The sequence below is a fragment of the Dermacentor albipictus genome, chromosome 1, assembly GCF_038994185.2.
Source record: "Dermacentor albipictus isolate Rhodes 1998 colony chromosome 1, USDA_Dalb.pri_finalv2, whole genome shotgun sequence".
NCBI classification, from domain to species: domain Eukaryota; kingdom Metazoa; phylum Arthropoda; class Arachnida; order Ixodida; family Ixodidae; genus Dermacentor; species Dermacentor albipictus.
The window spans coordinates 435,322,415-435,466,593 of NC_091821.1; the positions used below are offsets into that span (position 1 = coordinate 435,322,415).

General features: G+C 46.8%; 4 protein-coding genes and 1 long non-coding RNA gene across 8 annotated transcripts; 1 reads left to right on the forward strand and 4 right to left on the reverse strand.

Moving 5' to 3' along the window:
* Positions 1–225: 225 nt before the first annotated feature.
* LOC135908120 (uncharacterized) lies at positions 226–20,753 on the reverse strand. The gene is made up of 4 exons (XM_065439876.1): positions 20,493–20,753; positions 13,254–14,347; positions 8,792–8,906; positions 226–5,603 (listed from the first exon to the last, which is right to left on the reverse strand). The coding sequence occupies exons 1-4, from the start codon at positions 20,701–20,703 to the stop codon at positions 3,505–3,507; spliced, it is 3,519 nt and encodes a 1,172-aa protein (XP_065295948.1). The 5' UTR covers positions 20,704–20,753; the 3' UTR covers positions 226–3,504.
* Positions 20,754–25,362: 4,609 nt separating this feature from the next.
* LOC135907238 (uncharacterized) lies at positions 25,363–41,509 on the reverse strand. 2 transcript variants are annotated; one of them, XM_065438922.1, is made up of 5 exons: positions 41,461–41,509; positions 35,495–35,602; positions 34,352–34,528; positions 33,621–33,728; positions 25,363–25,649 (listed from the first exon to the last, which is right to left on the reverse strand). In XM_065438922.1, exons 1-5 carry the CDS (start codon positions 41,473–41,475, stop codon positions 25,560–25,562), a joined length of 498 nt encoding a protein of 165 aa, XP_065294994.1. In that variant the 5' UTR covers positions 41,476–41,509; the 3' UTR covers positions 25,363–25,559. The 2 variants fall into 2 exon arrangements, with proteins under 2 accessions (XP_065294994.1, XP_065295003.1); XM_065438931.1 differs by lacking the exon at positions 33,621–33,728.
* A 13,157-nt stretch (positions 41,510–54,666) lies between these two features.
* On the reverse strand, positions 54,667–99,755 carry LOC135908092 (uncharacterized). Of its 3 annotated transcripts, none has more exons than XM_065439855.2 (5): positions 99,462–99,755; positions 77,775–77,977; positions 75,853–75,996; positions 73,566–74,897; positions 54,667–56,333 (listed from the first exon to the last, which is right to left on the reverse strand). In XM_065439855.2, exons 2-5 carry the CDS (start codon positions 77,956–77,958, stop codon positions 56,164–56,166), a joined length of 1,830 nt encoding a protein of 609 aa, XP_065295927.1. In that variant the 5' UTR covers positions 77,959–77,977; positions 99,462–99,755; the 3' UTR covers positions 54,667–56,163. The 3 variants fall into 3 exon arrangements, with proteins under 3 accessions (XP_065295927.1, XP_065295934.1, XP_065295919.1); XM_065439862.1 differs by lacking the exon at positions 99,462–99,755 and adding an exon at positions 79,362–79,801 and having other exon boundaries at positions 77,775–77,973; XM_065439847.1 differs by lacking the exon at positions 99,462–99,755 and adding an exon at positions 79,362–79,801.
* LOC135908113 (uncharacterized) lies at positions 86,081–117,987 on the forward strand. The gene is made up of 2 exons (XR_010566209.1): positions 86,081–86,146; positions 117,786–117,987. It is a non-coding gene; the product is annotated as an uncharacterized lncRNA (long non-coding RNA).
* Positions 117,988–127,701: 9,714 nt separating this feature from the next.
* LOC135907233 (P2X purinoceptor 7-like) lies at positions 127,702–129,555 on the reverse strand. Its single transcript, XM_070537002.1, has 3 exons — positions 129,279–129,555; positions 128,765–128,971; positions 127,702–128,385 (listed from the first exon to the last, which is right to left on the reverse strand). Exons 1-3 carry the CDS (start codon positions 129,419–129,421, stop codon positions 128,223–128,225), a joined length of 513 nt encoding a protein of 170 aa, XP_070393103.1. The 5' UTR covers positions 129,422–129,555; the 3' UTR covers positions 127,702–128,222.
* Positions 129,556–144,179: the final 14,624 nt, after the last annotated feature.

The window sequence follows — 144,179 nt, forward strand, 5'->3', positions numbered from 1 at the left end:
GGTGATGAAATTAAGAAATTTACAGGCGCAAATAGGAATCAGCTAGCGCAAGACAGGGGTAATTGGAGATCGCAGGGAGTGAGTGAGTGAAAACTTTTATTGAGTCTTTCAAGAGTTTCGCGGTTACGAGGTCTCCGTCGTCTTCATCTTCTTGGCACTGGCGACTTGAAACTTCTCTTCAGCAAGGGTGGGCCCCTAGGGAGAGACCTTCGTTCTGCAGTGGACATAAAAATAGGCTGATAATGATGATGGTGAAGATGACAGTTACAGAAATTTCTCACTGAGGTTTTAAAAGCCGAGCTTGCGTCGTAGTCCGCAACGATTGAACGAAATAAAACAGCTTTTCCAGGAGGATCGAAGCTTAAGAAGGCTAAAGTGTGGTCTGCTCGACTCGGAATTTATGGCGCGCGCCCTTCTGTACCACCTCTCGGGGACCTTCAAGTTGGCGTTCAGGTACAAGCGATCCGAGCAGGAAAACACTGCGTTATCAAGGATACAGAAGTACAGGACTGTCATCATCTAGTCACAGCGCTGCACCATCAGGCAACACCACCGCTACCAACGAAGTCGATTCTGGACGAGACTGTAGTCAGGCTATTAGTGTAGAAAGGAGGAGGAAATAACTTTATTGGGTCCTGAGGAACCCCTCCCCACCCGTTCTTGGTTTAGCGGTCGACAGTGGTCGCGTGCCGCACCCACGTTGGGACGGGAAGCCCGTGAGCCTCCACCCTTTCGTGAGCCCTCTGGACGGCCCGGGGCTGGGTCTGGTGGTCGTCGCTTCGCAGGGCGTCCACCCAGTCTTCTTCTTTAGTGAACACGGTGCCGCTTAACGCGGAGCATTGCCAGAGCACGTGCGCTAGCGAGCAGTACGATGCGCCACAATCCGGACATTGCGGCTCTGCTTCTGGTGAATAACGGCTCAGTCTGCCTCTCGAGGGGAACGACTCTGTCTGAAGCATTCTGAATATCGATGACTGTGGTCTAGTGAGTTTAGCGTGGGGCAGCGGGAAGGTTCTCCTCGACAGCTGATAGTGCGTTGTTATTTCGTTGAAGCTGAGCAGCGGGTCTCGGTGCTCCCCTCCCTCCCCGCCACTTCGCTCGCCACGATCGCCGCGGTGCGTGAGTCCTCGCGCGCGTCCGAGCGCCAGCTCGTTGGCGTTGGGAAAGTCGGGGTGCACGTCGGCCCCCATGTGGGCTGGAAACCATTTGACGATGTGATGACCCGCGGCTCCCTCGCTGCCGAGGTTTTTTTTTTCTAAGAGGCAGCAGTTTGATGTAACAAGCCGTCATCGAAGTAAAAGACTCGGGTAAGCTCATCAGCGTCCGCGATGCAAAACACAGAGAATAATCATATTCAAATAATAATAATAATAATAATAATAATAATAATAATAATAACAACAACAACAACAACAACAAAATTATAGGGTTTTACGTGTCAAAACCACTTTCTGATTATGAGGCACGTTGTAGTGGAGGTCTCCGAAAATTTCGACCACCGGGGTTTCCTTAACGTGCACCTTAATCTAAGCACACGGGTGTTTTCGCATTTCGCCCGCATTGAAATGGAGCCGCCGTGGCCGAGATTCGATCCCGCGACCTCGTGCTCAGCAGCCCAACAAGATAGCCACTGAGGAACCACGGTGGGTAATAATAATAGTAATAACAGTAAAAATAATAAACATTTAGAGGAAACTTTTGTAGCAATATGGGGAAACACCAGGCACAGATCTAACACTTCGTTTGGAATCTGTACAAGCATGTTTCGTCATATGTGACTCATGGTATGCATTTAATTTCGTTTACATCCCGTGTGTGAGACCTCTGAGGCCGTAGATGTGGCACCGGTCTCTGTTCTGCACGCGCTTTCAAAACAAATTAAGTCGCTTTCCGAATATATTTCTCCTCATCCTGTGTTCCACCTCTAAAGCAACAAATGACGCTTGCTGCATGTCATTCAGTGTTGGCTGAAAGCATTTAGCCAGAAATGTTGTGCGCAATACTAAAACTCCGCAAGAAAAAAGAAATTCTGTTATGTTGCTTGTAGGCAAAAGGCATGAGTAAATGGTCAAAATAAAGCGAATCTGAATGTGCACCTTTTCCAGGAGCACACTTGTACGCGCTTTGCCTCCGAAGATTTACGTTCATTGCCACAAAAAGTTGCATACCAATGAAACCAGTAAGAAAAAAAAACTTGGAATGTGACAAAAAAATATATGGAAATTGGGCTAATTGTTGGAGCAGTTGTCCGAACACTTGTTAGCTAGCGATGTGTTATGAGGCGTGGTCGTGGCGCGGCCAGCGCCAACGCGTTGCTTAGCCGAGTTTCAATTGCGGCTTCGCCACAGTGCGTTGTTACTTTTTAAACCATGTAATTCAGCTTACACAAGCGCTAACAACGCATTGAAAGGAAAAGCGCAACTCTGCTCCTTTTGCAAGAAAAGGTCCTCCGGTGCACCATACCTCGTAAAGGAATGACAGCGGGTAAGCAAATAAAGGCTTCATTACAAGCATGCTGACTCTTATGCGCACACCTCTCTCAATTATTGTGACAAGAGTACAAATATGTCGAAAGATATTTATCGCAGAAAAACGATGTGCAGCCTCTAATGTAGAGGACGAAGGAGCTTTCACTACACGAACGATATACCGGCGGTTGTCGCCAATTCGTGTCTTCCCCAGCTTCTGCCGAGAGGTCTTTTTTTTTTTTGTCGTCGCATGCTTGGCACTGAACGCGCAAACATAGCTACGCCGGCTCTTCTTTCTTTCTCAATTTTCAGTTTCCTAGAAGCCCATCAAGCAACGAGTCCTTTCCTGTACATTGTGGTTACGCCGACTACCAAATTCGGTACGAGTTCTTGGATGTGCCGCGGTCCATTCAGTACCCACGCCGCGTTACAAATAACAGTAATCCAACAGGCTACGAGGTACACTAATCACAACAAATTCAAAACATGCGTCCCTATGTAACACCACAAGCCAAGAACACCCTGAACATGTCTCGTGATATCCGCTGCAATGCTTTTCAATCGCATCGATCATCACATCGATTTTAGAGACCCAGATTTGTGCATATGGCGAAGAATGTCTCAAGCAGACCGAGTTAGCAGAGTACATTAAGCGATGCATAACAGGTACACATGACTTGCTCTTGCGAACGTAATTTTAACAAACAAGTGCACCGTTTTTTTTTTTCATGTGCTCACAGTTCCTTTTTACACAACTGCACAACGACGTCTTCAGTTGAAATCTGATCACCTTCACGGGACCTGTCACTCAACAATGAGATCGGACTACACATTCACTCAACAAAATTAGTGCGAGTAGCATAACAAGCGCCCGTTACACGTCATTCATAGAGATCATTTTGAAAATGTAAAGAAATTAGGGTACTGTATAAGAGCAACAAAGAAATACAGATGTACATTAGTTTGTCGCCAAAGTATAAACTTCAAGAATAATAATGAAAAATGACATGCATTGTTCTCAGTATCATAGCAGTTCTTAGTTAAATATACAAGTAGTATACTTAAGAGCCGTGCTATGATTCCGGCAGTCGAAGGCCTCCGAAAACTCCGGCATACTGGCAACGGTCAGAAGGCACAGAACCTTTAACGTAACACCTGGTCTCCCGCTGTCTTCTTCAACAGAGCCGCAAGAAAGGAGGCAGAAACGCCTGAAGAAAGTTCTCTGCCATTTCTTCCAATAACTGGGCCAGTTACTTGCACGTTTGAAGCTAAAAGTAGCTAAACGCAGCGTTTCGTAGGCTGTCCTTGCCGCAAGCATCCAAAAGATATGCGAGGGAAGACCCCGGCCGTCAAGGCGCCCGTCACCTAACGCCACAAGCGAAATGTTGAGCGCATCAACAGCCAGCTTTTCTGCGCAATCTTGAAATTTGGCCATGACAGCTTGCTGCTGCAGATTCCACATAGGTGATCCTGGATGTGGGATAGCTGCGCGGTAGAGCTCTGCGGCTATGAGGGTTCCGAGGGTGCCGGCAGAAAAGGCGAAAGGAACGTCATCCGTATATAGCACTGGTTCAACGCGCAGGGCAGGAGGTACTATCGCTTGGTTGGCTCCCGCATCATATAGGACGCCTCTGTCCAAGACGTGCAGCGTGTCGTCGGCGTCGCTCTCAGCACGGGTGTTGTTGAGGAAGGCACGATTCTGCTCTTCCTTCAGGCGCACGTAGACGGATGGAAAGTCGACGGTTCGTGCGCCCGACGCCAGCGCCTCTGCGCGCTCGCCGATGGCGGTGCCTGTGGCGTCCCAGGCATGCCATTCGTGAACGTGAAGCGACACAGTCGAAAACGTCTTGTGCGCTTGGCGATGCGTCGCCTCTCCCATCCAATTCAGCCACTGGGTGACCCCTCTGGAAGCCGCTTCGGCAACAAGGCGTAAAATGTGGGCTCTTTCGCCAGTTCCTTTGCTGTGGCCGCCGAATATATTCGTTGTGAGTATGTTCCTCGTGTACCACATGGCTTCTTGGCTCGCCTGCAGACATTCCCTGACTTGGTCTACTGGGCTGCGATCTTGTAGGCTGCGCACGTAATCGAAGCGGAACACCTCGAGCAGCAAGTGCAGGTAGAGGTAGGCCACTCCGTAGTCGGCGAGGCTCCTTAGGAACTGCAGCACGTTGCGCACGTTTCCGTAACTGGTAACCAAGACTTTTGATTTACCGCTGAGGTGTTCGTCGGAGGGCAGGTGAGAGTTGACAGCTGCAAACCACGTGTTCGCGCTCGTGGTGTCGCCCAGGAAGTTCAGGCTACCCGCCTCGACCTGATCCCGAGCATTGTCATTGACGTCGGGAGATTCCAGCAGTTGCCTCACAGTGTCGTCTGTCCTTTGTACGCTGTCTACGTCAAAATTTCGGGACGGGTACGCTGCGGCAACTTCAACTATGAGCTTGTCTAAGTAACCGCGCCACGCATCTGCCGAATTGGGGCTGAGCGTGTCGGCCAGAGTCTTGCCCGGGAACACGTTCACTTGCGCCGCGCCAGCTCGCCGCACGAGCTTCACGCCGAAGACCGTGTTCAAACCTCGAGAAAGGGACAGGTCGATGAGTGTCGCCACAATGTCGCCGAAGTTTGTTAGCGTCAGCAGCCGATCGCGCTTTTCGGCGCCGAAGGATTGCATGATCTGCGATCGCGAAATGTAGCGATCGGGGGAGCTGACGAATCTGAGGCAGAGCTTGTAGAACTGCGCCAGGCCGCGTATTTCGTGGGACGCGCCGGCGAACTCGTCCACGTCGTGCAGGCTCTGGTTAACGCGAGTCGCGATCTTCTGCACGCTGTGGTCGAGGTACCTCAGGCGACCACCCGTGTTGTTGTCCCAGCGATGGCACACGTGACCGTAAAAGTCCTGACACGGATCCACGCTGTCCTCCATCAGAGCCCAGAGGGAAGACGTCGCTCTGTTGCAGGCGGCAGTCGTGCACTCTTCGATGTACGCCGTGCGGATGCGGGGCGTGATGAATATCAGCGTCAGGGCCACTATCGTGGCCGATAAGATTGCCGTGACGCAGCATAGGACGCACGTGACGGGCCTGCCCGTCAGCCGAGACGCGGTAGCCTGAGTGATCTCCCAAAGAGTAGTGGCACCGACTACGCAGAGGAAGCAAAGATTTGTGGCAAAGAAGGTGTTATGAGTACGTTCAAAACTTTAGGCAAAATTGTGATGCGCGTTACATTATGAATTCGCTTAAAGTGTCTGATAGACAGACACTGTACAGTTGGTTTCAGCTAACTCGTGCATGGCCGCGAGAAATCGAGGTGCCACGAGAATGTTCCTCGTTCGCTTAAACCTGTAAAAGCAGATTTACTGCAACAGTAAGCGATCATATCACACCATATAATTACACACTTTTAAAGTAGCAGTTGAGACACGAAGCCTTCAGTAGGATGTACCGCGGTGAGCTGCAAAAAACCTCCTCGGTCTTTGGGGAGCCTGTCAACAACAAAACCTTACACAGAGCATAAAGAAATAATGTCACGCGCAATTTATCGCTATATCTCAAGGCTCTGTTAGCTTGGTTGCTTCAGCAGACGAGATATCTTGCGAAAACGGAAACCAAGACAACTGCCTTCATATCATGTTTGCGTCCAGCTTCACTGATTGGTCGCAAACAATTTTGAAAGCTGTAATATCGTTTTGTGTGACCTTCTAGTTACGTGTAACTTTTTTTAGATATCGCTCATTTCGTTTGCATCCCTGAAAATTCAGAATCACACTGTCTGATGGAACGAAATCACTTAACATTTTGTCATAGGCTCTACAACTTATTTATTGAAGGCGCCGCATCAACTCTAGTACTCGAAATGTTAGCGAATTTTCGGTAGAAACAGAAGCTCATACTAGATACACTTATTTGCTAAAAAGGACTGGCAAGAATACTGTGTTGGTCGTTCTCGTTGAGCATATCAGTACTCTTAAAATAAGTTAATGGACACACAATCTCATTGTAACCAGTTATGCAAGGTGCTGCTTGCATCACTGTTCACTGAAGCTGCCCTTTTATCAAGAGCGATCTGTCGTTCGCCGTATCTATTTCACATCCCCAGCACAACTTTCACGAGAAGTTTCTGAAGGAAAGACGAAATGTGTACCTTATGGAACGTAAATAATTTGCCCCAGCTCTGGACGGGGAAATGAAATTTTAAGAGCTAGTTCTCTACGCTCGTCATATCCACGGTGCCATTCGCTGGTGCGTTTGAAGTGACTTGCATTGATTTGCTGCCAAGTACTCAACGCGAGCTCGTCCAGCCAGAAGACACGAGCTCACCTGCGTTGGTGGGCGGGTTGACTGAACTCGCCTCGACAGTCACTCGGCTCGACCCGCTAGCGTTTACATGTTAGCGAAGACCGCATTTAGTTCCAACAAGCTGAAATGGCCCAACTTTAATGGTAAATGAGAACGGTGCTTTAGTATGTCTCTTATGTTTCTCGAATTACTTCGTAAAAGTTATTCGCGATATATGTATGTGGGTTTCTGTTTGTTCAGCTGGTGATGCTAAAGGACCGTGCATACTTATTCGAGCTATGCGATGTGTATCTATGCCTTTTTTCCCCCTACCCCACAAACGGAAGCCCTTGACACATGCGTGACTACTCACGAATGTATTGCAGAAAACACCAGACCAATAACAAGATGCCTGCTCGGTCGTTCGGCGCCCGCCACACATTATAGAAGTCGTCGTGTAATCAGACTTCTGTCGCTGTAATTTCCTATAACGGAGAGAGCTTTCGTAGTAGAACTTATCCGAATATGGGGTTAATATTTAGCTTATTGCAGTCAAAGTGAAGTATTTCGGTTTTCGTTCTCGACCACAGCGAAGAAATGCGTCTTTGTTACATTGAGAGCTTCTACATTTGAATCAGCCTCAGACATGCATCAGCAAACACTGTAGTAAGTGGATTCACTCCGACTCACTCAGGCTAAGGCCGACCCATGAGTCTGGGGCCCAGTGAGCCCGGCTCACTGAAATTCTCTTGAGTCCGAGTTCCAGTAAGTGCGGCTCAGTAGAAATTTGGCGAGTATGCATTCGAGTGAGTCACAAGCAAAAATATAACTTGTGAGCGAGTTTGAGTTAATTCCGTTCATTTTGCTCGTCTATGGTCACAGATAAAGCGCGACTAAACACCTTTAGCTGAAGCCGCTGAGGACCAACGCCTGTGCCGGAGATATTGGAGTCGGTGTTGAAGCTACAGTTATACAAATTGGTGCGGCGCTTTTCGAAGTATGCCTCGAGCTGTGATACGCAATAAAACGCTCGTCCCCCACGCAGTGAAAAAAATTTCATATCTGGCCCTCCCCTCATGGGGTTTTCCTTAACGGCATCCTGGTACAATGGACATTGACACGTTTCATGAACATTAGGTGCAGTGTGGCGTAAGCAGATATTCACTGCGTTTTATAAAGATAAACGAAACAGACGAATACGACAACACGTTAAAGTGCCTCTGTTTACATCCTGCTACCAAGCGATTCAAGGTGAACGCTACGTGAGGCTTCTGCGAAAAGCACGTACCTTAGTTCTCCGATCGCGAAATTCTTTAGTTCCGTGGCAAAGCTTGCTTGTTTTTTCGTATTAGTTGGGGCATATTTTCGCCACGAGTCTTTTATTTATCACTCGAGTATTGCGGACACCAGCTGCTAGAGATGTGAAAATCAATGAAAGGACATTCCAAACTATCAGGAGGCCATTATTCGTTGTTATAATCCCAGAGTTACATACCGAGCTTTGCCGTGCTGAATCTCGGGAGTGTTCGGCGTTCTGGTCTTAATTCCCAAACATGCGCGGCATGCACATTTTGAGATTTCCGCATCTCGGGTGTTCTTGTTTGCGGCTGCCTCTCGCCAGGCTGTATTCTGGCGCTGATTTCGCTGTAGAGTGCCCAAACAAAATTATTGACATATACGGGCGATCGTTTGGGAGCGCTCTGGCAGCACTGCAGAGCTAATGGAAAAGAGCAGCAAAGCGTTACTGCTAGCATAAGTAGATTCAAATGATGAACGTGAATTCCAGTCTTGGTGGTTCTCGTAGTACAACTGTAACGCTGTTTTTCACCACCTTCGTAGCTCGGCCAGAGCATGTCACAAGAGTCCTCACGAACGATAATCCTCAATTAGGTTTGGACTGGTACGTTCTTCGTCTCATCCCCACTGATTTGGCGGCGGTAGTTTGCCCATGATATAGGCATATAAGTTCACATTTTTCACAGATGATCCCGCATATGATGCAGGCAAGATGACAGCTTCGGCTTGACGTACTTGTGCCAAAGTTGTACTTACACTGTACGGATGTTGTCCTACGCCGCGTCCCAACGCTTTCTGTCCTCGTTAGATACTTGAAAGGATGGTCCAGCTTGCTCTCTTGAGACAGCATCCCGCTCCGAGCCCCTGAAAGCTGTCAGCAAAAGCATAAAAAACAGAAGGGACAGTTGTGTAATAGGGTGGCCGATGTGTGAATTGAAACAAGACACCGAATCGAAATTGAAACTGCTGTTTGGTCACAGCGCCCGAAGATTGGCGGTACATTCCAAAAGGCTTTTTCACTTTGCAAAAACATCAATGAGGGCTGAAATGCGGTGGGCGACGATCATTATTTAACAGTACAAGAAACGCTGTTCCTGTAACAATGTGTGCATCTTTTGAGCTGTCACTCCTGCCATGTGGAAATGGTTGATAGTTCGTGCATATATTCCGTGACAAATATACGCTATATCCAGCTGGGGTGCGAGTACGTTATGTGTTCAGAACCACGACTGTGGCCAGAATACTAAATATTGCACTCACTTTTCGAGCCACCACGTATGTCGATACGCTTGTTCCTGAATTAATTTTGTATTTGTGTCCATAGGATATGCGTGCACTGTGTAATCGAAGAAATTATAACTATCTACCAGTGCAGGTGAAACTATTCACCCTCTCAGCAACATTTATATACCATCTTTTACGTCCTATGAATTATCTGGCCATCTTTATTTGCAGACGACCCCTCTAGGATGTGGATGCATCTGCTGGAACCGACAACGCTAGTAACGCGCTTGTTTCAGTTCAAATCTATTCATCTCTTGCGCTTCCCCCCTCCCCTTATCAAAATCATTTATAATGGAAGTATTTCGTCATACACAAATTACTACTCCCCCCCCCCCCCCCCTATGCCTCCATTTTGAAGTTGGCTATCTGTAGAATCTTTCTATGGCTACGCAAGCAAGTGCTCTTCAAAGTATCCAAAACTGTGTGGTTCCGTTTATACAAATTAATCACATAATGTCATTGTCCGTTCTCTAAAACCATTCCTCTGCCTGTCGAAGCAATATCGACGCCGGCAGTGCTTTCACTTGTGCTCTTTTGAAAACTTGTTTGCGTGACCTGCTACGAACAAAGTAGACTTTACTTGCTACCTCTGCGTCTCTCTTTCCGCAGGGACCACCACCTCTACTCTGTGAGTCGCAGCAAGCTCTGACATCCATTTTCCTTGTTTAGCTCGCGCAGTCTACAACTCTATCATTGGCGCATTCGCAGATAACTGCTGCTTCATGAGGGGAGAGTCAAACTAATCCTTTGAATAGAAAAACAATATTGCGGTGGAATCCATCGCAAGACGACTGTCGACTTTAATGCGATTAGCATTCCAACAATGCAGTGACACATCTTATGGCTGCATATGCCTTTATATTTTTTATGTGGTGGTCATTCTCAGTCTTCCATTGCTTCAGCTATATGCGGCATGCACTCTCTCCTGTATCGGTCCCATTTGGTACAGCACCGATTCACCAAGTTCAGCTGTCACCAGGACGACATGACGACGACGCAGCGACGACGTAGTTACAAAGAAGAAATGACGTTGTCACGATCGACGACACGCCACACGTGGTCCCGAACTACCGCCTTATTTCCCGAACGCCAACCTTCCGCACCACACAACCACACACCGAGTTCTCTCGTTCGCCACTCTCTCCCCGCACACTCGCACGCTCGCGCCGCTGTCCTCTAAAACCACTCAGTTTTACTGTCCTCTCCGGATTCACCCCACCTGTTCACCACTCACTCAACTACCATCGATTCCGCACTTGGCCTCCGAGAACCATGGCTCCTCGTCGCGGGTCTTGGGCTTGCTTGTCCCGGCCCTTGCGCGTCACAACGTCAACGGAGAATGCCTGAACGAAGAGTGCATCACCAGCTAGCCCAGCACCAAGTTTTATTGGAACGACGAAGGCGGTATGGATACTACGGCATGAGGACAACGGGACAAAAATTTTGAAACAATGGCGATATAGTCCCGAAAGCATGAAGACAATGGCTTGACCACGAGTGTTTGAAGGCGACGGCGTGACGTCGACAGTAAACTCGAATTACGACTATGGAACGACCATTACCGCATCAAGACACTGACATGACAACGAGTGCACACCGATGATTGTATCGCGGTGACGCAATGACGACGACGACACAGCATCGGCGGCTTAATCACATTTGAATGATAACAGGATAATTGCGATAGAATGACAAAGGAATCACGCTGTTGGAACGACGAACGATGGTTGTCTGACGATGATGGCATCGCGACAAGAGGATGACGTTTATGAAATTATCACGACGGTGCGACAACGTGATGATGATAGCATGACGAAAACGAAATGACGACCGGCCGTATGACCACGATGGTGTGACCATAACGGCATAACGAGAGTATAATGACGAAGCTGAAATAATGATGGAGCGATCATGACGGCTTAATTTGACGACAACGAGCATATACCTTGTAGCCCAAGCTGGTTGAAGCTTTAAGACTGCAAATCGCGTTAAAAAATATATGTAAGCTCTTACAGGCTGTCTCTTTGGTATGGAAATCTAGATTTTATAAGGAGGTTTGCAGATGTCTAGAAAAAATGATTCTGTAGGCTGCTAGTTTGCCAACTGCCAGAAATTGTGAAACATATAAATAAACGGCAATGAAGTACTTATCTTGGGCCAGTTGTTACACGTCTGAAAAAACGAGCGACAGCGATAAGAACGGGACGTGCAGACAGACGACAAACAAAGTGTTGTCTTCGTTTTTGAGTCTCAGTGCTTCGCCTGTCTCAGTCTTCGCGTCCCATTCTTTGCGCTGGTAATTGTTTGTCCAGATATATAAAAAACGCCGTCAAAAGTTTTCATAAGGCATGTGAAGTTCGGCCAGTGAAGCAAGGAACGATTTTCTCTAGCTCTCAATGCCGATGTTATCTATTTTCATTGCCTTCATTATTTTTTGTTGGTCCTTCATCTCCAATAGCTTGCGTGTTTTCCGCAATTCTTTGTTGTGCGAAAGCATTATATGCCCGATTGAACGTAAAAACAACGTAGTCGGCGTGACCGAAAGATGGTACGAGAAATAGCCAGAAAAGGGAGGTCCGTCCCTGTACGCAAAGTAAATTAATGGCTTTAAAAAGAAGATTAGGTAAATTTCGTTCTGGGTGGGAATATAACCTGGCCCTCTGGATTACGACACGAGCAAGCTTCCACGACGCCACAGTGGCTGCATGGTTTGGGTAACTAAAGCTGTGCCGAGTGGGTGCGCCATTGCATACGTCACGTCGCAGCCATCTGGTTGACTTGAGGCGCGGCCTAGTGCGTGCGACGTTGGGCAGGTGATGGCGCAACCAATTGGGAGGAGGTGGCGCCACGTCATGAGTGTATAATATGAGCGCGTTCATGGCTTTCCGAGGTCTACAAACGATATAAAGCTTTCGCTTTCCCACACGAGAGCAATCTTAAGTGTCTCTGCCGAAGTTTTTTTCGTATTATAGTACACGGCGTATCACTTAAATTTTTTTAGTGAGAAGATTTTTAACATGACATATGGTGAATGTTTTGGACCAGAATTTCTGAAGCCCTTTATTATTCTCTTTCAAAATGAAGGTGCCCGTGCATGCTTGTCTTCAGCTGTAACGAATTCTTCTCGTTGGCTGCAATGATTGCTACACCATTGCACATAAACGCTTGAAAGCTCTCCCATCCTCAGTTCAAGCACTTTTCCTAGCGTTAAGCGCTTGGAATAACATATCTACCTTACAATAAGCTGGCAAAAGTTCAAATTGATCGATGGCGTAAAGTAGGTATTATTTACGCCCCCTCCCAACAGCCCCAAGCTTTTAAATTAAGCACTACAAGATTAATCGTATTCTTCAGTTTTACGTACCAGAACCACGGCCTGATTATGAGGCACGCAGCAATCGGGGATTTCGGAATAATTTTGATCACCTGGGGTTCTTAACCGTTCAGCCAATGCACGGCAGAGGCGCTTTTGCATTTCGCCCCGATCGAAATGCAGCCGCCGCGGCCGGGATTCGATCCGACACCCTCGACATTCGCAGCTCACCCCCATGGCCACTATATGCCACCGCGGTGGGTGTCAAGCACTTCAAGCCCGCCCTGATTTATCTCACATGAAATCTATAACTCCGCGATTTTGAAGTTTTCCGACATCTTAAGTGCATACTTGTGCAAGTGACAAGATAATCGGGAAACCTGCATAACTCGAAACCGATTGCCTTTCACACACCTCCTATACGACTCACTCGTGCCGCCTATGATTAGGAAAAATGACCTGCCAGCACTGTTTTCAAGGTATCTATACAGAGCAGCGATAGCTACGTACGTTCAAAATTAAAGGTAACTTTTGCCGTGCTTTTCTTATTAGTCGTAATATATGTAGAGGAAAGCTCCAAGCCACTAAGGGGCAACATAAAGGCACCCCTTATGCACTCACGTGTGCTGTAGGCGACTGAACCTTGCCGCCGTCCACCGGCGATGCTATCTCGCCGTGAAGAGACTGCGTCGCACGGATATTCGCGGCGCTGCTGACGTCTAACCCTGTCGATATGGGTGCACCCGCAGGCTGCTTATGACCGGACGGTGTCATTGAAAACGGCGACGGGCCCTTGGTTATGAGAGTCGACGAGGCGTACGACTCGCGCGAATTCTCGAACTGCTGCGGCAGCGCGGTCACGGGCGACGTCGATGATGCCTTCTGCGACGACGTCAAAGGTGCACGGCCTTCCGCCAGCCCTGGAGACGCTGGCGAAGGCAGTTTCCGAGTGGTGGTCCGCGCAAGGACGCTTTGAGGTGGGGTGTCGACGGGGCTTCGGACAACGAAAGGCGAAGCGCCCCTGATGGGGCTGAACGCCAGTGAACCTTGGTCGGACGTCGGTGACATTTGGCCGAGCGTGTACGGAGACCACGCTGCTTGACTCGCCGTCGACGGACCCATGGCGTTCTCGTATGTTGAAGTTGCGTACACGTCGAGAACCGTGGGGTTACCGTCCTCTGATTGGCCGAAACGGGGCGTGAGCGCTGTAGGCTCAGGAGGAGCAACAGGTGCTGGTGCGGACTTGTTTGGCCTCTCTCGCTTCTTCAGTATGGAGGTGGAGGTGGCTCGCTTCTTCGAGAGATTCCTGCCTCGGCTACCGAGGGCGGAGAGCGGTTCCGGCGTTTGAGGACGTGTCACGTGTGTGGAGGGAGCAGCATGTGATGATGCACATTCTTGATATGGCTTAGCTGGCTTCTTCCGACTGGTCTCCGACACGTCTTGTCTCATAGCGCCGCTTGTTTCACTGCGGAGAAGGGTGTCGTTGCACTCGATGAGGGAAGATCCAGGGCTGGTGACAGCCACCGAAATAGGTTGTTCTTTAGATTCAACTGACTTCACCGACCCTCCCTCTCTGCTCCGCCTTCGGTGCGAGTGTCGACTGCCCCAGCTGGTGTATCCCGACTTAGGCTTATGTCGCCGGTGTGCACCGCCTCTGCAGGAAGTGTCAGTGTGGAAGGTGTTGTCGGTGACATCCTTCGCAGCTTCGGTGCTTCCTGTTGGCAGGAGGAGAAGAATTACGTAGGTTTAAATATAATTCCCGAAAATACGTGAACACGCGTAGCAGAGACACCCGCACTTTGGTCGATAGATCTCGATTGGGTGCTCTTCAGCGAAACATGGAACACGTTATTCGAGTGCGGCGCTTCGGAGAAGATGCTCTTATGCGAAGGACGCCCCAAAGCGCCTAGCTTGCGTTGCATTCAGCCTAGTATCTTAAAGCCACGGGGTAATGTCATATCACCCTTCCTTTGGCATAAACTGTAGTGGAGACGCCTCCATGAAATATATCTGCGACAACGTTTATAGCACTGTATCAGTAGGAAATAACAGTTTTGGTGACCGATTAGACAGATAAATAACGAATTCTGTGTTAGCTTCTACCTAATATAATTTCTTCCTGTCGAAATGATGTGAATTGTTATGTAAAAGCCTATGAATTCAATACAAAGTCCAACCACACAATAGTAGTGCATCTGCCCTTCAACTCTGAAAAAGAGCTTAGGCATGACCTCCAAAATCGCCCCCCCCCCCCAACTCGGGGAGAAACGCGCGCGGGGGTGATCTCGGGGGTGATCTTGGAGGCCATGGCTCAGGCAGCCAGAGTCCGTTCAGTGCCAAGAGGAGCCGCGAGTAGGCCGAGGCGTGAAAACCTCTTTGCTCTGCTAACGTATGAGTTAAAATAAAGAAAAAGTAAAAGCTCTTTGTTTGAAGTTGAAATATTCTTGACTGAGCAGAGATATCAGGATCACCCACAGTTAGTCAAGACCAGTGTGTCGGAACAAAACGAAAACAACAAAGAAAAAAAGAAAAAAAAACTATCTTTGACCGGAACGAAAACGTCCAAAGAGTTATTTATTATTTTGTTTCGGGGTGAAAGCGCCATATTTTTTATCGGTTTTAGTTTCAAGGGGAAAGTCGGCAGTCCGAAATAACCGACGTCAGGCAACGACAGCATTAAGCTCGCATCACAGGCGGCGATACTGCGAGTGATAACCGGTCGAGCACTCCACTAATATAAGCCTGTCACTTGGTGCACAAGCAGATCAGCATCGTAGTAAAACCCAGGGCTTCCGTGCTGAAGAGCTTATTGTTTCGTTTTCTGCAGGTACAATGCTTTGTTAGCAAAGTTTTATCGTTTCTTTACGTTCGCCTAATTTCATTTTTTTCGGAGCAGTGGTGTCGAATTTCATCGAGTTTACTCGATCACGTGCTGCTTCTGATATTATGCTCGGTGCCTCGACTCAAGGCACCGAGCATGATCTGCACTGCCAAGAAGCTATCCTGCCATCAGGATACCTTCTTCGGCGCCTCAGCTACACAGGGTATCGCCACTTCTGTGTACCGCTGTGACGACACCTATGTTGAGCTACTGGGACTAACGTCTCTAGAAAGACCATGCCGCTGCCTTCCAGCTACCCCCATGCATTGCACTCCAGACTCCTTGTCGCCATCTTAACCGCTTCAAAATTGCCCGATGCATTGCTGCTACGCTACTCAAGTCCTTATTTTAACTGATGTGTTTTTGGGTCTTTTTTGTTACTCGCGCACTGACCGCCTGACCGGCTCGTCTAAAGCAACAGAAACATGCCGCCAACGACACCCCTGAATGCGCCCTAACCTCTCGCTTCCCCAACATCATCCCATGCCCTTCTTTTTCTTTTCTTGTTCCTTTTTTCCACTTGGTGTGTTTTTTGTCCTTTTCTTAATTTTCTTTTCGCCCCCCCCCTTCCAACGTTCCCGCTCTTGTCCCCTCGTCTCAGGAACCACGCTTACAGACGTCAGGCGACAGCGCTCATTCTCATTGAAGTCTCTCCTTTTATAACCAGCCACCACCGATAACAACCGCACGTGACGTCACACTACTAGCCCTTTAACACTAACACGCCGAGGATGACGAGGACGCACTTGACGAAGATGGGTCCTCCTATGGAAACGTTGGCTAGCCTTTCGGAGGGACCTTATCCCTGTTTGTAACCTTTATAATACAGTCCATCTGTCATTGCATCTGTCAGCCCCTTTCTTGATTGATCAGCATGTTGGAAGCAGTTCGGCATAGAGCAGCCATATTCATCTCGCCAAAGTACGACTATCTTTCTGGTGTTACCCGAATAAAGGCAGAAATTTCACTCCAGCCATTAGCGCCGCGTGATCGCTTTTATATATCTGTTTCAGTGGTAAATTTATACCAATTAACCTCGCCGTCTGTCAATTCTTGCAGCTGGGGGCGCATAACGACGTCTTCACAACACGTTCAGTTTCATGCACGTACGTGGTCAAACGCAGGCATTTAACTCATCATCATTGCCTCACGCTATTGCAGATTGGAACAATCTTCCGGATCACATCGTACCCATGCCGAACCCTGAAAACTTTTCCTCACATCATGAATACGCTCTTTGATAACATTGTATGATGACGTTGCACTCTACTGTTTGTAACCTTTGCTACCTTTTTATTTTATGCTAACATTTTTTCTGTTCTGTAGAAACTGTTACTCCCCTTACCCAATGCCCTTCAATGGGCCTCTGAGGTATCCTGAATAAATATATAAATATGCTTACGCGACGTTAAAGGAGCGCGTGAGGACGGAATCAGGGTATAGACAAGCCATATGTAAAAATACTGAAATATATCTATAGCGACTCCACAGCCACCGTAGTCCTCCATAAATAAAGCAACAAAATCCCAATAAAGAAGGGCATCAGGCAGGGAGATACGATCCCTCCAATGCTATTCACTGCGTGTCTACAGGAGGTATTCCGAGACCTGGATTGGGAAAAATTGGCGATAAGTTTTAATCGGGAATACCTTACTAACTTCCGATTCGCTGATAATATTGCCTTGCTTAGTAACTCAGGGGTCCCATTGCAATGCATGCTCACTGACCTGAAGAGGCAAAGCAAAAGGGTGGGTCTAAAAGTTATTCTGCAGAAAACTAAAGTAATGTTTAACAGTATCGGAACAGAAGTTTACGATAGGTAGCGAGGTACGAGAAGTGGTAAGGGAATACATCTACTTAGGGCAGGTAGTGACCGTGGATCCGGATCATTAGACTGAAATAATCAGAAGAATAAAAATGAGCTGGGGTGCGTTCGGCAAGCATTCTCAGATCATGAACAGCAGGTTGCCATTATCGTAAAAGAGCAAAGTCTACAACAGCTGTGTCTTACCAGCACTCACCTACGGGCAGAAACCTGAAGGATTGCGAATAGGGTTCTACTTAGATTGAGTACGATGCAACCAGCTATGGAAAAAGAATGATGGGTGTAACGTTAAGGGATAAGAAAAGAGCAGATGGGGTGAAGGAACAAACGCGAGTTAATGACATCTTAGTTTAAATCAAGAAAATGAAATGGGCATGGGCAGGGCATGTAATGAGGAAGGAAGATAACCGATGGTCATTAAGGGTTACGGACTGGATTCCAAGAGAAGGGAAGCGTAGCAGGGGGCGGCAGAAAGTTAGGTGGGCAGATTAGATTAAGAAGTTTGCAGGGACAACATGGCCACAATTAGCACACGAACGGGATAGGTGGAGAAGTATGGGAGAGGACTTTGCCCTGCAATGGGCGTAGCCAGGATGATGATGATGATGATGATGATGAAAGGAGCGAAGCAGTGCCGCATCTCTCGATACTGGTCCATGCATTACTTTAGCAGGTCGGAAGCCACGCCCGCCATCTAAAGAAGTAAACTCTGGCGTTTTACGTGCCGGAAGCCCGATCCCATTATCAAGCCCAGCAAGGGGGGGGGGGTGACTCTGGATTAATTTCGACCACCTGAGGTTCTTTAACGTGCACCTCGTAGGAGTCCTTGTACCGAGGTGTCCTCCAGCGTGGTAACGTCGAGCGGGCGCGCCACGCAGCTTTCGGGTGAGGGGAAAACCTAAATTACGCGGGTTTGCACGGGAGTGCAGTAAAGCCCCTCGATCCAGAATAGAGGGGCTTAGAGCGCAAGCGCTATCAGTGCCACCAGGCGACTAACCGGCCGGGTTCACGTTGAGATCACCCGAATCTCTTTGGTCGCCAGACAGCGGCGAGTGCGGAAGGCTCCGCCATTGCTCTCGTTTTCAAGCACTTAACCCCGTTTCGGACTGCAGCTCCCGTGTTCCGCGTCGGCGTCGTCCCTCGGCGTAAAAGAGCGAGCGAGTACCGCGAAAGAAAGAGCGAACGTGGAGTGCAGCGGGAGATGAATGACCCTCCAGCGCGAGGAGGAAAGCGGCGGAAGAGGGTGCTGCGGAATTACGAGGCGGAAAGTGGAGGAGGAGGGTATGGTGAAAGCAGCATAAGAAAGAAATATGAGGATACCACGCATTGTGGGAGTGGATGTAAGGGAAACATTGTGTGCTGTTGGCTTTGATTGACGGTAATTATCGGCGATGTTGGCAGCGAATCTAATTTTTTCAGCGTTTAGTCCAAATATGAGAGTAGTGACTTGATGTTAAACGTTACCTTGCGTGAACCACCGTTGTTTATTTTTGCGTAGTCCACAGAACACACAGTGAGACGCTTTTGCGTGAGGCGTTGTTGTGCGTCGTTGTTCATAATTTCTGAGATGTTTGAGCATTATGATTGCCTCCCATGGTACATCGCACCATCGCAGAAGTGTTAAACTTTAATTGAATTAGCGGTTGTAATTCAATTAATTATTATAATTGCATGTATCATTGCATACATTCGTAGTCTGCACTACATTTCGCTGCGTAGCTACGACGCTCCTGTTCCGCGCGACGCTTCTTCAGGCCTTTGTGTCCTCGACGCTGAGTGAACACTTTGGAGCCAATTTGCCGGCCGCGTTTACGTGCGCCTGCTGCATACATGACAAGCACGCTGTTGAGACGCCAGCTTTAAGCACTTTCTTCAAGCTATGGACGATTGTAGTGTTTACACTATCACGGCCCAGCATGCGACCTCCATAGCCCAGCAGCTGCATTTTTGTCGGATAGGAAAGCACGCACAGCACGTGCCGTACGCATAAACTGTGAAACGTTGTCGCAGCGGCGCAAGTCGGAATGTGCGCGGACGAGCGCCACTTGGTGGTGTTGGAAGAAACCCAGCGGCGCGCGTGCGCAAAGCCATAGCGGCTGCAGCGCCCGGACAGAGCCGAGAAGAGGGAATGAACGCTTCGCTTCAGAAGAGTGGTGCCACGCAAGAAGAGCTCTGCGGTGACGAGCTCTAAGATATGACGCCAGAGTAACGCGCCGTCGTCTGTTCACCGATGGCATGCAGTGAGCGCGTTAACCGATATCATATATGCAAAGAAAGCGCTGCGTGAGTGGAGGTCTGTCTGCGGCGTTCGCTGTGAATCGCGCCCACGCGTCACCCACGCGCTGCCTCTTGCGATGTCCCGATTATCGAGGCAGTCGCTCATCGCATCTGCCCGGACACTTCGTAAACGCGGGCCTTCTCGCGGTTTCGCTGCCGTATGCGAACATTTAAGGAAGTTATATGGGAATCCTTGTCCCATGGCGGTCTCCCGCGCGACAAACGTCGGGCGAATGCACCTCGTAGGTTTCAGGAGGGGGGAAAACCTCGTTTAAGCAGGTTGCACACGTGATCGGAAGCGCTATCATCGTCACCGGCTGACTCACGTGAGTTGTCGCCGAGATCGGCAGATTGCCCGAGTCTCTCCGCGAGTGTGGAAGACTACGCCGCGGCTCCAGTTTTATCGCACGTGGTTAGTGAAACATGTTTTTGCCGTGGCCCTCGCCGCGGCAGCCCGTATCCTCTGCTGGTATGTAAGAAGACTGTCTTTAGCTGGCGTATTATCCTCTTCAAGGGAACCCCCGGTGATGTAAACTATAGCTAGCTGGCCCACCCGAAGCGTTTAGTTTTAATAAATGCTATGCGAGGGTACAGGTGGTTGCCGTCCATTGACTCCTCGCGCTTGTACCACGTAGCAGTTGATGGGCAGACGTGCGCCGACCGCGGTGTGCCGACGCGTAGCACCCGTTGCCAACCACTTATCCCTACAACCTAAATATAAGTGCACGAGCGCATTCTCCCATTTTGCTCCCGTTAGGGCAAGTAGCGCACCCGCGGTAGCTCAGCAGCGGAATGCTATCGCCGCTGGGCTACCGCTGCATGTTACGCCAGCCATCGAAAAGATTGAAATGACCTATGGAGACAGCTGCGTGCTCACCTTGCTCTGCTGCTTCCAGGAAGCCGACGTCATTGCTCAAGCGATTGGTGGTAGATTCCGCGACGTCGTGGTGAGTACCTTCCTTCGCGGTCGACGATTTCGTGCGCTCCGGCACTGCTCGAGGACGCTCCACCTGCTGGGGGCGATGGTAGGTCGGTGACAATGGATCCGAGGCCGGTGCCTCGAGTTTCTCGGCAGAGTCCTTCTCCATCGAAGCTGTCGATACGATAGCCAGTCTTCTTCTGGCCGCAACGTGCACCCCGTGCCGACGTGGCGCGTGAGCTTTATCGTCGTTCTTTTTCGGATGATGATGATTGTGATTTCAAAGGTGGTGGAGCATATATGGCAGAATATCACGTGGCGGAGGTAGCATGCATTATTAGAATCGACTGCCAGAGCTATAACAGACTAAAGAGACGAAAATATAATAAAGCTTCACAGAGCAGGTCATACGAGAACGAAAACAAACTTTTGTGTTTCGATTGCAAGAGGCAAGGTACATTAGCAAAGGTAAATAGAAAATAACCAGTTTATTTGCGCAATTTCAACGATTGCAGCTTCAGAATTACGAAGAAATTACTTCGTCAGGAGAAATTACGTATACGGATGTTCACTTGTTTCAGATCCTGCAGCATCTGTCAGAGGAAATGGAGAATAAGAGCACACTTGTCACACCGGAAAGAATGTTGTAGTGCTAGGAAAAGTCATAAGGAATTAGTGCTTTTCGTTTTGTAGGATGCTTTATTTTTATTCCATGTTGTTATAGGTGTCGAGCAGTGCCGCTGTACCTAATGTGGCTACACATGTCATGAAGTATGTATTTTTATGACAGAGTAATGGAGCTTTCCTGACTCGCTTTAGCTGCTGAATGGCACATGATAGGAACCAGTGTGCAAATGGGCTCGAGTGATGTTTGATGAATATTAGGCTTCCTCATTAGCGGCATTTATGGCCTATAGAGTTTGGGTATTGTTGAGTCAGAGACATCCATAGCTCTTTGCTGCATTCGAAGCGGTAAACACGCAGCGCTGATCGAGCCTGTCCGTCTACCATCACGTATGACGGCAGCGCCTGTGTAAAACACAAACTATAGTCCAAAGGAACATCAATGTGCAGTGGTAGGTTGGGCTCAGTTTATTTTACTTTTTTTTTTTTGGACCGAGCGATCTGTTGGCTTTTACAGCCCTATAACTTCAGTGGAATACTGATAGTAATGTGTCGTGAAAATATCCGAAGAGTGCATGCAGTAACTGGAACTTGTTTTATATTTAACTCGCGCGCCCGCTCACGTTGTCTCACCAGTTCTGCAAGGGTGTTGAGATGGGCGTGTTCTCCAAAAGTGAATAGAAGGGTGGCGCGCGCTGGAAAGCAGCGATTTTACCCTCTCGCGGCCTGATTAATAACTCCAGTATGTTCCACTGCTTCAGTATCGACTCAACTGGGAACGAAACATCTGGACGCGAAGTACGGTATGAACCGCACTGCTCTTACTATTTTCCCAAATAAAGCGGACTTCCATGGGCGAAGGTAAACTATACCAAACAGATATATTAAAACCCACGCTACTCATAGTATTTATACTAAACTGGTATGGAAGTGAAAGTGGATTCAATGAGAATCAATAATATAACTGTGCGACTGATGACTGAAACATAGCGTTTGCTTTGTAAGTTACATTCGCCTCTTTAACCGTATCGAACACAGCACCCATAATCGAGGAAACCATTTTATCCTTGTCAGAACTAAAACAAACAGAATATGCTAAAACATTTTAGCCTGAAGTAAAGCTAGATGCAGGTGACACTAATATCAAACGTTTGATCATTTTGCTCTGCAGGCTTTTAAGGCACTTCATACTTTGTAGAAGAACGCTGCATCGCCATTGATGACGAAAACTGATTGCAACACATTTCAAACGAATTCGATGACGCGTCCGCCCAAGATGATAACCGAAGTCAACTTACACCCAGGTCACGCTAAAACCTGCATCCATGCGCTCAGGCCAACAAAACGTGTTTTAGTGCAAGAAACAGAAAAAATAGACTCGTTGTCCACATGCAGGGAGGAAGGAGGTTTCGTGAGGATGTACTCTTCCATCTCACCATGAAATTGCTTTATCAGGTTTGCCAGAGACCACTTAATAATCACAAGTGACTAAAACATTTTGTGTGACTAAAATATTGTTGAGCATGTGGAGGTTAAGTAAAACAACTCAAAAAGTACGTGTACGTAACCTCACGCAAGCAACTATTTAACGACCTACTCAGCAATAAAAGGAAAGAAGAAAGACAGACAGTACGCTGCTAAAGCAGCCAAGAAACACCTTTCTAACTAATAATAGAATGTAATCGCTATTAAAGTACATCGCCTCACGAATCTCCTGCCGCAAAAGAAGGTTTCGAATCCTTCAGGCACAAGCGAAGTTAGACGTTGTTTCTGTTGTGCTGACGTAGTTTGACGGTACGACGAGCGGCTTTCTGTGTCCTTTCATTTACATTAGCGTGATGCGAGCTACACAGATGAGACTGCAAGGCGGCGCAAAGGAGCAGGGCATCTCCGATCCCACCTAAAGCCCCTCCATGCACGTTTCGCCGACCAGGCAAGCAAAAGCGACGGTGGCTCCTGGATGAAAGGGCTTTATGTCCTCGCTCAAAGGTTTCGGCTCGTGGCGGCACCCCGTGGCGGCCACGGCATCTACGTTACGCTTTTGATCTCGGAGACCACGCGCAGTAACGTGCAACCGTCGCGTCAACAACGGCAGTGCAAATATGAAATGGTTTTTCGGTCTTGTTGACATCAAAGACGTGGTAAGCATTTTTCGATTATTTAAATCAAATGAGCAATTACTGCATTACTGAGAATGTTCTCGGTAATCTGAACCAAATTGCCAATAGCTGTTGTGGGCCCAGCTGCTTGCGATGACGCTCTATGACGACATTGCGGACGCGAGAGCAACAAATTTCATTGCTTTTAACACGAGATTGCATATTCCTTGCTCCATGCAGTGCAATAATATTTGGTTCCCATGTTCACAGGTGCCTCGTTGCCACATCGGCAACATTTTCCTACTATTCTCAAAAGAACGTTTCAGGGATCCTGTAAGAAAGATTTTCACGCTTTACGGCTTATCTTGTTCCCTATTAGTAGCCGCTATCTGTATCGCGTGTATTTACTTTAACACTGCGCTCCCTGCACTTTGAAAGTAAAAAATGGCATACGCGTTCAGAAAGTAGCGAGCGCTGAGAGCTAAAATGCTAACCTTCAAGCATTTAGGAGTCGCCATAACGCATACTCTACGGTGGCATCTACATGTTGAAGCGTTCTATTCAAAAGCTAACCAAAAGTTGTTCTTGAGCAAGAAATTACGGCGCGCTACTAAATGCATATTAAGCTGATCGTGCATAACATATTCGTTCGTCCTATTTTGGAATATGTCTGTGCAGTATGAAGTCCACACCAGAAATTTCAGAAAGGTAAAACAGAAAAAAAATTCACAAGCTGGCGGCACGTCTAATCTGCTATAAATACCGACTGACCGATCTAGTTGCAATTATGCTAAATAGATGTGGTTTAGAGCTGTTGGAGTGTCTCAGGCAGGTGCCTCGGATAAAGTTTGTTTTCTAAATTTGGCAACAACGAAAAGGGTAAATAAGGACCATATATTCGACATCCAGGAAGGAGAAGTGCGCGAACAAATGATTGTAGAGCCATTGGACCTTATCTATCGTGTACCGATGGGTTTTGTTACTCATGTTTTTCTGATGCAACAGAAATGCCGAATGCACTACCCAACTCTGTTGTTGATAAAGATTATATCCACGAAGATAAACGTGCATTAGATATGCATTTTACTGTTGTGTAACTTTTGTTTTACTATTGTGGATTTTACTATTGCTTCTCTTATTTTGTTGCACCTGTGTTTGCGTGTATACTCTGTATGATTGACTATGATTGCAACCCTCCCTGTAATGATCCCAGGCAGGGATTGACAGTGTCAGTAACACACACAAAAAAAAATCACGCAGAAACTCCTCTGGGAGTCGTCTAAGCATGCGTGAGCATTGTACGACCTGCTCATATACACGCAGCCTGGTGTCATTACCAATGTTATGAAACTCGATACGCCGGTATAAACGACAGCGCTGCGGCACCACGAACTGCTGCGGGCAGCGGCGCGAGATGACTTTATGAGGCAGGCAAACTATGGCTTGTGGCGGCGCCAAGTGCGCTGATGACGTTCCGATCATTATAAGCTAGTATCACTCTTTAGCGCCTTATCCATCCGCCTCGAACCATCATGCCCCGCGAGGGCCATATCTCGAATGCGATCTGCACAGCAGGGAGTGACGAGTGGTGATAGCTTTGCGCGCTGTGTTCTCGCCGCTTCGCGTTGAAAAGAGACGCGCGCGCCCACATCTTGAAGGCGATCTGAGAAAGGCGCAGGGTGCGGCGTGTGCTGAGGGATTTATGAGCGATGTGTTCTCGCCACTTCGTTCGCGTGGCAACGACAGGCAGCACGAAGGTAAAGCCGCTCGCTGCAACGGGCCTCATCTAGATTGCATGCGTCATTCTAAGGAATGCATGTACTTTTCGCTTCACTTTGCTGAGTGCTTGAAGCCTGCTTCACCTCCGCCGCGGGTCGATCCGGTATTGCATTATCTCCGAGCTCCGCCATCATTGTTCTCTTATATGAGGGACGGCTTTGTCGTTGGGTGCCTAAGCATAGAAATGCTCACACATTTAACATGAGTAACTGATGGTGAATGACGGTTATTATTGAACGAGAAGAAAAGCCGATGAAGGTGTTCAAATGTTTTAATGTATACCATACGTCCTATTTTTCACGATCACGAGACAATCAAGCAACAGGTACAGCGTCTTGAAGTTTATTATGCGACAACTAAGGCGTTAACACATATACGTTCTAGATAACACATATATATGATACAGAGGGAAGCGATTATCAAGCGGCATTCAGCGTAGCAGGTGTGGAAAATTCAGCTTGGCAGGTGAAAGCCCAGCTTCGATTAGGCGGCGGTCGACCGCAGCTAGGTGTAGGGGGCGAGCTCACACGCTGTCGAGCCATCGTTGGAAGTCGCCCCTGTAGATGTACAGGGCGTGCGAGAGGTGTACGCACGCCTGCACCACGGACACCGTCTGCGGGAAAAGGCGGCAAATGCGCGGTCACTGGTCTCCGAATTGCAAGCTGCCTTAGCAATGAAAGCTATATTAAATCAAAATCAAATTCCTGGGATTTACGTGCCAAAACCGGCACATGACCGTGAGGCACGCCGTAGGGGGACTCCGGATTAATTTTGACCAACTGAAGGTCGTTAACGTGAACCTAATGCACGGTACACGGGGAAAGATATTACGTCTCACTACGATGAAGATGGGAAAAGCAAATGTAACTATACTTCTTATTAGTGTTCTTGGGAACATTCTAAGAGGCCGTATACAGTATGCCCAACTGAACACAACCTTGCAGAATATATGTGTATGTAGGGCGGGTTTTGCTCGCGGCATGGCAGCTTCGTGGGAGTACAAGAAAAAAAAAATTGCTGCATGCAAACATTCATCTTAACTTCATAGCATCCAGGCGACTATCTGGGTGCACAACAAATTTGCGTGGCCACAAAGATGGCGGTTTCACGCCGGTTTCTGTTGTAGCCGTTGTTTTTTTTTTTTTTGGTGTGAAAGCATGGAAAGTTTTCGGAGGCAGTAGTTTTGCCATGCTGCGGTCACCGTAGCTTTTATAAAGCACTTTGTACGAGGTGCAATGCACGTAAAACGATACTTTCTTATAATACGTCAAAGCAGCAGCGTTAAAGCCATAACTGATCAAGTCCAGATTTAGAAATGCTTGTTAGTATCAGCTTACAAGTGTCACAGCATGCAGCAGCGCGTGCAGGCAGTGATCGGCGACAAAATGCCCGAGGTGTTTCGGGCGCTGCCTACCATCTGCCTGGTATTTTCATGACTGGTTGCGGACTGCCTTTTGTTTCGCTTGCACATGCAAAGCTTCACCATCGGTTGAAGTCTTAATAAAGAATAAGAAACCGAGACTAAATGCCCCAGCCTGAAAATGCCATCATTGATTGAACATTATACCAGCGAGTTACGGGCGGGCCATTACATGCTGCGAAGAAGCGCTTAGCTTCGCTTTGTTGGACAAGAAATGTATCTTGTTTCGGAAGAGCGAAATTAATCTTCATTAGTGTAATTTCAGCCACATGCACTTTGTATAAACAGCGTGGATCGAATGATTCCGCACAGTTCACGAAGCCCTCGATACATCGCAGAGTCCTTGATAAGAGCCACAATCTTTAAGTCCGGACAAGCACTGAAAGGCCACACAAACGAAGGAAACTAGTGTACGCCCTAGTGACGTATTTTGCTGAAGGCTGATACTGCGCCGCTGTGTTTGTATGCTTGTTTCCAGGCTGGGTATTGACCAAAAATGTTAGATTCTTATGTTAGACGAGGGCAAGTGGCAGACATGTTCAGCTTAGCGATATCGACCTGATTGGAAGTTGTAATTTTCATACATTTGGAATATTTCCATACTGCAGTTGTGCGCAATCAAGCGTAAAATGGGAGCAAAAGCGCGATAACTTCCATCCCGGCTGGCTATATGGCAAAAAACGCGAAACCTTAGGCAGACTATTTTACGTTACTTCAGACTTCTCTCAATTGTTCCTGTTAAACCGATGCTTCTCGCACTCGCCGTCGTGTGCTGAGTATTCGAATAAATAAATAATTTGCTCTATAATGCACCATTTCTTCTTTTAATATACTCCGCTTCAAATGCGGAATGTAATGACAGAAACGTGCTAGCGCTGTGAATCTACTAGGATGTAAATATCGTTTTATGTTAGCGGTAATAATGAGACTTCATTATTCAAGCAGTGTTAGAAGAGCATCCTACATTCGAACAGCATTAGATTCTCATCTGGCACGATTTGACTCGCGTTAGATTTATTCAGGAAAACTTCTGTTCGTACACCTTCTACTATAGTGGGTGAAGACGACAATCTGGAACCGCTTTCACTCAGGTAATATACCAACAACCGAGACGATTACCGTGAGAAGCAGCAAGTACGCTCCGCTTCAGCTGTGTTATTTCAAGACGTAGAGATACCTTCCCTAACAAAATTTCGTAAGAATGCTAAGGCATAAGGACATGAGACGAATGCTACGCACCTTTCCTTGTGCCCTATGGCTCGTATTGCATCATGTCCGTCGCGGTGGCTTAACGGCTATGGTAGTGCGCTGCTAAGCACAAGGTTGCGGAATCAAATCTCGGCAGCGACAGCCGCTTTCAGATGAGGGCGAAATCCAGGAACGACCGTGTCCCGTGCACTAGGGGGCACGTTAAAAATCCCTTGGTGGTCAAAATTATTCCGGAGCCCCAATACGGCGTGCCTCATAATCAAACCGTTGTTTTTGCACGTAAAAACCCAAAATTCAATTAAATTCGTATCGCGTCATTCCAAGCCTATAAAGCCACCGCAGTGTGTTAATTGGCTAACAAATAACAATCTTGAATTGCAGAATTTACGAGTCTTTCTCTCGATACTCTTACTTAAGTACTTGAGGACATACGTTGCAATGTTGGAATCGTAGATAACACCAATGAGGTAAGGCCTATATAGCAGAAATGCTGAGATTAGTACGAATTTTGATATATCCTTTCTCAAAATGGGCCATGAAAGGCCTTTTTATTCCACTTAATGTTTTGCAAGAAAACCTGTCTATAGCGCATTGAAGGCTAAAATCAATGGAAACGTCATTGTATTTTTGAGTTATGTTAATAGATAGGTATCGTGGAACAGGCGCGACCTATTAGGATTTGTGCTAAACGAGCATGACTTCAGTATTGTATGGCTTCAATTCCGCAATTCCAACTTGTGCCTCCGCAGTAAAGAATTAGCTGAATTTCTAGCTAAGTGATCAAGGCGATTTTTGTTTAATTAACATTTTCAACTTTAGGCTTTCAGCTGTAGCAGCAGATTTGTGCGATATGCGACAAGCGATTTTTTACTGAAAGTCGGTTACAAGTAAAAATAAAAGATAACATGTCTGGATTCTACCACCCTTAAAAGCCGCGTCAACAGTTAACTTTGTTTAGCACCGTCTGATTTTTCTTTGCAGATTGTTCGCGATTTATCAGGACGATCTGATAAACCAGCAAAATGCGACATAATACACGTGAAATTTAATTGAAAGTAAAGCAAAACCCAGTTCACTATGCGGAAAAGACAAAATGTTCGAATAAGTATCAGGGGTGGAAGCGCAGTAAGGTACATGAAACGTCTTGCACGTTCTGGAGACGGTGTATTGGCACTATATGGCTACAGAAATGACGCAACCAAATCAGCAACGTAAATTTTTTCACGCATGAGAGAATTTATATGCATCCCACTTGTTACAGCTATTGGGAGTCTAACGGTTTAATTTTGCTATCGCGCTCGCCTACCTATTCGCAGTGGGCCTGCTTGTTTTGCAGAGGGTGTTTGGGTACTAGGATACAGAAATGACCGCCCCTACTGGTGGCGCCCGACACGGCCCTGTGCCGCTCGAGCCCACCGCACACGTGCATATGGGTGGGACCCTTGCGCTCGCCCCAATTTCCTGCGCTTGCGCTCCCTATGCCGACGAACGCGTTCCACCGTGGTCAAAGGGGTCGCATATCCCTTTGTCTTGCTGCCCGAATCTCTTCAGAGCATTTCTGGGCCATACGTGTGGGGAACGCAGGAGCGCCATAGCTGAGCGAATGCGAAATTTGTGCAACATATTCCACACTTGTAGGCCGTAGTACTCCTGACGAGCACCAGTTAGGGCTTCTTAAGTTATAGCTACAATGGCTGAGGGAGCTCTGCCAAACGCGACCTCTCCTGCTCGGATGGACAAAACGCACTGCCGAGCTAGACGCCTCCCTGAACACCTCCCTGATAAGTTTAGCCTGAGGCTAAAGTTATCTACGATTGGTTCATGCGTGGCGTGACAAAGGCGCCATCTGCTCACTCGACACATGTATGGTTGAGTAAGGGGTTGTTTCTTCTATATACACTGCGATACCAAAGTAAAGCGCATGACGTTTATTCATGCATTACAAAGCTTACGTGCCTAACTTATGACAAAGCTATAGCGAGCTCCTACGGTCTAATCTTGCAATCATGCTCGATCCGTATTTATGCAGTGGGCCCGAAGTGGTCAAAGGAGGCGGTGGGCGCGAATTGTCATCCCTTTGGCTTGCTGCCCGAGTCGCTTCACACCATTTCTGGGCGCTACGCATCGAACGCTTGGCGCCGTAGCCGAGCAAGCGTGACATTTCTCCAAAATGTTGCACAATGGCAGACATAAGTCCTGATCAGCACTGGTTTGAGCTTGATGCATTATAACTATTACGGCTGAGTAAGATCTCCCAAACGCGAGCACTCCCGCTCGGATCGACAGACGCTGAACTATGAGCTGGAGACTATTTAGCATCGATGGCGCCATGTGTTGCCCTGCAATGGCGATTGAGTAATTTGCGACTCCAACTAAGTGCTTGCCCCCTAGAGGCCGCGCCGAGAAACAGCTCATCCAGGCTCAAGATAGAAGCGAAAGAGGGCCTCATATTACGGCATTCGCTGAATGCCTCGTAGTTCTCTAATCTTCGTGATGCCGCCGCTCACATGCGCGAAAATGAAAAATACGAATGTCAAAAGACTTGTCGTGTATTATTATGCGTGTCATAGCGGTGGAATCACAGCAAGGTATGATTTCATCTTTTCGCGAAAGAAGCAGACGACGCGTATCGGTGAGCAACATGGACAAGAAACTTCGCATTGGCAAACGGTGACGATTGATACTATACTGGTTTGTTCGAACGTTTCGCTCGAGGCTTGTTCCCGGCGAGCAAAACGTTGCTTTCAATGTCTTGCTGGCGTTTTAAATCGCCGAGTGTCCTTTGTCTCGCTAATGCGCTAATTCTAGCTAATGCACTTTTGTCTGCAGGCATGTTAGCAGGAATGATAACCGCCTCGGAAGGTCTGAAGCTGATCGTGGCACATGTTATGCCACGAGGCGACATATCTGTTTCACAGCACGCTTTAGTTTAGCGGTGCAGGCAGAAAATGCTGTTTTTTATATTCAATGTATTTCGTTGTCAGTTTACTTGCTCCTAAGAAATGTAGAAGCAACAGGAAACAGCGCTCGTTCCAGCTTTGGAGCGGTCGACCGGCGCACAGCGCTTCTAGTTTGCTTTCCGACACTGTGCAAGCACTTAAATTCCATTATAACAGGTTTAGTTCGCTTCCAAGTCACGCATTTACCCTAATAAAAGTGCCCTAAAAATCCTTCGATAATTCTTGCACACCAGTTTGAAGAAACTCAACTTGGTCCGATTGGCTGTTATTCACTTCACGCGTTTCACTAGGGTTTAAGAATTTCTACGGATGGCGGGTGTCTGCTGTGTTCGGAGGCATGAACAAGCCCCAGTCATTGGACGCATACGACCTTATTACACGTATCAGCCAACTATAAAAAACAAAGGTGCAGCCCGGGCTCACCAGCGGAACTCTCACTTGTTTTTATCTAGCTAACGTTACAGTTTTTAGCCTCAGTGCAGAATACACGTATTTATCTTTTAAAAGCAAGGCAGACGTTACTGCCTATATATTGTGAAATGCTTAGTGTGATACGCTACAACACGAGTCGTAGTGCGAGGTTGCCTATGAAGTTCGAAAACAGTCGAGTTTTCTACCTCTACCAGTGGAGCGACGCCACAAACAAGTGCTTGGGCCTTTCGGAGGCCCGCTACGCACAAACACTTCCCTTCAAGAGCCCTTCATACGCCGGCTCGCTTGAAGGGCTCTTTGTCTTTAAAAAAATTTGATGCTGCATGCTCGCTAGGCCGGCCAGACGTTGGCAGGCACAGCGCAACGATATCCGAGGTTTCGTCGCTGAAATCTATGAGATCGATCTGGATAAGCTAATCGGCAAAAAAGACCTTTTCGGCTTCGACGTCACGATCGAGAAACGCGTCAGCACAGCACCAAGCAAAAAGCCACCATGAGCCTAGATGTCGTAGCCATATTTGTTTATTTGGACAGTGTTGCCAGCACAAGTAACGGATTCTGGAGTTGCCAGTAGCTCATATTCTCTAAACGCTAATAGCATAACATATTTTCGGTATATGCGGTTTTAGTAATCTACCTCCTTGACCGAAATGAAAGACCTTTCACGTCAATATATTTGGTACAGTGACGTACATTACTGAATACCGAAGCTTGGCGCTATAACGTAAAGTTATTCCAAACTGTTTCTATTAAATTCTGCAATCAGCCCTCCAAGACTGCTCGAAAAAGGTTCAAGCCACCCTCACTTCGCCTGTATGTCACGCGATGTCATGAAAACCGTGAAAGCTCCCCATATCATAGGAGGTGCAGGATGATTATGCACGATTATGCCGAAAAAATGAAAAATAATTATTTTGCATTCGATGCCTTTTTGCACCATTAGTGCTCCCTGAAAAGCTTTTGGACTCCGCCTGCTTCCCCTGCCTGTCACGCGACACCAGAAAACTGCGAAAACTCGCCGCTTCAAAGTGACGTGTACGGGTTAAAGATGCGTTAATATGCCGAACAAAACTGTTTTTTTTTTCTGAATAGCTGGAGACTGCCCCATTCCGAAGGGTCTAGAAGATGGCTGCCCGCCGATCGCTCAGGCACTGGTTACTTGGAGCTTCTGGGGAGCACGAATTTATTTGCTTAGTATAAAGATTTTTGCTTGGCAGTGCTTGGCTGTGTATGTGCATGTGTATTAGAGCTCTGTATGTCGTCTCTCGCAGTCCTTGTCCTTCGCACTGTACGTTATTTTTTACTGTTGCATACCGGCTCAACTTCCGACCAGCCACCGCAATATAAGCAAGGGGAAGCGGACCAATCGCAGAAGCCGGCACCACCCTCCTCTACCGGCTATCTTGTTTCACTGCGCTAGCTTGGCCCCACTGAAACCCTCTCCATTCCTGCGTGTTCCTTGCCTCCTGTCAGTCACATGGAAAAAGAAAACCGCGCAATGCAGCCAATGTCATGCGCTTTGAAAGCAAGGAAAAGTGACCTCACAAAGACAAAGCGTTTGATCGGGCTCTTCAAAGAACGCTGCGGTTGCCGCCGAGTGCTTGTGTCAGTGCTTACGTAAATTTCACGTTAGGAGATTGGAATAAAACAAATTGGAATAGTTTTACGTTATAGGGCCCCTAATGCGTTACACCAAGTTATAGCTGAAAACTGCACCAGCTATCGACCAAACGTGGCTGCCACCCGAGTATCGCCTTGTCAGTTTGCGCGGGTAGGTATTGGTTAGAAAGACGAGCGGCTGAAAACAAGAGACCTTCCGATTAAATCTGCAGTAGAATCGCTATGCAGTACTTCTAGTTTTTAGATGTCCTGGCTGCTTCTACAACAGCAACACATAAAGCAGTCCCGAATAAAGCAACTATGAAACGTCAAGAACGCGATTGGCGGCGCAGCAAAAGCCTGTCCAGGGAAAACTACGTGACCCGAGTAGCAATAAAATGTTAATGGTGCGCTATCACCACTAGCGCAATAGTAACGGGGTTGTGTGTATGTTCATGACGGTCATTTTACGAGATTATGAGTAATAATATGCGTGCACAGGGTGACACGGCATGAAATTGTATTCCCAGAGTCAGGCCTGGTCCCGTATAATATTCATATGCGTGCCTCGTTCAGCTAGTTTCGTATTTTGATGAATGCAAACCAATAGGAAGGAAACCAGGGGCCGAATTCACAAAGGTTCTCATAATTAGTAAGTGGTCTTTGCAGTAGGCAGGCCGTGTACGCTATTCATATGTTCGGCATCACGATTCGATGTTGCGCTCTTACAATTTGCTCTTACGCTCTTACGAACAATTCTAGCGTAAGCGATTTTTGTGAATACGGGACTAGCGTCGTACCGGTTCTTTTTGTCCATGTCTTCCTTGTCTTTTTCTTTTGTTTTTATTTTTCAATCTTCCTTCGCGTAGGCTGGAATTCAGCGAAAGCTCGTGCAACGGATAGCCGGAATTTTCGTTTTCCCTCTCCGAATCGGTATGTTTTGCGAAGATCAATGTGCACTCACGCCTGCAACGATGGCCCTGGCAATGCCAAAGTGCCGGGTGAGGACGTAGCAACCACACGCAAGGAAGGCGATGCTGCCGGCACAGTGGAAGATGAGTAGCTGTATCAGCTGCATAGAATAGCCTCAGTATGAGTATATACGCACTGAATAAGCTTGTCCTAATGCACAAGTGTTCTCTTGGAGTGGCTCCTTCCGTTTGGCGCAGATACGGAAAGTTTCTCACAATGTTGCAATGATCGAGGAGACCCTTGGAAGTTTGTTAATAGTCACGGTTGCTGTATAGCACGCGTAAAAAGTGCTAACGAATGGCCATTGACTGGGAACAAAGCAATCAACATCGTTGCTGACACGTCGCGATGGGAGCACTGCTTTCAAGTGACATTTTCCTTCATCTCAGTCACATCCGAGCACCTGCCTAGCTACCCTCAATATTTTATCCGCTTTCATTACATTACCTATTTCTTCAGATTACTACACTTGAGGCTTGCTTGCCCCCTCCGCGCAGACAACATTGACAGGACTGGAGCTCAGTGAAGTTGAAGGACGCCAGCGATGTATCAGCAACCGTTCCTAGGTCCCAGCGCCACGCTGCACTTTCCAAATTTGACAAAAACCGCGTCAGCCTTCGGTTCACACCAATTTCCATTTGTACTAGTAACATCGTGCACGACAGCAACATAACGTCAGTGAACAAAGCTAGTATCAACACGTGTAGCAAGATATTCACGTACAATCAGCGTCGATGGCTGCCTGGACGAGCCAACAGGCTGCTGCGTCTGGTTGCAGGTGCCGTTCAGGAGCAGGTAGATGCCAGCGATGGAGTAGGTGAACGACACCATGAACAGCGCCTCGGACAGGCTCTCCTCGGAGTGGGAGCAGAGCGAGTGGAACAGCACCACCGCCAGGCACTGCGCCCAAAGCACACATGCCGCCGCTGGCCATGAGAAGTAAACATACCATGAATCCATGAAAGGTGTAGCTAGATGAACTTGTCCGTTTTCTATTGAAATGTGGAATTATTTATATACGAAGGGTTTAATTCGCGATACGCTTCGTATTCTTAATAAAGGAAAGAGGAAATGAAAGTGCAAGAGTTCTATGATGGGCTTGCACGATTACGAAAGAGCCAGATGCGAACGTGATGCTCGCGGGGACTGCAGGCTTTGTTTAGCAGACCCAGTGTGGCCCTGCCTGCGCTACTGGCAGCTGCCGATGTGTACTCTTGAATGTCCATAAAAAACATAGTAGCAGCTTCATTTGCTAACTCTTCCTAACTATTACTTCTTTACTATTAGAAATAACCATATGCGGCACAGGAGGTCTCCAGTTGTCGATTAGAGCAACATTAATAATACATAAGGGTTGAATTCGCGATAAACTTCATATTTTTAGTAAATACGAAGGGAAGTGAAAGGAACAGCTTGCTGCCGGTGGGAACCGGTCCCTGATACTCCGCATGATGTGTGTTGTGCTTATACCATTCGAGCTGCGGCTACGCCTCGATTCCCGATTCGATTCATGTCTCAAAATGACGCGACAACTACGGGATCGTGTCGTCAACTTTCGCTGCCTCTCCGCCTGCCTGCCTGGCCTAGCCTGGTCTTCCCTGCGCCGTCTTGTCCTACCCTGCCTTGCCTTACCTTGCCTTTCGGCCTGTTATTCGTAGTGTAGGTGCATTTGGGAGCACGATGATCTTATGTGTCTTTGTTCTAATTTCTTTCCCCGTGCTTCTGAACAAGAGGTCCCCTGCTTGTTATTCTACTGTATCTTTTTGACTTGAATAAATAGGTACTCTGTAATGAATGCCGACGGGACTTCAAAGAGCAGGAACAACACACTTTGGGATAGAGTCGTCAGTGCCTCCGCTTACTCACCGTTTCAACGAGATTGAGTGCCCCGCTGGCGGTCTGGATGTATTTCGTGCTGAATATAAATGGCGCCCCTGTCAGCTGAATATCCGTCGGTTGGATGGGACTAGCAACCTGGGAAGAGGAGCATTTGAAAGATATGTATTGAGCTTCACCAAAATGCGAAACTGTGATAGCGATGGCTTGTGCGGCATTACAAAGGACGACTAACCGTATTTCGAACAGCATCAGTATCAGTAAGGGTTTCCAGCAGTGGGCGCGAACTACATAAACATCACAGCCCTTCTTAATAATCATATTGCGGGAAATCCAGCCTTCTGATACGATGGTAATTTGGTCGAAAACCACCCGGAACCCGTGTTTGTTTGCTGTTAGCCCCGAGACCTCTGAGTGGCGCCTTCTCACGTGTGACGTCAGAGGAGGGACTCTCCTGCCGCGCTGCGCGTGCGCGCGCGCTACGTGACGACAACTTGGCGCCGTCGACGGATCTGCTCTGCTGGAGTTTCTTTTTTAGAGCGCAGCTCTTTGGCGTCCGTTCCTGGGTTTCCCGTCGTCGTCGGCGTTGTCGTCGGCCTCGTAACCAGCTCGCCGACGAATCTGCTCCGCCGCCGCCGCGTATGCGCGCTGTCGGCTCTCCGGGCGAGGGAGGATGATGGAAGGGAGGAGGAGAGACTGTGGAGGAGGGCTGGCTACACAAATGGCTCTTTGGCGTCCGTTCCTGGGTTTCGCGTCGTCGTCGGCCTCGTAACCAGCTCGCCGACGAATCTGCTCCGCCGCCGCGCATGCGCGCTGTCGGCTCTCCGGGCGAGGGAGGATGATGGAAGGGAGGAGGAGAGACTGTGGAGGAGGGCTGGCTACACAAATGGCTCTTTGGCGTCCGTTCCTGGGTTTCGCGTCGTCGTCGGCGTTGTCGTCGGCCTCGTAACCAGCTCCGCCCCCCTTTCATCCCCCCAGCGCTAGCAGCGACCGACTGATACCGCTTTCGTGAGTGCGCTACCGCACTCACGAATGACGTCGTGCACTTCCTGCAACTCGCATTAACCGTCCATCGATCCACACCGATGTTAGTAGTGGGGGACTTTAATGTTGACATAAAGACAAACAGCAATTTCCTAACACTTATGCGGGAGAACATCCCGTTCCTCTCGCCCGTAACGCGTCCCACGGCTGTGACAACCTCGCGAGGCACTTGTATAGATCTCGTCTTTGAGAATCAAGCATTGGTGTACCAAGCCGAACATATATCAGTCTATTTCTCCGACCACAAAGCTTCCTTCATGACTGTCAAGAACTGTTAGTGCAGTCTTTGTTAAAGGAATACGTGTGAAAAATAAAAAAAAGAATTCTGTGATAGCGCATACATGTGTTGCTCGATTTCTTTGCCTCAATCTATCGAAAAGGTGAAACAGCTTATTTGCTGCGCTCAAATTTCGCATTAGGAAGTAACGTAATCGTCGGTAATTTTTTTAAATGCCAGTCCCCAGGTTTATAGGACCGTATGTACGGAATTCTCCAGGACACCATTTCCTGCGAAATTGAGCGGAGTCGCCGTTGTCACCACGCTTAATTTCGATTGCTCCTGACGTGGTCTGCTATATAGTCTTCAGTGTGGACAAGTGCGTGTACAGCGTTGGTTACTTGCTCTTGCTGTTCAGCTGTCGCGGCGCACTCATAATGATTTGTCAGACCTTTTTTGGACGACAAACGGCAGCATTTAGCCTCCAGCCACTGCGTCTGCGCTGTAACACTGTTATACTGCGTTTGACTGTCCAGCGTGCACTGCGTGTTGGGTCACCCGCCTCGTTGGCCACAGACATCCCAATTTTGTTGCTGCCCAGAACGTTAAGCATGTCAGGAAATACGCTTGACGCCATTCTGAGGAAACGAGGTGGTCGCTGCGGTGCGTTTATGCATAGACTGCGATAGCAGCATTGACCTAAAATGAGGCCTCGACCATCTGATAGAAGGGAGGACAAAATTAGTGGGCAAAAGAAAGCACGTAGTCTTGCGCTGCTGTGCTGATCTTGGCAAATTAATTTTTATTAAGCTTAATTACTTCCATCGGGACACAGCTCGCTCCTTAAATTTGCTCGGCACAACGTAAACTTTTTTTTTCTACTTGTTCCTGCAATGGGTAGCCAGCACATTTCCCGGACGAGATTCGTCCAGCAATGAGAATTAGCGCTGCAAAAACAGGTGACAACCTTTGCTTAGGTCACCATTTTCAATATGCCTTGTTCTGTAAGCGCGTCATAATTGTTTATAACTAGAATAATAAGGTTTAGAAGTCCAGGCTGGCTGGTACTTAACCAAATAAGTAACTGGAGTGCCAAACACACCAGGAAGAAAAAGAGGTGGGTAGGGCGGGGGGGGGGGGGGAAGGCTGTACATCATCCATACTTACTTTAGGATTCTTTGTAACTTTCTATCAACTTTATTAGCATCCTATGTACTTTTACTTCCTATTAACGCATGTTACAAGAAAGTTGGTAGGCTTTGTTCTTACTTTCGTTTGAAGAAAGTTTGTTAAAAGAAAGCTTAAAGAAAGTTGGTAGGCTCCGTTCTTACTTTAGTTTGAAAAATGTTGTTGTAAGATTTAAAAAAGTTGGTAGGCACTGTTCTTGCTTTCATTTAAAAGTTCGTGAAGAGAAGGTTTTAGAAAAGTTGGTAGGCTCTGTTTTCACTTACATTTGAAGAAAGTAGGTTTAAGGAAAGTTGGTTGGCGGTGTTCTTTCGTTTAAAGAAGATTATAACACTTGTATTTGATTGATTCATTTGCTTATTTAGCAGTACCATAAAGAAGCATAACATGTAAAATTGGCAATACAATAATTAGTGCGAATACCATAGTGCCACAGTGATAATTCCTTTGTGCAGTTTAAATGAAAACAATGAGACAGAACAACTTTTTGCTTCGCATACACATGTAATCAGCAGAAGCAAAAGTAAAATATATTTTCCATGCCTAGTGAAATCGTCTATTTATAATGTTTCTTCTACTCTAAAAGGGAAAGATTTTTATACATTGGGAATCCAACCATTGACTTCTCTGTGTGAAGCAGAGACGCTACCATGTACTAGGGTAGACGTACAAAGGCGTAATAATATGTTCACAGGCATTCCTGTGTTTTCTTCTTTCTATAACAAAATTTTTGTTTGTTTCTACGCTGATAAAGCAGTGGTTCCTAGTGGTCTCCGGTAGTGAGAAAGTACGATGAACTGTAAGAGTCCTATGCCAACCTAAACCAACAATATATATATATATATATATATATATATATATATATATATATATATATATATATATATATATATATTAGAAAGTGGTCGAGAAATTTGCTTGCGAGAAAATAGTGTAAAGCATGCTTGACGATTGTGCAACATGAGTGTGATGCAACTAATACTGCAGATAAAGCGCTGGTCACTGAGCACGTTAGATTTTCTGTTCAGGAAATATTTTATGTATGCAACACCAAGTGAGTAGAATTGTGAGTGAAATTTAAAATTTGTATTCCTCTACAAGGTCACCTAGCCGGCGCGAAATTTTGTGAACGAGTTCTGCGATTGTGCTTCGTTTCTGAGATTTTACGTGCCAAAACCTCGATACGATTATGAGGCACGTCTTACGAGCTTAGCAGCGCAATGCCGTAGCCACTGGGTAACCACAGTGGGTGGTCATACAGCATATATATACATTAAATGTACAATGTTTGTTGTCTTCTTAGTGCTCTCATATATATAAATAAAAGAGGGAAAAGATATCGAGAGCAATTAGAGAGCGCCCTTGCTACGCAAGACGCAGTCAGAGCGCGAAAAAACGCACGAAAATTAAGCTAGTCTAGCAGCATGCGCGACTGGCGACAACGGCGGGTCCCTTTGAGTGACGTCACCTCAGTAGCGTTCGCAGCGCCACCTTCCGTCGCGCAAGAGGCTAGTACGATGAAAGGAAGGCCCATTTGTTATGCCCTTGTGCGCTTCCCTAGCTGCAATTTCTCAGAGATGTGCGCTGGTGAAACCACCGATTTAACAGCAACAAATGCGTGCGCGCGCACGTGACCGTTTTTCTCTCCAACTTGTGCCTGAGGGGACTCCGAACAATTTCTGCGTATATAGTTTCTTTGTGCACTTTTGTAACTAGGTGCGCGGTTTTAAAGCCTGCAGTCCATGATTTCGATGAGTACTGCAACGACATCTGGTGTGACAGCGCACAGGCGTAGACAATTTCACACATAAAACAAAAGACACATCATTTTGCCTTTCAAGTACGTGATATTACGCATGTTGGAATGCCCTTACTTAATCGGTTGTCAAATGCAAACAAGCAAAAAATATATAAGGATCACTCCCTAAACAAACCTGCATGCTAACTTAAATATCAGGGCTAGGATAACGTGTCAATTACCAGCCGCGGATAATTCAGTGGGTATATCGTTAAGCTTCCAAGCTCGAGGTTGCGGGCTTGATCCCGCGGTGCCGACGGCCGCATTTCGATGGGGGCGAAATGCATGACTTCGGTGCAGTTGTACTTGTGGTGCACATTACAGAACTGCAGGTGGTCAAAATTAATTCGCTACGGTGCACCTCGTATTTCGTAACGGCGGTCCTCGCAATCATGGTGTGGTTCTCGCACACAATACCCCAGCAAATGAATTAACGTTGCCAGTCTTTCCGCTCGGTTATATGCCCCTCTTGTCCTCCACCCTTCACGGCCGGGTGACCTCGTTGGCAATGCGGACGGAGCGCGGCTCCAACCGAGCGTCACAAGAAATGGCTAATCGTTAAATTATTCTGCTGCTTGTAGCACAAAAAGTTCCTGCTATTTTCTCTTGTGCCATTAAGGCTTTCTCCACAATTTTCGCAGAGAGATCTGCTGTTGTATAATTAAAACAGTTAAGCCTTCTTCAAGAGTGTGGGATGAAATCAACGTTTCGCTTTAAATTGTGTCACACTGGACCCATTTCTTATCTTTCACTACTATATCGGGAAAGCGTAATTTTCGGATTTATATATAAAAAACAGTTTGCACTTTCGTCGCCCTGCGATAGAGGTAGCCAATAAGAAATCATCTCGGTAGCGATGTGTAACTGAAATGACCCGCTTCATATTGTGTTTGAAAGTATGCCTCATATTGTGATATTATCAATTGATGTGCGCAGAAATTCGGTGTCAAACTAAACACGATCCGCAAACCTAAAGTCTGGCATTTCATTTAGTGCCTGGGACCGGATTTATTTCGTGATCTGCCTTTACCGGTGCACTCTTATTTTATTATTACCTACAGGATGCTCTGCTCTAGTTAACACTAAGTTTGATTGTACGAATACTTTTATGAGGCTGGGCCCAGTCGATTACTTTAACCACTACATTTAAATTCGTCTAAAGAGTAATTTTTAGCTTTTTTAAAAGTTTTTTTGGAGATAACTTTCCACAAATAAAGTAAACAGTCTGCAAACCAAAATCAATTACCTAAGGAAACCAAGAAGTCGTCAAGTGCTACGAGTAGCAACACCTTAGCTGTAGAACAGATTTCATTTATTTCCGCGTAGTCTAAATGCAGTCTCAGGAACTAGGACCAATATTAGGTGGAGTTTGATGTTAAATGGCCGACAGCGCCCGTAGTACACTGTTGGAAGACATGCACTAGTAATATCTACTATAAACCATTGATACAATACGCCCTAGTAACTTATATTTAAAATTACGAGGAGTGCTGATGTCTTCGCCGCCTGCCATCGCTTTTGCCTCTGGCTGTCTGAATTTAAGGATAATGCTATTTAACGGGCCGCCTATCGGAAAAGAGAACATCACTAGCCCTAGCAGCAGAGGAGAAGATGTATCTACAAGTACTTCTGCAAAAGCTTAACAGAAGAATTATACCGCCAGATAGCGGCAGTGCGAAAGCGAACATTAGACGAAAGTAAGAAAACTGTGATCAAACAGTCGGAAGACTTTAAATTAACCAAAATACTTACCGGAGGCTGGGGCATGATGACTCCAGTGCAAGCGTTCCTTCTTCTTCTGCTTCTTCTTCTAATGTTAGATGCCTTGCTTGTTGTCATTTGGAGCCTCGTCACAAGGCTTTAGCCACGGGATCTTGGCTCTACTGCATTTTGATTTCTTAGGGAAAACAAAACAATCAATGTATTATTGTGTTACTTTTCTAAATCGTTTTTCTCTCTCAGCCAACTTTTAATGTCCAATCAATTCGACTTTGTTTTCCACTGAATTTGTTAATACTGCAGTCCTTTATCTCTCAATCTTAAACATCGTTTTTTTTATATTCTCTTCTCAATTAGCCTCACATTTGACTGAACCATTTGCGACATTCGTAACGACCTCTACCGTTAGATTCGGGAAACTCGCGCCTCGCCGCTTGGCCTCCGACATCGGGCAGCGCGGATCTCAGAGACCATGTTCGCCGCGTGGTTCGAAAACAAGGTTCCCTTGCAGTACGTACGCTAAGCGAGATCTAAACAGCTGATGCGTTTACAGTGCCGTTGGAGCAAGTTCGAATGCTGCAGTTATGCGACTTCTGTCGTCAGTGATTAAGGAAGTCTGTATACTCTTACCGTATCTTTATTTATTTTCATTTTTGTAGAGCGATTTTTTTTTACATATAAGGCGGACTACGGACCTTTCACAGTGATGCATATCGAGCAAAGATCATTTGAGAAAATCTGTAAGATAATCTGTAATCTGACTGTCCAGCAAGATTTAATTAACAGATTTAATTTCTCCCTTTGAGTCTGCCATTTGCACTCAGTAGCCTTCTCTTCCACCGATCCTTCACAGTGTAGATGATTCTATGGCAATGGGAAATGCGAAGCTGTTGAATGGGAAGTGCAGCGCTCCAAGGCACTTTCCTGATACACTGTATTATTTCATTTATGACCGGTTTCTTTATCATCTCCGATTGTATAATTATTTTCTCTTGCTCTTTTATCATAATACCACCCGGTACGTCGCCTGTCCTCCACAGGGAGTTTGTGCAATTAAATAACGAGTCATCATCATCATTATCATCAGCACTTTCCCGCTTGACCAGACAACCAAGTGATCCTCTTGTCCAGTCACCGAGAGGGGATTGGCCGCATTTTAAGTGCTCCTGCTACTTCGTTCCTTCTATGCGTGTGTTTCCTTTTTTTTTTATTTTCAAGGACCGTGAATGCCAGTTGTCGGTCTCGGCCAGAGCTCGACCTGATCGGCTGGCCGCCCCACTCAGTCGGTGCTCGTGAAGTGTTTTCTTCGGAACGGAGTGAGCACATGGCCTGTGGCGCTCGTTCATACAGATGGTGGATCTATTCGATTGAGTGAATTCGAAATTTTCCTGGGGGAGCTGCGGGGTATAACCGAACACTTTCTTGACATCTCGAATGTGGGGTGTTTGGAAAGACTGGTATTTTGTGTCAGTCGTCCACGGTTTAGTGCCTCACTGATTTGCTTGATTGCACGTGATTGATAGGATCGCGGTTCGTGCTATTGTAGCTCCACCTCTCGCATGCGTGAAGGGCATTGTTCGTGGAGTACCCTTCGATATCACTCCTGAGGCCTTTTTGAAGATGCTCTCTCCGGCTGGTGGTGTTTCTGCCTACAGATCCAACAGGCCAGTTGGTGATAGGTGATAAATGATGATGATGATGATGATGATGATGATGATGATAGTCGGGTTCAAACTGAAAGCGTTACTGTCACGTTCGGCGGCTTAACGCGGTCGTCTGAAGTGAAGGCATGTCCGCATTGGTTCCGCGTCGAGACCTTGACACATAGACCACTTTAGTGGCGAAACTGTACGAGATATGGGCACAGTGATAATGTCGGAATATTTTCAGTGAGATAATGTAATTGTAGCACCTGTCACTCCACATGACACTGCGACGTAGATACACCAAGGTATTGCTTGTGCGATTGAACACATGTTGCTATAGATAGTAACTAACCCGCGCGACGCCGTGAGATTCAGGTACTTGAGACTGCGGAGGAATGCCATTGTTCCCGTGTGGAGACAACAGCAGCGATGAAAGAGCACGATGTCGGCTACGCAGTCGCTGCGTCCCGTCAATCCGCATCTTTAGAAGCCACGATTTCGGCCGCAGTAGCCGCAGCTATCGACTAGGCAATCCCAATAGTCATGGAGCGGCTTTTTAACACGTTTTCTGAAGCTATAACCGAGGTGTTAACTGCCAAATTGAACAGGCTCCTCGTATCGCACTCGGCTGCCGCTGCCCTCACTTCAATCAGCATTCTTGTGCAACATTCGAACGAATCAAACTTCCACGCTCAGGCGTGAATGTCCACAGCCAATAGAAACTGAGGGATCCAGCGACACATTCGGACTCATGAGGCTTGGGACCATAAATAATAGGCGTAGCAGTTCCACGCTTTCTTCTTCTGATTATCTTAAGTCTTGGCAGAAAAAAGGGAAAAAAATGTAAATACCACGAGCAGGATGCTTTTTGCTTCTCAAGATGCATTCTCATCTGTACTAGACTTCACTTCCTCTTCTGCTAAGATATCTATTTCATCTTGGGACACCTTTGACCACGGAACAAGTAACGATTACTTTCCCCTTACATTTGAAATTATGCTTTGACGGCAGACCCCTATTGTACGGCAAAGACGGCTCGTTAGTAATGAAGCTTTAAAATTGGCTATAAATTCAGGGTTATCATCGTCACTAATTCTGATGAGCAACGGAAGTCTGACTGATTCAGTGGTATCGCCTTTAAGTTCTGCTATTCAGCACGCAGAGTTTACGGTTATGTCTGGCAGCAAGTCGTCAAACTTCTCATGGTGGAATGAAGCATGTAGTCAGGATTAGAGGCAAAGAAAAGCGTGGAAAAGCATCGAGCATAATCATTCACTGAAATATTGGAAGGACTATGAATTCTATGCAGCTGTATTTACGCGAGCTGTGGCAACAGCTTAATATGAAGAAAAAAAACGGACTGCATTCGTTTATTGTGTAAATCATAAAGAAGATTGCCACTGGTTAGGTTTTTCCGGAACAAAAAATTATTTTCAGCAGTCCATGCGGTCACGCTCTGGCGTAATATCCACTAAAGGAGCAGGGGATTCGCTAGATGTTATCGTGAAGGGCGTTGAAGCACTCTTTTCTTCGAAGTGTCGTATACCTGATTTAGAAAGCCGCATTCGACTCGCAGGACTAAGCAAATTCAATTAAATTCTGCGGTTTTACGTACCAAAACTACGATTTGATGATGAGGCACGCCGTAATGGGGCACAACGGAATAATTTAGACCTCCTGGTATTCTTTAAAAATTATGGGGTATTACGTGCAAAAAAACACTTTATTATTATGAGGCACACCGTAGTGCGGGACTCCGGAAATTTCGACCACCTGGGGTTCTTTAACGTGCGCCTAAATCTAAGTACACAGGTGTTTTCGTATTTCGCCCCCATGGAAATGCGGCCGCCGTGGCCGGGATTCGATCCCGCGACCTCGTGCTTAGCAGCTGAACACTCTAGCCACTAAGCAACCACGGCGGGTCTGGAGTTCTTTAACGTCCACTCAAAGCCCGGTACAGGGGTGCTCGCAGGACTATGAGCAGATGTCTCAGCATACAGCTGACATGTACAGCAGCCAGAGCAGAAACGCAACCTTCGTTGGAAGTAGCGATGAACAGGGTACAGAGGCTCCTTCTGTGCCTAGCGATGAAGTTGGAAGGGCCTTACAAGACATGTCTCAGGAAAAAGCGGCAGGACAAGATAGAACAACAGTCGAATTAATCAAAGATGGAGGAGATATCATGCTTGAAAAGCTTGCGGCTCTTCACACGCAATGTCTCAGGACTTCAAGTTTACTAAAGAGCTGGAAAAAGGCCAACATTATGCTAATCAAAAGAAGCAAGACGTTCAAGAATTGAATAATTATAGGCCCATTAACTTTCTTTCAGTAGTGTATAAAATATTCGCCAAGATAACTTCCAATAGAATCAGGGCAACACTTTACATCAATCAACGAAAACAACAGGCTGTCTTCAGGAAGAAATATTCTACCAGGTATCACATCCATGTCATCAATGAGGTAATCTAAAAATTTCCGCAGTACATCAACCTCTCTATGTGGCTTTCATAGATTAGGAAAAGACATTTGATTCAATCGAGATACCAGCAGTGATAGAGGCATTGCGTAATCAAGGAGTACAGGAAGCGCGCGTGAATATCTTGAGAAATATCTAAAAAGATTCCACAGTTACCTTGGTTCTCAACAAGAAAAGCACATAGTTACCTATCAAGAAAGAGGTCAGGCAAGCCAGACACAAGCTCTGCAATGCTACGCACTGCATGCATAGAAGAATTATTCATGCTATTAGACTGCGAAAACTTATGAGTGAGGATGAAAGGCGAATATCTCAGCAACCTTCGGTTTGCAGATGACATTGCCCTGTTCAGCAACGCAGTGGACAAATTACAACAAATAATTGAGGATCATAAGCAAGAAGGTGTAAGAGTGAGGCTGAAGATCAATAAGCAGAAGACAAAGGCAATGTTCAATAGCCTGGCAAGGGAACAAGAAAACAGGATCGCCAGTCAGTCTCTAATGTCTGTACAGGAGTGTGTTAATCTAGGTCAATAATTCACAGGAGATCCTGATCATGAGGATCATGAGAAGGAAATTTACAGAAGAACAAACATGGGTTGGAGTGCATACAGTAGGCATTACCAAATCCCGACTAGGAGGTTACCACTGTCATTGAGAAGAAAAGTGCGCAGTCGTTGCATTCTGTCGGTGCTAACATATGGGGCAAAAATTTGATGGTTAAGAAAGTAGCTCGAGAACAAGTTAAGAACCATGCAAGGAGCGATAAAGAAAAATGCTATATGGGTAACTAAGAGACAGGAAGAGAGCGGTGTGTATCAGCAAGATGACGGGGATAGCCGATATTCTAGCTGACATTAAGAGAAAAAAATGAGACGTGGACAGACCATGTAATGCGTAGGGTAGATAACCGGAGGAGCATTAAAGTTGCATAATCGGTGTCAAGGAAAGAGAAGCGCCATCTACGACGGCGGGAATCTAGTTGAGGTGATGAAATCAGGGCATTTGCAGGCGCAAGTTGGAATCAGCTAGCGCAAGAAAGGGGTAATTGGAAATCGGAGGGGGAGCCCTGCAGTGGACTTAAACATAGTATTAGATCTTCTCGCTGAGTGCGGGAGTTGGCCGACGTGGAGGAGGATTTTGAGAACTGAAGGTTTATTTACATTATTTACAGTAATAACACAGAGTAATGAGCAGTCATAAAATCATCGACGGCCGGCAGCAAATCGGACGCTGCGGCCCGTGGCAAGAAGAACGAAAAAAACTACTCTCCCTGTATTTCGCTTTTAACACCTTCGGTCCCTCGGGGCCACGTCATTTTCGGCCAATCGTCGAGCCAGCTCAGGTGTCATCATTTTCCTCTAATGGTAGGCGCCCGTGCAAGTGCCGCCACATTCGGCCAATGTGGACGCTACAAGGGCTGCATTGTCCGAGGGTTGACTTGTCTCCGGCGTCGCCTCCTCGCCTGGAAGCGTTCAGCTGGAGGAGACGGGTTGTTCTCAAATGACCTTCCAGAACTGCAAAACAGCTTTGCTCGGGACCAAGATCAACTACCTGGAACTGTGCCAGCCTCCCTTTGCACATTCGGGAAGAGTCAAGCAGGGGGGGGGGGGGGGGGAGGGGGGACAATAGCTCGACGTGGCGGTGCATTACGTGGGGGTCGCCAACCTGTCTGACGGGTCCGGTAACGTGGTAGACGCGCCTCGGCGCACCATAATTGGAATGCGATGGTGATTGGATGTGGTCGGGGAACTTGAGTGATGCCAGAAAACGGGTCCGCATCCAAGAATAGGCTGATAGTGGTGGTGAATCAGGCACGAGCCATGGGTCAATGATTACTGCTCTGCATAAGATAACCTACCCTGGTGCACTTTACTCTCAGAATTTGTTATAAGTTAGTTGCCTAATGCATCGTTTTGAATGTTGGCCTTCACCGCTTCATATATTTTCTTGGGTGCACCTTTCAATGCGCACAGTGTGGCCAATACGCCTGATGGGTACAGGCCATGTTTTGAGGCAACAACACTTAGTTCTGCTGTAGTCGGTAGTCAAGAGTGTTTTGGTTGGAAAATGCTTTTCCCTCGCATGTGCAGCAGCGTTTCTGCATAGGATTAATTTTCCTGAGGTTCTTGCTCTTCCGACAGCTTTTCTTATGCACCTTCTCACTCCTTAAAATGCTGGTTTGTTTTATACGTCCTCCTGCCACTAGCAACCACACTTAATCGTGAGGAATTAGGTACTTTCATGGTACTTGGACAACCATGCAAATGCAGGACACAGGTACTCATCGCGTGGTAGTCCCGCGCCCTGCAATGGCATTGTTGCCAAACATGGGCGAGTTTTTACATTTCGCCCCTATCGAAATGCAGTCGCCCCGGCAGGGATTTGACCCCACGACCTCCTGTTTAGCAGTGCTACACCATAGTCACTAAGCCACCACAGCAATTGCTTGCTTAAACTGATCTATTTTACTGCACAGTCCTTGCTCATTTAAACAAAGGAGATGAAAAACCTTTTTTTAATGCGTCAGCATTCTTAGGTGACTCAGCGAGGAAGTCTGTCAATCGGCCCGTCTCTTCCGCGTAACACGATGCGTTCCGTAAAGAAAAAAAAAGAACGAAATAAATTCCAAATGAAAAACAGCGGCGCTGGGTGAGTTTCGAACCGGTAACCCCACGCTTAGGTGCCGAGGGCCTTATCCACTGGGCTAAGCACTCTTCTTTTTTATTGCCGGCTTTGACATACACAAACAATACAGAAAAAGGAAAAACATGTCAACAAGGATTTTGCTGGCACGACATATCAAAATTTCTTTCAATGCTGCAAGTTTATCTAGCATGTCAATTTATGTTGGTTGTTCAGGGAGTGCCCGATGGACATCCCTGAACTGTACTACAGATTCAATGAAGTGATCACTCGCTAAGCACTCGCTTTCGTTTTCGGCATATTACGTCGGGGCAGAATTTTCAGCATATCAGGAAAGCGTTACAGAAATTTAAGGTGGCTGAAAACACATTCAAAACTCAGGCAAGCACGTGCAAGCGTCCAATAAAGATATTTACCTAGTCCGGTGGTGTTTCTTGTGCACGGCGAACGGAACGTAAGCAGCAGATTCCCGAAATATACGACCGAGTGCTCCCCGGTAGTTCAGCGTGCCTGTCGCGCATTCTACTGCGCCAAAGGCTACGTGCGCCAAGTAACTTGAACATGTCATATGATGGGTCACAGCAATACTTAAAAGGTAGGAAGCGAAGTGTGTATGGGGTGACATCTATATCTTTATAAAGCTTTCTTTGCATAATGTTCCAGAAGAACGCGGCATCCGTAGTCTACAAAACAGGGTTCAATCGTTTCAGCATGTTAAACTTCGATTAATCAATTACCTTCCAGAAATGGTTGCGTGGTCATCTGTCAGAGATCCACCAATGGCTCTTCGGGGCTCCTTGAAGGAGGTTGTTGAAGGCTTTCCAAACGCTTGCTTTAGTATGGCCTATTTTTTCACTGCCTTCCGCACAAAAAAATATGCTGCACTCAGACACGTTATTTCCAGTTCTCCATTATCGTGCGCCTTAGTTGAAATGCTATTACCTAGATGTAGTCAAGCGTGTCCGTCGAGGGGTCGTTTCTCCAGGGATAAAAACTTTTTTCTTTAAGTTACATTCGGCAATCCTTCCTGTCAAAGCCTGGTTGGAAAAAGGGGGTTGTTTCGTGCCGTGGTCGACAAACTGCCGCCTGTTTCTACATGCTGAAGCGACTGAGCTAAACCACCACGCTGGCACAGGGCGAATATATCTGAACCATATGAATGCGATGTACCGCGTTGTCTTCATTGCCGCGCAACTTAGATACATGGCCAGTCAATGAGTTGATAAGGAGTCATCAGGTGTTATATGGGTGTTATCGCGGGTGATAATGGTTCGACGCAGATGGTTAAAGTGATAAAGAGCGATAAGGGCTTGTAAAGGTCGGATGATAATGTTGATAAGGACCGATAAGGGGTGATAAAGGTCTGGTCAATTCCGATAATATTGATAAAGACTAACAAGGGTTGATAATGGTCAGATCATGTCCCCTAAGGTTGATAACGATGTATAAAGGTTGAAAGGCTTGGATGGAGTCCGACAAGGTTTATAACGACCGATAACGGCTGATTAGGGTCAATAAGCGCTGGAGTACAAGAAAGTTGATAACGACCGATAAGTGCTGATAAGGGTTTCTTCTGGTCGTATAAAGAGCCAAAACATACTAAAAGCCCAATAAAGCATACCTTTAATGGACCCTCCACTGCTTCGTCAATCGCGGCAAACAACATGCGTCGCGTCGTATGCGTGGCAATGAGAAAGTGACAAAATTCTTACGCGCATTTAGACAACTCCATTGGAGTTTCTGCATAATTTTTGTTGAATTGTTCAGTCTCCGAATGTCAGACGTTCTGGGTGCAAGATTTTTTTTTTTTTGACAATGAAGCTTTCGCTTTGCGGTCAGATATTCGCAAATGGGTGTTACTGTCCGTCACCTGGGCCCACGTGAACACGCTGTCATTTATGAAAAGTTTGTCAAGGACAAGTTAAACTTTATAGTATTATAGAAACCTTAGTATTACTAGCGCAAAACAAACATTAAAATGGGACACCTTAGAAAAGAGAAGGCAGACATTACGCTTGAAACTTTTTCACAATATATTTTATGGCCAAATCGGAATAGACCGTAATAAGTATATTCTTCAGCCACATTATATATCCAGACGAACAGATCACGAGCTCAAGGTTAGGGAATACACTTGTAGAACTGAACTTTTCAAAAGCACCTTTTTCCCCAAAACCGTTTTAGAATGGAATCGACTGCCTGCTGCCGTAGTTAGTATACTTAATAATGAACATTTTGCAAATGCTCTTTGAAATTTTCTTCTTTATTTTTCAGTATGCAGTAATTGCAGAGTTTGCTATCATTATATAGTGCTTTATTACTTAATTCTATGATGCCGATTCCTGCGTGCTGTACATTGATATCCTGATGTACCATTTTTGTCATGTCATTTTTGCGTTTTTTTTTCTCTTTTTCTCTTTCATTGTATTGTATAGCATAATACTGTTTATTCGATGCCATAAGCTGCTTACATTCATGTATGTAACCCCCCCACTGTAATGCCTAAATGGCGCTGTGGGTATGAGAGTAAATAAATAAAAATAAAATAGCCGGGAAGATGGACAGAACTTATGGGTTGCTAAAGCTACTTATGCGCAACGTCGCCTGAGAATAGTCGTGAGACACAGACACACCTGAGTCATTTTGTTTAAAACTGTTCTTAAAACGGGAAGCTTTTTGTTGTAGTTGTACAATGGACGGTTTACAAAAATACAGTTGCGCATGCGTGAACACGGCTGTCACGAGCGCCCTCTACATGGTTAGGTACGAGAAGCAGACGAACAACCAACGCAGCTATAGCGCGCCTTGAGACGACGGTTTGTGGTGGTTATGATCGCGGTATTTTCGTGAAAAGGGCGGCTCGTTGTGTTGCGTATTGTTCACAAAGTGTTTCACTAGCAAACGGAGTCCGAGTTTATTTCGGTTTCCGTCCGAGAAGAGCTATCCGGCGAGGAAAGCAGCATGGATAAGCGACGGCCGGAGATGCCATCACAGCACACAACTTGCTCGCTCCTCGCAGAGCCGGTTCTCATCGCGCTATTTGCTGCTACTGAATTGTCATTTGCCAGCGCTGCGAGGTTATTTCGGCCTGCAAACTTCGAGATACCCTTAAACGCAGCCGCATTTCGCCGGAACAGGGAAAACTCAAGCTGGACGAGGACGGACAGCGCTTGCGAACGCGCCGTGGTGTCACTCAGTTGTCGCTGACATGTTATTATACTAAATATTATGAAGTTATGTCGAAAGTGCGCCTCATATGACAATCAGCGCCTAGTACTACGCCACTGAAGTGATCGAAACACACCTTTCGAGGGCAGTTGGTGCGACCGACGGGCAGCGCGGAGCGACCACCGTGCGACGGAGTTCAGCTGGTTTGCTCTTTTCTGCCGATGGTGTACAGATAGCCAAATGTATTTCTTATATAGCCTTTTAATATTGATTCATGAGTCGAAGAGCTCGCAGAAAACTATGCGTTTCATTCCCAGCAGAAGCTTCTTCGTAACCGGCGACACCCACGGCCAGCGAGCGAGGCCTACCGTCTTCATCGATGGCAATTAGTGCGTATACAGTCGAGAGAACTGCGCGTCGTTTGAGACATTCCCGTATTTGCCGTGCGCGAAAAAAGGACCGTCGTAACAAGTCAATTAGCTCCGTGAAGCTTCGCTTTGTTCCAGATGGGCCATATTAGTAGGATAAACTCTCCTAAGCGGAACATCACGCTCGGCGCGCTGACGTTGTCGGCAGCCGCCGATCGCTCGAGCCGGCAGGCCTAGCTCCCGGTTGTCGAAGCAGCAGCCGACGGCGCTTGTAATGAAAACGGAGCGGGCCATAAAGTGCTTATTTTCGTGAGTATTTTAGCGTCTGGACGATTAGGCCGCAGTTAAATGAATGGAGACTTGGTTCTCTCTATACTGTGTCGGCAGCAAAAAGCAAACCTTGCACGGTGGTAGCTGCGCGCGGCCAGTCTGCGAAACCAAGTGTGGACACTCGGCGACACATCGACAGCGTGTTTCGACGACGCGCTCTCCGCTCTTTGTTGAAGGAGTGTATTTCGCTCACATCAGTCCCGTGCTGGCATCAGCAGCCTCGGAATATACGATATTGTTAACGTAATCGTCCTTCAGTGCCGAGCCTCGATGAGCCTGGCGAATAGTGGTAGTTATAGAAAGCAGATATTGCCACACGCGATCAGATTGAGTGGTATGCTTCGAGAAGTCGGAGGTCTATGACATGTACGAAAACTGGAACGGAGTGACGGCGTCTTCAATTATTTTTCACGCCATGAACGCACGCGGTTGCCGCTGCAGATGCATGCCATGCAGCAACCGAGAAACGAAACTCGCTCTCTAACCACATACTCTCGCACGCAGAGCACTGCAGCTTTGCCTGTTGTGCGCCAGATGGCGCTCACTATTTTGCAAACCGTCAATTTAAGACTAACCAGCCTAAATTTGTTATCGCGTCTTCTGCCGATTCTGCGAATGCGTTCATTGCAATTAAAGCCGATGCCACGTCTGTCTTTGCAGACCTTACGCAACATTATTTCTTCCGATACGTCTTTAGTCTTGTTGTGAGCGTCTGGAATGCCCAATACCACTAAATTATTCCTACGTGCTCTGTCTGCATAATCAAGACGCTTAAATAAGTCATGCCAGGTGGCTGACTTAAGCAACCACACTGGGAGTTGAAGCGTTTGACTTTATTGAGCCGTCTTTGACGAAATTAACCAGCGAGGCTCTGGACTGAGAGCCTCTGAAAACTCAAACATTTTAATAAAGTTTCTCCCTCACCTTCTCACTTACCTGTGAAGCCTCCGTCGCACGGTGCCAAATGGTGTAGTGGCAGCCGGAAACCATATGTGGCTCATCTCTCAAATATACAAGGTTGTGTCCGTATCGCTGCAAGATGTCCATTGTTCCGCGATCAAAAATAGTTGTAACTATACCCGAATTTTGAGCAGTTACGCAAGTATTGTGGTGTAAGTATCGACGTGTTGGGGCCGAAGAAAAGGCAAAGCGCTATGTGCTCACTCACAACCATAGGCCGGCAAACTCACTCATGAGACGACTGGCTCAGGCTCCGACCAATCGGTGAGTTGGAGTATGAGTGAGCACGGCTGAGTGGAATTTCGGTGAGTCGGCATGCGGGTTTCCCCATATGAGTGAGTCTGAGTGAGCTCTGTTTATTTTGTCGATCTTTGGGTACATGCTGTAGTTGATGATCATCATCAACATAGTCACGTCTCGTTAACGCGGCGCTCAAAGGGATGCAGCCTTTGTCTTCAGATGGCTGAGGAAGGTACTGCACCTGTTTTATGCAGAGGCTACGCAGTTATTATGGAAAACCCGAACACCTCCCGCATTGACTATACCTCAACAGCCGTTTTATTGGGGACATTCTAATGCGTAGCATTGTTTTGCTAGATGTCTGGGGTCATTTGTTGCTCCGTTCATGCTTCCATTTCCTGCCCCAAAAAAAAACTCGTAGCGTCATCTAGGTTTGAATAGGTGAAATTCTGCAAATACACAAACATCTATTTGTGTATCCCCAGTGGTAAACAGCGTCATCCACTTGTGTGCAGTTTATTGAGTTGATTGCCAGAAGCAGCCAGCCGCTGTTTAGAAGAATTTTTGTCAGTACATACTATCATCACTTGAAAGATTTTTTTTTTTCGAAACGGTACGTTCTCCCAAGAAACCGACTTCGCACGTCGATCGGTATCGTCACGTTAATGTGCAACACTGAAAGTGCAAGTTTAAATATTTCTGGTGAACAGACTAACACAGATGCTGATAGAACACTTGGCATAGAGACTAAGATCTTCTAAATTATAGGCTTATGCGATGATCTGTGCAGTCACAGATACCTTCGAAACACGGTCTAAGTTGAGCCAGAGTGAAACGCGGTCATTTTGCTGAACGGCTGTATTTATTTGACGTGGCCCATCACAACCACTGCGCATGCATGCAAATATTGAAAAAACATTAATTGTTATTGAGGCCTGTCCTTATGAACCGCATTGCAGCACGCGGAATACCGATAACATTGGAGTGAGAAAGCTGCAGCAGTAGTGAGGCCACCTTGCGACGCTGGTGTCCACAAGGGCACGAAGAACATAGCCTCCGAGATCGGGCGGCGCGAGCAGTCCAATCTCGGAGGCCGTGTTCTTTGTGCAGCTGCCTACTGGTGCAAAGAATTCGGTTGCGGCTACGACTAAGGCAAAACGAATTGCTTCTTCTTGTTTTCGTCCGCTCCCGCTAAAAAAATGACGCAATGCAGAAACGTTTCTGTGACTGAACGTGCCGCAAGATTGGCCTAACAGCGCTGCTCATTTCATCCCCGTCACTTGAAACTACAGTCTGCTGGTCGTGCGTTACTCCAGAAAGTTTGGTACAACATGTCCCGAAAGAAGAAGAAAGCAGCCAGTATCAAAACCTCGCATTTCACAAATGTTTGGTCATAATAACAAAGGTCACAGAGAATAGGTTTTTTTTTATTTGCGCACGTGACAAAAATACACAGCTCTTTAGCTGTTACATTGTAATTCGCATTCAGCAAAAGCGATAATGCTATCTTCCTCCTAGTGAGATCGTGATTGTATACACATGGTCAACATTTGTATTTACAAAACAAAATAGCATTCTGAAAATGCATGCTTGATGACACGTCTAAACGACAATTTTCCCAATGCTGATCAGCAGAACTCAGAAATAAAGCATATAAATACGCTAAATACTATTAGGTCTAAACAATTGTGTTGTACAATGTTCGCCGGAAATAGGTAAATTATAAATGATTTTCCGCCTTGGATTGTCCGACTATGTACTACAGGAATGGAAGAACTTAACATGCACACCGAAAGGCCAGCATGAAATCTCACTAAAGATATCAACGAGTGATCCAAAATGTCTGAATCACCACTCCTGGAGAGGATGGAGTAGGTGATAGGTAGCTCTAGCGTAGGCTGCCTTTCCCTTTTTCTACATCAAAAATGTTAAAGAAGGGAAGAAGCGATAGACGCAGCTTCCTATGAGTACCTTCGTTCTGATTATAATTTGTCAAGAGTGCTTTAAGTGATTTTACGAGTATAATTACAATAATGGACTAGAATGAAAAAATATAGTTTGAGTATCTCCATGCGACGGCAAACAACATTACCTTTGTTCTGTCCAGTACGTGGCATTTGCATTTTTTTTAAAACTCTGGCTGTATAGTTCACAGCCAGAGTTACAGGATAACCTGTATAGTTCAACTCTTGAGAATATCGGGCACTTTGCCTTCTGATATGCTATCGAAAGTTTAATTGTGAATGTGAACGTCGCTTTTCTAATAAAGAAAAGTTATGTGCAGCAACTGTCGTCAGGTAAGTCGATCAATCGAGCCAAGCGTACAGATGACCCGTGTTTGACCAACATTTCGTCAACAACCTATAAGGAAGGCACGTGTGTTTCACTTGTTATGTACAGGACGATACGGCGCCAGAGCGTCGCGGTAATAGTGTGGGAGGATAAAATTACCCAAGTGTAGCAACACACTTGAGAGATAAGGAGTAGTCAAAGCCTTAAAAGAATCCGGAATCTTATCGGCCTGCCGGCAGATAAAAGCACCCCATTTGCCGTATACGACGGTCGCCCGAAGAATATATATAGTGTCGCGATCATCGTAGGATGAGCACAAGCTGCCATAAAACGACTCCAGTGTGGCTTGATGTTTCCTGAGGACGTCATCGTCGTCACCAACAACTGCACGCAAGTCAGTCTGCCAGAGCACTCCTTGAGAGCAATAACGTTATGGCAGTCCAGCACCACATAATGGCGCTCACCATCCTGCTACCTAACTACCGCGAAAATCACAGGTTCATTTAATAGTCATCGTCCCGCTCATGTCACTGCTCACTTACGGTTTACCTGTTAAGCACAAACTAAGTGCATTGTCTTGTTAGGTACGTCGCACAGCACAGCTTGGACGTTCACGCTGCACAACCACCGTCATCCTTTGCGGCTGCTGCTGCTGCTGCTGCTGCCTTGGTTCTTCGCGCGGAGACAATGATGCCGGCGAACACAAAAGCCGAGCACAGGATCACGCCCGCTGCGATCCTGAACAAGTTGTCATAGGAACCCATCGTGTCGCGGAAATAGCCTGCAACAGAGATTAGGGTTTTTTATAGTAAAACATTTGTGCCTTAACTTTATCGTTCTCCCACTAGGGGCGTAGCTATGGAGAGGGCTTATAGGGCTTCAGCCCCCACCTGAAATTTTTTCCTACTGTCATGCACCCCCGAGCAAAACGACCCCCGGCGCCGGAAATCATTCTGCATTTTGTCTAAACTATCTATTTCACGCTTGAAAAGACATTTCAGCGCGACATTGCGAACTCGGGCTGGATTTCGCACCAACGCCCATGCACCGGGAGTCACATAACGCAAGGGGCCCCATCCAAGCACAAAGTTTAAGGGGCGTTTTGATGGTCAGCGGGCTCGTCGTGGCATCTCGCGGAGGTCGGGGAATCTACGGAGTGCATAGATTACAATTCTGAAACTTTATGGCTATGAAGTTCTCATAAACGTTTGATGCGAAAGGAGCATTGACACTTTCAAAGTCGTGCTTTAGATTTTCAATTCCGGAGCATTGTGGGTTTAATGTTATTATTAACATTGGACGCCAAAGGTGCATTGATTTTTCTAAAGTCGTACAACGGACCATACAATGAGACAAGCCAAATCAACACACTATCAAACAAGGTGACTAGAGTGTACTACTCTAAAGTTGACAAAGCGCGCAGCGAGGTCCGATGAGACGAAGCACTGCGGTTCATTTGTGCCGTCAGGTCACAGGAAAGCATATCGACTTTTTTTTTCACTTTAGCCAAAGCATCTATGTCAAGACACTAAAGCCAGTAATGATAGCTACGTTATTTTGTTGTTGCTGCTTTCTTGTACTTCGACTTTTATTCGCGAGGACTCATTGAGCCTCTTCAGTTTTCTTGTTCTCGCTACCCACGGGCTGCCAGAGACGGACAGAGCGCATGCGTTTTTCTCGTGTTGCTCCGACCACCATGCCCGCGGGCGGCGCACTTTGGTACGCGTTAGTTTTTCTCTGGCCGAGTGGATTTTCGCCTGGCAGAGTTTTAGTCGCTTTCCGGCTAGCAGACGAGAAAAAGAAACAATGGTCGCTCGCCGCCATCACTGTGGGGACTCGACGGATTGAAATGCATTCGCTTGAGCGCAACCTCTCCGGAAAATTTTGTCTCGCCGGTGTAGGATACCGAGCAGCATGCGTACGCTTCTCTGTGGATCAAGCGTCTCAAATTTTCTTCGATGTTCTTCGTTAACCACATTAGGTGCCCAAAGTAGGCATTCGATTGTGGCCAGCATGCTCTCCTTCGGATTTTTTTTTTCTTTTCGGTGCCACCTCCCCACAAAAGAAAGAAAGACATTCTTGCGGCGCAGCGAATTGTCTCATGGTGAAAGTTCGATTTTGTTACTTCTTTTGCGGAATGTAATGGACCACGGCATTCTTCAGTTGCCGGATATTCTCATTATATTATTGCGATAGCAATTATATGGATACTGCAGGCGTATTCCCGCCCTTGCCGTTGCCGTAATGTCCCGCATAAAGTCCAAGGGCGATAACAGCGTAACCGCGCGCCGTATGCTATATGTGCGAGTGAAAGCATGGGGGGGGGGGGGATTAGCATGAGCGAGTCGATGATGGTGGCTCAGTCTTGTGTGTGCGAGGGGGAAAAGCGGGGAGGGAGCGCGCCACCTTCCGTCGCGCGCGACTCGTCACAGGGAGCGGAGGGAAGGGGGGCGGGCCTTAGGATTCTGTGGTCTGTGGATCTGGGATTGCGCAACACGTTTATTTGTCTTCGTCGTGCAGTGGACATAAAATAGGCTGATGATGACTATGACGATGACGATGATGATGATACAGTGACCTTTTCTTAGATGCGTAGATTTATTGAAGACATACGTATGTTTAGATATCTTGTTGGAAGTGGCTCTTGTGTGGAACCCCGTTTTCTACTGCTCTCATTTTGCGAGTATTTTTGCGTGTTTTCGGGAGGCGCCGCTTCCGAGACCGTCGGCGATGGAAGCGGAGTCAGCTAGACGTCCGGAGGAGACCGACGTCACAGCGTCGAGCGCTCCGAGGAAGCGCAATCACCTGATGAGCAGCGACACAGGCAGCGAGGACACCTTGCTGTACTACTCTGCTTCCGAAGCAGATCTGTCGGATGACGGCGACTACCTGACCGTTGTGAGGAAAAAAGGAAAGAGGAGAATCGTCACTGCCTCCTCGTCTTCAACAAGGACGACGGCGGCAGCAGAGGCCCATGATACGGCTCATACCATCCTCTTCTTACCCGAGACGCCGACCGACAACCTGAATCGGCTAAACAGGCAAGCCGTATCTGTAACACTAGAGGCTCTTGTTCCAAATGAGATCACGGATATGAGAGTTAACACCCGTAAGAACATTCTCGCGGTCGACGTCAAGAACAGAGCAGCATTGGATATCTTGAGTACAGTGAAAATGCTGGGCAAGATAAATGTTCGCACCATAATACCACAGGATAGCAATACTATATCAGGTGTGATTTATGATGTCGATGAGTCAATCGACGCCAACGATCTGCCTATTTTGGTCAAACCCGCCACAGCAGGTGTAACTATTATTGAAATCCGTCGCCTAGGAGATTCACGCTGCGTGAGGATAACTTTCAAGGGAGGTAGCTTGCCGTCACACGTGAAAGTTGGATTTTTTCGTCATCCCGTGCGACCGTTCGTTCCAAGACCCCTTCAGTGCCGGAATTGTCTGAAGATCGGGCATGTCAGCGGCATATGCACAAATTCGACCGTGTGCGCAAAATGTTCTGAGCAGCACAGCGCTGATGCCTGCCGTGCGACTCACTTCAAGTGTGCCAATTGCTCCGGTCCCCATGAAGCATCGTCGAGAGACTGCCCGAGACACAAGACAGAGCGGAAAGTCCTGCAACAAATGGTGAGAGACAACTCAACTCACAGAGAGGCCGCCGCCAAAGTGCGACGGCGTAGTGTCCGCCGTCACCGTAGACGATCGTCATTTACTAGAAATGCTGATACCGTCGCAAGACAGACGGTACTTTCTGAGGCTGGTGCTCCCAAGGCGCTCGCCCACACTAACAACACGGTGTCTGATGACGCCGTGCATACCTCTACTGCAAACGACTGGCCTGCACTTCCGACATTATGTCCTCCAGCCCAACAAAGGTCGACGGTGGACTACCGACGAACCAATGAGGGCACAGATCACGTGCGAGGTCAAGACAAGCAAGTAATCGCCATAATAAGATCTCTAATGAAAGTCATTCGCGTATTGATAAATGACATGCAGACGCCATCTGCTCTAGGTGCACTACAAGTGCTGGACGGCCTGGATCCGGTTCTTGCGAGCCTCGAGTAGCAAGCGCAATGGCTCTACCGCGTCAGCCGTTCTTCAGACAAGTCAAGGAAGCATCTATTATGCAATGGAATGCCCGTGGCCTGAAATCCCGCAGTGATTTTCGCCATTACGTTTTCACCAATCGATTCCCCATTGTTGTCGTCTGTGAACCTAAGCTACAGAAACCCGTCCGGATCTCAGGCTATGAACCTCATGTGTCGTCTTGTACTGGCATTAGCAAAGTGATCATCTACATACGGTGTGAACTGACTTACGTTGTTCATCCAGTGCGGCCACATGACACTAATCAGTACGTGTGTTTGACCGTGAAAAATGAAAAACTTGCGTTTACTTTAGTGGGCGCTTACCTTGCTCCATCAAGTCGTTTCGATAGGCAGAGACTGAGTGACATTATAGATGCGACACCTGGTCCATGGATTGTTGTTGGGGACTTCAACGCGCATCATTCACTTTGGGGAAGCAACAAGATTACTTCCAAAGGAAGAACCCTCGTGTCCTTTGCTTGCGATCATGAACTTTCTTGCCTAAATGATGGCAGTCCCACGTTTCTGCGCGGCCGGACGTACAGTAGTTGTTTAGACTTAGCATTTGTTTCGCGATGCCTAACTCGCTGCGTCCATTGGTTCGCAGATATAGAAACCCACGGAAGCGACCACATTCCTACCTACCTGAAGATCAAAGGGCTCACCAAATCCGTTCCATCAAACTTTAAAGAAACAATAGATTGGCCCACGTTTAAATCACTTATGGAAGAGGCATGCCACGAAGGCATTTCGTCCACACTAGAATTTGAGATCGCCAAGGCTATGCAGGATGCTAAGCGCTCATTTCGGCCATTAGAGAAATACACAGATTTTGATTCGGAAATACAGAGCCTCCGTGCAATCCGCCGGCGAGCGGAGCGACGGTACAGACGGACTAAATCATTATACGACCTTAGAGAGGCCAGACGCATTCAAAAGAAAATTCAGCGTCGCCTTGCTGTACTGCAAAATCAACGCTGGAAATCGTTTTGTGAGTCTCTCGACCCGCGTAAACCTCTGTCGGTTGTCTGGAGAACAATCCGTGGACTTCGAACAGCTCCTCAACAGCGTCGTCCATTTAAGTCTCTAGCCCTACATCAAGGACGCCGAGAAGTCGAGGTAGCCGAAGATTACTGCGCAAGGATTGCGGGTCAGGCGCTCACGTATTCACCTTGCACACCTACTCCCATTGCGCCCCCTTGCTCCCGAGATCCTCGTATGGACGCTGCTTTCTCCATCGAAAAACTGGAGGCCGCACTTGCTGGGTGCAGGCGATCTTCGTCACCAGGACACGATGGCATCACGTACTCTGCACTCGCAAACCTTGGTCAAGAGGCCAGAGATGCCCTTCTTGGCCTATACAACTCATCGTGGCGTGACGGCTTGGTCCCTACAACGTGGAAATCCAGTCGGCTTGTTCCACTCCTCAAGGCTGGCAAATCTCCGTTGGAATTGTCATCTTACCGTCCAATAGCACTGGCCAGCTGTGTCGGCAAGGTAATGGAGCGAATGATCCTTACACGTTTAGAATGGTACTTGGAATTTTACAACGTCTATCCAGAAGCAATGGCTGGTTTTCGACGTGGCCGCTCGTCAATAGATAGCGTTATCGACCTGGTAACATACGTACAACACCAGAAACATCTGAAACGAATCACTGCGGCCCTATTCCTTGATGTTAAAGGTGCCTATGACAATGTAGATCATCATGCAATTCTGGACGCCTTAGAAGCTGTAGGGATTGGTGGGCGCACCTATCGCTGGATATGCAACTATTTGAATGGAAGATCTTTCTTTATTTTGACTGAAGACGGACCAACGCCATCTAGGTATACCAGTCGTGGTGTACCGCAAGGCGGAGTTCTCAGCCCTACCCTTTTCAACCTGGTGCTCGTCGGTCTCGCTGATTCGTTGCCGCAAACCGTTCAGCTCTCCGTATATGCAGACGACATTTGCATATGGGCTTCAGGCGTGACACGTGTACAAGTCCGCGCACGACTTCAGAAAGCCTCAACGGCTGTGGCAACATACCTAAGAAGACAAGGCCTGGAGCTTTCCGCTGAGAAATGTGCAGTCGTTGCTTTTACTCGCAAATCGATGGCCCCATATGCTTTGCGGATAAATGCCCAAATTATGCGATATAGACGAACGCACCGATTTCTTGGCGTCATCATTGATCGGGACTTGTCTTGGAGCCCTCACATCTCGTACATGACGAAGCGTTTGGCCGCCATTGTGGACCTTCTTGCATTTCTCGGCGGGAAGTCCTGGGGCGCAACAGTACCGTCAATGTTGCAACTGTATAAAGCACTGTTTTTGGGCTTCCTGCGGTACAGCTTACCGGTACTAGGAAATACTTGCACTACGAATATTCGCAAACTCCAGAGTGTGCAAGCCCAAGCCCTCAGGACTTGTCTCGGTCTTCCCAAAACTACGTCATCGATTGCGACAGTAGCCATAGCCAGAGACGCTCCTTTGAGAGTCTTCATTGATACAGATGTCCTGAGAGCGCACATCCGACACTTGTCTCGGATTCCCTCACACCATCTTGCTTGCTTGCCAGCAAAAAGGCCACTTTCAACTTTTGCCAAAACTATTGTAAGACATCAGTCGTACTTGCCATCAGATTTTACGCCCGCTACACGATTGTCAAATCCATTGTGGTGTCTGCACCGGCCGCAAGTACAACTGACAATTCCAGGAATCAGAAAGAAGGCTGGAGCGCCATTGCAAGCTTTAAAACAAGCAACTTTGGAGCACATTCACCACGTGCACAGATTCCGGCAACATGTATACGCAGATGGATCAGTAAAACTCAACAGCTCCGCTGCTGCAGTCATCATCCCGGCACAATCTAAGGTAATCAAATTAAGAACTGCACGTGTGACCACATCGACGGGTGCAGAACTCACGGCGCTCCGTGCTGCACTTGATTTCATTAAGCAGAAGCCACCGCAACAATGGACAGTCTTTAGTGACTCCAAGGCAGCCCTTCAGTGCATACGAAGCCCAATGCGCCATGGACCCAATGAACAACTGGCCTCAGAAATTCGGCACATATATCATCAAAGCTATGACAAGGGACATAACATAATATTTCAGTGGCTTCCAGGACATTGTAACATCAGCGGGAATGACCGCGCAGACGAAGCCGCCCGATCTGCACATGAAAGTGGTCAACGAGTCTTCATTCCGCTTTCGCGAACAGACGCTGCGGCTGAGCTGCGATTGATGTCCCATGAGTGTACTTTGCCCCTGTGGGACACAAATGTTTTCACCATGTGTCGGTTGCGTTCGTTGTCTCCGGACATACGGATGCACCTCCCACCTGGATTACCACGACGTGAACAAACCATGCTCTACCGTCTGTGGCTAGGCGTTGCCTTTACAAACTGATATGCTTTCCTCATAGGAATGGCCAACAGCCCCACGTGCGACACGTGTAACATCGACGAGACGCTCGCACACATTATCTGTGTCTGCCCGCGATACAGTGCTGAGAGACAAGTGATGTGCAGAGTACTGGACCAGTTGGACAATCGCCCACTTTCAGAACTAAAAGCTTTAGGCCAATGCTCCCAAAGAACATCCGCGTTGAAGGCCTTACTCGCGCTATTAAGGTTCTTGCGGTCTACGGGGCTTCACGACAGACTCTAAGAATGCCGCCCCCTACCGCTATGTAGTGTACGCGCTTTGTTCGTGCTTGTCTCGCTTTCTTTCTATTTCCCCCTTCCACTCTGTTTCTCTTTTTATCCCCCTTAACCCTTCCCCCTGCGCAGGGTAGCCAACCGGAACTACCTCTGGTTAACCTCCCTGCCTTTCTCTGCATTATTTTCTCTCTCTCTCTCTCTTGTTGGGAGGTTTTGTGTATACGTGCAGTCAACTTTGTTTCCAGTGACACTATTTTGCCCTTTATTAAGCTGTATCTTCGCATTTGTATATTTCATTGCATCTTCGCATTTCTAATGTACGAGGGTGAGCCAAATGAAAGTGAGCCAACCCATCCCGCGCAATAATGGTTCGATTCATTATCTCTGAGGCATGCAAGTAGCACACAGGCTTTTCTCATTTACAAAAGTGACACACAGGTGTGAGGATAAATGTCCTTTAATGCTTTTATACAATGGGTTGAACACGGTTGCGTGGCATAATGGACGCTCCAAAAGTTGAACAACGTAGTGTCGTGAGGTTTTTGACAGCTGAAGGTGTTTCCCAAGAAGAAATTGGTTGCTGTATGGCTGCCGTGTACACTGAACATTGCATTTCATTGGCCACTCTGAAGTATTGGAGCAAAGTGTTCAAAGAAGGATGTGAAAGTTGCAAATACGATCCAAAACTGGGCCAAAGCCGCCATGCAATCACCTCCAACACAATTGCAAAGGTTGATGAGCTGTATAGACAAGAACGGAGGATAAGCATCGGTGAACTGGCAGAGCGTGTGAGCATCAGCCCCGGTTTGGTCCACACCATAATTCATGAACATCTCGGTTATCGGCTCTTGTGCACGCAATGGATGCCCAATATTTTTAACCACCACCAGAAGAGGGAGAGATTAGGCACTGCCTTGACTCATCTTATCCGGTATCGCAATGAGGGTGACGACTTCTTGTCTGCAATTGTGACCGGGGACGAATTATGTTGCCACTACTACTACGAGCCTCAACCACGACGGCAAAGCTTACAGTAGAAACATTCGAATTCACCACCCCAAAGAAAACAAATGCCATCATTTTCGCCGGAAACGTGTTGTTTACTGTTTTTGCGATCGTCATTCAGGGGCCATTACTGATCGAATTTGCTAAACCTTGGGAGACTATCAATAATTTGCGATATTGTGAAACGCTGGATCGGCTGCGTGTCGCAATCAAGAACAAACGACGTGGAAAACTGACGAATGGGGTCATTTTGCTCCACGACAATGCCCGTCTCCAGGTCGCTGATGCGGTTAATACAAAACCGGCAAAGTTCAAGTGGGAAATGCTGCAACATCCGCCATACAGCCCAGACCCGTTGCCTCGCGACTAACACAGGATGGGGCAATTAAAAAAAAGAGCTCAAGGGAACCAGATTCATGTCGGACGATGACGTAAAAGAGTCAGTTACAGACTTTTTGAAGCAGCAAACCCAAGGAGTTTTATGAGACGGGAATCACGCGACTCGTTAGTCAGAGGTACAAATGTCTAAATGTTCATGGAGATTACTTTTGAATAAAGTGCCCCGTTTGTCATATATTCGCAAATGCTCAGTTTCATCTGACTCGCCCTCGTAATTTTTGCAGAACTCCTGCTTTTTGTGTAAGCTCTCTGTTGCGACTACAAATTCAGTGCATTTACTCACAATACACGATCGGGACAGCTGCTCCTGCGCAATACATTGGAACAAAGGACAGTGTCACTGAGATTTTTCTCTGGCCGTTGCATTTGAACAAAAACGTAAACAATGTTCTTGAATGACAGTTTCATTAAAAAATTTGTCTTGAACTTGTTAATTTCATGGCCTTTACATTTTTCATATCAGCGGCATGCGCTGCTTTGGTGGTTTCGAGCTGATATAGTTCTAAAGCTTGTGTGATATTTTCTTTACATATGAAATAGATAAAAAACAAGGAAGCATTGATATCATGTTACTTCGGGTACAATTTTTGTTACATACGAGTATATACTTTCGTGAAAAAATACATATTTTACTTGTCTTCACAGTGTGTAGCGTTTAAGCATTCGTTTACAGCATCTTTGGCAATGGCAATGCAGTTATTATTCATGTTGCTGTTCCCTCGACAAATTCATAACGAAGAGGCCCAGCTGCAATGTGAGCCTCCCGGGAACGAAATTCCTGGCTACGCCACTGTCTCCCGCTTGTACTTGCCACTGTGAGCACTACTTGGAATACAAGGTTAACAATAGTGGAGAGCCCATTATAAATCTTTTCATTAGACACTCCTGAACGCTCGCCTAACTCCAAGTGAAGGAGCGTTCTGTTTTTCTTTAGCTTATTGAAACGCGGAAGCCGCAACCGGAGCTGAACCTTACACACGAGATTGCGTTGTAGTAGCAATCACACTTTTTTTAGGAGAGTTTGGGACACAGGGTATTGTGGGGGAAAACAATGTCACGCAAATACATCAGAACGCTGCTCCACAAAAAGGCTTCCTTCTTTTTTTATTCGCTCAGACTGCGTGATACATAGTGTGAATGAACATTTACGCAAGCAGGTAGTTGACACATTTTTAGTACCCTCATCTTCCACAATGAATCGACATGCTCTTACACCTTCTCCGCCTCGGAACTCTATAAAGAAAGTACTTTTTTATTTCGAATTGAACGTGTCCCCTCTCGAGCATGTTCTTGTGACCCCGACGACGACGATGTATACACCTACTTCTCGACTGCCCCAAGCACACCACACATAGACAGTGTCTCGAAAAAGAACCCCGTTTACATGATTCACCTCGAACTTTTTCACTTGCCATAGTGTTAGGTCCCTGGCCATCAGAAGTACTGCATCGAAAAGCAACGAAATTACTTCAACACTTCTTCACAGACACTGGCATTTGCAACGAATACTGCATTATGTGTGCCTCATTTTTGTACCTGAGAATTGTGTACCACAAACCAACGTGGATTCCGTTATAACTTTTCAATAGAGACTTTTACTCTTAGTAGTGCTATATCTTCTTCTGTTTCATTTAGTAATCACCTAGTGCAACAATTTATATGTATTTTTCTAATCCTGTATTATTGATGAATTGGTTAGGAGGATAGCCATCGCCAGTAGACGTTGCCAACGACTGCTCTGTTTATTTTTATTTCAATAAATACAAAAGAAAAAGGAGGTCCGTTTCATACGGACACCACATCAGTGATATATGAAGCCTATCGCGAATGAGCCATCGCTCATAGTCTATAGTGCACTAGACACTATACATTCTATATTTTTTTCTGTTTAGCTTAGCGCCCAGCGAGGCGCTATAATCTTTCCCGAATCTGCAGTTGCGGTGCAGGCCAGAACATAAGGGAACAATATGCCATGTCAATTCAATCAAGTGTTCTTTTTTCATTCAGCCTTTCAGCCTAGCACGTACACCACCCTAAGAATGCTGTGCGCAATTGTGCTTGTGTCCATTAAAAAACCTGATACAGTTAAAAGTCTGACGCCTCGTTGGCTGCTTAGACGGGAACATTAACTCTGTAGATATGGCTATATTTCTTTGCGTTCAATATTACGACCACTGCATGACTTGCGGCATCTCATAGGCATCTCCTAGGGTACTTCTGAGATACCGGAGAGGAATGCAATAACAGATTTACTTGTGCCTTTTCTGGCTCTAGTTGCACCCTGCGCCTAGTCTCCTATGTAAGAATAGCGTCTGCTTTACTAGACTCTGGGTCTCTAGTCTTTTCTGCCTGAAAACACTAGAAACACCTTTTCATTAATGTTTATCCTATAAATTCATGGTGTTGAAGAGCAAGTCCCCTCCCTGTTTCAGTGTGCTTTTTATAGGTTGCTTAAATACTACTATATATGAGCATTATATTACTCCTTCATCTTCTTCATCTGTATACATTCACCATCATGGCCAGTGTCACTTTTCTTCTTATGCGAGAAACTTCAGTCCCGTTTTATCGGGTCCTACACTGTTCGGTAACAGACTTCGCCAGAAAACTATCGTGTCACTCTCGCTTTTCCACCTTTGGACGGCCGCTGCCGTTCCACAGAGATTGTACATTGATCTTCTTCATCTGTATATTTTCATCACCATGGCCAGCGTCATTTTTCTTCAGCGCGACCTGCTAAGTAAACCGTCGAGGTTCAGCAGTTGTCTCACACTACAAATACCTACAAGCCAGCCCAACTGTCTACAGCTCTTCACAAGGAAGCTTGCATTGTGATAACACGAGGCGTGTTTACCTTTGCGCGACCGAAGGACACTCTATCTTTGTGTTGACCGTGGGAGGCAACTTTCCCCCTTATGTTTACTATATTGTGACCGTGTTCTTTCTAATCTTTCTGTCGACCTGAATATACGTTGGTTTGGTGCTCAAGGGCTACAGGGCATATTTTACCTGCTAGATGATATTGTTAAGTGGAAGCACAATAGGGAAGCTACTTACAGGATGTATTTACAAAGGTAGCAAGTACCGGCCAACATGGAAGCCAGCCAATGTCAAGCAAGACGCGTCGTCGTCATCAGATCAGGCAGTGGCCGATTATGAGTACGTCCCACTGAATCCAAAGGTCAAGACCATCGTCTTCGAGTAGCACGTGGCATGACCCTCGGTGGCAGAAGCGCCACGTTGGCCCCACTAAGGACCCACAGCAGAGGAAGGGCAGTAGTGCTTGAATGTCGAAATGTGGACGACATCGCTGGACAACGGAACAGAAGATGTAGTGGGACTGACGGACACGATCTCGTACGTCACGTCATTCACTTGCTCAAGGACGCGGTATGGGCCCTTGGAGTGAGGAAGGAGCTTTTCAGAAAGACCCACGTATTGGGAGAGGAACCAAAGTAGCTCGAGGCACCCGGAGTAAAACGTTCGTGGTGTTGTCGCTGGTGGTAAAGGCGCTTCTGATTGTCTTGGGAAGCAGCAAGCCTACTGCAGGTTATCGGCGCGCGTATTCAGCCCGGGAATTGGCGTCAGGCACAGTCGTAGTTACAAGATAAAGAATAAATGTGTCCAATGGTAAAGATGGTTCACGTCCGAACAAAAGGTAAAAGGGAGAGTATCCAGCAGTGTTCTGGCGGGAGGAGTTATATGGGAATGTCACATATGGCAGCGCAAGGTCCCAATCACGGTGGTCTGCCGACACGTGCTTTGAAAGCATGTCTGTTGAGGTCCCATTCAAGCGCTCGGTGAGCTCGTTCGTCTGGGGCTTGTATGACGTGGTGATCTTGTGCTGCGTGGAGTGGCAGAGCAGGATATCGTCGATGATTTTAGACAGGAAGGTGCGGTCTCGGCCAGTCAGCAATTGACGTGGCGCACCATGCACTAGAATCGAGTCACTGAGGAGAAAGTCCGCCGATTCTGCAGCATAGCTTGTAACCAGCGCTCGTGATATTGCGTATAGCGCGTCGCGTAATCGATAGCGACGGCCACCCATTATTTTTTTCCTGAAGCAGATGTAGGAAAAGGTCCAAGAAGGTCTAAACCGACAAATAAGATGGGCTGAGGCGTGACGTCGATGGCCTGAAGATACCCAGCAGGAAGCGTAGACGGTAGACAGAGTTCGTAGGCATGTAGACAGAGTTCGCAGGCGCTGACACAACGCTGCAATGAGCGGGCTAGGACAGACCAATAGAAGCGATGGCGCATGGGGTCATTTGTGCGAGTAACACCTAGGTGGCGAGCAGTTGGGGTGCCGCGAAGCTCACGAAGAACTGTGGAGCGCAGGTGCGATGGTATAAGTAGGAGATCAGCGGCGTCAGGATACACGTTAGGCTGATATAATGTACCATCCTGCAGAGTGAACGTGCGCATAGAGGCGTCGCGGGAAAAGAATTGCAGTAGCTCGATTATTTCTCTTAAGTAGGCATCCCGACGCTGTTCGTTGGTGATGTTAAGCAACTGGCTCACGGAAACGACGCAATCGAGGGAATCAGTGCGCGAAGAGTCACAGTCGACCACAGGGCAGCGGGATAAACAATACACATCTTTGTACATCCTCCCTGTCTTGTGTACGACCGTGTAAGTGTACCCTTGCAGGCACGGTGCCCATCCAGTGAGTCTGCCTATGGGATCTTTCAAAGAAGCGAGCCAACAGAGGCCATGGTGGTCGGAAACTGCTGTGAACAGTCGGCCGAATCGATTAGTGCAAAACTTTGCAACTGCCCATACAAGGTCGAGGCACTCACGTTCTTTAACTGAACAATTTCCGATACGCACATCAGCCTGCTAGCATAAGCGATGACGCATTCCATCCACCTTGACACTGGGCCAAGACAGCGCCTATTCCGTAACCGCTTGCGTCGTACGGACTTTGGTTTCGGCTGGTGGGTCGAAGCGAGTCAAAATAGGAGGCGTTAGGAGGAGCGTGGCTAACTCGCAGAAATTCGCTGCTTGTGCCGGACCGCAGGTAAAAGGAGCGTCTTGTTTAGCATCTGTGAGTCGCTTCACAATCACTGCAACATTCTTCACAAACCGGCGATAATTGTAGCATAGCTCTACAAAGCTGCGAACATCTTTGGCAGACATAGGCACAGGGAAGTCTTTCACGGATCTAATTGTCTCTGGGGGATGTTGCACGCTGGCAGCGTCCACAATGTGGCCAAGGATCGTACTTAATTCATCTGAGGTCAGGCACGGTTGAACACGTCAAGAATTATAATTGCCGAGAGGCGTTCGAGGTGTGTATCGAGCGTAGGCGAAAACACAATTACGTCGTCTAAATAACACAAGCATATATACCAGTTGAACCCACACAACAGAGAGTCAATCGTTCGCTCGAATGTGGCTGGGGCATTATACAGATAATGTCATAACGTCATGACCCCGAATTGGTAAAGCCCATCAGGAGTTACAAAAGCCGCTTTCTCGCGGTCCATGGGGTGCACAAGGGCTCATATCATCAGACCAGTCCTCGGTAAATATAGGATTATTAGGGTGACACGGCAGCGTAATCTGGCGGTCACTACTTCCCATTGACTTGGTGGACACCACTTGATTTTCCACAGAAATTTTTGGTGCTTAAATTCTGTCCATGCAGTTAGTTATTCATTCAACGACATCTCTACGAATTGAATTTTTGAATATCTAATTGCTATTATATGTGCCACTGCTGGAAGAACCAACATTATCGGTCCCCTCAGGGATTTCGCGCTAATAAATCTGCCATTTCATTTAAACGTAATCCACTGTGACCTGGTACCCATATTACTTTTACAAAATTCAACGGTGGAAGAACTAGTGTTAGAAACGACATTATAGTTCGTGAATTGAATCAAGCTGTAAGCGAAGTACAGGCAGAAAGAAAATCTGCTATAATAACCGCAATGATTGCATTCAATGGTAGTTTCCGCGGCGCTAAAATCATTGTCAAAAGCCCGGCTTTAAAAACGGGAGTGAAATCTGGCAGCCTCAAAGAGAATTCCCAGCCAAGAGAAAACGAGAAAATGTCTACGCCCACTTTATCGTTGTTCACTAAATCGTCTGTGGCTGTTATGTTACCTTGAGGTGACTCGTTGTAACGGCTCATACCCGAAAAAAGCGGCGACTAGTCCAGTGAAGCAAAAAATTACATCACCAAGTAGGACTCACACCTCCGTAAGCAAGCAAAGATGCAATGACTGAATACGAATGAAAAAATGAAAGAGAGAAACAACAAAAAAAAGAAAGAAAGAAAGAAAGAAAGAAAGAAAGAAAGAAAGAAAGAAAGAAAGAAAGAAAGAAAGAAAGAAAGAAAGAAAGAAAGAAAGAAAGAAAGAAAGAAAGAAAGAAAGAAAGAACGTTTAGTAGTGCATTAGGTGCTCGCATGTGGCGTTGAGGAGGTCGACCTACAGCGCCATACGTTTACTTCACACTGAGGCTCGTTATGCTTTGCAAGAAATCTGACCCCTCCGATTGTATAACTTAACGCATTACCACGAGTGCAGCATGCTTTCGCCTTCACGTGTTACAGGTGCTTAACATGGTGCGTGACTTTTGTTTGTACGTGTGCATGGTAATCTTGCAACAGGTTACTTAAGAACCTGACTGACTGAAACTTATGGTTTAAGGAGAAAACGTCATCAAATTCAATCTTAATATTCCGATTTTATTCAGTTAACGGAATTACCTCTCGAAGGCTCACATCAAGCAAGGCATGTCGTCCTCATCGATCAGGCAGTGGCCTCTTATGGGTACGTCCCACTAATTCCAAAGGACCACATCACCTTCGAGTAGCGTGTAGCAATATCTACGGTTTTATCGGAGAAGTGAGCGTTTTCTTCAAGCGGTGAGTAGCTTTATCGTACTCAAGATTGCGAGACAGTTGAAATAGTCGGCCCACTCCGGCATCACGCGGCGCACTGTAATATCGGAAATTCCCATGAAGACTCAAGCGGTGACCGCGGTGACGTAGAATACTGTATTGCGGCCAATCGGTCAACAAAGAATGGTGAGAGAAGGAGAAAGAAGAAACTACGCTTACATTACTGCCGTTGTTTACATCAGATATTTTCAATCATAATTGCTACGTATACATATTATGCATCGCCTACCCTTCCTATGTGCCCCAGTTGAGCTCTTTAAGGCATTTTTCAATAATAAGTGCTACGGCAACTGACCACTGCTGCACGAATAAAGGATGTTGCAAGTGCTACAATCGTACCAACGAACTATTTACTCGGGCATTACCGGTTCGAGGAACTGTACGCGAGAAATGTTGACATCCCATAGCAACCAGGTGCGTCTACGACTTGCGGTTGGTAGATGCGGTGGTTGTTGGCCTACCATGGAGATACTTCAGAGCACCTCCATTAACCCTGTAGAGTTATTAATGCACCGTAGTCTCCCTGAGCGTGTACAGTGACTCTAGTGTCCAAAAGTAGCCCGAAACTACAAGAAACAATCGCACTGTTGAAGCTGCCGAACACGAAAAAATGGATGGATTAGCAAAAGTGGGTGGAGGATTACTAGAGGAGAGTGATAAAATTGACATGTAAAAGTATGAATGAAATTCACATAAAGTTCTCTTTATAGCCAGGTTACACCTGTCCCCACAATGAAACACTCTGCGAACGAAGCCACGTCACTAACTCACATTAATGTGTTGCCGAAGTTCGGAATTTATTTACTCGTGTATTTGGGTAAATCGGCAAGCTGATCCCAGTCGAGTGCCATTTAGTGCATGATATGCTTAAATCGAATTGCGTGGCTTTGTGTTTACGAATATATGTGCGTGTGCGTTCGTCCGTACGTGTGTGCGCGCGTGTTTGTGCGGGTTATTCAATGTGGAATAACGCTTTATTTAAGGATTTCGTCTTAGTGCTATATTTGCCCGAACTCTACCTGCTATACAATATTTCTTAATTCCGATAATCCTGCAAAGTTTGTTATAATGTTTTTAGATCGCAGCTTTTCTTTTTTTATTCGCTCCTTTCCCAGACGCTAGCTAGTAGCCTTTATATGTACCGTTTGAGCACGTAAAACTGCAATCTATCTGGAGCATTTGTGCAGTCAAATGAAACACCATGAAATCACATGACAGTCCCTTGACTTATCTGCAACAACTCTGACATTATATAACTGCAACAATGTCCCCCGCTTTCTTGCGCTTATATGCATTCTGTGTTTCGTTTTTTACGTCATCATTTCTTGATACTGCAAACCCTTTGACCCCATCACCTTCAGGCAGCCCGACCATGTTCTAGCTAACGTCCTCGTTTTTCACTCACGTTTTATCCTTTGTCTCTTCCTATAACGTTTTAATTGAATAACGTGTCATGAAGAAATCCTGGCGCTGCAGCACGTATGACAGGCATTTCGGAGATGTAATGCACCACCACAGGCTGACCGGCTGACATGCCTCGGCGGACCTGCCGCGACAACTCATTGGCTATTTGGAACAAAAGTCAAGGCACTTGGTTCAATTTCGGACTACTGTGGCGACGGAAAGCGAAAACGCTCCTTAGTTAGGTTTAGAAGCTAGTTATAAAATGCTGATCGAAATATTAATCCCGGACCCCCCGCTACGGCGTCTCTCGCAGCCCATGTATTATTGCTTGGAGATGTTAAATCCCATAATTTGGTCTGCTTGCCAGATCTTATAGCACAGGCACACCATGTTTTGCGTGTTACGACGACGAGGTAATGCAGTCAGCCATATGCAGCCCGCTGACTTTAACTTTCATCTGCCCAGCAATCGTAACGGCAGTACGCGTAGAAAGGGAAAGAACTGCTCACTCGAGCACGAATTGCGATGGGACTCACCTATGATCATGGGGTTGCTGAACAGCACCGGCACGAGCAGCAGGCCAGACGTTCCCGAAACGAGAGGTACGGCCTCTGGACCAAGGTTGTCGGCTATGAGGACCTGCTTCATCGTTAGGAGGCCCGCCATTGCCACCGATGACAGCGCACGGAGGGCAATGTGGGCATCCACCGTTGTCTCCGGCGTAGCGGCAAATAAGAATCCGAGGGCAAAGAGTGAACCGCAGGCCAGTGTCGGCCTGGTCACCCAACCGAGGTCGGCCATAAAGGGCAGGAATATGCGCCCGAATATTTCTGGCACTGCGGCATACGCGATGGTCATGGTTGCCTGTGTGGGCGAAACGCCCTTATCTCGGGCGTAGTCCACCAAGGTAGAGAGGTGCACGGCATTGATGTAGTCCAACAACGTCGATGCCACGACGGCTGTGATTATCCCCAGCGAAGGAGGTCTTGTGGGTAAGACAAGTTTGAAAAACCACCTAAACAGCCGACTAGAAAGACACGAAAGCCTATTCCCTGTAACCCAGTTCTGAGTGCCGTGCTGTCCGTTAGCACCTTTTTCGGAAGCCTGAGAAGACAAGCCCAGTGTGCAATTGCTTTGAGGTGATTTGATGGTCACTGGGCCTACTGCAGAGAGGCGCCGACCAATTTCTTGTGCTATTCTTTGGCTTATGTGATCGCCATTCGTCAATTCTGAGTTGTGTTTATCGAGCATTTGCTTGTCAGTGCTCAGCAGTGGAACACAGCAGTCTAACGTTTTAACTGCTATCTCGGATATAGATTTGTCTCCGTGCTTATCCATTTCGGAAATGAGTAATGGGGAGAATTGTCCTAGCCCCGGAGACGTATTAGATGAAGAATCGTTGCTTTCAGGTTGCTTGAGGTGAGCTAATAAAACTTCCATTTCTGGAACGGGCATTTCATATTCTTTTGAGTTTTCTGAAATTGTTCGATTGACCGCTAAAGTGTCCACTGGTTCCATTTTCTTGCGGAGCGCGGATACGTTGCATTCAAGCCCCACGTCCGTCAGCCTGTTTGGAATGTCACTTGGTTCTGTCCCTTGTGTTTGCTTTTTTGTTCTCGCGCGGCGAACCCATGGCGGTTCCTTGAGCACTAGGCTTAAGGCAGTGACATGCATGGTGAGGGCCGCGAACACTAGGAGAGTTCCGCGGAAGCCGTAGGCGTCTTTCAGCGCCGACAACACGATGGGAAAGACGATGGCACTGACAGGATTGGCAGACAGACGAAGACCTGCGGCGACACCCCGGTACTTGCAGAAGTAGTGCATGATCAGTACTAGATGCGTATTCAACACGAGTCCTGCACCAACACCTGCACACAAGTGAAGTCCAAGGCTTGAATCAGCAATCATCAACCGTAGCTTGACGACTTTACGTGTGAATAGAATTCTTCATACAGTGTCTCTGTCACTGTACGCGCTGCAATATGACACAGTTGAATAGTTCACAGGAAATTCAACAAAATTAACATATTAATACCTTGTATGCTACCAGGTTGTACAAATATGAATGGCCAGGACAAAACACCTTGTAAGCAAGCAACGAACAAGATCAATGATGAACACTAGGATCAGAACAGCTATTTACGTGTAATATATTACGACCTGAAACGCTGAAACAAAAACAAATCTTCCAGGAATTCTTCGCATCTTTATTTCACAATACACACTGCATATGCCTCCAGAATAATCACCCAGTATACATTAGAATGGTTTAATGTAGAATAGAAAATTGGACTTCTGCTCGCTACAGCGTCTGAACATATAAGAATGCAAGTTTATATGTACCATGATTTAGCAAATGTCATGACGTTTGCCACCGATACTACTCCACACCATTATCCCCAACGTCTCCTCTTTACATGGAAAAGAGGAGACGCTCAGGAAACGTTTGGTCTGACTGTGCTTCATTGTAATGTCAATATTTGAAACACTCACAGCGTGTTGAATTAAGGCACTAAAATAAACTAAGCAGGAAAACTTATTACACCACCACGGCGGAAATTCGGGCTAGTTAGTTATTCATGATAATCTTATAACAGAGCGTAAAAGAAGTTCCGAACACAGAGCTCACATAACAGCGCTTACATCTAAGACTGGCTCTAACATTTGAAGCCTGTTATCATTTATCCCATATCCCTCTATTCTAATTCCCCCCATGAATGCGGAAGTATTTTTTTCTTTTATAAGATTTCGCCACAATTCCCAGCAGGTTATAAATGCACAGCACCAGCGCGTATGAAAGGATTTTGCATTGCTGCGTCTCACCGTGTGCAAAGCCGATGATCACCGTCATCCATTCTATGTTCGGTACGAACGAAGATGCGATGAGGCTGCTCCATAGCAGGATACTGCCCAGTAGACCAATCCAGAAGAGCGACACGTATCTCTGCAGTACGGAAAGAAGGAGACCTGCGTACAGAGGGCGGTTTTGTTAAAAGTTGATAATACTTGGCTTACGAGTCCACCATTGCAGTTTCGGCTATCGGACACTATAACGCCACCGTTTGAAGTGACATTCAATTGGTAAATCCCTTCCGGCAGGCAGGGTTTGTCAATGTAAGGTGCGCTCAAAGTCAATGTAGCCTTCCATGCGCTTTCTTTTCAGTGTTCTCGCTTATGTTTGTGTACCAATGTTTTCATTCCGAAATGTAACTACTTGCAAGCTGCTGGGCATACGTACACACTGCTGCGTAAAGAATAAAATAAGGATTCTTCAGGCTAACCGCAGACATTTTGTATTGCCTGATGGCTCAGTTGAAAGTTATTTCAACTGAGCTATCAGGCAATAACAGTTATTTAACACACTGGTACATGCCAAAATCGTATACGAGTATAAATAATACTGTGGAGAGAAAAAAAACGTGGCGAAACTATCCCCATGGTTGCGAACGTAGTCAAATAGCCGAACGCTTCAAGAAAGCTATTCGCTTTATTAAAGAAATGATGCGCTCGAAGGCGCCTTTTTGCTGCAGCGAGGGCACATAGGTAGCGCTTATTGTCTCGCAGAATAGTTACGTTGAGAACAGAGCCGTTAGCCAGGGCAGGTGCCGTGGGGCGGGGGCCCCCTCCTGCAGCTGACATGGTGCCGCAACCGCAGAAGGAGGGAGCGACGGGAGAAAAACTGTCGTTACCCAGCGCTCCACAGAAGCGTCTGAGCCTTCAAAACGCCCCAAATTTCTCGCGCGACAGCATGTGCTCGCAGACCCAGCTTATTTTGGCTTGCACGCACAACTCTGTTACGCTTAACAGACGACATTACGAAGGCATGTCCGCAGCGCAGCAGACTTCTACCAAAGTTCTGCTTTCGCATGGTCGGCCGTTGCCCATTTTTCACCACCTTCGCTAGAACCCTCGATGCGAAGAACAAAATTTGACGAAATATTTATTTTAATCTCATATCTGGAAATCATCATGTAGCGCTCGCGTTGAATGTTTCTCAATCTGGAATATTTACTGTTGGCGTTGGTCAATGAACGCGTCCCACAGCTTGGGCGCTCGAAAGCACGCGCCCTTTGCATCGGCGGTGAAATTTCAACCACCAGCCACCAACCGCCCACCGCAAAAAAAAAAAAAGGCTGATCCGTTACCCTCTCCCCCTGTAGTGACTGCACGATGGCGGCTGTAAAAGAGGGCTCTCGCTCACTTGGATGTGAACTTGTTAGAGGCTCTGTTCTCTGCGGAATGGCGCGGTGAAACAGCATGCGCTACCTGAATGTTCTCGCTTCAAGCTCATCATCGAAAGAAAGCTATTTGTTCTAAAACCTGCATGACCGCAACTCGACTGGCCCTGCCACTCTCCGCAAACACAGGGCAGCAGCAAACAGCACTGGAACTTACACATAATGTTCACAGAATAAACAAAACAAAACAACTACAATTTTTTGTTGATAAATGTGCCAATTCGAAATTTTTGCAAAACTGATGTAGGTCAGAGCTTCATTTGTAAGGGTGTTGTGTTACCCAGAAAACTCAAATGAGTCTTGATGGTACTCTCTACAATGTCAGTGTTATACTGAAATGACCAGACTTCTTCCTAATCATATTGAAGTTTCTTCACGTGCAACCGCGCACTGTTTATGACGTAAGAACGAGAAAAAGTCTCACTTGAACTATGTATGTCGGGTATCAAAGTAAGGCCAAAAGCGTCTTAGTTTTTGTAGTCCACCGCGATTAACGACAGAGCTTACCAACGCAGCGAAGGGTGGTCGCTAGCACAGACCCTGGCCAGGACGCACCACGCCGATCAATGCCGAACTCCTCCATGTAGGCCACGTAAAACCAGCCTATGTTCCGGTTGGTGGCGATGGCGAAGAAGCCGGCCATGGACGTCAGCACGGCCACGTCCCACCGGCAATCCACCTGATTTCTCATGGCGAAAATTCGTTTCTATCTGCGGAGCGGGAAGAGCAACCTCTCAGAATTATTGCACCGTGCAGTGGCACGCCCATTCGCACAACGTGTTGCGTCTTAGTAGGCTACGCTCAACTCTTACATCCGTAGCCTAACAATTCAACATTGCGTAGGCAGTATTTTGAGGAGAAATAGCGCTGTGGCGGTCACCAGCCCTTGCGCTCTTGGTGTTACGTGTATTTGGGGACATTTATAATTGGGAATAAGAACGTAATTAGGCACAATCTTGCGAAATGCGGGAGTGCAATTTTGCGCTGCCGCATTCACGCACACCCTTGCACACGCATACACTCAAGGAAACCCCTTCGCCCTTTTGTCTTTACATTATGGCATGGCATGGTAATGGTTCGCACCGAAAGGCGACGTCACGTGTTACGGCTACTGAGTACAGCTACTGCTGCGCTAGCTATATACGAGGTCTTTTTTATACTACAGCGAATAAACAAAAGAAATCATCGCTGATGGCTGAAAGCACAACTACAAGCAATGTACTGGATTAATCGCAGAGGCGGACTTTACTTTCCTGAGAAAACAAAAGGTGCAATCATCTAATTAACAAAATTTTACTAATTGCTTAACAGCACATATTCCAATTTGCGAATTGTAGCCGGTGGCTTTGTAATGCCGACATAAAACAAATCCTGATGATGGCACCGGTTTCCATAGAGGCGCTGTGAAACTAGCGTTAAAAATGCACTATGGTACCACCTACTTTTTTAAAGAAAACGCGGTTTTACGCATCTATACAAAAAGGTAACTGGAACGCCAATGTATTTGGTTGCACACTTTGAATATTAATATCTCGAAACTGGTGTAACCCTGACAATTAGTTGTAAGTAGGTACTTCTTCACAGCTCACCGGCTACAATTCGCGAGTTTCAATATTGGCTGTAATGTCATTATAAGGTAATTAGCATATTTTGGTTATTCAGCAATTACTGATTTTCATTTCTGGTGCAAGCCATCACCTTTTTTTCAAGGATTAAAATTGTGCTATGAGTTACAGGCGAAGTTTTTTTTTTAATTCTCTATAGCCTACAAAAAATAAAACCGATGTAGTCGTCGTCAACGAACAAGCGATGAATTTGTTAAACGGCGTAGCTCCCTGGTGAGTCGAAATGGATAGCGATAGCCCACTCTATATATAATACGCTATCGCTAGCCATATCGGATTGTTCCTAAGCGCAATAAGACTTCTAGATTAGGTTCTTGATTAACTGACGCCTGTATTAGCTTTCACAGCGGATGCCAAGCGCAGAGAGGGAGAAAGAAGGCGGACCTTCGCTTCGAGTAAGTGAGGGCACTCGCAGGCGTCTCAAGAATCAACGAAGGCAAAGGAAAACGAAAGTAGCAAAAGAGATCACCTCAGAATGGACGCTCCAACAATGCGAAAGAGACGAAACTGAAGAATGTCGTGGGAAAGGTGTCGCACCAGACACCTTCTAACGCAGGCGACGGCAACTTCGTCGGAGGCGATGTCTTCGTCGTCGGGGGATGCCGAAATCTATAGGCCTGCCACGGAGTACTTGCGGCGACTATTGCCACGTGTTGCATCAGGAAAACATCTCCAAGAAGGGCGCGTCACGATAGTGACGACAGCTCAATCCGCAGTCCTTTCACTTCGCCATTCCACGCGCTCTGAGAGTGAATGTATTCAGAACGTCGTCTGGCGACTGTAACTGGTGCGGAGTCGCCGCGATACCGGTGCGTTCAACTCGCGTCGCGCGCTCCTTGTTTTTCGCCTTCTCGGAAGCCGGCGTTCCAGGCGGGAACGCGCGTGCGTCATTCGACGCGGCCGCCTCTATGCGCGGGGTTACTGGTGCATTCGTATAGCGAGACCCTTCGGTTTCCGCTTGTCCGACTTGAAGTGGCCGCGATAAGGGGACCTTGCCTGCGAGATGAGTATCTGCAACTGAACGCCAACGTAGGCGATAAGCGCCTCCGGCGGCACGCGGCGAGGAGTGTAACGGCCGGCTAGTGTTACCCCTCATTCGAGCCCGTCGAAATCATAAAGAGCGGCCGGAGAATCTATCGCTATATAGGCGAAAGTGCAGCAGCGAAGAAAAAAAAGAAAGACTGTCACTGGCAGGTTTTCCATCCTTAAGTCATTTACTGAAGAAGAAAAAAAAACAGTTAGGTGGACATCGTTGCCTTCCCTCATTTCATTCAAGCACGAGCAAATAAACACATGCACGTTTTCATAGTTGCAAGGTACATTCATTCGGAATAAGCATGAGAAATAATTTACGATAATGCTCGATATAACATCAAGTTTCTGCCTACCTTGTAACACCTTTCGCAATTACTGAATCCAGACAATGTTTGATCCCTAGTGTGCTTTGTAATCTTTGATGATAGAAACGTGAACGTCAACTTGGACAACTCTTCGGACTGGGGGTAAGTGTTCACCTAGCGGACATGTCCATTTCGTCTGCTGCTGAAGTTCTGACTGGGTAGGCTGAGGGACGCGTCAGAAGGAACAGATAGCTTCAGTCAATCAATACTTCAGCAGCAGACGAAGTGGACATGTCCACTACATGGACACTTGCAGAATTGCCCCCTGCTGTCTGACGAGGGTGACAACGACGTCGTCCTAATGACGATCGCATGACAACAATGACTACGACGATGACTAAACCGCTTCGTTGACGGACATTTCAGATAGTAAAGAGTTGTCTTTGTAAGACCAACGCGAAGACCCCCTGCGCAAATAAGTTATGTGGTCGGGGGGCAACAAAGTGAGATTATAATTATCGTTGTCAGTAGCCCAGTTAGCTAAAATTGAATAATGATCTTTTTGTTGACTGCAGCAAGTGAGTGTGTTTGTACTGAAAAGTTAGAGGCAGTCGTGTTTCTACACAGTATCAGTTGGAAGAATTCTTCTAGCGTGTCTGTTCTCCGAGATATTGGACTCGAAATTTCAATTGTCGTTCGCATGATTACGCTTGCGAGAGAGTTAGGATCGGCGCAAAGTTCCTTCCTGATGTGACGCGGCTGTTGCGTGCGGCGTTTAGCGTGGCAACGGAGCGCAGGCATCGGCAAAGATGATAACTGTCCCCCTTCCCATCTCGGCTCATGAAATACAAAATTGAAGAACCCGGAACCGTTCTACTAACACGCGACCGCGCGGCCTGTAACGATGGTGGCAGTTGCCATGCCGAGATAATTGTGCGAGCGGAGAAGCCGGAGGGCAGTGCGCGTGCGTAATGGTGACTAGACGAGAGGGTGTGGTCCTTGCCTGCGCTACGCAACTAAAGTGACTGCTTATTTCTAGGTGTTGTAACTTTTATTGAAATCAAGAGCAACAACTGCAGGGCACACCACGCTGTCATATCTTTATTTCGCCAACTGAGAGAGGAAGAGGAAGAGATCATCTTCGCCTATGCCTCAGTCCTATTGTCAGACTAAACGCCGCACGCAACAGCCGCTTCACATCAGGGAGGAGCTTTGTGCCGATCATCGCTTCCTTGCATGCGTAATCATGTAAACGACAATTAAAAATGGGAGTTGGATATCTCGGAGCACAGCCACGCTATGAGAATTCTTCCAACTGATACTGCGTAGAAATACGACTGCCTCTAAGTTTTCAATACAAACATGCCCACTTGCTGCAGTCAACAAAAAGTTAATTATTCAATTTTAGTTAATGGGACTGAAGACAGCGATAATTATCATCTCACTTGGTGTACCACAGGCCACATACCTTATTTGCACAAGTGGCTTTCGCGTGCCTCTCAGTGACTAACTTTAAGAAGACCATCAAACTTAATTTTGGTTGCTTTTAGAGAAAAGGGACCATTTGCGACCAGTCGCTTTACCGCCAAATTGGTCGCGCCACCACTGTGTTTCCCGTGTGAATGAGCCTTTAACGTTGCTCTGAACATTTTTTTCATTCCATCGCTCTTTGCATGGTCCTTAACTTGTTCTCGTGATTCTTTGTTAGGCTTTAAGTTTCTGCTCCCTATGATAGCACCGGTTGAATGCAATGGTTGTATATCTTGAACTACAGTGGTAAGCTCCCATTCATGATTCAGCAATGCCTTCTGTATGCACTCGAACCCATTTTTATCCTGTAAATTTTCATCGGATGATCAGGGTCTCCTGTGACCAGTTGACCTATAAAAACGTAATCCTGCACAGACTCTAGAGGGTGAGTGCCGACTATAAAATATTGTCCCTTTGCCAGATTATTGAACATTATCTTTGTCTTCCGGTTAATAATATTCAACTCTACTTTAGCCTTTTCTCGGTTAAGATCATCGGCCGTTTGTTGCAGTTCATCCCCAGTGTTGCTGAACAGTATAATCTCGTTTCCAAACGCGGTCGTTGAGTTATTCGCTCTTGAACCTCCCTCCTAAACCTTCCCATCCAATAGCTTGAACACTTCTTCTAAGGGTGCATTGGTCGACGTTGAAGACATTGTGTGTCATTTTTCCTGACGCCTTTCTGGGCAGGCAATTTTCTACTTTTCTTATGGAGAAGCAATGTAGGCGTGGTGTCTGTGTAGATATTTCTCAAGGTATTCACGCATGCTTCCTGTACTGCTTGATCACACAATGCCTCCATGACTGCTCGTATTTCTACTAAATTAAATTCCTGTTCATGATCTATGAAAGCCATATAGACAGGTTGATTGTGCTCCCCAGATTTCCCAGTTACCTGATTGATGACGTGAACGTCATCCATTGTAGAATATCCCTTTCTGAAGCCAGCCTGTTGTCTTCGTTGACTAAAATCAACGATTGGCCTGATTCTATTGAAAGTTATCTCGGTTAATATTTTATACAGTACTGAAAGTAAGCTAATGGGCCTATAATCGTGCAATTCTTTAACGCCTGCTTTCTTATCGATTAGTATAATTCTGACATTCTTCAGTTCTCCAATACACTCGAAGCCATGAGGAATTGCGTATAAGGGGCCACAAGCTTTTCAAGCGCGATATCTCCTCCACCTTTGAATAAATCGACTGTTGTTCCATCTTCTTGTGCCACTTTTCACTGGGACATGTCTTACAGGGCCCTCCTAACGTCGCGGCTTCCAATGAAGGTGTTGTGGCTGCTCTGGCGTACTGTACATGCCAGTAGAGAACTCTTCTGCTGCTTTTACTATATAATCGAAATTGCTGATGACATTACCCTGTTTATATATTACTGCATACATCATGCCCTATCGTATGCCATGTTTTCTTCTCACTGAGTTCATGCTGTAGCCATTTTTACTGCTTCCACAATCTTTCGAGCGTTATAATTTCAATTATCGCTTAATCTCTTATTGTGTATCAGCTTTGACAGTTCAGCTAATTCTATTTAATCTATTTAGTTATACACTTTCAGACTTTGTCGTTTTTTTATCATGTCCTTTGTTAATTGGGAGAGCTTACTTGCTGGCGGGCTTGGTGCCTTACCTCCCACTTCAATTGCTGCTTCTAAAATCAGCCCCTAGTCACGGTTTCATTCATTACCTAGTTGCGTGTTACATCAAGGTCTTAGAGTTTCACAAATGACATCTGCGGTTTATTAAACGAGAAGAAAGGGCTTAACCAAGGGGCCCGATTTTTATTAGTCATGTCATAAGAAGCCAACAAACACTGACACCAAGGACAACATACGGGAAATTACTCGTTCCACGTCCGCCACTAGATCTGTGAGTGGTGGCGCTGGCTATAACGCTCCGAGGGTTCTACTAGGACAGATAAATACCCAAGAAAGTGAATGGGGAAACGGCGCCGCGGTAGCTCAATTGGTAGAGCATCGCACGCGAAATGCGAAGGTCGTGGGCTCGGTTCCCACCTGCGGCAAGTAGTTTTCTTCATCCACTTTTATTTCCATTAATTTATCGTTTCTTTATTTGATTTACTAAGCACAAGTAATTTCCCCCATGTTGTCCTTGGTGTCAGTGTTTGTTGGCTTCTTATGATATCTTCGGTTCATTGTCTCATGTTACGCCACATATCATTATATATTTTAGTCTGCCCCTGAGACTGATATAAATAATGCACTGAGCATGGCCTTTTCAAACTCGTTTTCCTGGACATCCCTGTTCATCCCTGTGCTTACGTAAAAAAAAATTCTCCAATGTATGTATCAAGAACGTTAATTTTTGCGAGCTTTTTATGACCCCATCGATGTGCATTTACAATTTAAGATATTGCACAGAGGCAGCTTTACATGACGCTAGGCTTTCTAAGAAATCCTAATGTCTAGTTGACACTGTAAAATCAAAGGCGTCCTTTGTTCCTTGCCTATCGGGACAGCTAATAGTGAGAGGAAAACCACGAAAGAAGGAAAAGGGCAGCAGCAAATAGAACTTGCAGTCTTTGCTCCAAAAAAGAAAAAGAAAGAAAGCGGTGCCCGACAAGGAACTGCTCTTTCTCTTTGACAAGCTCAACCACTTGACAATACGCGCGCAAACATATTTCATGCCAAAAAAAAGACGTTTTCTCACGCGCTTTGTTATCGTTCGCTTCGGATTCAAGGGCCTCTTATACAGGTCTGCTTGCAAGTGTGCAACAGCTCGGATCATAGTGTCTATTTAAAGTGCGTGTGGGAAGGACTAGCGTCAACAATTATAACTGCGCATGCACTTCTTAATCCGCAGAAAATAGTGCACTACAAACGCACACAGCCAAAAATATTTAAGCACCACTCAGCGAGCAAAACAATCTTTGACGGAGCCTGCTGTAGGATTGTGGCAGGACGCCTGGCGCTGTAAAGTCCGTGACACTGAAGGCAAGAGAATCATCCGATGCGTGGGAATTTCGAGCATCTATATCTGAGTGGTACTTGAACATAACCGTAAGTGTATAAGCTCAGCCACACTGCGTCACGGCCTTGCCTAAGTACTCCAGGCGCTCGGTCTCATTTCTTTCAAATAACGCATAGTCAAATAACCGCCCCCACCCCCAGGGCCATGTATATAGCTGTGGTAACGTTATGCACCCAACTATGAAGTCGAGGGTTCGACTTCAAGCCGCGGCGGCTCTCTTCCGACGAGAGCAGAGTACGAAGTAGACTATGCGCAGCTCGTGTACCAGACCTTTTCGTGGATGGCCAAAAATAAGTGTCTGCCACTACTGCGTCTTTCATTAGAAAAAATGAGAGAGAGAGAGAGCTTTTTATTAAATAGTAGAGAGGTTTGCCGGCGTAGAGGTATTCGCCAACGTGCTACTCTCCAAGGGAAGATCAGAAGGAAGAAAAGGGCTCTATGAGAAGGAGGGCGAATAAAAAGACAGGAAGGGGACAAAGGACCTCACTTCATATCGTTATTTCGCTTTTGATTCCTACTTGTCCGAATATATGAGTTCTTTCCACTTCACTGCTGGCTCTTTATGCAATGTAACAGGCTCAATAATAGAGTTTTGAGAGAAACCCGGTTGATTGAAGATAACCAAATAAGTCGAGTGCTAGAGGCTGCTTTGATGGAGTGTGCCAGGGACATAATATGAGCCTTAGTGTCACAAGCCCTTGACATATTGGTGCCATATTTGTATTGTGCATGGCCTTTTCTTCAGTGTACGCTTTACAGCACGATGCAATATGTCCGATCGTTTCCACAGAGCCTCAGTTGTCGCAACAGGAGCTTGTTGTTTGACCAAGGCGATAGAGGAAGCTGTTTGTGTCGTAGCGCATGACAGTGTGTCTCTAATTCCAGGGGTAGTCGCCTTGAAAGCCTCGTTTGATGTTTAGCGTACAAAAATTTCTAGTGTCCAAAGGAGGAAGACCAGAGTTTTTGCCTCTGTTGAAGAACATGCCGCTTTGCCAATGCCGATGCCTCAGTTATTCTGCAAAAAATATCTTCCGTAATTTTTTGTGGTTAGGGCCCTTACGAGCCTCCTCACCTGCTATTTCATTGCCTGATATGCCGCGGCGTGACGGGATCCTTTGAAAGGTTATAAGATGACCTGCTTTACATGATAAGTGGTGCAGACATGTAGTGTCGTTGATGTCCAGGTTAGCGCTGTCCTGTCTCTGTCACGTCCCTGTCTTTTTGAATTGCGCTAAAGCATTTGCCATTATTAGTAAACCGTGCCAACTAGCCCAAGAATCAGCCTTGTTGGTAGTTCGAGTTGGTTTTTCTCATTTACAGGCATTGCAAAGCTGCACTTCGAGTTTGTAAAGATGGTCCAGTGTCCTGGAAGACGTGGTAACGGGTATTTGATCGTTTCTTTGATCACATAAACCTTGACTAACGTCGAGGACGTCGTTCTTTCAAAGCCATGAGATAATATTGTTCCTGTGGATGGAACAAACAAGCCGCAAGTTGAGCTTTGAGATACTAATGAGTCACTAATGAAGATATGTGTCCTATTGGAGTATTTCACCTTGACATGACATAACCCTTGGTTGTTTCTAAAATATCCTCTCGGTGCAAAGCTTTCTTCGAATCTACATGTATATGAGGGATAACCTGTCTTATGCGTAGAGACGACATCGTTCATACGACAGTGCGGGGCCATTTTTGTCGTGCTTGCACGGGGATTGTATGATTAGTGCTACCCGCGGCGTAACCAAATCCTGAATTTCTCTTTGTTGTTGCTACGTGACTCAGGAAGTGCTTCTTTACTTAAAGTATGTGCCTAAGCAATCATTTATGTATCCTGTATTTCTTGAAATTGTAGCAAGCCCAGCAGTTCCGAGAACAAAACGAACTTTTTGGGAAATTCCAGGCAGATATGCGCACGCAATTAGTACGCACCGTTTCCAAGTATTTCTTGCTCGCATAGGGGAGAGCCGCTGCAGGACTGGAATGCTGTAGCGCAGCGTTGTGTTGGTGTAGGCATTCCGATGCTGTACTGTGGAGCGGCAGTCATTGCCCCATTGCTGTCCAGCGAAATAGCTCATCAACGGAGAGGCGCCGCGAATTCTTGCGCGCTGTTTTAACCTCCGGATACAATGAAAGGTTTCGGTCGATCATGATGCCAAGAAATATTGGAGTCCTGGTATAAGGAAGGGTTCTATCAGGGGATATCGACACATCCGTTTGCACGTGAACCCCATCGCTACGCTCTTTTCGTTTGACAGCTGCAGTCATCCAGCTGCTAGCTACGTCGACACATTCAAAAGTGCTCTCTGAAGCCGCTGTCGAGCAGCTCGATGAGAAAGCGACACGCTCCAAATTTAGGTGTCGTCTGCATGTAGCGTGATGATAAGACCGCTTGGTAAGCCCACTCTAGGATACATTCTATGATATAAGATAAGATAGTTTGTACGCATGCGCGGCAGGAACTTCGCTCACCTGAAACCGCACTGTTTTCTTCCAAACTTGGGCGTCCAGACCTTAAGTTGCTGCCGAATGTTTCTTTCTCTCCCCCTTCGTGCTGTCTATTTTCGTGCCTATGTCCCCCTTCTCTCATTGCAGGGTAGCAAACCGGGCGTGCCTCAGGTTAACCTATTTGCATTTCATCTGTTCAATATATCTCTCTAAACGCAATCAGTCAAACAGTTTTCACAACACAGTTCTAAATTATAGTGCTATGCCCCCACAAAAAAGATACAAATCTGCCCGCACGATGCTTCACCCGTGCAAACAGTAGCCGTACGTAACGGCGATTAGTATCTCAGAGAGAGAGAGGGCTCTTTATTAGAAAAACAGAGAATTTTGCCGGCGCGTATATAACCGCTGGCATGCTACTCTGTATAGGGATGGGGAATGGGATTAAAAGATTCCAGATAAGAGTGGGAGAAAAAAAAAAGGATAAAAATAAATATGAAATGTCCTACTGGACCTGATACTAATTTTTACAGGTGACATGGCGGGTAAATTTAGGCTTTTGTATAGGAAGGATGCAATTCTTAAAGCTTTCCTATTTGACCAATTTCTGTCAGGTATTTGAACAATAAATCCAAAACCCGTCGCTGTTTCGAAGGGCCGGGCATTGGACCTAAGATGGTCGGTAACGTTAACGGTTCGGGGCAAATCATGTCCATTTGGTGCTCAAAAAATTGTCTCTCGTCGCGGTACGCGGGGCATTCTAGTAATACGTGCTCAATTGTCTCTAAGTTGCGACAGTTATCACAGTATGGGCTAGTGGTAAGTCCTATGTGGTACAGATAATTGTTCGTGTATGCCACGTTCAGTCGAAGACGATGGTACAATGTCTCTAAGTGTCGAGGAAGTGGTCGTGGAATTTTCGGTCTCATTTCTGGGTCAATGTAACGTAGGAAGGTGTCTTGGTGAAGCGGCAGATTCAAGATGCGGTCTTTTTCTTGATAGGCATATTTTTTTGCCATGGTTGAAGCGTCGGCTTTTGTAAAATATGTTCTTCTGAATTTGCGGTATTGGAGTCCATTTCTGGCAGCTTCGTCCGCTCTTTCATTTCCCGAAATGCCGGCATGGCCAGGTATCCACTGGAACTTTATGCAATGCCCAGCAATCTTAGCCCTGTGGTGAAGATAAGCAATGTCAAATGTTGCTGGTTGATTATTGCAACGCTTGTGCCTGTTCCATATACTTTGTAGGGCTGCTTTTGAGTCTGTGAATATCACCCATGTCTTTGTCGGCTGCTGTCGAAGTATATACACAAGGGCCTCCTTAATGCCATAGAGCTCCGCTGAAGTAGATGATGTCGCTCGCTCAAGACGAAACGAGAATCGTTGTCCTGTAGAGGGAACAAAAAGTCCGCATGATGAACGATGTGGAGTTGTAGAGCCATCTGTGAAAATGTGCGTTGCGGCTGCGTATTCTTTGTGCATATATTCTAAAGCTATCTGATAAGTCGCTGCTTGAGGCATTTTCTTTTTCGAACTGATTCCAGGTATGTATGGCACGATTTCCAGTGGGGACAGTGTCCATGGAGAAATGTTTCGCGGCATAATTTGTGACGCCTGAGCAGGAATCGAAATAGATATGCTTCCGACGGCCTGCCCAAAGCTGGATGTCGCACGGGTTCTGGAAATATCCTTTAAAAAGTGATTCTTCGTATGAATGACGTGGCGGAGGTGTATCCGAAGTGTCTCCTGCGAACATAGCACTTCCAGAGGCAGGCATCCGGCTTCTGCTACAGTCCCTGAGCGGGACGACCCCTTCGGAAGGCCAAGACATACGCGAAGGCAGTTGTTTCGTGCTGCCTCGAGTTTTCTCTTGCTTGTGGGAGACACTTTGTGCAGGATCGGGAGGTAATATCGTAGTGTTCCGTCGACGTAGGCCTTATGGAGGAGCACCATTGATCGACAGTTGCTGCCCCACTGTGATCCGGCTAAAAATCGGAATACGTGCGACGCCGAGGAAATCTTCTCACTCAATTTTTTCACTTGGGGCGACCATGTGAGGTTCCTATCGATCGTCACTCCAAGAAACCTTTGCGTCTTGACGTATGGAAGGGCGCGACCACCCAACATTAGTGGGTATTTTTCCATACGCCTCCGCGTGAAAGCCATGGCAACGCTTTTGTCGGGGGACAATTTCAGACCCCTTGGATTTAGGTAGGCCGATATATTTGCTAGCGCTCTCTGGAGGCGTTGTTGGGTGGTACTGCGGGAACGCGCCGCACTCCAAATGCAGATGTCGTCCGCATACAGTGTGATTTTGACGCCAGGGGGCAGGTTTCTTTTCAGATGGATGAGGACTAAATTAAATAATATCGGGCTTAACACAGCTCCTTGTGGCACTCCCTTCTCGACGGCATAAAGCGCTGTGGGGCCATCCGGGGTACACATGAAAAGTTGGCGTCCTTGAAGATAGTCTGCAATCCATGCGTAGAGCCGTCCTCCAAGACCAAGAGTTTCCAAAGCGTCAAGTATCGCTGTATGATAGACCGAATCATATGCTGCCTGAATGTCTAAAAATAATGCAGTAGGTATGTTTCCAGAGACCAATTCCTCTTCAAGTGATGAAACCAAGGCAATGACATTATCAATTGCGGATCTATTTTGCCGGAAGCCATTCATTTCCTCCGGGTAAACTTTTGCAGTTTCCAGGAACCAATGTAGTCGTTTGTAGATCATTTTTTCGAATAGCTTCCCTACGCAGCTAAGCAGAGATATGGGTCTGAAGGAGGCGTAATTCGTTGGCTGCTTTGATGGTTTCAATATAGGAATGACTTTCGCAAGCTTCCATTCCGTAGGAACCTCCCCAGTTATCCATGAGGCGTTGTAGTACTCCAGAAGGCGTAGGCGAGATGTGTGGCATAGTTTTGCGAGCGCTTCATAGCTCACGCCGTCATGGCCAGGTGATGATCGCTTGTTTACGTCGCTGATTGCTGCCGTGAGCTCTTCGATGGTGAATGGTAATTCTAAGTCAGGAAGGGTAGCTCGAGGTGGACTAGGCTGACGACTTGCAATTTGCCGCAAAGGTTGTGCCCCGTTGGAAAGGAGCCTGCAGTACTGCTCTGCCACCTCTTTCAGGGATGCGCGTTCATGTAATGAGAGGGCGATAAAAGGATAAAGCTGTTGCGGCTCTTTGCGAATGCCTCTGACGACTCGCCAGATTTTGCTCAGCGGTTGTCGTATGTCCAGTGTCCCACAAAAGTCCCTCCACCTTTTTCGGTCCAGTTTGGTGAGGTAACGTCGTATATGCCTTTGTGCCCGTCGACAAGTTCTGAGGTCTTCGATATTCTTAGTACGTAGAGCCTTCCTTTCGGCACGCCTTCGAATGGCACATAACCTTTCAAATTCCTCGTCGTTTGTTGGTACATTACAATGCTTAGTGGCAGAGCGGGTACTTTGTTTGAGGCAATGAGCTATTGTCGGTATTATTTCTGTATTTGTAGTCGAGGCTGTGATTCCTTTGTCTACGGCTGCTGTGTAAGCTTCCCAGTCTACCGACTTCAGTTTCACTTTTCTGGGCGACGTCCGAAAATGAAGGGCAGAGATTAGGATCGGGTAGTGATCACTACCTCGAGTCTCGAAATCTGTACACCATCCGAACATCGGGGCCACTTGACTTGATACGAATGTGATGTCAATGCAGCTAACAGTCGTCGGATTTTTCAGGTACGTTATGCTGCCATCATTCAAGGGCTCTATATTGTATTTTGCAAAAAGCTTCGCCAGCTTGGCACCCCGACCACATGTATGTGAACTGCCCCAGATCTCGTTATGTGCGTTGAAATCGCCACAAATAATATGTGGCGACTGAGTGTTTGTCAACAAGTTTTCCAATCTGGTCACGTCGAAAGGTGATCCTGGTTCCAAGTAGACGCCGATTAGGGTAAACACTTTGGATGCAATCACTGTGGTTGCGCAAATATATTCGTTCTTGTCATGTGGTGTTACGTCAATCGCAGAGGCAGGTATGTCGTTGCGAAATCCAACGAGCAGTCGGCTAATTCCATTTTGTCGTCTTGAATGATGAAAATAATACCCCTTTATCCTAAAGTGCTCGTCGACGCGAGACTCAGAAATGACTAAAAAAGGGAATCGGTACACTCGCGTAAGATGCTTAAAGTCTGCTAACTTCGAGCGCAATCCGCGAGCGTTCCACTGGAATATAGTACATGTGCGGAAGTGTTTGTTGGTGGACACCGCTTGTGAGACGATTGTTGGCGAAGCCATCGTTGCTACTGCGAAGAATCACGGCTTTGCGCCGTGAAAGAAGACGACACTAGCGGTTCCAAAGCCAGGATGGCCTCTACTTCAGGGATGCTCTTAAACGATGGGCTGGCACGGAGAATAGCCTTGAGTGCGGCGAACATCATGGGAATCAGCACACTTGATATCTCATTTGCAGTGCTACCATCTAACGACCTTTCTTGGTTCTTCCTGTTCTTCTGCTGCGACCTTGAGGACACTTGTTGCTGTCGTGGGGTTGAGGTTATATCACTTGAGGGCATTGATGGATTCGTTTCAGTTGAAGGCCTTTGCTGGTTTTCTTTCACGACTGAGGCGTAGGACTTTTTCAAATTCGTGTCGCTGCGCTGCACCGTGTCGTGTTGCTTTTGGTTTGTAGATGTATACATCACATCCGGATTCGGTGGTGGTTCTCGTCGTTTCCGTACTTTTCCTTGGATTTGCTCCATAGTCCGTGCAAGAGTGGCTGATTTCTTTTTAGGACACCCTCCGTATGACGCAGCATGCTCAGCTCCACAGTTTGCACACCGAGGCTGGGAACGTGACGTGCACTCCTTATGCGTATGTGGACCAGCGCATATCTTGCAGCGGATGGGGCCTTTACAATATTTCGCTATATGTCCGTGTCTTTGACATCTGAAACATTGAGTAGCAGACCCCATGTATTCCGTCACGGGATAACTGCAGAATCCAAGCGACACTCGGTTTGGTAAAGGGGCGTCCTTAGCGAATTCCAGGATGACCGAGTGTCTTCGGGTTTCCGTTACTACGCCATCTTCGTTAGGGACGTAGAAAACTTGCCTTTTAGCAGATATGACGCCTTGTTCGCTCAAATACTCCTTGAGGTTGTCATCTGAGTACTCAACAGGAACGTCCTGTATCCTCCCGTACGTGGCAGAGTAGGAGTATGGAACTCGAGCTTCTACAGGAATGCCCGATAGATCTGTCACTGTGAGGAGACGATTGGCTGCGGGAAGTGTAGACACTGTCACCATGAGGCTTCCATCCTTGTTGAGACGGTGGCTGAGTATCTTTTCTTGGGCTGTTGTCACGACCGCAGAAGCCAGAAGATTCGGGTTTACTTTCCATAAGCTGCTGTCAGGCTGAGTTGGCTTGAATATAACAGGAACACCTGCGGCTCTTTTCTTTTTGTAAGAGACAACAGTGAAGGCTGTCTGATCCATCTCTTCGTTGTCTCCTGCAGATTCTCTAGTGTCGATGTCATCTTCACGTAGCCTTTTCCTTGCTTGCTCATCTTCTCCGTGGTCTACAGAAGCAACGTGCTGACCTGATTGCTGATGGCTTGCGACGGATGCCATCAGAGCATCACGAAGGGCGGCCGACGGCGGAGGCTCGCCTCGCTGCTTCGGTCCGGTGCGCTTCGGGAGCCGCTTGCTGTGCTTCTCTCGCAGGACGGTGACCCCCAGACCGGCGTTCGGTGAAAGAGGTGCACAAAGAGTAAAAATGAGCTCTACACTTGCTAAAAAAGACTTAAAATTACAGACGGGCGTTCGGAAGCGAGCCTATCACTCGTCGTCTTCGTCTTCCTTCAATCTCAAATCTCAAAGTAAAAAAGTATCTCAAATCTCAAAGTAAAAAAGTATCTCAAATCTCAAAGTAAAAAGTATCTCAAATCTCAAAGTAAAACTATTCCAATATGTTTCTATTCCAATCTCCTGACGTCAAATTTGCGTAACCACCGACGAAAGCACCGGGCGGTCACCCACAGGGTTGTCTGTACAGACCAATCAAACACTCTCTTCGTCCATAGGAGGTCACTTTTGTTTGCTTGAAAAACGAATAACATTGCCTACACTGAGCGGCTTGTCGTATATAATTGGCTGACAAGAGGCGAGGAGAACGCTCAAGTGGAGAGGGATCCGCGGGGGCAGAGCCAGTGCACTGAAAATCGATAACTGGATAAAGAGGGTGGTGCCGGCGTCTGCGATTGGTCGGCTTTCCCTCACTTAGCTTGTGGTGGCTGGTCGATAATCGCGGCGGCATGCAACGGAAGCTTAAGAAGGACGCTAAAACTGACCCTCAGCAAAGAAGAGCTGGCAGAATGAGGTGGTAAACGTTCCGAAAGTGCTCGAACACGTTACACGGCCACGCAAGAAGTTTTATTATACGCAAAGACACCCATGCTCTCCGGCAGGTGCGAGCAGCCAGCGTCTCAGCGATCGGCGGCAGCCATCTTTTATTCCTTTCGGAACGGGGCAGCCTGCATCTATTCCGAAGAAATTACAGTTTGGTTCGGCATATAATGCATCTCTATCGCTTACATGTCACTTTGACACGGTGATATTGTGCGGTTTTGTTACGTCGCGTGACAGGCAGGTGAAGTGGGTGCAGCCGGAAAACTTTTTACCAATAGCCGAGGGCTAATGGCGAAAAGGGGTGGAATCAGAAATAACTGTTTTTGTTTTTTTCTGTCAAATCATGCATAATCAGTGTGTACACATCATATCAGATGGGGAGCTATCGCGGTTTTCGTGACATCGCGTGACAGACAGGTGAAGTGGGGGTGGTCGAAAAAAGTTTATGACCAATCGTGAAGGGCTGATAGCAGAATTGTAATGGAAAAGTTTGGAATAGTTTAAGTTATAGCGCCCCTGGATTCATTTCAGCACCCTTTGTGTATCTCCTGAGCGGATAGTTTCTAATCATTTAGGTAATTACTTGTTGTCGATGTCACAGATGGACATTTTAGAACATTTATTGGCACAGCGCCGGCAGTGAGAGAGGAAGAGAACCCATTTAATGAACACTCGAGAGATTTGCCTGGCGGCAAGCCTAGCATGGGGCCTTATGTTTATGCGATGATAAATTAAATGACCCGCCGGAGTACCGCTGAGTGGCTGTGGCGTTGAGCTGATGGGCAAGTGGTCGTGGGCGCCATTCCTTGATGCTGAGGCAGCATTCCGACAGGGGCTGAATGCAAACGCGCTCGCGTAATTGGGCGCTCGTTAAAGAACCCCAGGTGATCAGAATTCAGCCGAAGCCCTAAACTACCGCGTCACTTATCACCCACTGTTTGAGTTTCAGAAAGCTAAACACAACAATTTATTTTAAGTTTTATTGAATCAAACAAGACACACAAGTCATAGGAGATAACATAAGAAGCCAACAAACAATCGCACCAAAGACAACGTAGGGGAAATTACTTCTACTTACTAACTGAATGAACTGCAGGTTAAATCATCGTTCCCCACCTGCGGCAAGTTGTTTTCTTCATCCGCTTTCATCGCCATTAATTTATCATTTATTTAATTCAGTTAATAAGTACAAGTAATTTCCCCAATGTTGTCCTTGGTGTCCTTATTTGTTGGTTTCTTATGATATGATTAATAAAGATTGAACCACTCGGTTATCCCCCTTTCTTCTCGTTCATTACATAACGAGGGTCTCGAATCCGGCAACATTAACGCCTTCAGCTAGCATGTGGGGGCTTATTGACCAGTTGTCTTCACCGACAAAGTTCACACACTCGTGACGCCTGCTTCATGAAGGATGTTCCGCATCCGCCGCCAAGGTGTGTGAGTGGTGGCGCTGGCTAACACTCCCAGGGTTAGTTCTAGCAGTAAAACATAAATACCCAGGAAAGTGGATGCGAAAGCGGCGACGCGGTAGCTCAATTGGCAGAGCATCCGACGCGTAATGCGAAGACGTAGCATCATTCCCAACCAGCGGCAAGTTCTTTTTTCGTCCACTTTCTTTTCCATTAATTTATCATTTCTTTAATTCAGTTAGACAAGGACCAGTAATTTCCGCTACGTTTTCCTTGGTGTCATTGTTTGTTGGCTTCTTTTGATATGATTAATAAAAATCGGTTTCCTCGGTTAGCCCCCTTTCTTCTCGATGATGGGTATAACGTTAAGGGATAAAACAAGAGCAGATTGGGTGAGGGAACAAACGCGGGTAAATGACATCTTAGTTGAAATCAAGAAAAAGAAATGGGTATGGGTGGGACATGTAATGAGGAGGGAAGATAACCGGTGGTCATTAAGGGTTACGGACTGGATCCCAAAGGAAGGGAAGCGTAGCAGGGGGCGGCAGAAAGTTAGGTGGGCGGATGAGATTAAGAAGTTTGCTGGGACAACATGGCCACAATTAGTACATGACCGGGGTAGTTGGAGAAGTATGGGAGGGACCTTTGCCCTGCAGTGGGCGTAACCAGGCTGATGATGATGATGATTATGATGATTCTCGTTTAAGGCATAGGAGAGACAAATAACGCTCACGTAACACACTGCACCCAAGATACAGGCATTGAAGTGCGCAAGTAATCAAACAAGTTTCCTTCTTTAACTCTATCCTATCCTTTCTCCCTGACCTTTTACACCCCTACCCACCACCCACTACTGCTGACCGCCATTCAGGTTTCAACAGCCAAAGCTAGACCATAACGAAGCAGCCAGCAGCAATTTAGCTGGCCTCCTTCTTATTCGTTTATTTCGTTAAATTTAATAGACAACCCATCACGCATACATCTGCGCATTGTAACGAGCAACTCCCGAGGTGCCCGTCCTCCACACAGCGCCACGGAGGGAGGCTGAACGTCAGCGCACCATGAAAAACCTCCTGGAGAAGCAAAAATGTCGTCCTACGAGGTGTCCTTGCACGGGAGTCAATCATAAAGACAAGCGCATGGAGCCGCTATAAACAGCTCATTCTTTCGGAGAAGGCCTCGTTCTCAGCGGCACACTCTGGGCAATCAAACAACGCAATCTGACAAGGTTCCTCGGTTTACACACGGAATTGCGCATCACTCGTTTGCCACGCCGTCACACCAAGGGGGAGAAAAAAGAAACATTTGTTGGCTTTCGGGGATCCCTGTGCTCGTGTGGTAATTATGGGCAATAGGAAAGGCAACAGAATGTTATTCGCTTGCACATGGATCTGCGTCGGTTCTTGACGTATTGCTTTGCGATGTCACCATATGCTGTTATCCACAGCACGTTCGCGAGAAAGTGTTGACCGAACGTAGTCGTACGAACAATCACGGCGAGATTATCAAAAGCGGCCACCGGGAAACGGAGGAGCTCGGCGAAGCAACGAAACGGGGTATTGCATTTGTTCGAGTTATGGCGACACTGACGGAAGTATTCAGCAGTGCGGGACGTGTGACCAAGTGTATTGGAGAGCTCCAGCATAACGACCCAAACGCATTCTACAATATACCGAAGGCGTACAGAGATGCTAGCACGTGAGCTTACATTGGCCCAATGGAATTCGGCGGACTTTGCAAACTAGCGCCTTTTGTTCCCTGAATCTCCATCTAAAGCTCCCGTTTCATCACGGCTTGAAGAAGCATTCCCAAACGCCTACTCATAGGAATGGACACAAGTCCCAAATGTGAAGTTTGTCGGTACATAGTTGCTATTGCGCACCTTCGGCATTGTCCTAGTTTAAGTGCGGAAAGAAAAGAGTTCTGCACCATGCTCGACAAACTTAACAGCCGTCTCCTTACGAAAAAAAAAGAAAGAAACGAAGAAACTCTTGAACCTTAGTCCCAGCTGACGTCAGCCCGAGCGGCTCTAAAAGCGCAAGGGCTCTTATTGTTTTTATTTTTTCGGCACGAGGACTAAAGGAACATGCTGCAGTCGTTGTCAGTTGCCTTCCTCGTGCTTGTGCCGAACACACTCTTGTTATGTATTTTCTCTTTCTCTTCTCTATGTCTTTTCTTCTTTTCTCCTCATCTTTTCTAGCCTCTCCTCTTCGCCCCTGTGCAAGCAGCCAACCAGACAATTACTTTGGTTAACCATTCCGCGTTTCGTCACTTATTTTCTTTCTCTCTCTGTTCACTCGAAATACGCTAGCATAAAGTTGCGAATTTTCCCACTCTATAGGTATCCGTTGCTATTTACCTGAAGTAACGAAAAAAAAATTATGGGGTTTCACGTGCCAAAACCACTTTCTGATTATGAGGCACGCCGTAGTGGAGGACTCCGGAAATTTCTACCACCTGGGGTTCTTTAACTTGCACCTAAATCGAAGTACACGGGTGTTTTCGCATTTCGCCCCCATCGAAATACGGCCGCCGTGGCCGGGATTCCGTCCCACGACCTCGTGCTCAGCAGCCTAACACCATAGCCACTGAGCAACCACGGCGGGTCTTAAGTAACGAAGACATCGGCCCGAGTTTTCACGTATTGGTTATATTCAGTAAAGTCTTAAGATATCATGGACGATATAAAAATTTACAGGAGCACTATTTCTTAACGGCTTGATTATCTTTCAAAACAATGTGCAGCTAAAAAGATTGAGCAATGTGAAATTGATATTACGTTGCCTTTCAGGTACTGTCATTGTTCATGGAGATGGCGGAGGACTGCCCAAGCCGTTCCTGAACAGTTAATTTTTTTACTCCCCCTTCCGTTACACTTTACTGTGGCAAATCAAATCAATGAATCAATTAGTATGTGTTTAGCTTCAGTGCAATGCATGCTATACATACTGTAACATGACGCTGGCGCAGAAGTTGGCTACAGTTCGCTTCTGTAAAAAATGTTACTCCTATAGATGTAAGCTTTAGGCCTGCTAACTATACGCAATACAATCAAATTCCGGTGGGTACTACTATTATTAAGGTGAACACTGCTGATTCACGACTAAATACGATTTTTTCTTTACTTTTATGAAAGCTCCTACCATGAAATGTTGTGATATTCTGCCGAACCAATAAGTGTAGGAGTATTACCCACAGTGAGCTGCTGCGTTCCACTTGTCTAATATAGTCACTGCAGATACTCAGCAAGAAGAAAACAACAATGACGGGAAAAGACCCCTCTCCGTTGCCGCTCACATTGCGACATTCACTCACACACACACACTCGCACACACACGCACATTCCCCCAGGTATGCCTCTGATTGATTTCAAGCTATTTCTTTCTCGGTTGGCTAAGGCTGACGTTTAGCTGTTGCTACATGGTTTCGTCCGTAGCACCTTGCGTCAAAACACCGCTTCAAGGGACGTAGATACAATTTTAAAACGAAAATGTAAAATTGCTGAAATTTCTTTTAGTGCTGCACTTGTTTAATGCCACAAAATAAACGTGTTGGCAGTTATTACACAGTTTCGCATCTTTTTTTCTGTTTCTTTTTTTTTCTAACGAGTACGTGATTTGCTTTGTTTGGCAAAAGTGTACTCGCGCTCCCATCCACCCAAATAAAACATGAAAAACTCAGTTCAAATGATGGCATTACTTAACTGCGAGAAACAAGTGTAAACACAGATTACTAAAAGACCGAACTGTAGCGTTAAATCACTTGAAGTTGTTCATCTCTTCTTTAGCTTTATCAGAATTGTACCACCGCACCTCAGAAAAACCAGAGTGCAAATCACGAAGATTCTTCATTTCGAAAACAAGTGAAAGCACGGCGGTTAGCATAAAACGCCAAATTTTCTATCTCTAAGTACATTTTGAAATGAAATGTCACAAATATTTTAGAGATACCCTCAAACTCAAGCTTTCTTTCCGACAAACCGGATTTCTGGACTACAGCGGGTCGTTTAACTTTGACAGAATTATTATTGGCTTGCGACAACAGTCTGGACGCTGTTGCGAAACGCGCAAGGCAACTGTTCTGAGAACAATTGCGAAAGCGCTTCAGCCTAAGCGGCGCAAGGTGAAATGTAGCGCCAACAAAAGTTAACTTTCGCCGCAACAGCGTGCCAAAAATGCGATTACGAAATTTCTGACAAACTTGCGTCTGCCTGCACAGCGTATTCACGCTGAATACGATGAAATCATACCTGGTAAATGGAAACACTCAAACTGCTCGTAACAAGTTCACCAAGCGTTTCGTAAATGCCACGCTGTCAATAAAGCGTTTCGCAAAGCGCTCAAGAGCGCTCACTGCTATGGCAGCAAGGAGCAAGCATGCGGTCTAGACTCCAGCGCGGTCCTGCGGGAAGGTGAAAATTGGTGACGTGCTCCATCGTCCATGCCACGTACCTTCAGAGTTAAATTCCGCGTTGCGATGACACTTCACAGAACCCACGGTTTATTCTTTCTACGAGGAATCCTCATCTCTGCACGGCGGACACCCAGCGCTTGTCAAAGCGGATGTTTTCGCTGGAGACACTCTGGCAAAAATGTGCCACACCTACGTCGGCTTTATGCAGGAAAAGTCTCCTGTCGCTATGGCACAACAAAGGAAGGGGCAAGAGTGAAACGCTCGCTCTATGAAGGTGATGGATGACGAAACAGAGGTACACCGACGGCGACGCTGAGAAGCGACTTTCACCACAGAATTCTATGGATTGGCTAAGCACCATCTGCCGGCCAGAGATGCAACTACAGCTACCTCGCGGCTGGCTTCTGGGTATACTCTCCGCAACTGCCGGCTATATATAGCGGCACCTAAGGAACGCACAGCAAGAGGGGGACGAATATATTTTGTGTGGATTTGCTGCTCCCTGCCCTGAGTAAAAATAAGCTGCAGCACATTGAAGCACTGTTCCGTGAACGGTTTCCGATGAAGGTTAAAAATGTTGGCACCGTTACTGACACGGAAACACATATGCCAAAAAAAAGATAACACAGAATTCGGTGAGGGAGGGGGGGGGGGGGGGAAACAAGGAAGTGCGGGTTCGGAGTCGGTAATCGTCATCCACCAAGTGGCCGTGCACATGTAACCTTGACGCTGACCCACTAAACACGCGTGCAAAAGAGATTGTTTCGTTGTACACGAGGCTGGCAAAGGAACAAGCAGTTGAGGTGCGTCGCAAGTGAAGTTGTAAAATTATAATGAATGCAACCCACGTTACAGAAAGAGGAGCCAGGGAGAGAGGATCTAACGAAAGCTGAGAGGGCATTTGATTTGAAATAAGAAAAGGAAAACGAAACGACATCAGTCAGAGTGAAAGCAAAAGAAACTATGCAGAAAAAAAAGACAGATGGATCCCAGATGACAAAAATTCAAAGAATGCCTATAAGTCTACTGGATAATGTTAGTCCTGATTTGTTTATTATAACAAAGCGCAGTATATAGTCTTCGTGGCTAGGATTGCATCCCCACTTCTGCCCCATGGTCGTAGAAAATCATTACTCTATGTTTGTCCGTGTATCAAGTGACGCCTTTGCTCCTAATTGTGCGGCGGTGTGCAGAGAAGGCGACAAAAAGAAATGAACGCCCATATGCTAACTGTTACAAGTTGCACATCGGGAACACCGCCAGGTGATATTCCATTATTACAGGCCTGCAATGTTTTCCTTGCGCAATCCAATTTCCACTGCATCCTTGTTAATTGATTACTGGGCTTAAAACAGAGAATTATTTAACTTCACACTATATACTCACGAACAACTTTCTGTAGCTTATACGGAGTCAAAGCGCAAGCCAGTAAGAGCGCTTCTGAAAGAAAGTTCCACGTTCTTGTACGCGTAAGTTCAAGCCACGGGAAACAGAAAGCATGTAGATGTTTTTTACGATAGGGAAATCAGATAAGATACACTCTTGAGTGTTGACTTCGATTTTATCTTCATTCTTTTCTCTTCCGCCTTTCGGCAAATGCAACACCGTCGCAAGCGGAAGCTACGCTGCTTCTCTCCTCGTTATGTGCCCCTAGAAACAGAAAGCGCCGTCAAGCTATGCCGGACTACATGGTGCAATAATACATGTGCCGAAGCCCCGCCTGTGTAGCTTTCTCTTCATTGTCGCAGAAATTTGTCTACGAGTACAGTATGTCTTCACTGGGTCTATGCTTTGCCTTGGTGTTTCTACTCTCCTTTGTGTATAAAAATACATTGCAGATACGGTTACGAAGTTAACCTCCAGTGACAGTACAAGCTGCTGTCACTGGAGCTTACGTTGGCCCCAGAGCGACCACCTCGGCTGTCAAGCTTCCTTATAACTTTGTTGTTTGTTTACGAGTTGCATTGTTTTACCAAGCACCGTCGAATGGACTCACCGGTTCGCCAGAGTGCGACAGCCCCGGACTGTCAAGGTGTCTATATGGTTGATTACGACCTTCATGATATTACCAAAACACACTGTAACAGAATGTCCCATCCCTAAACACGTTCTGCTCACTATATGCATAATTTCGGCCCGCTTTCTCTATTTAGCTGCATGTCCTAATCATTCGAAAATCGCCTTAGCGCGCACCAATCAGCGGGCGAGCGGAGGACGCGACGTGGCAAAGCATGCGTCAGCTGTTGATAGTTTCTTCCGTGAAACGTTAAATTTCCGGCATTGATGAAAACCATCTACATCACCCTAATCTTACCGACCTATTAACGAGAATCGTCTTTCTGTAAAAAAAAATGGTGTACAAGCCCGCTGGCCTAAAGCCATAACGCTTATAACTTTTGGCACCACTTACGTTTCCGTGGGTGTGCTAACGTGAAGGAAGAAGGGAAAGGGCTAGGGAGGAATGAAGTGACGAAAGAAGATTGATTTATTGTGCAGCAGAAAGCTGGATTGCACGAGCTGGAAAACGTGGCTTCGAAACTTGGGGTGAAAGCATGCGAAATCACTTTCCGAAAGAACGGCTTGACGTTTGCTCGCCGGTATACGGGTACCCGTTTAGGGGGAAAGCAGTGAAAGGACAGGATAGCAGGGCAAACAGAGGGCAGTAGCAGGTAGCAAAAGCGCTGACTGGCAGCACGGAGTATCTTACGTGCGCGGCAGAATAAACTTACGGGAAAAGTAAAAAAAAAAACTTTTCGTTTTATGTTTCTCTAGCTTTTATTTTGCCACGCTTGAAGTAACCTTTCACTCGCCAGTCAGCGCGAGTGGTCAGTCAGTTTTTTTCCTCCAGTCCTTTCTGTACGCTGATTGTTTTTTTTTTTTACAGCGTAAGCTGTTATGAGCTCATTCCAACAGCCATTTCGGGTGGTGATGGTGTCCGCCGCTGCCGATGTCCGGTGTCCGTAGCAGCTATCGCCGGGAATGAGAAAAAAAAATAGGCCTAGTTCCCGCCGGAATCGAACGAGGGTTCTCTGGATGGGAGTCCGCTACTCTACCACTGAACCATGCCCGCTTCTTTTTTTTTTTTACTACCGGCATTGCAACATACAAAACAAGACATCTTAACAGTACATGACAGTCACGACAAAAGTCCCTGCCACTGGTTGACTGACACGGGGGCTAAAAACGCTTGAAGTTCGCAAGCTCAGTCATCAAACTGACCCGTGTTGGTATTTCTTTTTGCAAATTATACATTTCTTTAATATAACAAATGCTTTCGATGAATTATTCTCCAACAGGCCGGACGTTTATTTCAGCATGTCTCGCCGCCATTCTTGTTTTCCATAAACTATGCAAGGACAAAAGCATGAACATGTCATATGGTACAGTGTCTTCGTTTGGAGCAGGCAAGAAACGAATCCCATATGGTGTAATCGGCAAGTCCTTCTATAGGTTTCTCTGTGAGATTTCCCAATGTAATACCACATCCTAGCAGTCAAGAAATATGTGTTCTACTGTTTCGGGTTTTCGGCACAGTAAACAGTTTTCCGCTTCATGCTAGCAAGCGCAGGCGGGTCTGTCACTTTTTGCTTGCAGGAAGGGGAAAAGTGCCCTATAAACGCGTCCTAGCGCGCGAGGGGACACGCGATGTGACATGCGCGCTGCGTAGCGTCGATGCATGCACGTTTTGCATTGCAGTTGCATACTATTACAACAGATAAAACGCCATGTAGCACGCGCACATGTAGCGGTACAAGGCAGTTACAGAAGGTTTGAGGAAGAAAAAGAAGTTTACGGAGACATATACAACCATGCTAGAAAAAATACACATTGTGTACCTGATTAAATCAAGCTGGCTAGGTGACTATGCCACCGCTGGCTAATAAAGGGGATGCCAATAAATCATGATGTTGCTTACCATCGTATTATGCCACTTGCATCGCAAAGGGAGATTCGTGCCATGTAGCGTATATACGTGCGCCCTTTGCATTGCAGTGGCATATTATTGCACCAGCTGGAATGCCATGCAGCGACTAGATAGGTATACGGTGCAAGGTAGATGGAGAAGTCTTCAGAAAGGAAAGGAAGATTATGGAGATGTATAAATATTGATGTAATGAAAAACATGTATGACATATATGATTAGTTCAAGCAGGCTAGGTTACTTTCGCCCTTCCGTTTCAAAGGGAGTACCATTAAATCAGCATCAGCACCACCATATTGCGCCATTTGGCATGCGCGCCGCATAGCATCGATACCTACAGATTTTGCATTGCAGTTCCGTTATATTCCACAAGGTGTCGCGACATGTAGCAGTTGCATATAGCAGTTACACGCTGCATGTATCTGACCCTGGATGTAGCAGGCTAGGTGACTATTTGTTACCAGCCCGTTTCTACGGGGATGCCGTCATTATCATCACCATCATCAACAGCAACGTACCGCGCCACGGATCAAGACATGTGAGACGTGCGCCACGTAGTTTGGATATTTGTGTTTGCTCTTCGGTGCGCATTATGGCGCCTCCTCGAAAGGAACGAACCTGGAGAAACGATTCGTAGAACTACGCGCGCAGTTGCAACCAGGCAACATCGGGCTGAGCAGACCGCTGTGCAGAGAGTAGGACAAGCCGCAGTTCGCCGTCAACGCCGGGCGCACGGTTCAGATCGTTCTCGTGAAAATGACAGGAAGACCCTGTAGTGCGTGGTGCCGAAAATGGAGCTCCTATGTAGCCGCTCTTCCATCTTACGCTGTAACTGTGATGCGTGTGCCGCGCAGGCCTGTGACTTTTTTCTAAGCGATCGTCTTTTTTTTTATTGATACGATATAAAGAGATGTTGACGCACAGTTTAAGACGCCCGCTACGCCTTAGCTCTTGAATGGGTCTAACTTACAACACACAGGGTTCAAGATTACATATACAACAATCGTCTCATCCAAGCACCAGAACTTGTCCCGCAACGTTTTCACAGTAACACTACGACGTAAAAAATACGTGGCACATACAATATACAACAAAAATAACTCTACAGCACCGTATAACAAAGTCTCGAAAATACAAATGACACTGTCACCTAATAACACAGGCATTGTTGGCCGTTATTAGGCAGCTTTAGTACTGCGTACGTAGCGTACGCAACGGCGTTGCGTACGTAAGATCGCTGCGTTCTGCAAACAGCGCATGTGCAGAACGCAACACAAACGGGACGAGATGCGTACGCGGCCGTTGCGTACGCACGCATCCGATTCTTGCGTGCGTACGTAGGGAGCCTTGCGTGCTGCTCTCGTGGTTCTCATTTGTTCGGGAGAGCGCGAGACAAAAGAGTTTCCCAAGATGGCAGCGTCAAAGGCGACTCGCGGAAGGCGGTACTTTCAATGGCCTACGATTTGGCTTTGCTGCGTGAAGTGAACGCGCAGAAGGCATTCCCAGACCCTGCACGTTGGGAATGCATAGCAAAAATAGGAACTTTGTTTTTGAGGAAGTGTTCAGTGTGTGCTGTTTGCGCGAAAGGCTCGACCTGCTTTTGGCGCAGTTTGTCGCAAATGATCGTGCCAGCCTGAGAAAGCAAGTACTAGTTTTTTTATTTTTCTCGATATGATTCGTGCATTATATCCGCATTAAAAGTAGTCTCTTAAAGGCCTAAATATAGTCCGACGAAGCGGTAACGCGCCCACACGTTACATCACGTTAGCGAGATCAACAGCGTCTAGTTTGGCCGACGGTTCGACGTACTGGCGGACACGGCTATACGCTCCGACGCGCCCGGCGTCTATCGCTCGCCCTCTTACGTACGTAGGCATTTCGCAGTACTAGACAGTTTTAGTTACACGTTCGTAGAGGCTTTGCGTACGTAGAGCTTCTACGTGTCAGCAGTGCGCATGCGTAAAACGTAGCGGCCGCGCGCTGGTCTCACGGACGTACGTGAGATTCATTTCTTTGCGTGCGTTTCTTGCGCACGTAGACAGCTTCGCGCGAGAGTTCCGCAAGATCACGAACAAGCGATAGCGGGCCGCGCGTGCGCAGACGGCTCGCATCGAAACACAGCGGCAGGATTGAATTGGCTACCGCCGTGTTCACATTTCCCGATAGATGGAGTTACGGGGTCCCTTTTGGCGTGCGTCGCGTACGTGTAGCTAAAAGCGTTTCAGATGGCGTGCACGTAAGGTACGTAGGCTTTTCACGTTTGCGTACGTGAAGCCTCTGCGTACGTGTAACTAAAACTGTCTAGTAAAAGCCCCAACGCGACACGCGCTCCTACGTTCCGCAAAGCCCTTGCGTGCTGCGTACGTATCCTCATGACGCAGTACTAAAACTGTCTATTAACGTTGTTAATTTTCATATTATGTCAATGTCGCTGCATATGTGTATGTGTTTGTGGATTACGTTATCTTGACTGTCCTCTTCTGACTATATGTGATAACGCATTTCCAGGATGTATGCACCACCCGCTGACTAGAAACTGTCATCTTCCGAACTATACACACCAATGCAAATGACTTCACCATGAGTAAAGCTGCGCCTCGGGATTATGCTGACAAAATTTGTGTTGAGTATGAACGTTTCGTCATGGGCTGCCGTTCGGAGGTGTGCCAGCCAAAAAAAAAAAAGTGATCAAACGGATATAGAGACGAAAGCCACGGTGACGACCAATCATACGGGCCACGAATAGCATGGCTGCAGTGGCTGTTGAAAATGAGGCGACGATGACGACTGCATTTCGCACGCGCATCATCGCTATCATTAAGGTTTCATTAAAAAACAGAAACAAAAACATACGTGGGCAGCAATGGCATCGGTCTGTTATTTACAGTGTGTAGCACCAAACAGTAATCGCTCTTGCGAACGCGAGCACGTTCTTCGTGTGTGCGGGTCAACAAGCGGTGCTCAGACCGATCACTTGTTGTACACATGCCATGCCATTCAGTGAGCTCATCTTCAAGAGTCAATCGAGCCCTCCCGTAAGACCCCCCCTGGCTACGGCCCTGCTAGTGACATACACTCTATGGGTCCCTCTATATGTATAACCCAGTCTGGCTTCATTCCCCTCGTTCAATTTTTCAACTTTTGTTCAGCCAGTATGCGGTGAAGCCGCACTAAAGGAGCAAAAGATTCGTCCGTCATTGAATTGACGGGAACGGTCTCGTAGATCATGCTAAAACTCGTGGACTCGAATTTACAGCTTTTATCCATATTCGTGCCCTGACGTATAAGGAAAGATGATACTGTCAGATTCTGCAATAAGCAGCAGACCAAATGGCTTTATGAAGTGACATCCAAGCATTAACCCCGGCTGCATGCGCCATTTCTTTATTTATGTTCCGTCACATGTAAAAATGTTCCACCTGACATTCAGAAACATAAACATTATGTTGCCGTTTAACTAATGAAAACCAATCAGTAGTTACATTGCATTATTGGGCAAATAACTAACTAATCACAACATACACCTAACTAATAGGACTAAATTCATTGGTGACCACTAGTTTTTAACATACTATGCTTTGTTCTCTAGGTTTTGTGCGCTAATAATGTCATGAATATCGAATGAAATGTCATGAAATCATTCTAAAGCTGGTACAGCGCAGCATAGAAAGAAAGAAACAAGCCCAGCCGGCCAGATGAAAGAACAGAGCGCTGACTTCCAACTGGTTTATTGGCAGGTTGCACGAAATATATAGCTAGAAGAAAGCATCAGAAAATGTCGTCTCAACACTTCACAAAACGTCGCACGAATGTGTGAAGATAGTGTGGTAGTGTGCCGGATACCCGGCTACACTACTGTCAGCTATAGCTGGAAAGCTATTAAAGCAGATAAAGAAGGACAGTAACACAGAAGCCCAACAAAGAAATAATGAACGAAAGAGGCCGGTAGTCATACCATATTTGCATAACGCCTCTCACAGGTAAAAAAAGATTGGCCGCAAGGATAGCGTGGAAGTAGCGTTTTGCGCGCCGGATACGCTACGCAGGCTCTGTACGATCGTGAATCCGCTCCATCCGCTCATTACGTCTGTTCGACCATGCACAAGAAGCGTTTTGGGTTTTGCATGGTTGGGGTTGTTTATTCAATTCCACTGTCACGCGGGAAGAGATATATAGGCCACACTGGTCGCTGCCTTAATGAAAGGCTAAAAGAACATGATTACAATGTGCGCGGAGCTATACAGAGACACTTAGGAATTCACTGTTTCGACTGTGGATGTAAGCCGAATTTTTATCGATGTGAAGCGCTAAAAAAGCACCGATCACAACTTACGCGGGAGATTATTGTAGCTGGTCTCATAGCAAGGGCTGGCAGCACGTGTGTTAGCGCGCCATCGGCACAGGAAGTAAGATTTCTTGATCAGTTTAACCGTGCATGACAGAATTGCGCGTTCTGTTACTCATGATGGTGTAGTCTTCCATCGGTGAGACGTATTGTGTTGTGACGACATTTCCGGTCGCTTTCTTGTAGCTGTATATTTCGCGCAACTTGCCAATAAACCAGTTGGAATTCAGCGCTCTGTTCTTTCATCTGGCCCACTCGGTTTGTTTGTTTCTTTCTTTCTATGTTGCGCTGTACCAGTTTTAGAATGCAATACCAACTCGCCCAATCCTCAGCCCTAGGTCATAAAACCAATGAGACGGGCTGGAAACGAGCATGATGAAGCTAATAGTTATGATGAATCATTTACTTAACTAGTGCAATGATAGTTTTGATTCGCGCACGTCGTCATTGATGTCAATCGCACTGTATTTTCGCCAACTTTCACAAAGCATTGCGTAATAGGTATCAAATGAAATGTCATTCGAACAGTGACTCATTTACGATAACTAGGAGTGGTAGGAATGAGTTACTAGTGATCACGAATCAATTTGTTTAGTATCACAGTGGTAGTCTTTACTGATATACGTCGTCATTTATATCAATGCAAAAGTCAGTAAATGACTATTTCTTTAGTTACCGCTGCTGGCTGATAACGTCGGGTTATTAGTGGTTACTAGTGATGCGCTCAGTATGAGGTTCTCGTATTTTATACAATGGGGGCGTAATAGGTATAAAATGAAAACTCATACAAAAGATGATTCAATTACATTAACTACGAGATGGTAGGACCGAGTCACTAGTCATCCCAATTCACTTTGTTTAGTATGACAATGGTAACCTTGATACGCGCAAGTCGTCATTGGTATCAATCAAAAAGTGATTGCATGAGACGTTGAGTTACCATTGTTAGTTGATGATGTCGAGTCATTAGTGATCACTGGTGATACATTCCGTTCAATGCGATCGAACTTTTAAGCAGCTTAGCATCATGTACATCAAACGAAAAGTAATAAAAATGGCAATTCAAATATTATAACTAAGAGATGGTATGGTCTGGTCGCTAGGGATCGCGGATCACTTTGTTTAGTATGACAGTGGTATAGTGTTCGTTTATTCATTGTCATTTCTACGAATCAGTTTCACTAAACTTGTCTTTTATAAATATATAGCAGACAGGGTCGAAATACTGGTAATCACTAATGATTATATTCACTTCAGTGTAGTCGAGTGAATTCCTAACATTTTCGCAATGTTCGCTTGCATCGGTATTCAAAGGTTCATGAAGGACGTTCTGCCTTGATTAAACTCACTCGCGCTGGCAATAATGAATCGGCTGACGTTTGGATTAATATGGGCAGGAAAAACTGTAGTCTGCACAAGCGCAACCAAGTGCCGCTGCAAGCTCGCCCTCACTAGTGCATCTGTTTTATGCATCGCAGAGTTGAGCCAAAGATACGGTTGCTAGAAAAGGTCTGCAATTTCGTTTTAGGCGCGGCGATGAAGGTACTCCTAGTAGCAACTACGCCACCTAGATGTTGCTAAACATGGTGGTTAAGGTGAAAGGAAGAAGGCACTCCTAGCGGGCGCAGAACTATGCAGATTTCTGGCGAGGGGAGGGGGGAGGGAATTCATTTCGCACCGTGACGCAGCAGGCGCTTCAAGCAATGACATTTCGTGCTGCAGCACGCGGCCGGCCGACATATACGTGCACTCGTGGCACAACTCGGACGTGGCGACGCCGTCTCGTTTCTATCGCCTAGGTTTGGCTTTATGCCACACACTTTGTTTACTCCGTGCGCGTGTTTAATTTTCAATGCACAAGCTTCTAAAGTAAATAGTTCTATTTGTCTCTAACCCGCGGGTTCGTGATGGCTGGTATAGTGTTTCTCACGTTTCTGGCTTTATTTGATATGGTGAAGACACGGCGAAAGTTAACGAGCCGATGTGACGTGACGATTATGGCATTACGCTACAAGAATTGATTATTAACTTACTAAACTTTCAAAGCGACAGCTGTCGCCTTGTGTATCCTACGAGTATGGCTATGCTGCTGCTTCTGTGAAGGGTAGCGGAACCCAATGGGGGCTCCCGCTGCGCTGCGGGGGTTTGCGCTGAATATTTAATGGACGGTCGATTTTAGAGCGATGGCTGCATGTGCACTGTGACGTAATTAAACCGGGTTTTAACGTTGCATTGCGAACGCTATTGCAGAGAAGGTTTACTCCAAAGATTAATATGGCGGGTGGAGGCGCGGTGGACATGAAAGGGATAGCCGATAACGGTCCGCACGCACGGCACGGAGCAAACAGCTTCCGCGCCTTCAGCACTTTCAGTTCGATTCGTGCAGCCCCTGTGCGCGACATCTCGCCGTGCTCAGAGAGGCTGCAGATATGATATCGCGCGGTGACGATGGTGCGTATGTACTTCTCGAGTGCACACGATAGCGTGAAACCGTTGCTGCGGCCAAAGATGTCGAATGTGCTGAGTAAGCATGCACTACCGATATACTACGGTGCGAACGCGCCTTTGCCAATGCCGATAGCATAAAAGCTGACGCAAGTGTTAAACCGGTGTTGTTTCCGCTTGGTTTGGCTTTTGCGTATCGAGTAGAACTATTTATATCGCTTGTTAATGACGTGATGACGCTCTGCCAGCGGCGGAGTGGGTGGCGCGAGGAAAGAAAGTGCCCTGCGATAATATATACGGGGACACTATCCTTCAGTACACGTAAGGCCTTGCCCAGAGTACACTCCGATTCACTTAGGAGATTAGAGTTTGGAGATTCGGTTTATGGTAACAAAAAAAAAAACATCACGATAAGGAAGCTACAGAATGTCGATTCCACCGTCAATCTGCATCAAATCGACAGCCTAGCCCTATATTTAACAAATAAAAACTTTTCTATAAACACAAAGGAACATTCGCATCACATACTCAAACACGTACTGCGTTGGATCTGACCTAAAGTTTTCATTGCTGCTGTTCTTCTTCCTTTACAATAATAAAAAAATTGGCTCGCCATTCCGGTCCTGCGAAAGTGGATATCCGGTGAAGCTGTTGCAAAACCACCACTGCGACTCCTGGGGCGACTATGCAATGCTTTATTAATGATTCGGGTGCTTGTTTTGAGCTTGTTCTTTATTGAAACGTATGCTGTTCTGCGTGTTGCGTTATTGATTTCAATGAATGCGCGCATTTTTCTCTTCACTTTGCTGAGCGTTTGTAGCCTCTGCCTTACGGGTATATGAGACATTGCTGTTGATGATAGATGCTTGCTTTGAGCTTGTTCTTTATTTAAATGTACGCTGCTCTGTGCGTTGAATGCGTGATTCCAAAGAATTTATGCACTGTTCGCTTCACTTTGCTGAGTGCTTCTAGCCTCTGCATTACGAGGGGGATGAGTCTTTGCTGATGACAATAATTTCTGCTCATGAACGGACACGAAAAATGCTGACCAGCGAGAGGCTAGCGACTTCGCTGTAATAATATTACTAAAAATCAGTAATTATAACTATAATTATAGTAGTAGTAGTAGTAGTAGTAGTAGTAGTAGTAGTAGTAGTAGTAGTAGTAGTAGTAGTAGTAGTAGTAGTAGTAGTAGTAGTAGTAGTAGTAGTAGTAGTAGTAGTAGTAGTAGTAGTAGTAGTAGTAGTAGTAGTAGTAGTGGCGTAGAGGTAGAGCATCCACCTCGCGTGCAAAAAGACCGTGGTTCGAATCCCGGTGCCACACAATTTTCCACCGGATGACACCGGTGACCGGTAACGCACTCCCTCACAAGAGCAGGATTGGCTACCCTGGTGCAGTACTTGGCCACAGCCTCCTATATGAATACAACTACTTGAAATCAAGAAAAAGAAATGGGCAGGACATGTTGTGAGGAGGGAAGACAACCGATGGTCATTAAGGGTTACGGACTGGATTCCAAGGGAAGGGAAGCGTAGCAGGGGACGGCAGAAAGTTAGGTGGACGGATCAGATTAAGACGTTTGCAGGGACGACATGGCCACAATTAGTACATGACTGGGGTAGTTGGAGAAGTATGGGAGAGGCCTTTTGCCCTGCAGTGGGCGTAACAAGGCTGATGATGAGTAGAAGTATCAACTTTTGCTGTTGTCACGTTCGTTTTTGCACGGTCACGGAAGTGGTCGGTCGTTGTTGCTCACCGAAAACGGTAGACCAGAGTTGACATAGATGAAGTAGAATAAAAGAAACGGGTGCAAGTGTGAGATCGAAACACTGGAGCACCTAAATCAACAAATAAGGCAGATAAATTCGATCTTAGTGGATTTTCTAAATGGCGTCGCGGCTTCTGTTACAAATGACTGGCAGAAAATCGAAGCACTTCCGGGAATGCGACGTTTTAGCGTCAAAAATTTTTATGTTGCCTCCGATTTCAGCAGATGGAACCCGAAATTACAGGTAGGTAGCACAGGCTGTACAAGTCGCATAGTTATAACTCGCAACGAGCGTGGCAACGACCGCTTACTCCTTACGTTAAGAATATGAAATGCGCTCTATAAACTCTAATTGTAAGTTCGCCGTCACATTTGGCTCGCAGATGAGTGAAATTACTTTTTTGCAACAGGTTTCTCCAAAACGCAAGGAGCTCTGGGTGTCTCGGTCGTAGGACTTGCACATATATTTTAACAAAGATGAAAAAATTTCTCAAATACGTAAATCTACAGCAAATCGCGGCGAAAGGCTTGCGGATGTGTGGCGATGTTTGGTGTCCTTAAAAGTTATTTAATGTTGCAGATAGGTATCTCGCCGCAAATGAAAAGAATGTTTTGGATGACTTGACAAACAAAACAAAGCACTTTGGAAGTGAGAAAGAAGATAATCTTTGTTGTATATCTGAAATCTTAGCTGAGCTGCGCTAGGCCATTTTGCTTCCTTACTGCTTCTGACGTTAACAGAGGCGTGTCTTGGACTGCTGCAAATATGACCAAGTACAAAACGACGAATGGCGTGTCTTAGCTGATTGAGTAGCCATATATTTCGATTTCACATTGCCTAGACTTTCAGGCCATAAGCTCAGGTGAAATTAGCCACATCACTTAAACAGCTTATTCTGCAATTGCCAATGCTCGAAAATTTTCCGTTCCAGCCGGTCAAACACTTTAGCTGAGATGCAACAAGGTAAGCGACATTAGCCATACCTGCATTTAGTAGCTAATCATGCTGTGAATTTCACAGGCTGTGAGACCGCTAAAGAACAGACATCACGAGGTACAGTTTCTTGGCACGTATATTGCTGGGCGTAAAACAACGGTAGTTCCCGCTAGCCGATTCTAACGACCCCAATCTGAACACGGGGTAACGGGGCTACCGTAGCCACATTTTGGAAATTCTGCACTCGCTTTATCGAAGTGCGTGTGAGCCTCTAAACGCCTATCAATTACAGCAAAACTGCTGATTCACAGTCGACTTGGCGACCGGTGATCTTCTATACGCGCGTCGGTTAGCTTCGAGTTGTTGACAAGTTCGACTTCGCCCTGCCATCTGCTAGCCGCCTGGTTAGCTCAGATGGTAGAGCGGCTGCCCCGGAAAGGCGGTGGTCCCAGGTTCGAATCCCGGATCAGGACGAATTTTTCTTCAACTGCGAGGCTTTTCTTTCGAGGAACCCGTATGGGTTTCCTTTGTAGCAATTGCTACGAACGGGTGGATGTCTGATTTTCCCTTTATTAACCCTTGCACTTAGATTTAGGGTCACGTTAAAGAACGAACCTCAGGTGGTCCGAATTATTCCCTCACTACAGCGTGCCTCATAATCAGATCGTGGTTATGGCACGTAGAACCCTGTAATTTAATATTTTCCGGACTAGTCCTAAACGTCTCCTTCATCAGCCTGTCGCATGATTTATTTATTTATTTGTTTGTTTATATATTTATATATTTATTTATTTATTTATTTATGTTGGGTCTTATAATGTATTATGCGCATTAATTGTACTGTCATATTAGAACTTTTGTTGATTATGTTTTTACCTACAAGATTACAATCCATGGTTTTAAATAATTATTGCCCTTTGGATTGCTTCCTCTGTTTTTTTCATTATTTCTTGTTATGCTGCTTTTAATGTACTATTTCTTTGTACTTCCTGATGAGGGTCCCGGTGTAATATATGATTTTGGGAGCCTGAACTCTTACGTTCTTGAGTACACCACAGCTACTTTAATCTTTGACAAGAAAATAGGAAATTACGAATAATGTTATATGAAGAAACACTTCCCAACAGGCCCACACGCGCCGTACATAAGACATCTGAATGGGGCGCAAACATAAGATATTCTCCCACTAGTTTAATAGGCCAGTGGACACTACACACTTCATTATTAATGTAGGCACCAACAACTTCAACACACAGAACGCCACGGAAACTATCGAGTCTATGAACGACGTAATACACACAATACAGCACCGTGGCGGCTTGGGCTGGTCGATGCATACTCGACGAGGGAACAGCGCGAAAAAAACGAAGCACAAGAACAGGAACACACACTAGCCCTGGTGTGTGTTTCCCTTCTTGTCCTTCCATGCAACCTTCCATGCAAACAGCCACCTCACGCCAACAAGAAGGAGCGCGAAGCAACAAATGCCAGACGTGGCTGAAGTCTCTCCACAAAATTAAACCAGCCTGATGTTGTACACAAGTTAAAAACATAAAATACGGAAGAAATAGGCGTACTTAGCAGGCGCCTAAGCTCCTGTCCCACGAACAACACAATAAGTGAATTCGAGCTTCACAAGCACCTTTCGGAATTTTCCCGACGAATGCGTATGAGACATTTTTTCGCAGATAAAACCGCACCAGACACCGAGACGATATCACCAGGAGCCCAATCCACTAGGACTCCTGAACCAGAACAAGCCTTATAACTCGACCCATATCTTAAAACAGTCACTAAAGTAGTTATAATACAATGCGAGGCAGCTCAGCGATTGGAAGACATAACTTCCTCAGATATTCGTAGCATTTCAGATCTTGGTTGCCGGAACTACATTGTCATTAAGGAAGGAGTTAAAGGCGGAAATATAAGTACAAGCACGAGGCTCCCAGAAATCCAAACAACCCTGAACGTTACCGTAAGCTAGACAACGATCTGACATTACCATACACACTGACATTTACCAACTAGCTGAAACCACTTTTGGCGGTTGAACACCGTCAGAATTCAAATTTCTCAAACCAAGCAACAACAAACTGCAAGGCGCTTCGAGCACCTTCCGAGAATTCATCAAATTCCCCTCACTGAACTATACGCTGCTGATAACCCAGGGCACCCGATAGTATCAAACAACACCTCGACAAAGAGCCTCTCCACATTTCTTAACCACTTCCTTGGCGGCTTTCCTAAAACACTTCCGTCATCTGTTGGTGCTGCAAGGAACCCAGCGGCGCGCGCTTCCCATTGTGATTGGTTGAGTTTTTTTTTTTTTTCCACAGACATAACAAATGCATTTGGGGTAGATGTACACCGCTTCGCTATAGAAACCATGTTGTCTCAGCGTAAGGAGTTTACACTCAAGCAGTTGGAAGTCCTAGTGATGAAGGTGAAGGCTTGATTTTGATTGTGCTGAGTAGGTAAAAGGTAAGTTTTGTACGTGTTTCCCCAAGCAACAATCCCATAGTTGATGTGGCTATGAATAAAAGCAAAATGCAACGAAGAAAGGGTATGTTGAGAAAACAATGGCCGGGCTTTTATGAGTGCTCTGGTGCATAATGCAGTCTCGCATTTTAAGTGTGTATATGGCTATGAAAGTTAAGGTTTGTATCTCTTTGTGGAGGAATAAGTGCTACAGATTCAGTGATAGTGATACGATGTAATTCGAGAATTACAGATATAGTGTTAGGTATGTGTTTCTGCGGCGATCGAAAAACCATAAACTTGGCCTTCGATGGGCTAAGGACCAATTGACTAGCGGAACACTAGCGAACAACTTGCCTTAAAGCAGTATTTAGTTTCAGAGTTAAATAAGCAATACAATATCAAGTGATGTACCAGTAGTGTCAACATGTAAAACCACGTGAGTATCTATTAGTTATTTAAGCAGGTCATTAACATAGATTACAAAAAGTAGCGGACCTAAAATACAGTTCTGAGGCACGCGTTTTTAAATGTCTTTGTTCCAGAAAAACAGGCCCCACAGCTGAAGATTTGTTGCCTGTTCAGCAAAAAACCATTTTAAAAATTTTATTGGAGAACCAGTGACACCATAAACTTCAAGTTTAGAATGGAGGATATTACGGTTCACAGCACCAAAATCTTTACGAACATCCAAAGATATAGCACCAACAATATTTCCAGAATCAATTGTATTTTTAATAAGATCTCTTAAAGAATAGCCTGGCTTGCTGAGCGTTCAGAACTGAATCGGAATTGAGAGTAGTTTAATATGTTAAACTTATTTATATAACATTTTAGACACACGCCAAGAAGTTCTGTGATCTTACTGAAGATTTAAATAATAGAAATACGGCGGTAATTTGATATGAGTTGCCTGTCAGTGCCCTTCTTAAAACCAGGAATTACTTTTGCTTTCTTTAGAAAGCTAGGAAAAACACCGTATTAATACGAAAGAATTATATGCCCCATGTTATGCGAAAATCTGTCGTAGTCAGCGTGACCAAAAAAATGGTGCCAAAAATTGCGGATGGTGCAAAGAGTAAAAACACGTCAAAAAAATTCACCAACGATTACACTATACTCCCTAATGCGAAATGTTAGCGCAGCTCTATGCGTGCTTTGATTTCGCGATATACGGAGGCAAAGAATTTGAGAGATACACGTAGCACAGTCGAAAATCTAATGTGCGAGTCGAGCGCGTTGTCTTTCATACACGACTTGTCGAAGCTTCCAGTGTAGCCGCTGGTGCCGCTAGGCTTCCAGAAAGTACCACACAAATCGCGTCAGGCATACAATCAAATTACAAAACTATCGCAAACCAGGACAATCGAAACAAGTGCGAACGAGGCGAAACCAAGCAGACCAAACAAACGCGAGCTGACGCGTGTAGACGATATTACGAAACTATAGCGGTGCGCCTGAGACCAGACGTGAGCGGGCATGGAGCGGTCGGGCGGGTCCGCATGGAGCCAGTTTTCCGCACGCACGTCACCGAAGGAGCCGCTCTCATTGGTGCCTGCCATTCGTGCGGCTCGCGTCGTTTTTTTCATCTGCCGCAGCGCGTTCGCTCTTTCAAACTTCGATGTTGCGCTCGTTCGCTTGGTTACGCCGAGACCGACGCCGACGCTCGCCGCGGAAAAGGGCGCCTGAGAGCTGCGCTCTAGAATGGTCGGATTGAGGCCAAATTTCCGAAGGAGGTTCCTGTAAACAAAGTGAACTAATGGCTTTCAAAAGAATTTTTTTTTGTTTTTACATTTCCATCTGGGTGGGAGTCGAGCCCTAGCCTTCGGGGTGCAAGACGAACGCGGTTCCCCTACACTACCGCTGCTCCGCGGTTCTGCTTGACTAAAGATGTGCCTAGTGCGTGAGTCATTGCACGCGTCACGTCGAAGCCGTCTGGCTGACGTACTAAAGGTGCGGCCATAGTGCGTGCGTCATTGCGCTCGTGACGGCGCAGCCAAGGGGGAGATAGTGGCGCCACGTTATGAGCGTTTAAAACGAGCGCTTTCACGACGTTCCAAGGTATACAAACAGTATAATGCTTTCGTATTCCCACACATAAGCAGTCTTTAGCGTCTGCGCCATTTTTTTTTTGAAAATTAGGTTTATCATGTAGGTTAGTTTCTCTCAGACAAGATGAGCCACTAATTTAAGACCGCGAGCGTATAAATTATCTAATCCAGGGCCAGTGTTTTTGAGTTTACGGATTACAGTGAGCAGCTCGCAGGAAACAGATCGGAGCCTTGTCAAGCTGCAGTTAGTGGCTTTTTTCCGTCAATCCCATATTTCTAGTGGAGAAATAAAAGCTAAATTGATTGATTGATTGATTGATTGATTGATTGATTGATTGATTGATTGATTGATTGATTGATTGATTGATTGATTGATTGATTGATTGATTGATTGATTGATTGATTGATTGATAAAGATGCAGTGCACCTAGAACTTCACGAGAAAAGACGCTGTTGTGGCCTGTGACAACGGGTGGCTCAGCCCTGCTACCGTCCCTAGACACGGGTCCTGGCACGAGCTGAAGACGTCACCGCGAAGCCCAGTCTGGCAGCCTACGTAGCTTAGCCTTCCTTACCCCCTCACCCCTTCGATTAATAAATTTGTTACTCACTGACCCACTCTTTTGGCGATTTTTGTGGTTTCATGCGTCATCCCTTCCAGTTTGCGTGCGATCGATTTAGGCGTAAGGCATGATATCTGTTATTAGCGCATCACTGAGTCTGAGCCTGTCGATTTCCTTAACGCCACTGGTGCTATACTAGGCGCAAAATGTGCTCACCTTGTTTCAGTGGGTGCTGGAATCTGGAGTCGCCCCAACGTAATGGGGGGACTCCGGATTGATTTTGACCAGCTGGGGTTCTTTACCGTGCACCCCAATCGAAATGCGGCCGACGTGGCCGGGATTTCAACCTCGCGACCACATGCTTAGTAGCGCAAGAGTGCCCTTCTACTACCAAGCAACAATATAGAGTTGTAGATTTTTCGTGCACAAAATTAGGGGACGCAGACTACCCGGCTTACAAAACAACCCCAAGGGAGCACAAAAGAACGCAGGGCGGGCATGGCGCTTCAGGGTACACGAACGCGTTTGAGTACGCAACATCTAAAACTCCGCAATGCTTCGCTTTACGAATAGCTCCACCCCAAATGGAGTTGTCGCTGCCAAATTTTTCTATACATGAATGTCTTTTTTAAGACTATGTCTTCACTTGCCTTCACTATGTCGAGTTGCCTTCACTTTTTCGTACCGGGTATGTTTCTAGCCCCTTTCGTGGGCCAATCTCGGAGATAGTGCCATTAAGAAATGTGCGCTTCCTTCTGTTCATTTAATAATATTCTTTTCTTAGTTCTTTTTTTTATCCTTCTCCCTGAACATTTCAGGTAGCATGCAAGGTGTCTTACCAGGCTAACTTTCTCGTGGTCTTATTAAATTGTCTTTCAAAGGGTATGATCATCTGCTGATCAGTGTTCGTTTACTTTCTTTCCGATTTTTTTTTTGTTTCCACACGCAGTCAGTTTGCGAAATAATTGTACATAGATACAAACCATTTAATATTTACCATAACGTCTGAAGTGACAGTTTCACTACAATTAACGAGGGTGCAAAAATATACGATGCATAAACGCCTATTTTGCGAGGTTTAAAGCTGCTAGCGAACGCCTAGCGGGAAAAACAAAGCTGTCAGATGTTCTCTGCGAATTTGCTTTTTTTTCTATGGTAAACTGACTGCTGTGGTTATTTATTTATTTATTTATTTATTTATTTATCTACCTATTTATTTTAAATAAATATTTGTGCAACGTTCCAATTCTCTATATACTATGATGATTTTACCGTTTAATTTCTCGCTCTGCTGCCCGTTTTTCTTGGTCATTCCCTGTTGTGGGTACGTATTGGCATCTGCCCACTTAAGGGGATTGGCTAAGAGTGGGCCGGTGCTAAAATATATTATCATTATCATCATCCGAAGAAGAAGAGGGAGAAGATTGAAGAAGAAGTAACCAGCTGCGTTTTTAGATCGCTTCGCCAGCTTTACAGTCCAAGCGAACAGAACGCTGTCTTTCGCTCAAGGATGCCGCGCTCTCCTTGGCTCGGACAGCGGCACTTTGCACCCCGGAGCGGTCGTTCATCGAGCATCCGTAGCAGTCGGCGGCGATCGTCGGAGAGGACAGCCTTCCAATGGCTCGGCACACCGACCAGACTGACCGACGCCAAGTGGGGCGCCACGCTTTTGTTCAGCGCTGCGTTCGCTGCGGCAGTCGCCGGCCTGGGAGTGAGCTTCGCAATTTGCTATTCAAGCGCCTCCTGCATGGGCACCGTCCGCAAAGACCATGACAAGGTGGGAGTCATGAGACCCCTGCTGCAGATGATCTGGACCATGGCAAACATGACCCTCAATCCATGCGCAGACTTCTATCAGTACGCCTGCTACAACTACCGCCCGTCCTTGAAGGAAGACTTCGAGCGTCCACTAGCGGACAGAGTAAATCCTAGCCTGTCGCAGAACGATGCGGGCCGTGCCTTGTTGAACTACCACAAGGCCTGTCTCACAGTTCGCTGGGACTCCGGAGGTGCCGTAAAGAGTGCTGCTCGGGCAGTTTTCGAGATGCTCTACGTGCAACCAGACTCAGCGACGCCACTACGTATGTTCGTTCTGATGGTGAAGCTTAATCTTGTGTACGGCGTTCATACTGACCCTTCGGTACACCTTGGTCGGCCGGGTGGCGCAGTGCTTCAGTATACCACTACTTCGCGCAACGCCAATCGAGCATACGGCCTCGACCACCCATCCACTTTCTTCTTGGTCGCCGATCCGCACGAATCATCTGCGCTGTCCTCCTTTTCGGAGCAAACCAAAACTCTGTATAGCGACGTCCTCGAGGAAGTGATATCAACGATGGGAGTGAACGTCACCTTCTCCGATTTCATCCATTTGTCAGCGATTCTCTGTAGCGTAGTTAGCAACGCAGGTGACTACATCGAATCCAGCAGCACCATTTTAAATCGCCTTGTCCCAGGTGTGTCATCAAGGCTGTGGGCGGGCGTCGTTGAGGAGTTCACCGGAAGAAAGTTAGGCGGTTCGGTCAACCACTCGCCCGTCGACGTCCTGCGACATCGCTTCACAGTCTTGACAGACCGGAATTCGCAACCCGTTGCGCTTGCCTTCGTTTTAGCACGGGCGGCAGTTGAGCTAATACTTGAGTTTGAGAACATGCCAGGACGACGTTTTCACGAATATTGCGAAGAAATGGCGTCGCAGCTACTTCCTCTCTGGGCCCTCAGTGTTCTGCTCTCGTTCTCCGCGAAGACGGAGCACAACCAAGTCATCGTCAGCACATTCGACTCCCTGGTGCAAAGTATATACGAAGAGGTCCGAGAGATTCTAGAACCCGAGGACGCCTTGCACGCCAAGCAAAATATGCGAAGAATTAAACCGCTGCTGCCGTACCACGTTTACCCCCTGGAGCTAGAGATACCAAGGCTCGGCGACAATCACTTTGCCAACCTCCTCTACGTACGCGAGTACCGACTCAATCCCTCGCGGTACAGGACTCCGTCCGGAATCCCGCAGCGTGCGGCGGAATCGATGACGATGTCGTATCCCGCACAGATGTCAGGGTACGTGAGCATTCCGCTTGGACTGTACACGGCCATCAAACTGAAGCCGTCCATGGCCCTGCTACCTATGGCACTGATCGGCTTGGCGGTGGCGGACAACATCTGGACCTCGCTTTTCGAGGCAAACTGGACGAACGGAGCCGAGAAAGTCGTGAGCAGACTTCGCTGCAACCGCGGTGAGAATCGGGCGAGCGCTTTCCAGCGAAGCCTGAAGTGGCCGTGGCGAGCGCTCGTGTCGTGCGTTCGCGCACTCGGCGTTCCCGACTGGCACAAGAACAACATCATCTGGGGCCAGTGGAGCACTTCCCTCAGCCAGGTCTTCTACCACCTGGCGGTCATTTACTTCTACTGCCGCGAACCCGGGCAGGACACCAAGCGCGTGCGGTCCGAGGTGGCCGAGTTCCTTTATGGCATCGGTGACTTTCTCGAAGCGTTTGGGTGCCCTCGACAGAAGCTGCGGCCGATGTGTCTTTAAGGAATTGCAGATTTGTTATCCTTTTATTTTTTATTACGGAGGACTTTAATAAGCAGAAAAAGGATATTAATGAAAGAAGCTTGAAGTATCTTGAAGGAAAGCTTGAAGTGCATCGTTGTATTTAAAGGACCTTGATTTCTTTTGCCTCGTCCGATGCCTGTTAGATAATTAAACAACGCGGACACGTGCACGCATCTAGTTGTGAAATAAACGCTGTTAGTCCCTAGAGAAGATTTTAGTAGTTTGACCTACGTCGCAGCTTTTGCTAAGCCCATTCAGCTCCAGAATCTGGGTAAACACCAGTTAATGCTGGCGCATTCTGATTACTACACACGTGCAACGTTCTCGTTTCGCTCATCGAAATGCAATTAGCTCTGATTAGCTTCATTGGCGGCAGAAAATGAATTGACCGCCATCTAAGCTTGATTGGCCGCCCTGCAGACAGCCAAAACCTCAGAGAAAACGGTTTATACTATATTTAGCGCGACATTTTCGACCCACACAATATAGCCAGTAAGCGCGTCTCTGTTCTTCGTATGTTCAAATAGTATTATGGCGCAGTAACGGTATGTAACCTCTGCAGACCTACAAACAGCCGAGGTATATAATCGCTTTACAACTCGGCTATCATTATCCACGGGTGTGTGTGCGCGTGCGCGATTTACGGCAGGTCACACGCGAAGAACTGTTGCTGGCGTGCAACGTCGTGCTGTTGAGCAACCTGCTGCCAGTTCACCGCTATACACGGCACGAGCAGCCCCGTGCACACCTCCCGTGTCTCGGTATCACGGGCATCATCCACAGCGGGACCCCGTGTGGCAAAACAACGACGGGGATTACGCCCGGAGCCGGATGTCTGGCTCGTTCGTCATCTGGCAGCAAATGAGCGAGAAGCGCTCGTGGCGGCTGCTCGTGCTCGTCGCACCTTTTTCATTTCTTTTTTATTTTCCATGCACCATGGGGCACATCTACGCCCTCGCCCCGGCAGGCTTGCACGCAGGCCGACAGTTCCTCCTGTGCGGCAGGCTCAGCCACTTTGCTAGGCGAACTCCCACGGCTGAGCGCTTCGAGCGCTCAGCCGTGGGAGTTCATGCACTAGCAAGAGAAACACGCCTAACGATCTATCTATTGCATTCACATATCAAAACGCCATCTCTATACCATTCAACAGCTGTTCGTCGATCGTCGCTTACCTGTGTGCTATAGATGCGGCGACTTGGGCCACATTTCCAGGCACTGCAGTCGCCACCAACCACTGAGGTTCGGCCCATCGACAACGTGTAGGCGCTATCCGCGCTCCACTTGTAGAAACGTACTCGTCTACGGACGCACATTCAGCAGGAGGAGGAAGAGGAGGAACTTTACTATTGCAGGAACCGTTGCGCGGTTTATTCCTGGCTGGTTCCCTCTGACAGGGCTCCACTGGCGATCGCGGCTCACCGGGCCTGGTCGAGGGTCGCCAGTTGGCTTCCCAGGTCCACTTCGGAGAGTCTCGCCTCCCAAAACCACGTAGTGAGTGTGTGTGTTGTGACTCGTGACGAAATTGCGTCGCCCGGACGGTCGGTGCATTCGTGTGTTACGTGCGCGAGTGTCGCTGTGTGGTTGCTACACCAGGGACATTTCCGGGACGTATAACTGTCTGGGGAGATTGCGTGTAGACGAGACAAGTGTGGGTATGTGTTAGTTTGTAGGCGGAGTTTATTGAGAGCTTTGTGTGGAGGAGCGTATTGTGTTCTTCCGAGACGTTGGTCCTGTAGTATTTGTTGACTTGTCGTTAATAACTCGTGGGTCGCTCGTCGGTCTGTCGGGGGCTGAAGAACGGTGTGGTCGGCCGCTCGGCTAGTGAGACCTCGAGCTGCGCAGTCCGCCTCCTCGTTGCCCCGCAGGCCTTCGTGCCCGGGGCACCAGACGAAACCGTGGGTCCATTCTAGTGAGTGACTCAGGATTTGAATGGCTTGTATAGGGAGTGTTCCATTCATGTATAAACGACACGCCGCTTGTGAGTCCGTAAGGACGCGGGTGGACCCTCCCTTTCTCTCGGCGTCGCGAAGTGCGAGAGCGATCGCTGCTGCTGCTGCTGCGCTGCATGTGGCGCGGATGGAGGCAGAGGCTACCAGGTTCCCCTGATTGACAACGGCGAGTGCGTATTTGCGCCTGCAACGTGCCGACGAGGGATACGGGCTAGCGTCCGTGTAGTATGTATCAGGGTCTCTGAAACAGCGCTTGTGCAACATGCGGGCACGCGCTGCTCTTCTCTCTCGATTGTAGGTGGGGTGCGTGTTCTTGGGGATATGGTTTACTACAATCTCCTCTCTAATGTGGTAAGGCAAGAGTTGTGTTTCTTCTTTGCAGTACTGAGGTGTTAGTTCATTGGTGCCCTGCTACGGAGTCCATTCTAGCTGTGATCAACAAGTCGCTCAACAATAACCAGCGTCGTGAAGTGCAGGACATTACGCCCACCATAAGCCTTACGTTATAAGTTTTGTATGCTAAGATCATTATTATGCCCATCGGCAGATGCTCAGTGGCACATATCCAGTGGCGCAAGTTGGGGTCAAAGAGATTCCTTGAAGAGCGGTGACCCGAGTTCACACATACCTAGTGACCCAGGCTGGCATGAAAGGAAAACGGTTAGATACCTATATACCGGAAAGTGTGCGAAGTATCCTACGAAAGATAATCCCAATAATACCACTTTTCCTTGCTCAAACACTAAGATGAAGGTGTAATATTCTGTGATAAGTTGGCTTATGCAACATTCTGAATTATGATGTCGATTCGCGGTATTCGAGACGCATGCTCACGGGTGTTTCTCGTCATCTGCAACGACACACTGTGACGGTCTTCACGAAAGCTGACGGGAAGAATGTGGTAGGAACTTCGCGGTGCACTGAACGGCCTTTGGACGCATGTACTCGAAACACGCCTAACGATCTATCTATTGCATTCACATATCAAAACGCCATCTCTATACCATTCAACATCTTTCACAGCAAAGCTGTTAGTGCGACTAAATCTCTCAAACACGTTGTATCCCTGTTTTCACAGTTTTCTGAAAAAACAAACAGATAAATCATGAAGCTTACATTTTGAACCAATGTGGGAAACGTTAGGGACAATGTGCAGGCAAATAATGAACTGAGTGTGTCAATTAGAGGTTAAAAGGATAAACCCTCGTTTTTGGCCCCTTTAGATGAGTTATATGAAAGACGAAGTTTCTCCACTTCTCTGTGAGGAGCAAGAAGGGCACAATTTTCATATTCAAAGGAAATCAGGGGCATTCTATTTGTGTCGTACACAGAAAGTTAGGTGTTAATTAATCATTTGCTTTCAAAATAATTACAGAACTTTCGTCTTCTTCAAGTCATTGTGCGCTATGCGAGTCATGCAGTTAATTTTTTTCTGTCATTATCGATGAACTATCGATGAACTCGCGGTCGGAACGCTCAGATTTCTTGTCGTCGAACTATACCACTCGAGTGGAGAGACCCCTCTTGGTGAACCCTCACGGGAACACGGCTGGATATCGGGCGGTGATTGACCTAGGCACACCAGACTGATATGTGTTTCTTCACTCGGCCAGGCAAACGCTGCCTCCTCGGCTCCTCTTGCACCCGATAATTTTGCAGTTGAACTTTTCTTGCGCGACGGACTGGCCAACGTTCCTGCGGCCCTGGTACCGACCAATGGAAAATAAATTCGAATAAAAAACACCCAAATTCGTCCAGAAAGAGTTTCAGAAGGTGACACCTCACTACCAGTTGATTATCGAAGCACTCCAGTTTGGTCGCGGGTACGTTCGCTGCTTTTCAGCGGGCGAGAACTGTGTCACGGACCTCAAATGTACAGAATTTGCCTCACATCCGGTGAGCTGCTTCATTCCTTAACACCTTGCTTAAAGGACAAGTTCGTGGAATTGACCCTAGCGTTACCACTTCAGACATTTTATAAATCTTTTCTGTGGCCAAAGCCATGTCTGTATTTCGTGGCTCTCGCTCATCCGAGAACAGACAGATCCCCACAGAATCCATCATTATTACTTTCGCTGGAACGACTCGCCTTACGTCTTAAGAAAGCTTACGTTTTAATGTTTTATTTAGTGAATAAACTATCGACTAATTTATTAGCCGCTCAGCCGCGTTATTCGATTCAAGCGCACAAGTAATTTATGTTAGCATGTCATCCGAAAATGCTTATGTGCACCTCAAGATATCTCTTGAAGTAGCTCGTCTGTTTAAAGATAAAGATATGCAGTATGGCAATGATTATTGCTCATAAACGGTATACCACAAAATATATCAATTAAGGCTGCGTGATGCGATCACCGAGAACAGAACGGCAGAAAAATGGGCGGTTTCTCAAACACGTAGTCGTGTATAGCATTTCTATGTCTCATTTTACTAAAATATGCTAATACTCCAACTTGCACGAGTCGTGCTTTCTATCAACTTTTAAACGTAAACACCTTAAAGGATAAACTAGCGTAATATGCAGAACAATACGGAAGAGAGCAGTACGAAACAACACGTACACGCTCAGTCCTGTGCATTGCGAAATTTTTTGTTGACACTACTACACCAACTAGCCCAAACTTCAGCCCCCACTACTAAAACATAAACACTATATACGCAAAATTCAACACGGATTTGTAGAAACACCGGAGTTGTGGCGATGACATGGCAGCAAGAGAAAGGGTCCTTTGTATGGTGTGTTGACACTTCCCAGGTCCACCTCAACGTCCTATATATATCTGCTTGGTGCACGCAAAATTACCGCGAACACCCAAACAAATGCGTGCTACCGGGAAATAGGAACAAGCTCGTTTGATACCTCGAACGCTTACTACTATTTCAGCTCGATATACCCACTGAGACATCGCGCTAAAAGCGAAATTCTGATCCTGAAATAAGGTTATTTCGCTCCTTTGGTGGGTGTTGTGCCAGAAAATAAAACGCCATTAAATTTTTTTTTAATTCTGGAATAAACGACGTCGATTATGTGGAATATTGATGGGGGGGGGGGGGGGGACAACGCCCTGTACAATTACTTCATTTACTAATTTATCTTAACTAATATATATTTATGATTGATTTAACAGTAAAAGGAAGACATACAAGCTCGTCCAAATTTCAGTTCTCGCAATGTTTATTTAATTCTTTATCGTCCGGTCCTCCACGCCGCCACTGGTTGCCAATCCGGCCCTCTGGCCAACAAGTTTGGGTACCCCTGGTCTAAACCGCTGTCTTTCGCGAGTGCCCGCACGTGTCCATGACTGTCGGGTTAGGGCTGCCCTCCATAGAGCCACCCATAGCAGAGCATGCGTAGGTGGGTTTTACGCCTTCCTTCTTTTTCGTCGCCGTGCGACTCGAGAGTCGACGTCTCTGTTCGTTCTTCCTGTGTCTGCGTTTTGTACGCCTACCTTCCTGCCGTCAGAATACGTACCCAACGTAATACTACACACCTCGGCACTGGCCCGAGAGTGTATTGCGAACACAACACCGTACACAACACTGATCCGCTCTGGCGCGAACATAACGTCGTGCCCGTATAGCTGCCGACAGCTGCACCTCAGACTGCTAAGGACTACTACTAGCGGCTTCTTTTCGCGGTAGCAGTGGTGTAATGAAAGTCGTCGAGAAAGTGTGGCCCCTGGTAGGAGATTTCAGCAAAATACGAATGTGTCACACCAGTGCACTTATTGGGCCTGCAAACGCTACTCGTACTGTCGCTCGGGGCAGCAAAGTGCTTAACCTGGTTTCAAGGTCTTGCGTGCTATACATTTAATGTGTTGTCATACAAGTAATCAACCTAGCGAGTGAGGCATTGTAGATCCTCCCAGACTATAAATGGGTTGAAGGTCATGCATATGACCCCCTCCCCCCCCCCCTCCTAACGCTATTGTTCTTGCATGACCTCTAAAATGCTTCAAACAAGGCGTCAATTACAAGGCTGCTAGAAATGCAAAGTTTCAATTACGTAGTAGACACGGTAGTCGGCGCTACGTATCTTGACCTTCTTTAATATATATTGCCTCGCATGCCTTGAAACTGTCGTTACCTAGAAAGCAAAAGTCAACTACTATATAATAAAACTTAACATTTCTTTGTGATTAGCGCCTTTGAAATAATTTGCTGCTCAGATCAAGTAGAAAAGTGAACATTGTAAAGGCCAGCACAGTCTGGAGTGCAGCTTTAGTAGTCCGGCATGCAACTTGTTATATTTTACGAGGTCCCCAAATAAAGTTTATCATACCTTTATTCAAAACGAATTCATTTTTAATGTACGATATAGTTTTGCAAACTGCGATAAGCGCGCACAGTCAGGGCCGGATTAACCTATGGGCTAATGGGGCTGCAGCCCCCGATTGCCAGGAGGTCCCACTAAATGTTTCCTTGACAAGTTCGCGTCAATAATTTCAGAGAGCCCCTCACCCCCTCGAAAGTATACATTAGTCACTCGAAGTTGTAACATCCCATCCAGGGGGCGTTCTCCCACCAAACTTCGTAAAAAAATTTTAAAAAAAACAAAAAAAAGGTTTAATAGTAGCCGAATAGTTTCCATGATTGAAATGGATTGATAACGTTGTGTGATTGGACATTGAGTGGATCGGCAAATCGTAATCATCATCAGTGGGGGCCCGAGGCAAATTAACCTCTCAATGCTGCACTGCGCGCAGCGGACAGGCATAAAACAAGTTGGCCGTGCACGTGGCGGTATTGAAAATATCAACGACGAAGCTGCGGTTATGGCGAAGTCCTTCAGTCCTCCAGACGAGGGTGCAGGAAACCGACGTACGCGGCCGAGGGAAACTCTTGTCGGATGCGTTCCACAACACATGCAGGCAGCACGACTTGATCCCACCTGCCCAGTCGTTTCCATATCCACTTTGTGAAGAGGCGATAGGCAACGACGCGGTACTTTCTGCAAAAAGAAGTAATCAACGTTAAACCCGTTGCTTCAAAAAAAAAATTGCTGTGGCTTAGCTAAGGTTAAGCCCAGGATGTGAAGCATACTAGCCTTTATTTTAGTTGTTGAACCACTGTTTAGCCTGGTGAACTGCTGTTGCTTGGCTATATTTGGTTCGGCTAGACGAAGAAACAACTCATGCAGGCGAGCGCACGAGCTGAGACCCGGCTATGTAGCTACGCGGCCGCAAGCGAGCGCACGAGTTGAGCCTCCGCTTTTGCGGCTGTTATGACGTCATATGGTAGCTACGCGGCCGCGCGCGGCGCAGCAAGGAAGAGCGTGGTTGTGCGGCTAGTATGCTTCGCGTAAAAAAGTGGACGCGTATCTCGCTTACTCGTGCAGCTCTCCCTGCACTCGCACGCCGAGCTCCTGGAACGCGTAGAACGCCGCCTCGAGGACGCCGGGATTGAGGCAGATGCTGGGGAAATACGAGTGACGGGTGATGCAGTCGTCGGTGCCTTTGGCAACGACTTCGGCCACATCCCGGCAGCAAACGTTTTCCTCCGCGCTTGAACTCGCCACGCACAGCCAACAGGCACACCTGCATTCGCACGGATGAACAAATTACCCATCCCGCCATTGCACACATACGCTGCTGCCACTACTACTACGGCAGAGCTTCCGGTAGCGTCCGTTAATGGCGGAGAAGCCGCTACCCTTTCTCTGCATTTTCATCCTTTTGTAACTGTTAGGAACGCACACACAGTCTGTAAACTAAAAGGAAGGAGGGGGGGGGGGGAATCAAGTACGATAACTCGAGTTGAGTTTAATGACTGACAACAACCGAACTACGCGTAGCGCATCACAACGCAATCAGTAGATCAGAAGCGCTCGTCAGGTAACCTTACCAACGTATGTCATCGCCACGGTCCGGCGAGGGCGGCGACGCTGGGGCGTCATCTCCCGCGGTGGTAAGTCGACGTGGCGTGTCGCCGTACGGGTCCACCACCCTTGCGAGCCTTTCGAGACGGGAGCGCAGCGCAGGGTCCATCGCGCCACAGCGCCAACTTCGCAGCAGCGAGGCGAAGACTGCGCGGCCAGACAAGAAAAGCGCAGCCGAGACAACCGGAAATATAGGGTGTCCACAAGCAAGAACAAAAAAGGAAAGCGCCAGACGTGACGTTCGGCTCCGACGTAGCGCTCGTAGTGGACGGTGGCGAAGGAGAAACGGAAGATCATTTCTTTCCCTATAAAGGAAAGAACTTTTTAATTTCCTCCGTGACTTTAACTTCCCACCACGGCGCATACACTGCGCATGTGCCGTTGTCTGTACCGATGGGGCAACGTCGCCTCCGGCTTGCTTTTCTCCCGTTTCGTGCTTGCACACATTTTCTTCCCTTTTCTGCACATTTTCCGTCTCTCGCGCACGTGCTCGCCATGGCACATAGTGGCGGTAAGCTGGTTTTGTGACAAACTAAGCGGCAATGTTTCTGTCTTTCTTTTTTTCTTAAACGCGAAGCATTATTCGCCTGAATCGCCCACTTTGCAGGTAACCGCCTATTTCTCTCATCTCCGAAAGGCTCTGTGCCGATAGATGGCGAAGCGTGTCCGTATCCTGGCAGAAAGGTGCAGAGTCGCGCGCTCCCTCGCCTGTGTAACTCGTGCTGCTTCGATGAAACGTGATCACGTGCCTTGCTATCATTCCGTCGCACAGAGAATCCGACTTCGCCACGGCGCTGCCACCAGACTTTCCATCTGTTTCCCTGGCCCGCGCTCTCACCAATCGAAGGGCGGGGGGGGAGCGCTATCCCAAATGCGTTTGTGCGTTACCTGGAAACACGCGATATTATAGACGCAATATTATGAGAGGGCCTTCCCACTTACCCAGCCCAATTTGCCCAGCTGACAGGAAAACACTCTTAGGAAGACTTCAAGCGAACGCGTTTCCTCACCCTGTACGATTAAAAATTTATTCTTCGCTACGCAATACTCCCTGGAGTGTAGGCACTGCAGAAAATCAGGCGCACTCTACCACATCCTGTGGAAGTGTAATCAGAACCCCGACCAACCCCCATCCCCAAACATTCCCGAGGGCAGTGGGGGAGTGTGTTGTCCAGCGCACGCCTCGTCGACCGGGACACCTTAATCGACCGATCAACCTGCGCCAGGACCACCGTTGGACCACCGGACAAGGAAGCCATCCCACATTTCATTTATTTTAGTTTGCTCTTTAAAGTCTTTCTCTGTCGCCGCCGGTTGACTATCTATTGCGCTCTTATGCGTATGCGTCAATTGGCGCAATTTCTCAGGATAACATATTTAATGAGAAGCATTCTTCTCCGTCTCACGCCAGCATTTGTGTTGTGTCGCGATATCTCGGTATATCGCCGTTATTTTTTGTTTTGTTTTTTAATGCGAACATTTTTTGGCGAGTTCAACCTAGTTTTTTGTAACGGCCACGTAACGACCATTTGGAGACAACCTGACCGTTTATGTGTGGCGATATAGTGAATTCTAAACATGCGGGCCAATACCGAATATAGTGCGGTCTAACAATATTAGCCACTCCTGAAGGGCATTGGGTATGTACTTCTGGGACCACTTGGTATGTATCACTATTAATGTGCGGCTCATCAGTGAATTTATTTGACGCCAGCTTGCGTCACTGGTGAACATAGGCCGTTCCCGTGGGTATGCGCAACTGTGTGTGTGCCCCTGAGCACGTGTCATAAGAAACCAACAAACAAAGGCACCAAGGACCACACAGAGGAAATTACTTGTACTTAAAGTTGAAATAAAGAAATCATAAATAATGGAATTGCAAGTGGATGAAAGAACAGCTTGCCGCATGTGGAGAACGATCCCACTTCTTCGCATTACTGCGGCGCCGTTTTCCCATCCACTTTCTGGGGTATTTATGTGTTGCTACTAAGTAACTCGGGGAGTGTTAGCCCCTTGGTTAACCCCCTTTCTTCTCGTTCAGTACGCATCCAGTGATTTTCATGTGGGTCGTTCCTATGGATATGTGCCGCTCTTCAATAAACCTCTCTGACGTCAACTTCCCACGTGACACAACCAGGCTGCGAAATAGAGTCTGCACAAGTTCCGCTGCTTCATGCGTAGTTCATCTCGCCTCGAAGCTCTCGCAGCGAACCGGTGTGTCTTTCTGGTGACTGGGAAAGAGCAGCAGCTGCCACACACTTATTACTCTCTCTACTCAAACTGAACACTCACCCGGCATTCAGTGTATGGCCAGAGAAGCAACGCGGGAGTGTACGCCGCGCATTAGCCGAGCATGTTGCAGTTCCTCCGGACGACTAACGGCTGTCGGCGCGACGCACCATCCGTCGCTCTCCGGATTACGCAGCCCGAAGATGTGCAGTCGAAAAATGCAGGCCGATCAAGAAGATAGTGGTTTAAAAAGGTGGGCCGATACCGAAGATTGCGCAGTCTAAACATTTTGGCCAATCCCGAAAACAGTGCAGTCTAAATATGTGGGCTGATCCCGAAAAGCACTAGGTATGTCTCCGCCCAGAGGTCAGTGGGTATGTGCCACTAGATGTATGTTCCACTTTTCCGTGAACCTATTTGATGCCACAACGACAGACATCACGTGCTACACTCCGCATCAATTTGCAACACGCCGCAAAAGCATTAAAGGGAAACTGAAGAGTCTGTCGAATTCAATAAGACGCTCATTTACGGATGCGGGAACCTTATAACCATGGGAACCTTATAAACCATCTAGGTAAAATTTGGGTTGTTTTTTTTTTCAATTAGGTGCGACGTAATCGTCGGTTGAAATTGCGCTGTAGCTCCGCCCCCCGTCGAATGCCGCGCGCTGCTGCTGACGCTGACGATGCGAGCGGACACCGGAAACCGCGGTGTTGTGACGTCAACTCTAGTGTTTCGTTCCTTCGCAGCGTCCGCGACCGTGCCTGACCGCGCTTGTTTCTGCGTGCGTGCCATCGTAATCTGCTTCGATCGACCCTGCATTCCTTTGTTGGTGCGTCTGCGGGTATGTAGAGTGGTAGTCAACGTGCGTGGTAGTCAACGTGAGTGGTAATCAGCGTGAGTGGTAGTCAACGTGGTAGTCAACAAATGAAGGTCACTAAACGTACTGCTTGAACCGGGAAGCTTTTCACGCGTTTAAACCGTCTTTGTAGATTGCCGACAGCTTTGGACAGCGCACAAGTGCCGACGATCGCATCCCTGCTTATGTTCCACGAGGAGGCATGCAGGAACACAACACTACAGTTGTTTGACCGGAAACGAGCTCACTAGATCGGCGAAAGATCGGCGAGATCACTAGATCGCTTTGCAAAAAACATACTCACCAAAGAGCATTTCCAACACGAGGAGATCCCAAGACTTTGCTTTCGTTCGCATCGAAAGCACTGTTCGCACCAGCATCGTTTGCTTCTTCGGAGGCCGGCTCTTCGCAATCGGCTCGTACATGTAGGGAGTAACGCCGAACTCCTCCGAAAAACGCACTCTCTCTAAATTTTCCATTACCGTCTCAGAAAAACGGCACAAAACTACCTGGCACCGCGCTTCATGTGTAGCGGCAGCGGTCGGTTACTAGAGTTGACGTCACGAGGCGTCCGACCAATCACAGGCGGAAACGAGACACGCGAGCTGGGCGTGTCCGCTGCTGCACTTTTCGTCGAAATAAAATATATTTGCGCTTTCTTTCGCTCAATTTCAATACGATATTCGAATTCGGAGGGTTGAAAACCATTATGTACAGATGTTCACTCGTTTTTTCTGGAAAACCTTTCAAACCACGCCCTACACGTCCCAGGCATAAACAAGACACTTCACCCACCAACCGAACTCCCAGGCTCGACCGCACTCGTGACTCAAGCCGGCGAAGAAGTCGCAGCAAAAGCAAGGACCGCGGGCCTGGCTACGCAACCCAAGACGTCGCCTGGCCAGCTCTATCATCAAGCCCTACTCTCGCCAACTCCTCGCGCAACCCACCCCAAGTAAGCTGGGCTAAGGTAGCCTCTTCCAGCTGCTCCTCAAACCAGACTGCTAATAATGAATCCCTCCTTGAATAAAATACAATTCTAAAAGCCGAAATTCAAAAACTTAAATTAGAACTCCAATCTCGTCACCCCTCTACTTCAACTTCGGAAGCCCCTTTCTCTAACACGACCCTTTCGACTCATCATCCATCAGCCCTACCTGAAACTTTTTCACACCGCCCCATGGACACTAGCCCCTCCACTGAAAGGGAACCGCTTCACCCTCCCCCCAGCAAACGTAAAACTCCGAGCACTCCGCGATCAGAGGACACCCTGGACGAGACAATCTTAAATTATAACGACAGGCTAACCGCTCTGGAAACTAAATTCCATAATATACTCACTGCAATTGAAAAAATCAATACAGATTACACATCCAGGAATAAAAAGCTTGACAAATTTATTGAATTCGTACAAGCACACATCCAACAAACTACAAGTTGGATAGCTGGAGTCACCGCGAATCAACCTAACATAGCTGCACCTGCTCGATCCGCCTCCCCTCTAGCTCCGCTTAACAATGGCCAATAACCCGACCCGCTCCGAGTTTGAAGTGTGGCAGTGGAACTGTAGGGGGTTTCGAAAAAAGAAAGTACACCTCCAGCAGTTTCTAGCCTCCTTTTCTAATCTCCCAGCTGCCATTGCGCTTCAGGAAACTCACGGACTAATCAGCTTTCCAGGTTATAATGTTTATCAGAACAATAAGGTCTCCCGGCCCGATACGGCAATTCCTATGCAAAAGCACCTCACTGCCAATCACTCCCGATTCGACAGCGTCGATATAGAGCACGATTTTCTAGAAATTATTCCTCGCAAAAATAATGCACCTGGGCATTACATTCTCAATATCTATAGTCGTCCACAAGACAAACATCACCGCTTTGACTCCCTTTTCGCTCAAGCTATTGCCGCTGCCACCCACCACCCCCTCCTAATCCTTGGAGATTTCAACGCACCCAACCATTTGTGGGGTCACTCCGTTTCTACTCCTAAGGGCAGAGCCCTATGGTTCCACATACAAGACCACAGACTCACATTACATAACGACATCGATGCACCAACCAGGCTAGGCAATAGCGTAGCTAAGGACACCTCCCCCGATCTTACGCTTACACACAGAATCCAACACGTCACATGGCACAACTCACAAGTTAACCTCGATAGCGACCATTGCATCATTACCATCGCACTACAATTCAAACACAAACCCTTTGCACCCAAACGCCTCAACCTTACCAATTGGGACAATTTTCGAGAGGCCCGCCAGATATCAGCTCCCACAAACATTCAAGACATTTCAGAATGGTTCAGCAACTACACTCAGACGCCCAGACGCACACTACCACTCTGCCCCCCGAAACCGCTCTCACTACGGTTGATTCCAAGCTTCTACACATGTGGGGAGCCAAAGAGTCTCTTCTCAAACGGTGGAAGAGGCAACGGTTCAACCGAAAACTGAGACTCCGAATTGCCAAATTAGACCTCCAGATCCAGGAGTACGCCACGCAACTGGCCTGCCAGCAGTGGGGCCAGGTATGTGAAAGCATGCATGACAACCTCGATAAGAAGCGCACATGGCAACTCTTGCGACACTTATTAGACCCTACAACAGCGCGCACAAACCACAACCATAGCATAAATAAACTGCTACATGCACACAAAAACAATCTCAACGGATTCTTCGACGACCTCCGCCATAAACATCTGCCTCCCGCTCAGAAGTATGACATGCCAAAATATACTGGTGAACCCAACGAGCTACTCAGCGCCGCTGTCACGGAAGCAGAGGTTCGGCATGCACTCGCCACCCTGCGCACAATGTCAGCACCAGGCCCCGACCTTATTAACAATAAAATACTCCGCAATCTTGACGACAACTCTGTCACAGCCATCACGGCGTACTTCAATCACTGCTTTGACACAGGCACCCTCCCTAGTTCGTGGAAAGATGCCAGGGTAATCTTTATCCCAAAGCCAAACAAACCACTCAACATTTCTAATCTCAGGCCTATATCACTAACCTCTTGTCTAGGTAAAACACTCGAACACGTCATCCTCAACCGACTCAGTAAATACATGGAGAACAACAATCTTTATCCATCAGAAATGGTAGGTTTTCGAAAATCTCTCTCATGCCAAGATATCATGCTTCGAATGAAGCATGACATCATTACACCTAATAGCAGTCTAGATACGCAAGCAATTCTCAGTCTGGACCTCCACGGAGCTTTCAATAACGTTTCACATTCCGCCATTCTCCGAGAGCTTAATCTCATTGGGGTTGGCGGAAAGACATATGACTACATATGTACCTTCTTATCCAACCGTACCGCAACGATATACATAGGCACAGAGCAATCCCTTTCATACGCTTTAGGTAGCTACGGCACGCCCCAAGGCTCAGTGCTGTCCCCTTTTCTTTTCAATCTTTCTATGATGCCGATGGCGCAAGCATTGCGGTCTATTCCCGATCTCAAGTTTTCACTCTACGCCGATGGCATCACTCTTTGGACGACTGGCGGTTCCGATGGAGAGATTCAAGACACTCTATAGGCCGCAGCAGACGCCGTCGTGGCTCATGCCGGGGCTATGAATCTCACATGCTCCCCTCAAAAATCCGAGCTGCTACTTCTGCCATCCCACAGGAGGGCCGGAAAACACATGTCTAGTATAGAGGTCATCCTAAACCACATCCCTGTTACTAGAGTGGACAGGCTCCGGGTGCTCGGTTTACACATTCAAAGCAACCGGCTCAACACATATACCCTACATACACTGCACACCACAGTCGATCACACCCTGCGCCTTCTAGGGCGAGTCTCCAATAAACATGGCGGACTAAAGGAGGCCGAACTTCTCCGCTTGATTCAGGCCTTCGTTATCAGTAAGACTACATTCGCAACACCATATCTACATTTCCTTAAATCAGAATCAGATAAGATCGACACTCTTTTACGCAAAATATATAAATTCGCTCTGGGAGTCCCCATACGTACCTCTACTGATAGGCTAATGCTTACTGGAACTTTCAACACACTTACTGAACTCACAGAAGCCCACCTCACATTTCAATATAGCAGACTATCTAACACCGCAACAGGTCGACACATTCTACAAACTCTTTCTATCACTCGGGCACCCATCATCAAGACTAAATACACCATTCCACATCACATACACGAGAACCTCTGCACCCCCCCCACTTCCTAAAAACATACACCCTGTGCATCACAAACAGCGCAGGAGGCAGCGAGCAAAGGCTCTCCAAAAACAATTCTCCACCTCTAAAGACGTGCTCTATGTTGATGCCGCCGAATATGGGAACAGAAATCATTACGCAATATCAGTCATTAACTCTCACGGCCAGGTCGCTGCGGCAGCCTCCATTCCTGGCTCTTCCTCGGAGGAGGCGGAGGAAGCGGCCATAGCCCTGGCCCTCACAATTCCAAATTCATCAGTTATCGTTAGCGACTCCAAAGCAGCCATACATAACTTCGGAGCTGGTAGGGTCTCTAAGCCAGCCCTTTCTCTCCTCTTGGCCCATCCTTTCCATCAAACTGTGGCATTAATTTGGACTCCCGCGCATGCGGGCCTTGCCGGAAACGAGGCGGCTCATGCCAGTGCCCGAGGATTTACTGTCCGGGCTCAGGCATCAGATGTGTCGGACCTCGCCATGGAGGAGGCGCCATTTACAGCGCGGGATCGACTTATTACTTACCACGACATCTGCACACACTACCTATTAGACCGCTTAACCTTTCCGCCACTCATGGGCAAATCCCCGCATAGGTGTGAAGTTCTGTGGCGACAGCTGCAGACTCGCACCTTTCCGTCCCCTTACCTCCTCCACCGCATTCATCCCGCCATTTACCTTTCTCCCTCTTGGAAGTTCTGTGTCTCTCCCAAAGCAGACTTAAACCACATCATGTGGGGGTGCCCTAAGCACCCCCTTCCCACTTTCCTCAAGCAATTAATATCTAGTGAGGAGCAGTGGGAGGCTGCCTTGCGCAGCTCCAGGCCCGATCTTCAGGAGGCCATCCTGGAGTGGGCTGAGAGGATAAAGGAGGCCTACTTCAAGTAGTTCCACCCCCACTCTCTATTCCATTGCCCCCTTCCCTTTAAAGAGGGATAAATAAAGTTTTTCATCATCGTCATCAGCTTCCCATTAACTGTTCGTGGCAGAACGAATGTTTGATTCATAAAAATTCAAGGGGCGCTTAGTTATCCTTACGTGGATGAATGCGAAAGCATTGCGACCACCGCGCGATGCTTTGACATTATGCCTCAACGCAAGGTCGTGGGTTCGACTCCTAACAAAGGTCGCGGGCTCTAGTGCTTTAATGAACTGTATCTTAATTAACTTCGCCTTAGCACCAAAGGTCCTAGGCTCAGGTGCCTTAATTAGTTCAATTTTATTTAAATGTGCGTTCATTAATTTCGCCTTAATTAACACCAAGGGTCGTGGGTTCGACTCTGACCAAAGGTAGTAGGTCCAAGTGCCTTAGTTAATTATATCTTAATTAACTGTGCGTTAATTGTATTCGCCTGAATTAACACCAAAAGTCGTGGGTTCGTCACCCACCGTCAAGGGCTCGTAGTCTTTCTGCCATCGTATGGTCAAACGGCCAATGCCGGAATTTCCACCTCATGAACCACTAGATGCTTTCACATTAAAACCAAAGTGTAAATTCTTCAAAGCATTTTCGGTTTCTTAGAGAATAAACAAACTCAACTCCAACTCGCATCTCGGTAATGCGAAGCATTACGTAGATGTGAGTTTTTTGTTTAAAGCCAAGCTGTGTACCTGTACGCCCCCCCCCCCCTCCCCCCCATTGTTTTTGTTGTGTCCGTGGGCGAAAATTCAACCAATCACAGCGGGAGGCGCGCACCATGCGCGCCGCTGAGTTCTTTGCAGCCCCAGCACATGGCGCCCGGTTCCACGCATCCGCGGCGGTGGCCATGCAGGAGGAAAAAAGAACCAGAAAGTTCGTCTTCGCGCATAGCGTTCGCCGCAAGCGTTTCCCGGTAAAGATTACGTTTGTTTAAGCTGCAGTTGCCGGGAACGGAAACTGTATCATACGAAGCAGGGAGTGACGTAACTACACCTTCAAATGCTAAAGAAGAACCAGCCTAACAACTGATTTCACTTGTGTCCTGATAGCGCTATGGAAAGACCACGCATAGTTAGGGCTCCCGAAGAGAAACGTGAACAGAATGAGCGACGACGGGAATAGCAACGTCAATATGCACAACAATATGCGCTCGTCCTGTCTGCTCCTTTCTGTGTCCCTGTATCACTTCGCGCTTGAAGCCAAAATCATGCACAACAGCGTCATGGTCAGGCTAGGTAGGGCGCAGCGGTTCCTGCCCAAAGCTAGCCACGCACAGTTAGTACGCCTGAAGAGCCGCGCGAATACGGTGAGTGACGAAAGGAACAGCGACGTTAACATGCAAAATGGCGTCGTGCTAAGGCTCGGTAGGACCCAATTCAAGGCTATGTCACATTGGTCTATCGTATTAGATAATACATATGGGTGTTCTGTGGTGATACCATAGCTTCGCTGTCATGGAGGAAGGAAGAAGATAAGAGGGGGCATTACGTCTCGCAGCCAGCCTTGGCAAGCGAATGCTCCGCGCGACACACATCTGCTCAGGGGTGGCCCAACATGTGACCTCCTGCATCGAGATGACGCAGCAGGAATCGAGATTTGCAGAGAAATTTGGTTCTCAGTAGCTATGCCACTTGTTTTTATTCAGTATGCGCTTGTTCAGCTGTCCTTCCGTCCCTCTGCCTGCAGAGCGGGAATGCTAAAACTCACCGCGCATTATGACATGCGACCACGTTTTGGGCCGACAGGTTTGGATTCAATCACGTTGCGCGATGCTCCCTCCTATTATTTCCTTCCTCCCTGTCCTCTGGCCAACCACCTTCACAGCGTGGATGGGAGCCCATTTTCTAAGGCGAAGCTTTCATTGTCTACCAATCCATGGCTTCGCCTGTGTCGGTCTGTCCGTGTGTCGGACGTTGGGTCGCTCACTGGCCGAGTTCTTGTTCACCGAGTATATTGCATCTCACTTTTTAAAAAAATAGAGGAAGAGCGTTTGTCGGCGGGATTCGAACCCTTGGCGTGGCAGCCCGATGCTCTAACTGTTAGGTCACAATCGCTTTTCTTTTTCGTAATATTTTTCAGAAATATAAAACATACATGCATAAGTTATATACATAGCGGCCGACACAGCCATAGAGGCGTCTACAAGCACAATACAAACACTTTACACTACAATTATTACCGTAAACAGTACTCAAAACAAGAGGCAAAAGGATACACTGCATCAACAATGGCTACCAGTCGGGTTGGAAATCGCTTTGATCGCAGAAGTCTTTCAGCTGTGAAATCGTCTGAATGAAATGTGACTCCGAAGGTACAATTCGTTGCGCCTTCCGATCTAACATGCGGACCCAAAAGTTACTGCCGGTTAAATCGCACATCTTCAACGTCTAATATACCAGGCAATATCTTCACATTTAGTGGGCGTAGGATATCGTATTGTATGAGGTTTTACATCAAGATCCTTTTTAAATGTGGTTTGGAGAACGTCTGAAGATAATATGGCGTCCATGCAGTTAATAAAGCCACCTTCTATAGTTTGCAGTACATCACAGAGACGACGGTTAATTGAAGATACAAGAATGTTTTTTTTTTCTACTTAAGCAAACTTTAACAGGTAGCGCTTCGTATGCACTTTGTTACCAAATTTAGCAATTTCGACAAATCTTGCTTCGCGTCCATATCTGCAGGGATTCATGCGTGAAGGGTACCTCGCAATGCGCTTTCTGGCAGTTAGCTTCTCAAATGAATACTAATGCTCTCCCACGTAAAAAAATTGTTGAAAACTCTTATATGCTTTTTCCACCTCCGTTATACAGCTCACTATAGATCGGCTTACCTGGACACAACATTCCGGCATCAGACTGTAAATGCCTATTTCTTCACACTCTATAACATTGTTGCAGTTAGGCCACGATCACACCTTTTTTTTATTGTATGGCATTATGAGCAATGTCAAACCAATATTGTTACATTACATTTCAACATACATGAGAAACAAATGCACACATGGCATGCAGTCCAATGAGAGTTCGAAATTCTGGCAAACAAACACAAGAGTCCAGGCGCGAAATTTATTCAGGTACGGGATCAAAGGTAGCAACCACACCACGCACTTGGGCAGTCTCTTCTCGGAAGATAGACCTTGTCGAGCGAGGTGGCTCGGCATGTCTATCGATCATTCGACTTCTCCATAATGAATGAAGTCCTAACAACATAAGCAAATCGTATGGTGTATTACTGGTTGTCTTTTCGAAAGGAAAGAAACGGATACCATAATATGTGAGAGGAAAGTCTTTTTTTTTTACAGTTCTTTGTAAAATGTCCCAAAAATTAAATGCGTCACGACAAAGTATAAAGCAATGTTCGATTGTCTCCGGTTGATTGCAAAGTCTACAATTTGTATTCCAGGGTACATACAGTCCTTTTTCCTGAAGCGACGTTTTAGCTGGCAGGGTGGAAGTGTGCAGCTTAAAGAAAAATGTTTTCGCTGCTGGCGTAATGCACATTCTACGGACACGGCAAAGAACATCTTGACCAAATAGAGAGAGATACGGCTTTCGGTACAGAGGTTCAGGGAAAAGGTTATCTATAAGTGCTACATTTAGCGACGTGCGATTAACGGTATACAAATATTCAAGGGTGTATCTGGATTTTAAGAATGAAATAGTGTCGACAAGTTCCTTTAGGAAGCCCCATTATGGTAGTTCTTGAGCAAAGTTTGTCGTGACAAAAAGAAAGGGTAGATGTGACGCAAGACGTGCTCGATTAACTGCGAGAAGGATCACACCTCTACAATCGCCAGCACTAACCACCTTTGTCAGATGGCCTCCACGTGGTGATTATGATGATGATTTCCATACTATATTGCACGTACACGGTACAGGAGATTGTCCAAGAAGCGAGTGGTACGTTTCGTGCCAACCCCAGCTACAGCACTTCGAGATTATAGCCGGGTGTTGATGATCCTTGTGATTACGATATTTTGGCACGTTACCCACAACGGGGGATTCGGTCAAGAAGCGCATGCACGTATTGATTACGATGATGATTTCCTTATTACAGCCCGTACCCACAACGGTGTATTGGCCAAGATAGCGGCCGGTACAGTTATAATAAATCGGAAATCAAGCCAATAAAAGATTTGTCCCGTTGCGTAGCAACGGGTGCGCGAACGCGCATGCGCGCGCCAGTTTTCTTTACGCCAAAGACGCAGGAGTGAAATCGGCAAATTTATAGCATTTCTTTAACCACTTAAGAAAAAACTTCGCTCCACTTAGATTCCATCTTGTATACGTTGGATCTGCGCAATATTTTTTTTTTTCGGCAAGTATTTTGATGGTTGTTGGATTATCTATAGAAAAAAAATAGACCTTTTCAGAGCCGCTGAGCAGTGGTTATTGTATGAGTACTTTTTCGCCAGTACCGTCGACCCGAACGGGAAGCTGGAAGGCATTCTTCTCAATCTTTCTCTGTCCTACAAGGCCCCCAGCTACGTCCGGTCAGACGTTACACGTAAAATCTACGCGAGCGTTATTATTCGCGCGTGCGGCGCTTCACTTGTACGGGGGCGTTCTTACGAAGCGCACAACGTACAATGCACGAGGCAATTCATGGCATCGATGTCACAGTTCTGTAAACATACCTTGGATACAAAGCAAACAGTACAGGCTTAGCAACCTTCCTATTACGTTCACATAGCAAAACACCCTCTCTATACCATGGAACCATTTTTTTTCATTGCTTAATGCATGCATATATATCCGCACTCGTCGCAGATATACGCGCCACTTGTGATGTCCCGAAGAAATAGACAGATGGTATAAAATGAGGCCACCGAATCGTTAGCGCGAGCATCGTTTCAATGAACTAATAATTTCTACTCTCTCACCAGGACGTCGTCTACCGCCAGAACCAGACAAAAGGGTACAAAGCAAATATTCTGACATTCTAGAACATTATGAGAAGAAGAGGAGGGAATACCCGGCACCACACAGCAAGCTTTGCAGACAATAAGCCGTCGTATGACACCGACGCCGGCGCGCTCTTCAACACGAGATGTATCCCTAAACCTACACAAGGGACTCTCAAATTTTACAGCACGCCGGGCACCCTGTAAACAACATGGTCTGGTAATGCAGCAAGAACACACGGACGACACCCATTCGAGCTCCAACTGAAGACCAGCGAAAAGCTCAGTTGACAAGCCCAAGTCCCGAGGAGCAGCTATACGCCTGGCGAACAGGGCTATAGCTATCAGCACATTGCCACGGCTACTTTGAATAGGGTGGCATACCACATCCGAGGCCCAAAATATTGGTCTCTCAAATAAATGTTATTCACTCGCTCCCGCTATCTGCGTACACTAAGGTGATTAGGTACCGAAAATTTTCAATACGTAGATATTCCCTCGAACCGTCAATAACATCGCTGAAACAATTCCAGCATCTCAGGTTTTCTTGAAAAAAGAAATGGGGCTCACTAGGACAAAGAAAAAGAAAGATTCTGATAGGTCACTGCAGTGTCGCGGATCTCTTGGTCTAGGGTCTTGGTTTTAAAGTGATGGTACAGTGCACCCCTTGTGTTCATGCAACCATCCAGCATGTCGACACATAGCACCATGTATAAGGTCTGTGCGCATATTAAAATTGGTTCCTGCCAAACTCTTTGCGTGGCCTGACGTGTTATCGCGGCGCTCCGTGAGCATGCGATCCTTGCTATTCAAAATGTTATTTTTTTCTTAGAATCGAATAGAAGTAGACAAGTAGCATTTTCTTCCATCTTATAACCTAATGAAATTATCTTTTTAATAGAAGTAGTTGAGTACTAGTGACATAAATTATGATGAGGAGTGCCTTCGTCATCGAGCTAGTACCGGAATGTCGCTGGGGGGTCTCAAATCGTGTCTTGCATTTACCTCAATTTCTCTGTTCGCGATTATATTGACGCCTTAGACGCTCTAGGGCATCGCTTTATCATTTTAAGTTGACATCATAGTAAACTTTAGTGTCCCTTTAAATTTCATTTCGGGTGGTTGACTGCGTACAATTGAAGTTGAAGTTGAAGTTGAAGTTTATTTACATCGCCAAAAAATCAACGATGCGGGTAGGCCCGGGCAAAAAGTGAACACAATCACTTGAGGGACGCCCGAGCCCTCCTGTACAAGGCATACAGCGAAAACGCAAAGTGTAAAAGTCATAGTAACACTCTGGCTATTTAACAAGGGCAAAAATATCTCGTATATGCATGAGTTTGTGAACAAAGCATAAACAGAAAAAACACAGCATAATAGTAAAAAAAAAACACACAGAAATGCATAGCAGCAAGATAAAATTACACAGGATACATCGCAGCAAGATACGAAAAAAAGAAAAATACATGAACGCGGCTTTCGAAAAGAAGATATTAGTGAATTGATGCACTTCTCATGTCAACAAGTGAACATGTTTCAGGAATTATATCCCTTGACAATAATTTATTCAAAACAATGGGCAAGCTATGTCGGAGCATCTGTTGCCCGTACATTGTACGGGAGAAGGGAATGTGCCAAATTTATTTTTTGCGAAAAGAGTATTCTGAAAGATTTTGACTGAGACAGGGTAATTCAAGAAAACTAAGCTGGTTATTTTGGATACAACGCTTATATTTTAATGCTAAGTAGTATTCGTAC

Coding starts and splice junctions, on each gene's coding strand:
- LOC135908120 (XM_065439876.1), bottom strand. CDS start 20,703: ATGGAGAAGGACTCTGCCGAGAAACTCGAGGCACCGGCCTCGGATCCA. Junction 14,348..20,492: donor CCTGGAAGCAGCAGAGCAAG/GTGAGCACGCAG, acceptor TCCTGCCAACAG/GAAGCACCGAAGCTGCGAAG. Junction 5,604..8,791: donor TAGGACAACATCCGTACAGT/GTAAGTACAACT, acceptor TCCTCTGCGTAG/TCGGTGCCACTACTCTTTGG.
- LOC135907238 (XM_065438922.1), bottom strand. Junction 33,729..34,351: donor GGCAGCCATCGACGCTGATT/GTACGTGAATAT, acceptor TATTCTATGCAG/CTGATACAGCTACTCATCTT. Junction 25,650..33,620: donor CCAGGGCCATCGTTGCAGGC/GTGAGTGCACAT, acceptor CTTTTCCCGCAG/ACGGTGTCCGTGGTGCAGGC.
- LOC135908092 (XM_065439855.2), bottom strand. CDS start 77,958: ATGAGAAATCAGGTGGATTGCCGGTGGGACGTGGCCGTGCTGACGTCC. Junction 75,997..77,774: donor GACCACCCTTCGCTGCGTTG/GTAAGCTCTGTC, acceptor CTCTGTACGCAG/GTCTCCTTCTTTCCGTACTG. Junction 56,334..73,565: donor CAGCAACCCCATGATCATAG/GTGAGTCCCATC, acceptor TCTCTGTTGCAG/GCTATTTCCGCGACACGATG.
- LOC135907233 (XM_070537002.1), bottom strand. CDS start 129,421: ATGGACCCTGCGCTGCGCTCCCGTCTCGAAAGGCTCGCAAGGGTGGTG. Junction 128,972..129,278: donor CGTGGCGATGACATACGTTG/GTAAGGTTACCT, acceptor GTGCGAATGCAG/GTGTGCCTGTTGGCTGTGCG. Junction 128,386..128,764: donor GTGCAGGGAGAGCTGCACGA/GTAAGCGAGATA, acceptor TTCTTTTTGCAG/AAAGTACCGCGTCGTTGCCT.